Here is a 106663-nt window from a genome sequence, read left to right as displayed (position 1 = left end):
GCTCTCCCCAGTCACTTGACACTATAACCCAACCTTTCCCAACCGGTGTGCCTCCAGATGTTGTTGGACCACAACTCCCATCAGCCTCAGCCATTGGCTGAGGCTGATGGGAGTTGTGGTCCAACAACATCTGGAGGCACACTGGTTGGGAAAGGCTGCTATAACCACTACACCACTCTGGAAAGATTGTCAGTCCTGCTGACAGAATTAATTTAACAACTTTTTTCTGGCCCTACTCCTATGCCTTTATACAAGTGCCTATAGTGCAGGAAATTCCCACCATTTTTTTCCATGCTTATATTTTAGAACACGAAGCTGAAAGCAGGGCAGAAAAATTGGAGGCACTGACAGCATCTCTTTCCCCCTCTGTCCGCTACCCTCTCTCTGTGTTTATATGAATGATTCACGGGGCCTTCTCTTCAATCCTTCTGGCTTTACCTGCCGTGGAGGCCCCTGACTTAACCTCCTGAGCAGCCCCACCCAGCAAAACTGGGTGCATCCCGTAATATCTCAGACAAGAGGCGTTCCCTAGCAACTATCCCCACCCCGACCTACAGAGTAGCCATCCCATAATAACATGCCTGCTGTACAGGTTCTGACAGCTGAAACAGAGGAGATTAAGTGGGAGGGGGCTGGGCTGGTGGTGGCAAAAGCAGGCGTTGATGATAAAGAAAAGGGGGCATATTGGCGCTGGCTGAGAGGAGGGAAGGGCAGCCGCTTGGGCAGAGTCCCAACAGACACAGCCAGACACGCTGTCTGCACTGACATCCCATAATAACCCACTCTCCTCCCTCTTGTCCACAACACCTCATAGTAATTGAGAGAGGACAGCCGCATCCCATAATGTTCTCTCCCAGTCACGTGTGTGCGCGCGCACGGACTGAAATGCCGAGACATCCCATAATACTCACTGAACACTCAGATTTACAGCATCCCACCCCCTCCGCTTGCCAGGCTGTCCCATCCCATAATAGTTCTGGCCTCTCATGGGGTACCATCCCATAATACTGTCGCCAGCTGCAGCAGCCACCACATCCCACAGTCCTCTCAGCCACCCATCTTTCCTCCTCCCCATCTCATAAGTCCCTGCTCCTATTCCAGCCCATAATATTCCTTTGCTTTCCTCTGTCACATAAAGCCTCAACATCCCATAATAGTGCCAGAGGCCTGACCCCGTGGGCCAAACCCCAGCCAGCTAAGCCAGCTTGGTTGTAGATATTTCCTGTGGCTGGGCCTGTGCTTCTGCTTCCAGTGAGAATGAAACCTTGCGTGAAGACTGGCTGGCATATCTCATTCCACTTTTTACCTTTCCTGTCTTTTCATGCCTCTTTTTGCTGTTATCCTTTCCAGTTTGTAACATTCATTTTCCGTGCTATTAATCTGCTCTTTTTCAGCATGGATTTCTCCTTTTAGCAAATGATTTCTTTTTTAAACTCATCTGATCTGTAATATTTTAACTTCATCCATTTTCTTCCCCAGGTCTGACCCAAATACGGACTTCCAGTTTTAGTGATTTTTAATGCACGTCAGAGGGCAAATATTAAAGAAGTTCAAAGTTTGGTCCCGTGTTGCCTTTTTGTATACAATAAATATGGATATAGGTGGTTGTTGTTTTTCTAATTTCAAACAAGGGTGAGCATGCGTCCTTCTTTACAGAGGACAATCCTCTATTTGAAGGACTGTCACAGGACATAGGAAGTGGCCTTATACAGAGTCAGACCACTGGTCCATCTAGCTCAGAATTGTCTGACTGGCAGCTCTCCAGGAGTCTTCTATTTGAAGGGCTGTCTGATCCAAGTCTGATTGAAAGAGAAATAATCATAAGAAGGGAGAGCAGAGGCCTTTAAGTTGTCCATCCATGGTGAGCACCTGGACAGCAGACCAAAGAGGCACACAGGTCACCAGGTCATAGTCTTTCCCACTATGGAGATATGTTTCTTTCTACATTAAGGTATTTGTTTCTAAATTTGCACCTAGGCATACAAAGTAGCATATGCAAATTTATGCAGATCTGTGTCATCTTTTCTCTTTTTTGCTGATACATAACTGGTCACTTAGCAATCATCATTCAAGCCTTCATAACCTAGAGTTCTGTAATGCACTACGAAGGGGCTGCCTTGTACAGCAATGAAACTAATGTGAGCGAGTGGTAGGGAGCACATTAACTCTGCTGGCCACCTTACGAACTAGAACCTACTAGAAGCATCTTCTAAGCAGGAGTCTGTGGCACAGAAAGAACAGCAAGAACCAAAGGGTTCTTGATCATTAGGCTCTTGGCCAGAGACTTATCTCACTGTATATTTTTGGTGGGTTAGTCTTTCTTGGACTGAGGGCACCTCCCTCCTGTGGATTCTGTCTATCAACCTGTCGCTTGATGTCATCCACTACAGGTGGGAGAAAGGTGTTTTGAGATGAGCAGAGAGATAGAAGGCACCAAGGAAGGCCATTTTAGCCATAGAGGGCAGAAGAAGATATGGCAGGGGGAGGCAACTGGCTCACTGCAGAGGAAGGGATGATTATTATTATTATTACTACTCTTACTAAGTTTTTTGAGAGCAGGGTCCCAGTGAGGTTTCTGTCTACAAGCCAATCATCATGAAAGGGGAGCGTGTTAGCCACTGAGAAGAGTCCTTGTCCTTCCATGCTGATTGTAACCAATCAAAGTGAAAGGAGGTGAGTCAGCTACTGAGAAGACTCTTCTCAGTAGGTAACACACCCTCTTTCATGATGACTAGCTTTTAGAGATGTCTGTTGTAGTGGAGTGTGGACTTTGAGAGAGCAAGGGAGATAAGGGAAAGTGGGAAGGGTATGTGGCTGTGAGGGGACATAGCTGTGACTATCATGAAGGGACCCTGCACTTCTGAACTGCCACCACACTAATGCATTGTGTGTCTATGAGACAGAGCTGTGTGTCTGCATACGTAGGAGTGTGTATGCTACCTGTCAGTGAGGGTAAGAGAGAAGGAAGAGGGAAGACAAAAGAGAGTTGGGAGACAGACAAAAAAACCCCTCTGCTGTGTTAGTCTCTGTGTGTGGTTGTCTCTTCCTCCTCTGCTGTGTGTTGTGTGAGTGTGCTTTATGTGTGCATATGTGCTGTGCAAGTGTGCATGCACATATATGAGAGTTTGTGTGCTCATGACATGCATGCCCTGGTGTGTGGTCCTCAAAAGGGTGGCTTGAGGCAGAGCAACAAAATGCCATCCCTCCCTGCAAGTCAAGGTGCATAGTACCCAAGGCCAGTCATCTTTGGCATCTAAGGCAGAAAATCCCATAAGCACCTCTCCCTAGGAGCAAAGCTGCAACAATAATATAGTAAATAGCTAACAATTTGCTGACCTTTTCGCTCTGCCTAATGGCAGCACTGACCCTAAGTCCCTCATCCCTGCTGTGTCCAAAGGAGCGGGGAAAACAAGGGTAATGGCATGAGTCTGCATCTTACTAATGCAGCATGATTGCCCTTCATCTCCCTTGGCTGCCGTTGATGGTGGACTACAGGGTCCTGACTGAGTGAGGTCTTTGAAGGCTACTTCAACCAACAGAATTAGTGTCCATCACCCCATTTGCCTGCATGGTAGGCAGAGAGCCAAAAAAGAATGTTCATGGGGGGGGGGAGTTTGAAAGTTGCTGAAAAAGGGGTGCCAGGACGTTTTGGGATGAGAGAAATAGCTTGTCAAGATACTACAGTACCAGAATGATGGGTCTGTGGGGAGTAATGGTGCTTATGTGTGTGTGAGGGTATGCACACTGACTTCCCATCTGCCCAGCCTGCACTTACAAATAAACAGTTCATTGAAAAAGACACCACAAGTCTCTGTTGCTCCTTTCTCAGAAAAAAGAAGGTATAATAGATTTAACATTATTTTTTTCACATACCTGCATCCTGTTGCGTTTAGACACTTTCATCCCTGAAGCAACAAAAGGGAAAGTAGCACCCTTACCCTTGTCTTTCAGATATGGAAGGCAAGAAAACAAGGACACATTCTGGAACCTGCTTGAGGCAACTCTCTTGACTAGTCACTTTTCCTGCATTTGCAAGGTCTACTCTACACTAAGAGGACTTCTTCATGCTACTGTACAGTTAATGAATAAAAAAGACAGAAGTCAACAGTGGCAAGTTGAGAGCAGAGGGTTTTTTTAAACAATAAAATTTTAAACAATACCAAAGCTTGCGGGCTTCCCCCAGGCACCTGGTTGGACACTGTGAGAACAGGATGCTGGACTAGATGGGCCACTGGCCTTGATCCAGCAGGCTCTTCTTATGTTCTTAAAGAGAAATGGAGATGCTCCTCCCTATTTTTGGAGTAACTAAACTTGCACTCTAATCCACTTCTTATTTAAGCAAACACGTTTACTCCAGTCCAGGCATCATTGCTATTTTCAGCAGATTTCTAAGACAGCAGGTGGCAGCAGAGGAACAGGCCAGGACTGCTGCATTGACTAGACTACAGACCAGGTGACTAGAGAGTGAGACTCATTACAGTAACCCTCAAAATACTGTTTGCAAAACCCACAGGACATTTGTAGTGGCAATATGAGGGTTCAATGACACTTTCAGCTCCTTTACTGAACAGGTTGCTCTAAAAATGTACATTTGCAGCTTTTAATACACAGTAGGGCCCTGCTTTTTGATGGCCCACTTTTTGGCGTTCCGATAATATGGCAGTTTCCAATTAGAGTAAGGCCCCAATCCTATGGCGTTTGTTCCGCTTTTACAGTGTTTTTCGGAATGGCGCGCTCAATAGCTGAGCATCAGGCACCATTTTATTGACAGAGTTCCATTTTTCGGCGATTTTCGCTTTTCAGCAGGGGTTTGGAACGTAACCTGCCTTATGAGTGGGGCCCTACTGTGTATATATATATTGACAGCCAAGCCCAGTGTCAGCGGGCAGCCAGGCTGGGCACTGGCTGAGCACCTCTGTGGCTGAGAGGTGTAGCTCCTGCTCCACAATCCGCACTAGCATGAGGTTGCGGCATGTGCATTCCATGACCAGATGCTGGCACAGACCATGGAACAGGAGCCACTCTGCCAGGCAACCCCCCTGCCGCCACTGTCGCTGCTGGCCCCACCATCCCCTCACTGCTGCACTAGCATGCTGCGCTTGCATTCATGCCATCACCCAAGATGGCAGCTGGGGCATCAATACGTTTGATGTACCTGGGCCTATTTAAGCCCGCGGCAGCGGAAGTGCTGCCCCACTGCCATCTTTGAGGGCCCGCGGCAGTCTGGTGCCAGCCCTGTGGAGCTTACTGATGGCACAATTTAAAGATACAATGCATTTGTTGTATAGCAGGTTAAATCCTGGGACAATGGGCAGACTGAAAAGAAAGGTCTAGATTCCTACATTCTTCCCCTCTTAACTCACAACTCAGATACGGTATTTCAAATATTTAGGGTTTCTTTTGAGAAGGGATTATTCCTTTTCCACCTTTGACGTCTGTCGTGTCCAGGACTGGACTCAGGAACCAGACCAGTTGGTGAAAGCAATTCAGTCTTTATTAAAGTAATATCCAAACAGAGACTACGTCTTCTCATGAAGCAACACAATAACACATGTCCAGCGACATGCAAGAGAGTTGACAGAACAAGGAATCCCTGTTCCCCCTGACTCTTATAAAGGGGACTTTCTGGTGCAAATTCTCTCACTCTGCCTCAAGGTGCTCTCTTCTACACCCCTCCTCTCTCTCCCCCTTGCTCTTTTTTGTTTTCTCCAGGTGCGCAGTGAAGGGGGAAGTGCTGTCCCCTCCTCTTCTGAGGAGAATTCTGCCTCTGGTATTGGGGAGAGAGGGGGGTGGATGCCAGACCCATCAGGCGGGCTTTTCTCTGGCTGAGGAGCGAGTTGAATTCCCCCTCCTTCCATTTCTAACTGCTCTGATCTGGGAAGGGGGGTGAGCGTGGGAAGTTCCTGGGAAGAGTCTGAGTCTTCTAAAGTTTCAAGGTCTTTACTGCTGGGCAATTCTAACTCCTCTGGCTCTCCCCCCTCCTCTGGTTCTTCTTAACACAACCCTGGGAAAATGAACTCCTCATCCTCTGAAGGGCCAGGGCCCCAATCCTGCATCCTGACACCATCCCCTCTCTCATGCTGTGCCCCCCCCACTGGTCGGTGTAGGGCGATGGGGACACCGTTGATGGAATTCTTTCACTAAATCTGGGGCATGCACATCTCTCTCATTTTCCCATGATCTGTCAGCTGGCCCATACCCGTTCCAGTGAATTAAGTATTGTAGTTGATTATGCCCCCTTCTGGAGTCAAGAATCTGTTCCACTTCGAATTCTGGTTGTCCATCCACTAGAATGGGTGTCCCCGGAGGCTCCACTGGTCGTAAATCGCTGGGAGGGGCTGCTTTCGTTAACAAGGAGCGATGGAACACAGGATGTATTTTGAAAGTAGCTGGCAACTTCAGTCTATAAGCCACAGGATTAATTTGTGCCTCTATTTCAAAGGGCCCCACTCTCCTATCCTGCAGCTTCCTACACTTGCCCAGCATCTGAAGGAAGCGAGTAGACAACCATACCTGGTCTCCTGGTTGAAGGGGGGCCCCCTCTCTTTGATGCTGATCAGCAATTCGTTTATACTCAATTTTGGCATCATTTAATTGTTGTTTAAGTACCTGCTGCACGGCCTGCAGAAATTCTCCTGCTGCAGGCACCAGCACGCTCTCTGTACTGCTGGGGAATGCTTTGGGATGGAAGCCATAGTTAGCAAAGAAGGGTGTTTGCCCAGTGCTGGTATGCAAGGAGTTATTATAGGCAAACTCTGCAAAATGTAAATAGGAAACCCAGTCAGTCTGTTGATAGGACACATAACAGCGTAAATACCTCTCTAAAACAGCGTTCAGTCTCTCCGTCTGCCCGTCCGTCTGGGGGTGATGAGCCAAAGAAAGTTTTAACTCTGTCTGCAACTGTCTCCAAACTGCCCTCCAAAACTTAGCTGTGAATTGAGTTCCCTGATCCGAGACTAAGCTATTGGGCAAGCCATGCAACCGGTAGATTTCCTTTATGAACAGCTTGGCTGTCTCTCTAGCCTCTAAGGCCCCTGGGCAAGGGAGGAAATGTGCCATCTTTGTAAGGGAGTCCATGACGACCAATATGGCCGTCATTCCTTGTGACTTCGGTAAATCAGTTATAAAATCCATGGAAAGGTCCTTCCAGGGTTCGTTCGGAATAGGGAGAGGCTCCAACAGTTCGGGGGGTCTTCCCGTGTCTGTCTTCGTCCACATACAGACAGAACAGGATTTTACATAATTCTCAATATCTCTACGCATTTGGGGCCACCAAAAGTCCTTGGCTACATTTTGAATGGTCTTAAAGATGCCAAAGTGCCCAGCTGTGACAGAGTCATGACATTGACGCAAGATTCTGAGTCTTAGGTCCCCCTTTGGCACATATCTGGCGGCTTTAAACCACAACAGTCCATCTCTCCAGTGGAAGTTTACTTCTGGATCCTGATTCTGTCCCATCTCCTGAATATACTGTTGCATGCATGGATCCTCCTCTTGGGTCTTTCTGAGCTCTTCTTCCCAAGAAGGCTGACATGATCCCAACATCAGCTTCTCTGGCGGGGCAACGTACTGGGGTTGGTTGTCAGTTTCACCTCCTTTGTATTGCGGTTGCCTGGATAGAGCATCTGCTCTCTGTTTTTTGGCATGGGCATGGTAAGTAATCTTGAAGTTAAACCTGGCAAAGAACTGCGACCAGCGTATCTGTCTCTGGTTCAACTTTCGGGCTGTCTGTAAACTCTCCAGGTTCTTGTGGTCTGAACGCACTTCTATCTGATGCTGAGCTCCCTCCAGATACTGTCTCCAATTCTCAAAAGAATCCTTGATGGCTAGCAACTCCTTCTCCCACACTGTGTAATTCCTTTCAGCATCTTTTAGTTTTCTGGAAAAATACGCGCAGGGGTGTAGCTCCGTTCCTTTCTCATTCAGCTGTAAGAGAACCCCCCCGATGGCAAAATCCGAAGCATCCGCTTCCACGACGAAAGGACGGGTAGGGTCGGCAAAACGCAAAATAGGCTCAGAGGAAAACTTTCCCTTCAGCTCTTCGAAGGTGCTTGCAGCGTCCTCTGTCCATTGAAATTTTCTTTTTCCCCTTAAGTGTTGGTATTAACCTATAAAGCCTTATACGGTGCGGGACCACGATACCTTGCAGAACGCCTCTTCCGATATGAACCGGCCCGTGCACTACGTTCTGCTACGAAAGCCCTCCTCCGGGTTCCAACTCACAGGGAGGCCCGGAGGGTGATGACAAGATCTAGGGCCTTCTCAGTGGTGGCCCCCGAACTATGGAACAGTCTCCCCGAGGAAGTACGCCTGGCGCTGACTTTGCTCTCCTTCCGGCGCCAGGTCAAAACCTTCCTATTCTATGAAGCATTTTAAGTTACACTGATTTACTTTTTAAAATGTTTATTGTATTGGATTGATGATTGTATTTTAGTATTATTTTGTTATTCATTGTATTTTTATGCTATTTTATGTTCACCGCCCAGAGAGCTATTGCTAGTCGGGCGGTATATAAATTTAATAAATAAATAAATAATAAAAGCCTGGAATGAACTTTCTGTAGTAGTTGGCAAATCCCAAAAAATGTTGTACATCCTTTTTAGTGGCCGGTTGCCCCCAATCCAATATACAACTCACTTTTTCTGGGTCCATTTCCACTCCTCCTGCTGAGATTCGATATCCAAGAAAGTCCAAAGACGATAGGTCAAACCCACATTTCTCTAACTTCGCATACAAATGGTTCTCTCTCAGTCTTCCCAACACAGTTTTCACATGCTGATCATGATCTTCTTGATTCTTCGAAAACACCAGAATATCATCTAAATAACAAATTACATACTTATCCAGGAGGTCTCTAAACACTTCGTTCATGAACTTTTGAAACACTCCAGGACTTCCACAAAGCCGAAATGGCATTACCAAATATTCAAATTGACCATAGGCCGTCAGAAATCCTGTCTTCCATTCATCGCCCTCCTTCATTAGGATCATTGTATGCTCCTCTTAAGTCCAGTTTCGTGAAGATTTTTGCAGAGCGCAGTCGGTCTAACAACTCCGAAATCAGGGGCAACGGATAGCTGTTAGGAATAGTGATTTGATTTAAGGCACGGTAGTCATTACAGGGTCTGAGCTCACCTCCTTTCTTCTTCACGAACAACAGGGGCGCTCCAGCGGGGGACTGCGAGGGACGTATAAATCCTCGCTTCAGGTTTTTCTCCAAAAACTCCCTGTGCCTCTCTCTCTTTCTCTGTGAGAGAGTAAATTCTCCCCGATGGAATGCTCGCTCCCGGCACTAAATCAATTGAACAGTCATAAGGGCGGTGGGGGGCAAGATCTCTGCCTCTTTTTCATCAAACACATCTTTAAATTTCACATACTTCGAGGGAAGGGTCACTTGCTTGGCTTCTTGCACTGCCCCTGCCAGCACGTTTGTGGTTCCTTCTGGATGACAGTTTTCATGGCAGTACTGAGAAGTGAACCACACCACCGCGTCCTTCCATGCTATCTTTGGGTCATGCTTGACTAACCAGGGCATTCCCAGGATCACATCAAAATTCGAGAGGTCTGACACATACAGCGAAATGAACTCTTCGTGCCCCGGGATTTGTAGTTTCAATTCCTCCGTGGCTCGCGTTACCCCTCCTGATTTCAAGGGTCTCCCATCTATGGTCTCCACCGACAAGGGGGTGTCCAATTTCCATTGGAAAATTCCGTAATGCTTGGCTAGCTCTGCATCAATAAAATTTGTGGTTGCTCCACTGTCAATTAGCGCTGTGGAGTTAAACATTACTCCTTTGGGAGTTGTAATCCGAATAGGCAGCACCAAGACTCCTTTTGAAGGAGGTTTTGCCACCGGAGGCCCTTTGTGCAACGCGGCCCCCAGTCCACCGGCCTGTACGTGGACTGGGTTCTTTAGTTTCCTGCCGGCTCTGTTTTTCCCCCTTTCAGCCCGCAATCCCTAGCCACGTGGCCCGGCTTTGAACAGTGAAAGCAGAGGCGTTCTCGACATCGTCTCTCCTTTTCTTCTTCTGACAGCTTCAGCCTGGCCCCCCACCCCACCCCTCGGTCGCGTTGCCTGACGTTCCTGGGGTTGAAGGGGTCTTGCTGCGAGATACTGAAACTGAGTATCTCTGGGTCTCCTGTTTCTTTTCTAGGCGCCTTCCCTCCAATCGGTGATCGATCTGCAGGCACAGCCTAATCAGTCCAGGCAGATTATTTGGGGGTGGGGTAGTTCTAGCCAAGTCATCCAAGATTTCAGAACTCAGTCCACTCCTGTACATAAACATAAAGGCTGCATCATTATAACCAGTTTCCTGGGACAGGATTTTAAAGGCGTTCGTGTACTCCGACACGGTTCCTTTCCCTTGCTTCAAGGCGCCCAACTGCCTAGCCACAGTCTCAGCCCTTTGAGGGTCCTGGAACATCTCAGTCATGGCTCGCATAAATTCTCTATATCTTCCCAGAAGGCCATCCTTTCTAACCAGGTATGGAGTTACCCATTTGGCAGCTTCTCCTTCCAAAAGACTGTATTGTATGTCCAAATACAATTCACATTCAGCCATGAAGGTAGAGAGCTGCTCACTCTGTCCCGCATATTTTGGTAGTAATCCTATAGGAATCTTCACCACAGCGGCTGGAGGGGCTGCTCGCATCTGGTCTATCATGGTTTTCAAGGTCTGATTGTCAGTCTTCAATGTCCTGACCGCCGCTAACAAGGTTTGAACGTCTGCCTGTAGATCCGCCACATTAGTCCTCAGTCGTCTCACTTCCTCCATCTCAGAAGTGGGATTTGTTCCCCCTGCTCCCTTCTCCATCTTGTCACGTTCAAGCGGTGGGAGCGTTGAGGGTGAAGTAGGTGGTTCTGTCAATCTGTCGTGTCCAGGACTGGACTCAGGAACCAGACCAGTTGGTGAAAGCAATTCAGTCTTTATTAAAGTAATATCCAAACAGAGACTACGTCTTCTCATGAAGCAACACAATAACACATGTCCAGCGACATGCAAGAGAGTTGACAGAACAAGGAATCCCCATTCCCCCTGACTCTTATAAAGGGGGCTTTCTGGCGCAAATTCTCTCACTCCGCCTCAAGGTGCTCTCTTCTACACCCCTCCTCTCTCTCCCCCTTGCTCTTTTTTGTTTTCTCCAGGTGCGCAGTGAAGGGGGAAGTGCTGTCCCCTCCTCTTCTGAGGAGAATTCTGCCTCTGGTATTGGGGAGAGAGGGGGGTGGATGCCAGACCCATCAGGCGGGCTTTTCTCTGGCTGAGGAGGGAGTTGAATTCCCCCTCCTTCTGTTTCTAACTGCTCTGATCTGGGAAGGGGGGTGAGCGTGGGAAGTTCCTGGGAGAGTCTGGGTCTTCTAAAGTTTCAAGGTCTTTACTGCTGGGCAATTCTAACTTCTCTGGCTCTCCCCCCTCCTCTGGTTCTTCTTCACACAACCCTGGGAAAATGACCTCCTCCCCCTCCTCATCCTCTGAAGGGCCAGGGCCCCAATCCTGCATCCTGACAACGTCCTGGACAGATGACCTTGTAGACAGCCTGAAACCTCAGTAACAGAACTTTGTGCTTCTGACCACTCATGCTCTTCACAAAGGCTCAGGCACCTTAATATATATGCCCAAAAAATGCAGATGTAGTCTTGTCGGTGTCTGACCATGCTGCCATCTTTTAAACAAATTTTGAAAGAGAAAGGCCCTATTTGTGCTTGAATCATACTGGAATTCATGCAGGTTGGATGATGCTACCCTATCCTCATCTGACTCCTCCACATCCCCCCTCCCCTTGATCTTGTCCCTCCCTTCCTAACTTCTGTTTGTCATTTCTCCCTGTCATTCTCCATCCTCTCCTTCACATTAACACCCTCCCTCTCTCCTCTGAGTCCTTCCTATGCTACTGCTTCCTTTTTTAATGTATTTTATTAGAAAATTCCCACAAAATACATTATATAGTACGCAGCGTAAATATTCACTTAAATGTTATAACAGTACAACAATTATACAATTCATGTAACAAACAAAAGAAAACATGATACTTTTCAGTTATTGCTTAGAGTTTCACCTAAACTCTATAAGAGAAAGTACAGATCAATGTTTTCTTGAACTTTGTTACATCCTGTACTTTGTAAATGATGGAACCCATTGGTATGGACTATTGACACCTCTTTTTTTGCTGCCCGTGGTAGCCCGTGGTAACCATATTGTGCTGGAACTCACGGCATGAGTACTGGCACCTCATCTTTTAACCAAAACAAACAAACAAACCAACCAACCAATGGTTACAACAGCAGCTAATACACTCCACTTCTCAATATGTTGATTATGCTGTCTTCCTTCACGTGACCTGATCAATTTTTGTCAGTTTGACCACCTGCACCATCTTCCTCTGTTTTCATAAGCCAACCTCTCTAATGTGGGAGGGTTTGGATTTTTCCAGTTGCAGCTTATTACCATCTGAGAACTTGTTAATAAATGAACTCTCTGTCTTCTAGATAAACCAAATCATAAACATAAACAAATAAGACAACCAAGGGGTTCATAGGCAACATATATCCTGTCATTTCCTATATTTCATGTATTACCATTGCCCAAAAAGTTTTTTTTAACAAGACCAAAATATGTGGTTTATACCAGTATTATGAACATTACATCTCCAGCAATGTTTCTTAGAGTCATTATAAGTACGGTTTAACCTTAAAAGGGGTTGAGCACCCATAGAAAAGCAGTTTATAAAAAATTTCCTTCATACTTATACTAGATGGATCAACATTCATCAAAATATGGTAGAAACTGCTGACAAGATTAGGTACCTGAGATGTAGTCATGAATACTTCAAATTTTGATTTATTTTGGATGGTACTTTTTTATAATCAGGCAATTAGCTATGTTTCCTAATTGTTGATATTGAAAAAAGTACGGGTGCACATCATACATATGAAAAAAAATTCCATTGACTCATTCTCCCTCTCCAACTACTGTCCAATTTCCTTTCTCCCCTTTATCTACCAACTCCTGGGTTGTGCTGCTTATTCCCACTGTCTCAGCTCTCTCTCCTGTAACTGTACTTTTGACTTCCTCCAAACTGGTTTTTGCTCCCTGCACTCTGCTGAAACTGTCCTCATGAATGATGAACAGATGATCTCCCTCTATGGCCTTTACTAATACCTCATTCTCGTGGACCTTTCTGCTGCCTTTGATACAGATGATCATTCCTTCCTAATTGACTCCCTTTCTCTCTTCTGGAATTGTTTGGTAAGGGGTAAGTGATGATAATGGAGAATTTTTATACATCCACACATATAAACATAGATATTAGAAGATATATATATTTTAAAATCACAAGGAACTAAGAAAAGAAGACTCACAGGCCTAGGTTACCCTAAAATCTTAGCATTTAAATTCAGGTCTGTGAGGAAAGGCCTGGAAAACAGGCAGTGGTCGAAATCACCTCACAGTGAACTCCTGCTCATTTTAGGAATAGGCCTGTGCATGACAGACAATAATTAATGAGTGTATTGTTTAAGAGCAATTAGCATATAACCTATGATTGATATATTACATTGTTAAAGAAAAACATAGTTGGCAATTATATTCTTGTTTTAGTATTCTGTAGAGCAATAGCCCTGACTACTGGAGAAAGTTTATAACCTTAGCAGAGCAGGAATTACATGAAACTTTGAGCTTTAATACTGAATGTTAAAGTAACTCAGTGTGTTCTGTTTCACTTTTGATAAATAGAATACAACTTTGTAAGTGGGTATTCATGGTAAAAAGGTATTTTGAAGTGGTTTGCCTTTTCCATTCCTCTGAGGCTGAGAGACAGTGCCTGGTTCAGGATTACCCAGTGCCTTGTCTTAAATGTATGGTTTCTGGGCATAGTACAGCACCTTAATCATAACCCTTCCTCCATAGCTATGTACTTTTACAGTTAGGAATGGGATTTCTAAGAAAATATAAGAAATAAGAACCCCTATAACTATTAAAACTGTGGTGCTCATGAAATTTCAGCCACACTAAGTTGAGGCGAACCCAAGCAGGTGTACCTGGGTCAGCCTGATCGATCAGAAACAATAGAGCAATGGAAGTACCAGGTATGCATGCATTCACAATAGTAGAATGTAATATATGGTAGTAACTGGTTTCAACTGGCCTGAAAGAGCATTAGTCTTGAGGGACAGCAGAACAATGGTGATATTAATAAGACAGACAGAATATTGGAATAAGAAGTAGAATTACCTAATGCTTTCTGATTGGTTTGGAAAGATTGCAGAGAGGAGGAACTGTTGTGTTATGTGAGAAGGAACTTTTATGATTGGTGTAAGGATGCATATTTAGTACGGTATAAAAGAGTCTGCACACAGTGTCTCATGGCAGTCCCTCCTGGATGTCTCTTGGAGGCTGACCCTGCATATGCTTGTAAAGAATAAAGGCCTACCTTTTTGCTTCAAGACTGTGTCTTCAAATTTCTTCAAGGACCCCCAGTCAAAGATCCCAAAGGAGAAAATTCTCCATCAATGGTGGCAGCATCAGGGACAGGCAAAGCCATCTACCAGTTGCTGGAAACCTCAGGAGGGGATTGTTCTTATGTACTCAGGTCCTGCTTGTGAGCTTCCCATAGGCAACTGGTTGGCCACTGTGAGAACAGGATGCTGGATGGGTCATTGGCCTGATCCATCAGGCTCTTCTTATGTTACGTTCATGAGGAAATTGGATGGGAAAACAAGGTTTCATGATTAGATAATCCTTTGGGACCACACAGAGTAGGCTATGGGGACTACAACATTATCCATTTTATCGTAATCACTTGGAGGACTTCAAGTGGAATTCAACTGCATGCCAGCAAATTCAGATTGTTCAGTTAAATTTGATTTGGAGTTATTGCACAACAAACCCGCTTCCCTGCCCCCCCCCGCCCCGGACTTTTGCAATAATGAAAGCAACAGGAAAATGCACTGGAAAGTGTAGGATTGCTCTTGCTTGATGCAACATTGTATAACCTCTCTGCACACAAATCAGGATGAATGCTAAGTAAATAGGTGACCTTGTCTAAGCTCTCCACAAACTTTGTGAAAACAAATCAGGATTAATGTTCAATAAACAGATCATCAGGAAGCTACCTTAGAAAGGCTTAGCTGCATTTGACACCTTTTACATTAAGCCATATCTACCAAACAATGTGAGAACATTTCGCAGATGGGGTGTTATTCTGCATGTGATGGAAATGTGAGAAAGAATATGCCTTCTGGTTGAAAATATTTGCACAATGTGGTAAAATATTTGGACAATCACTTTAGTAGGACACCAGACAAGCCTTATTATCCATATCTAAGGAAATTTTGGGGTAAATAAATTATCTTTTTGTGTGTGTGGTAGCAGAGAAGCAAGTTATAGCAAAATGTTGGAAAACTGAAGAAGAAATCTCTTTGGAGATCTGGTGCAAATATGTCTGGACTATAGCAGTAGCAGAGAAGCTAACAAAGTAGTTACAATAGATGACTTTGTGGAACAGTGGAACTGCTTCACAACTTATATAAATCAACAATCTGGGCAAAGAAACTACCAACTATGCATGGTGACCTCTGGAAGGACAATTTCTACCAAATATGCAGAATGTGAAAGTGACATTCAGAATAACACAAATCTGTATCTAATTGTATTGCTTGTTGTGTATTGTTATGAACATTTTATTTTAAAATGAAAAATGCTTATCTGTGCATCCAAAGGTATCTTGCTCTCTTGAATGACTTCTTGGAACACCTACATAGTGCCACCTCTTGGGATTCTTCCAGAAGGGTGTTTATTGTGGGATTAGTACACCAAATGTAACCACATTTTTCACAGTGTTCACATGATGTCATTGGCATCAACGTACCAGTCTTCATTATGTCCCTCCTATTTCCTCCAGAATTATTCTTTCCACCAATACATTTAAAAAACCTGTTGGCAAAAGCCCATTTGCAATACCTGAAAGACCCCATTTGGTCTAATTTCAAACCCCAGTTCAGACCTCCTCCTTTTTCTTCTTTGGCTTAACCCCTTAGAACTCCTGATCTTCTAAATGAAAATAAGCCAAAGGAATGATCATCACCACCACCACCATCACCACCACAATGAGGTAAAGTGGCAGAACATCAGGCATCATTTTCACAATGACTGGAAAGACACAGAAGTTTATGGAGGTCCTTCAAGAATAATCTGGGATGTACAGCCTGTGGGTTTCAAATCCACAGCTTTGCGAATCCGTTTTCCGAGTCAGTACTTCTTACTAAGCAGCGAGGCATCTGTGTATAATGTTTGTATCCCTGTGTTCTAATTAGAGCCAATTAATTTACATTTTAGATCTTTTCCACTACAGTATTGCATATTCAGAATAAGTAAATCATACTTAAGGCCATTTCAAACAATAGTTTCAATTGTATTTGTCTCATATGCCAGATGTGAAGGTCAATCCAGCTGTGTAACTTCAAACATTTTGTCCTACTCCTGGAAGCTGACTATTTGCATAAGTAATGTAATATGTGACGCAGGAGCTCATGAATCTCAGTTTTCAGAGCTTCAGAGATTACGGAAGTTTCTGTCTGTGAGAGTCAGGACTTGTCATGTCATACAGTTCTATAAGTAAGTTGGGTCAACTTGGACAGTTGTCAAAATAGAAATCAAGGATCATTTATTGACAATGATTAAAATTATGTTAAATTATGCAAATTTTAATTGTGGGGTATTTCAGCAGGTGTTCAAGTTTCTCAGTTAAAAAGCCAGATTGTTCAGTAACGGTAGCAGGTGCATGAGGTGGAGTGACACAGCTCTCAACACTGCAAGATTAAAGCTAAAGGTGAGAATTTTTAATGAAATCCCCAAGTACCACCCCCTGACTTTCCCTAATGTCATCCAAATCCTGCCACCTTAACCTTCAAAAACAGTACTAAGGGGGCTCATAAAAAGTAAGGGGGCCATGCCTGCTCTGTCCTCCTGTAATTCAAGCATTTAGTAGCACCACTGCTGCTTTTCATTTGCCCTGTGCCAGTAGCACCCTATCACATGAAAGCACATTCATAGGCTAAATAGTTCTTGTGCAGATGGTTCGTTGGTTATTTATTTATATATCTGGTTGGACATAAAAAACAGAGAACCATGACAATATAGAAGAAAACCAGAGATTTGGCTGTGACTAACAGGAGCAGCCAACTGACTGTAGCAGCTAGCAAGTTTTCTGCATAACAGTTTTAAGGATAAGCAGTATATCTCAGCAGTGAGAACTTTGAATTTCAACAGCAGTACCTTTAAAAGTCCACAGCCAATCTTAGGCTGTGTACACCCCAGGGTGTTAAAGCGCATGTGGGTCACACAGATCTGATTTTTCCATGAGCACTTTCCATTAAACCCTAACATCAATGTTTCTGGTCTGCACTAGTGAGAGGTGCTTGATGGAATATATATATGGACTGTGTGTTGTTGTGCCCACCCTTCAATTAGTACTTTCCCACCCTCCCTGAGTTCTAGAAACCTATGGTTCATGGTGAGCATGTACACAGGTATTTCTTTACCTGTGTGTGCGGCCAATTTTTTTTAAAAAAATTGTAGATACATGGTTTCTAATATACCGGACTTTCATAAAACAGTGAGGAAAAAAGTATGGGTTGCTCCCGGCCCCACCAGAAGCCCACTGAGAAGCACCTCACCAATGAAAATGGTGTGGTGATAGATGGCACCCCCAGCAAAATGTCACCAGACACTTTAAAAAAAACCTGCTGACACAATGTGCTTCAGTACATCCACAGCTAGGTAACATGCAATTTTATATTGGATTTCCCCTCCCCCATACTACATTATCTGTAGATGTGAAAAATCCAAATTAAAAGGGTGTATGTGTGTGCAGGCTGCCACTTGGATGAGGACAATGTAGAAACACATTACAGTTATCATGTAAACATATTCCCAAGAAGGAACAAAAAATGTCTTAAAGTATCTGAAACTGCCTTTAAATACCTCACTTTCCTTTGTTCTAAGAGACTTTGCTCCTTTTCATCACTTTTCTCACTCAGTTTGCCATCCAGAAATCCCTAACAAAATATTTTTTTGCAACCCCATCCATTGTTATATTTCAGAGTCTTCAATGGGGCTGTTCAAATATATCTTAGGGGGAGCAAATGGCAAGCCCTCGTAGGGGAGGATCAAGTTCTGAACCTGGAATTGTTTGACTCCTCCGGACTTGGCACGTGCTGCCTGGTAAGACTTCCCTTCTGTTATCCGCTTCTGAAGAGTTCCCATTTCAGAGTCCCAAGGTTGCCCCTTTCTAAGTTTCTTTAAAGTATTTCGGAAGCCCTCTGTGTTGAAGTAATAGATTAGGGGGTCCAGTGTGCAGTTCATACTGGCCAACAGCACAGTGACAACAAGGGCCTGGCGCACTGAATCCCGCATTGGTGGTTCAGTCTGGATCACATGGGCCTTTATCATCCCATAGGCTGCAAGAATGATATTGTAGGGTACAAAGCAGATAATATAGATGACCAGGTTGACCACAAGCATGCGAATTGTCTTCTGCTGGCGTACGCTCTGCATCCCACCAGCCTGGCACAGTTTCTGAAAAATTCGGACTGAGCAGTATGTCACAGAGGTCAGAGGCAGGAGAAAGCCAAGAATCTCTGCTAGGATGACCAAGGGGAAGAGCCCTTTCTGCCACAGGCCGTCACTGAAGCTTTCAAAACACAGAGTGACTGTCTCATTGGATTTGTTACAAGAAGTTGTTTTGTGGACACCAGCCACTGGAACAGAGCCCATCAGGATAAGCACCCAGACCACAAGGCAGAGCAGTCGAGCCACTGTGGGGCGCCTAAGGTGGCGCCAGCGTAGAGGGTAGACAATAGCAACAAAGCGGTCCAAGTTGATACACATTAGGAAGAGGCAGCTACCATACATATTTATTTGGAAGACAGAACCAGAGACTTGGCAAAGGAGGGTTCCAAAGGGCCACTCCCCCATGGTATAATAGTAAATACGGAAGGGCAAAGATATTGTGAAAAGAAGGTCACTCACAGCCAAGTTCAACATGTAGATGCTTACCACTGACTTGATTCTTAGGTAGTACAAGAAGATCCAAAGGGCCGCAACATTGAGTAGCAAACCTGCTGTGAAGATCAGGCTGTAGCCAATCAAGTGTATTTGGTGACTGGCACTGTGATCCTTGCAAAACTCCAGTGTACCATTGGTAGCTGACATGCCTGTGAATCATCTGAGGGCTTCAGTCCTGCCGTAACGGATATTTGGAGTAACAAAGAAAACTAGAGAGGATCTCCCTCAAAGGAAAGGGTGCCAGACTAACTGCATAATACTCAAGACGGTGCTCATTGCTGTACTTCTTAATTCAGTTGCTGCTAGATGGTTGTCATCCCAGCATTTCTACTTGAGCCTCCAGACCTCAGAAACCATCAGAGATGAGAATGTCAGACCCATTCTTGATTGCACAGAATGATGAGCCTGGAGGAAAATTAGAAAGATAATTTCTAATTGTAGCAAACTCATACAAAGAAAAACCAGAAATTAAATCTTAGGGATGGGCAGTGGCGAAAAAACATGTGTGGAGGGAGAAAGGAAAAAGCAACAAGCAGGAGAACAGACGTTAATGAAGGCATAGGATGTTGCTATTAAAATATTCAGAAAAACACAAGGGGGTCTCCAGATTTTCTTCTCTGCTTTTCTCTACTAATTTAGGAGCTAACTACACATTACATATGATACCAGTGCCCCCCCAACAGTTATGAGAGGGGATGGGCTTGAGCAGAGGAGAAGGAGGTACTTAACCCTCTCCCTACCTCACATTTTTTCTGTTCCAAACCATATAAGAACTGGGTTTTTTCCAGCAGGTAAAAATGTATTTTGCAGGTAAAGTGCAGGTAAAAATGTATTTTGAAACTCGGGGAGGGCTCCTTTTTTTGCCTCTCCAGGTTTGGAAAGATAGGGTGTTGCCATCACAGAAAAAAAATACATATAATCTTAGTCTTTGGGTGGGGTTAAACTGTCAGATAATTAATTACTTTGATTTTTTTCATAAATTTTGGCTCAGTTTAGACATCAAGTCAGCATGCACAGACATCACATGCACAAACCATGGTTTGCCATTTCATGTCAAACTATGATTTCTGATCCTTGCCTCCTAGTCAGAAGTTTGACTATGAGGGCATTACACTAAATTAAGATTCCTTAATTGTGGCTGGGTGTAATGTCTGAATTAATCTTTTGTTGGAATAGAAGAAACAGCGAGCAAACCATTAAAATGCTAGACAACTAATTTTTTTGAAAGTGGCACACTTCTTGTGGAAATTGAAGCCTGGGGAGGCTGTCCTAGTCAATTCCTTGGGGCCCTTTAGGCAACTGGCAAAAATAGTTCTCTATAGAAGAGCTTTTATATTCTCTGGTCTGGAGGCTAATAGTCCTAATGCCGAGCCTTATTATGTTTTGTGATCTCTCGTCTTCTGGGATAGGCTTGGTTGTGCACTTTTTAAAAAATATTGCATTTTGTTTTTAAAAAAAGGTAAGTTACAAAACATTTCAACTGAGAAGAACCCCAATCCCCTTCCCTCCACCCACCCCCCCACTAATTACATATCTACCTTCTCTGGACAGGATATCATGAAATAATAGCAGAAAAAACCCGGCTCAGAACACCAGAGCTTCAACTAAGGATTCATCTCCACAGCTGCATATGAGTCACTGAAGGTTGCATATTTTGAGAATTCCCATAAGTTAATTCCCATAAAATAACACAATATTTCAATAAAATCATGTTCTCTTTGCATTCCATCCAAAGCTCAAATCTGTTTTGTTAACTTTTCCATTAACACACTTGGTTGTACACTTTAAACTACTGGATTTTGTTTTTCTTGTTATTATTCATCATCACCAAGTGCTGATGTGGCAGGCCCTGCCTCAAGGCGATGAGGAAGTTACAATCATACAGGGTACACTTTCTAACGCTGGAGCCCTTCCAAAAAGCTGCCTGCATATTTTCAAACAAATCTCCATTAGCCACAAAAATTAAAAAATATAACAAAACTAGAAACACAGGAATCTGCATTATACTGAGCCAGAACATTGGTCCATCTTGCTCAACACTGAGCAAGTGTCTCACTGAGTATTAGTGCCTCCTCAGAGTTTTACACACAAGTTCTTCTCCGCCCTACCCAGAGATGTTAGGGATTGAACCTGGCCCTTTTACATACAAAACATGTGCTCTGCCACTGACCTCCAGTCATCCCTTTATATCAGGGTTTACTAATCTGTAGTTCTCCAGCTCTCATCAGCCCCAGCCAGCACAGCCAATGGTCAGGGATGATGGAAGTTATAGTCCAACAACATCTGGAAAGCCACAGGTAGCACCTTCACCTTAAATTAAATATGTGATTTCTGAAATCCAAATTATTTACTGTATTTTATTTGCATCCTGCCTTCCCAGTAAATGGTGCTCAAGGCAGCTAACAGCAGTAATATAAACACAATAATATATAGTAAAATACCATAAAAGCAAGTAAAAAAATTTTTTTAAAGACTAGTAAAACAACAATTAATTGCTTTAAAAACAAACTACTTAAAACAAATTACAGCATATTTACAAGTCAGCCTATGGCCCAAAGGCCAGTCTCATTAAAAATGTCTTTGCCTACTGGCATACGGTCATCAGAAACAGGGCTAGAAAGGGCTCCTTTGGTAAGCAGTTCCAGACTTTGGGAGCAGCCACAGAGAAGGCTGTCTCTTGAGTTTCTGCTACATGTGCCTCAAATGTTGGTAACAGTGTAATGGCAAATCCAGAAGTGCAAGATCCCTTCATAATAACAATAATAATAATAAAATTTTATTTGTTAGTCGCCTATCTGTCCGAATTAACAGACACTCTAGGCGACTTACAGCACCAAGATAAAATACAATAACAATCCAAAACACAATTATCAGTTAAAAACTAACATCAACATCAAGTAATACATCAAGCTAAGCTACCCCAAAATTCCTATAGGCCTGCCTGAATAGCCAGGTCTTAAGAGCTCGGCGAAAACCCATCAGGGAGGAGGCATGTCAAAGATCATAAGGGAGAGAATTCCAGAGGGTGGGGGCCATAACCGAGAATACCCTCTCCCTGGTCTGCACCAGCCTAGCTGTTTTGACCGGTGGGACCGAGAGGAGGTCCTGTGTGGCTGATCTTGTGATGCGGCCTAATTGGTGATACTGGAGACGGTCCTTCAGATAAACTGGGCCAAAACCATATAGGGTTTTAAAGGTCAGTACCAACACCTTGAATTGGGCCCGGTAAGCCACTGGTAACCAGTGCAGATCTACTAACACTGGGGTGATGTGATCCCGGCGACGGCTATGCTTAATCAAGCGTGCCGCCGCTTTCTGTACCAGCTGCAATTTCCGGACCGTTTTCAAGGGTAACCCCACGTAGAGCGCATTGCAGTAGTCTAAGCGAGAGGAGACCAGGGCACGTATCACTCGTGGGAGCAGATGCAAAGGAAGGTAGGGCCGCAGCCTCTGTATCAGGTGTAGTTGATACCAAGCTGCCCGGCTCACCGCTGAAACCTGAGCCTCCATGGACAGCTGGGAGTCAAGAATGACCCCTAGGCTGCGGACCTGGTCCTTAAGAGGTAATCTCACCCCATTAAGCACCAAGTCGATGTCTCCCAACCTTCTCCTGTCACCCACGAGCAACACCTCGGTCTTGTCGGGGTTTAGCTTCAGCCTGTTCTCACCCATCCATCCACTTACGGACTCCAGGCACTTGGACATAGTCTGCATAGCCAACTCTGATGAGGACTTAAATGAGAGATAGAGCTGAGTGTCATCCGCATATTGGTGACACTGCAGCCCAAAACTCCTGATGATGGCTCCCAGCGGCTTCACACAGATGTTAAATAGCATGGGGGAGAGGATAGAACCCTGTGGTACTCCACAATTAAGAGGCCAAGGGTCTGAAACCTCATCCCCCAATGCCACCCGTTGGTACCTGCCCGAGAGATAGGAATGGAACCACCGTAAAACAGTGCCCCCTATTCCCAATCCCTCTAGGTGATTTAACAAGATACCGTGGTCAACGGTATCAAAAGCCGCTGAGAGATCCAGGAGGACGAGGAAGGTATATTCTCCCCTATCCAACGCCCTCCTCATATCATCCACCAGAGCAACCAAGGCTGTTTCAGTTCCGTGTCCAGTCCTGAAGCCCGATTGGAATGGATCTAAATAATCTGCTTCATCCAAGTGTGTCTGTAGCTGTTTGGCCACCACTCGCTCTATCACCTTGTCCAAGAATGGTAAATTAGAGACTGGGCGGAAGTTGTTCAACTCTTGGGGATCCAAGGAGGGCTTTTTTAAGATGGGCTTTATCACTGCCTCCTTGAGGGCTAATGGTATGGCACCCTCTTCCAAGGATGCATTTACCACTGCCTTGATCCCTTCGCCCAGTCTTTGTTTGCAGCTCATAATGAGCCACGAAGGGCAAAGATCAAGCAGACAGGTGGTTGGCTTCACAGTAGAGAGCACCTTGTCCACTTCCTCAGCAAGAAGAGGCTGAAACCGATCCCACCAGACCGGAATGCTACCGGCCGACTCTGGCCCACTTCCTGTATCCACGGCATATGGAATCTTGCTCTTCAGGCGCTCGATTTTATCGGCAAAGTGTTTAGCAAATATGTCACAGGAGGCTTTAGAGTGCTCCATGGGTTCCTGGGCAACTGGACCGACCAGGCTTCGGACCACTTGGAACAACCTCCTAGGACAGCACTCTGCCGACGCAATAGAGGCAGCAAAGAATTCCCTCTTTGCTGCCTTTGTTGCCACCTGGTAGGCCGCTATTGCTGCTCTAACCAGTGTCCGATCGTCTTCAGTGCAAGATTTCCACCACCGGCGCTCTAGTCGTCTCACCTCCTGTCTCAGACCCCGCAACCGTGGTGTATACCAGGGTGCTGTCTGAGTTCTATTCAGGGGGAGAGGACGTTTTGGGGCCACCCGGTCTACCGCCCTAGTGATCTCTCTATTCCACTCTGCCACCAGGGTTTCGACCGGGTGTCCTTCAGTCAGCTCCAATTCCCCCAGCGCATTCAGGAATCCCTTAGATTCCATCAGGCGTCTGGGGCGGACCATCCTAATGGGTCCTTGTCCCCTGCGGAGGGTGTGCGGCATTGAGAGGTCTATATTCACCAGATAGTGATCTGACCATGACACGGGGTTAGAAGAAACAGCCCCCATTTTCAGAGCACTCCCTTCCCCTCCCGAGACAAACACAAGGTCAATAGCATGACCGGCTACATGGGTGGGTCCTGTATTACTAAGGTGCAGTTCCCAAGAAGTCATGGTTTCAATGAAATCCTGAGGGGCTCCCATGAGAGCGGTCTCAGCATGCACATTGAAGTCCCCCAAAACCAATAGGTTGGGGAAGAGCAACCGTACAGCCGAGACTACCTCGAGCACCTCGGTCAGGGAGTCTGCTGTGCAGCGGGGCGGGCAGTACACAAGCAGGATCCCTAAACTGCCCTTTGGGCCCAACCTCCAGTACATGCAATCAACAAACTTGGTCTCATGGAGGGGGGGTCTGGTGAAAATCAAAGACTCCTGATAGATAACTGACACACCCCCTCCCCGCCTACCAATCCTCAGCTGCTGCGCGTATCGGAAACCGGCTGGACACATGGCCTCAAGTATGGGAGTAATACACACCAGGTCTGCGTTCTCATCCAGGATCATATCATGGATGAGAGATGTCTTCTGTACCACAGACCTGGCGTTACATAACAGCAGTCGAAGGTTGGATGGAGTACTGCATCCCCCAGTTATCTTCTGGTTGTGGACAGGCCCGGAACAAGGGATGGGTATAACGCATCTATTCCTTCTTCCCCTGAATTGGCGTGGCCTGCCACCCGTATCCTTCCAGGATCTGCCGCCTAGCCTTTTTATATCATGGCACCCCACTCCTCATGACAGTCATGCTATGCCCCCTCACAGCCATGCCCCCTCACTCCTCAGTCTTTCCCAGGCATGCCTTCTCCCACAACAACAGATGCCCCTAGGAGCCAATCAGCATTGAAAGGGAGTGTATTAGCTACTGAGAAGAATCTTCTCAGTGGCTCACTCACCTCCTTTCACTGTGATTGGCTTAAATCAGCAGGAAAGGACAAGGAAGCATATTAGAAGGTTCTCCTCTGTGACTAACACACTCCCTTTTCATGCTGATTAGCTCATAGGACATTGGAGACATAGGGACCCTGCTCAAAGTAAGGGGTCTAAGACCCCCCAAGATGATGGACAACCACACCCCTGAATGTTGGACAGACAAAAGGGCCTTAAAATCCAGGCAGGTTTATATGGGAGAATGCAGTCCTTCTGATAATCTGGTCCCAAGCTGGTTAGGGCTTTGTAGGTCAGAACCAGCCTTATTGAATTGTCCCTAGATTGGTAGCTAATTATGCTGTTGTAACACAGGGGAAACAAAGGACTCATGAACCAGCCCTAGTCAATAGACTGCCTGTGTGATGTCCCTGCATATATATAATACTGTAAATATGGTAAATGCAGGTTTATTAGAGTATATGTGGTAAGTAAACTGAGTGAGAGGGGGGGAGTACATGGGCTGGAATGTTGATGAGTGTTGTATTATGATTGGCTGAGCGCTTGAGCGCCTGAAGGTATAAATGAGAGGATGACAGTGGAGAGAGGGTTGGTTCTGAGGGTTGGAGGGTGGATTGGATTAGGCAGGTAGTGAAGCAGGTATTAATGACTAAGAAATATAAAGAGTAATGCATCTTATGAAACCACACCCTTGTTGACTAAACCTTTAAGTAATCTTGTTATTCCCTGTGTATAGAAATAAATATTTCTTGGTTTACCTAACGCCTGATCCTTGGCTGGGTTTACACAGGCCAGAAGGGTGGGAGGGCATATACCAAGGTTGGGAAACAGTATCAATGGTGGCAGCGCTGAAGAGACAGTGTAACATCATCAGGTATCCAGAGCAACCCAGGGCTGTAATTTTTAGAGACACAAAGATACAGGGGGGTTGAGGCCTGTAAGTAAACCCAGACACAAAGTAGCAATAAGCCAGGAGGAGACTAGGGCACAGTCTCAAGCCATTATTGTTTACAGGGAGTGTCTGGTGGTGCTGCCTAGCAGTGGGATCTTGTGAGATCTTTGCTAGAGCCGATGAGAAAACTGTTTTGAGAGCAGGACCCTGAGGTGGGACCGTGACAAGGTGCTGACCACAGGCCGGATCCTAGCAGGTGGCGCCTGAGGTGGGATCCTGACAGGAAGGGGCCTGACAGCCTGCAGCATTCTGAACCAGCTGAACTTTCCAAACACTCTTCAAAGGCTGCCCCACAGAGTGCATAATAGGTACAGATTAGATGTAACTAAAACATGTATGGTCATGACCAGATCCAGAAAAGGCACAGTTGGCACACTAGCTTTAGCTGTACACAAGTGCTTCTGGCTATTGCTGAAACCAGGGCATCCAGGTTCAGGGCTAAGTCCATGAGCACACAAACTGTGATCCTGAGTCATTTCCCCATTCCAAAGGTTTATCATGGCTTTCACAGAATTGCCCACCAAGGTGAAAGGAAAATTGCCTAGAGCCATCAGGAAACCTTTTGGATCCTTCAGCCTCCTGGGGAGGACCATTTTAATTAGCTCCTCTTCACCCCTGCAGAGGCTGATTCCCAAGTAAGCCTGCATAGGGTTGCCAACTCTAGGGCCAACTTTCTGTGGCTAATGCACATTAAGCCTTTGCATCCTTTATTTTTGCTATCCTTGAAAAAAGGCTCTTGTTGAGATAAAGCCTCTGGTGTGGTCACCACTGCAGGTGCGTTCATGCAACTGCACTAGTGTGGCCAGATGCTCCTGTACTTTCAATAGTGGCATCAAATTCTGGAAGGTATGGGACAGGTTTCAAATCCCCTCTTCCATATAACTATTAAAGGAGCAGAAGCCGTGCTGTTTCCTCTACTGCTAATCACTGTAAAGGACTAAAAGACATGCACTGAAGGCCTGTAGCCAAAAAATTTTAGGAGCACAAAGAGGGCATAGGGTGGGGGGAGATGAATCAATACAGAACCTAAATACAAGTAACCCAATCTGCTTAAAGTTATTTCACTTTATTAAATATTAATGAAGCACATTTTAGAAGTGATCAGTGTTTGCCAATCGTTCCGGTGCCTTTGCACTCATTTGCTAGAACAATAGAAGGTGTGAGCCAGTTTATGCCTTATGGAAAATGGAAATGGACTGCCTTCAAGTCGATCCCGACTTATGGCAACCTTATGAATAGGGTTTTCATGGTAAGCGGTATTCAGAAGGGGTTTACCATTGCCTTCCTCTGAGGCTGAGAGGCAGTGACTGCTGGCCCAAGGTCACCCAGGGAGCTTCATGGCTGTGTGTGGATTTGAACCCTGGTCTCCCAGGTCGTAGTCCAACACTCTAACCACTACGCCACACTGGCTCTCTCATGCTTTATGGAGGAACTGCTAAATGCATGGTTGTTTGCTCTAAAACTGATGGGACTAAAGATCCTTCCCTCCTGCTTTTTTCTTCTATGGAAGCTCAGAATTTGGGGAAGGGGCGTGGGGGGCCACTGTGGCTAAAGCTGTAACACATTTAACAATGTGCCGAATCTTCACACACACCCTTTAAAAAAGAAAAAGGAAGCTGCTTCAGGAGGAGGGAACTAAAGTTTCCCTTCCTGCTTCTCCTCTCTGAATTCCCTCCTCCCAAAGTGATTTTGCTTTTATAAAAAAGGATTTGGGATACTTTCCCACATATTAGCGTGTAATATGTAGCTGGTATCAAAGCATCACTCTCTGTTAATCATAAGGCTGCAATCCTAACCTCAATTGCCTGAGGAAAGCCCCATTGACTTCAATTTACTTCTGAGTAGACCTGATTAGATTGTGCTGTGTAAGCAACACTGCTTCTTATTGGGTTATTCTGAAAATCTCCCTTGTGATTGTCTCTGGGATTATGCTACTAAAGAATGGATTTAGGTCCCTCAAATCTAACCAGTGTAATCACTTCACATGTAACTTCAAGCATTGCTTCCATCCCCCTGTTGGCGACGAAAATACCTTAGGGGTGGGGAACCTTTTTCAGCCCAGGGGAGTGTTTCCTCACAGGAACCACCATCCATGGTGGCTGGAACCAGAGGCAAAAGTGGGTAGAGCAACAGGTGCCTCTCTTACCTTTCTACAATAATATTTGGAGGTTTCTACATATATCCACATCTCTCCAGGCAAGAAAGAGAGGCCTTGCCATCATAGTTCAAGGACACATTCCATCCAGGCAAAAGCACTCAAGGAGGTTGCAGCGCAGGGCTATTGAGCATCTAGTCTGGGGATGGGGAGCACGGACTGGGAAGAGTCCCGAGGTCCACAGAGAGAGACCTGGAGGGCCGCATTTGACCACCAGGTCTGAGCGTTGCCCTTCCCACAGGGCTGAAGGAATCTCAATGTACTTTGGAGTTTGAGTAGAAGGCCTACAATCCTATGCCTGCTTACCAGGGAGCATGCCACATTCAACTCTATGAAAGTGACTTCGCTGAGTAGGCGTGTATAGGATTGTGCTGTGCAACTTGGTAGCTGATATTAGCTGATGACTGTGGGGTATGCAACAGTTCTGTGTAATAAAGATGGGGTCCATTGGCCAGTGCCAGTTTGAAAGCATTCCGTCAACCTAACAGGCCTGTACCAACTTGAGTTCGTTCTTTGTCCGCTAGGTGCTGCTTTTAACAAACCAGTTCTTTTCCTCCCCAAAAATATTGATATTATTATCAATAGTTCTAAAGGAAACATTTATAGTTTGAAAGGAAATATCAATACATTAAAAGAAATATTGATAAAATTAATATCCTTAATATCATTATTTTAGAGGTGGATTTTTTTTACAAAATTTTTTTTTCAAAAATAGCTGCGGAAAATCGCAACATAAAAATCCAATCTGCAACAACAGAAAATAAGTGAATAAACAGAAAGTTTGGTACCAATTCTGACTTGGGCAGAATTCTAGCACATTTCTACTGTATAATCGGTTGCTATATCTTTAAGGGGCAACTTCCTGTCTGTTGGGCCTCCCTACAGAAAATGAACTGTCCATGTGAAGCTTGCAGAGAGTGGTCAGACTGTTTTAAGAGCTTGCTGCTCTTCCTGTTCTTCTTAGCCTTTATGTTTTTGTCCCTAAAATAAATTAGCTGATGTCTGGCTTACACTTAACAATTAAACCTCTGTAATTAATTGCTCACAACAACAACAACAACTCAATTGGGGACTTATCAAAGGTGGCAATGGCTACTGGAAAATGTGACTAGAAAATTGACATTTTTTCCCTAGTTATAAAAGTAGTTTTTATTCTTTTCTCCCCCTCCACCCCCAACTTCATACATTAATTTGTGTGCGGGAAAATAAACACAGTAAATCTTTCAAAACATAACAGAATCAGCAGAGGCTCTTAGTGGAGGCAAGAGTGAATTTCCCCAGATCAGCCTCATCAAGTGCCAACAACCAAGCAATAAGGACTTGCAGTACAGTGATTTGAGGTTAGAGTTTTGCCTCCATCTGCAACCCAATCTAGCATCCTAGCCAAGGGCTGCTTTCAGTTCAAAGTAGCAGAAGTTCAGGCTGGATGTCACTCTGGGGAACATCTAGCCCTCTTGATGCTGTTGGACTATAACTCCCATCATCCCTGACATCGGCCAGCTGATAGAAGCTGGAGTTCAACAAAATCTGGAGCGCCACAGTTCTCCCATCCCTGCTCTAGTCTTTTTCTTAGGGCCAGCTAAGATGATACACGGGAGACGTGAACGGACTCCCAACTTTTTTTTTTTAATGAAAAGTAGCTACAGGAGGCTGCCAATTTTGGTGGTGGTACACAGGTTTAAAACCAATATAAGATTGTTAGGCAGACATGGCCAGAGCCTCAAAGCAAACTCTGAAGAGCCCCTTGTCAGTTTCACCTTGTGTTGAAGTCTGACCAGCGGCTTTCTCTGAAGGTGCCTGAAGACTTTGCTAGACAGGCTAGGGAGATGGAGACCAAAATAACCTCTTCACTCTCATTTCCAGTTTTTCGATACCAGAAGTAAAATGAGCAACATTCAATACAGAACAGGAAATGAAAGATGTACATAGCCCAAGAGTGTAGCAAGACAATTTTCATTTGGGGGGGCAGAGACAAAAATGGGGGGGGGACAGTGGTAACTATAAAAAGGTTTCTGGGAAAAAATTTTAATAGGTAATGATAACACCCCCCAATTTATGCATTTTAATTAGGAACTATGCAAATCATTTTAAAAACAATATTTTCCACTTGCAAAATAGTTGTGTAAACCAAATAACAGTGACTAGGAAGTAAATGTACATTGTGCAAGTCATCCTATCATAATGATCTGAACTGTTAATAAAGTCTAATGTGCCATGATTTCTCTGCTAACTTGCAGAGGAACTGTTCACTTGAAATTCCTTCAAATTTGTTACTTTTAAAAGCCAACATGACTGTTTGCTTTTCTCTGATGAAGCACTGAACACCTATATGGTGTCAGTGCATGCGTCAAAGCTGAGAATGAACTTTCACAAAGAGCTGTAGATGCACCAAAGGTGAGTCCTGCAGCATGCAACAGTGTACATGCGTGGAAAGGCTTCCTTGTACAGGTACAATGTTTTAGTAAGCTTGTGAACTGTGCGTTCAGTTGTCCTGAGGCAGCTACTTCCTGAAACTAATTACCCTGATCTCCGTTGCCACGCCAGGAAAGCAATTAAGAGAAGTTTCACTTTAAAAATTAAATTAATGTTTATAAACATCACTTTTCATAAGGAAATGTTTGACAGCATGTCACATAGAAACTATACGTCTCTCCAAAACACAGGCACTGGAATTAACTGTACAAGCATACAATCTCTGTTCTACAGCAAGGCCCTGGACCAGCCAGCTAACACTGCTTCTGATGGCTCTACCAGCAAATGTAACCTGCCCTATTTTGGTAGTACATAAGTTCACATGAGAAAAGCTAAATAAGGTGAATTATTTATAATGATTTTGCACAGTTGGGTAGAGTTCTAAAACTATTGCAGCTAAGGATCTAACCACATTGTACTCTTCAAAACCATTTTGAAATGCAACCAGCTTGAAAGGAGTGAAAGGATATCTTTTTTTGAACTTTTTTAACAAACTAGGGAAGAAATGCATCCCAGACATTCACACATAGGGTTACCATCATTTTGTCATTTCGAAGAGTACATTTGGCTTCGATAAGTGAAAAGTAAGAGTATGCTGTTGCACCATCTCTAAAAGAGTACATGTACTCTTAAAAGAGTACGGTTGGTAACCCGCCACACACACACTATTCCAGCTGCCCATTGCCTGGGCTAAGTTACTAAGGTCTCATTAGGCTTCCTGGTCCTTGAAGAGCCAGCTCACTTACCTCTCTGCTTTTTCTCAAGTCCTGCCTGGACTAGGCTAGCCGCTGCACTGTCTAGAGTAGACTTTATGCCCAAAAGTCTAGGCACACCCATCAGATGCACTAATAGCACTCACCAACCACAGAGGATGTCTGAGCACTACAGTGGAGGGGAATATCAGTGTTGCCGACAAAAAAAAAATTCCCATCAGACCCATGCCCCAAATCCACCAAAATCAGACCTTAATCCACCAGACACTGTGTTTAATAATATTTTTGCATTATTGTGAAACACTGTTATGAGGAATTGCTTAACAAGATGGATAATAGAATTTAAAAGTACTAGGAACCACTGGTGTGTTACATTTACGTTTGGAATTGCAGATGTAAATGTGCATGTGTCTTTTACGTCTGAGAGAAGTATGGAGGTTTTGTATTCCTGTTTTTTTTAGTTTTAAAAAATTGCTGGCTGGCTACTCTGAGAACAGGCTGCTGGACTATGTGGGTCTTTGCCTGATCCACCAGGCTCTTCCTGTGATGATTACAAAATGTACTGTTTATACAAAGAATACCCATTGTGGAATCACCTTATTAAACACATAGAGAGACTCCTCATTGGTGAGGCAGATGCACTCTGTGCATGCCCAGGCCATTTATTTCTGAGGCTTGTAGTTCCTAATCATGTCTCCTTTGGTGGTATTTAGGCTGCATCACACTTTGAATGGGTAGAATATTGCCTGCACATTTTCTTTCTCAGTCAGCCAATTGACAAGAACCTCCTTGTCTTTATACCTTTAAAAAACAACCAAACCAGAGGATCTGGAAGCTTGACTTTAAAATCCTTCTCTCTCTCACTGGCTCATTGTGTTGTGTTGCGTAAATTACTCTGATTATACAGCCATGAGAGTGGCTGTATACTATAGTCAGCATGGAGTTTTTGCATTCTGCAATGTTAAATTGAAAATACACCCCCATGCCATTCTGATGCTTCCGTTAAGATCATTTCAAAACAAAACCTTACAAAATTTATAGTCCTGAATAACCCTCTAAGTTTTCATAGTGATACACAAAACAGTCACAGAAAATTGAGAGTTCAAAGTGTAAAGAGAGAGAGAGAGAAACCAGACCCCTTTTGGACTTTTTTCTGTCAGAGTTCTCATAATTTGTTGAAATTAATTAAAATCAGCCATGTTCACAGAGAACCTGTAATCCTATTCCTGACTTTGCTCTGACCTTCATCTTCTACTGTTTAAAATTTTAAAAAAATGCCTGGCTGATTTTTAATTGTCATGCAAATGATCAAACCTGTCCTCTCCTCCTCCCTCCCTCCCATCACCTCCCTTTTGCCCCTTCCCTCCCCTTCTTTCACTCCTCCCTTCCCCTCCCCCATCTCCTTCTAATCCCCTCCTTCCCCTCCCCATCTTTCTGCTCCCCTCTCCTCCCCCCCCCCCCGTCAGTTTTACCTATCCTAGCCATGATTCATGGGAGTAAATCCCACTGCATTCAATAAGCATGCAAATCATCAAACCTACTCTTCCCTCCTCCTCCCTCCTATCCCCTCACTCTTCCCCCTCCTTCCCCTCCCCCCTCCTTTCCCCTCCCCTCTTCTCCTCCTCCCCTGTGGACAGTTTCACCTATCCCAAGCATGATTTCACAGGAGGAAATCCAACTGAACTCAATAAGCATTGAAATGATCAATATATTCTCAGCAAACGTGCACAGGATCTCATTTCTTACCTGCCGGATTAAAAAGCAGAGAAAGTCACTAACAAGCAAAAAACCTTGCAGTTTAAGAAGTTATCTATAGCCAACAGATATTTCTATCAAACGTTAAAAAGCAGGGAAATTGGGCAGCTATAGTGAATGCACCAGGGGAGCAGGAGACCTGACCTCCTCTCTGAGATATTGTACTACCCTACAAATCTGTCAAAATGCAAACACAATTTTGGTTGGTCTTTCACAGTCCAATCCACTTCCTGTGTAGCTTGGAAGAATTTGGTAATTCTTAAACAGCAAAGTTTTTTGCCTGTTAGTGAATATGCTTTCAATCTAAGGGGTAGCCAACTCGCCATGGCTTACAGCAGAAATGAAACAATAGTCAAGTAGCACTTTAGAGACTGTACATAGGAACAGAAATGCAAACAATGAAAAATACAAGAAAATATCCGAAAGTAGAAAATAAAAAAGTCTAGATTTTGGGTAGACAGTTTCATGAAACAAATAACAGCAGGGGGGCGGGGAGAGCAAAATGAAACTGAAGTATTTGTAAAAACCGCCAGATTCTGACTAGATTTCCCACAAAGCAGAAGACAGGATCATCTGCCACCAGACATGCACCTAAAAACATTAGATTTGGGGAAATTATTAAATTGGCAACAATGGGGGACATGCTCTGCAGGGCATCACAATACTATCCTTCCCGCTTTGTCTTATTCCAATTGCAAACCCTTTGGTTTGCCAACTACCTTCCACCATCCATTGAGATTTGTGTTCACTTCATTCACACTTTTAACTTTTATATTTGCTGTGTTTGCTATCTACCCCTTTTTATCCACAGGACAAAGATACTGTGGGTTCTTTAGGAGAACTTCATTGATCATATCCAGTCACATTCTCCGCTTAATCCCTCCTGCCCCTTTTTCTTCTCCTCCCAGCCCCTTGCCTGAACTACTGGGCCCTGCTCAAGACAAACTTCTTAAACTCAAACCTACTGTTAACAGAATACAACACTGTGTTTGCATTCCCATGGTAACTTTGCCCTGCGCCTCTCTTTGGATGCCTAAACTGTATTTCTAAACTCTCAGCTGAAGTTTTAAGTTACTGCAATGCTAGAAATGTGGGGACTGGAGGAAAATTTCATTTGAGGGGGCAGAATTATCATTGGGGGGGCAATGCCCTCATTTGCCCCCCCTGTCACTACACCCGACATAGCCCCTCCATTCCCCCACCCCGCTGCTTTCCAAAGGCAACACAGCACCACACCTCCCTACCAGCAACCTTTTCTCTTTCACAACAGCCCACGCAGCCCATTTTGACAGAGTACTATCAAATTATTATAGTATGCCCACATGGCCAAGACCCTTCTATAATGTTTATTCACATCCCATTCAACAAATGTCCTTTGTCCACTTAAGTAAACTTAATAAATAAATATAGACTCTAAACCCCTTTTTATTGCTCCAAGATTTTTTTTAAATTGCTAGTTCTCGTTCTCTCTGTTTCAATCTGATGCTGTTTTTATGGATATTTTTACTGTAGTATTTTTATTGCAATGTTCTTAATCCTAACTCTTATACTGTAGTTACCCTGTGAGGGCTTCACCCTAAAAGGCAGGATAAAAATAACTGAACAGATAAGTTTAAGAAATCTGAATCTCGGACATGGATATTTGCTCTCCACAAATAGGGAAGTGTTCTTATCTTTTGTCAGGTCTCCTGTGCCTTTAATAGCTGCATGACAGGCAGAAATCCAGCAGGTGCAACTTTCCCACTATGGAGATGCAGTGATGAGGAAGCTGTACCGGCTGAATTCCTGCTTCTCACATTTCTTTTAAAGGCACAGGAGACCTGCCGGAAGAAAAGGGAGGAATTTCAGACAATGATCACCCTATCTTTTTGATGACAGGGCAAACAAATGCTTCTAAGTATATGCACTGCAGAGTATACTTTTTCCACCACTTAAGTAAGCATTGCTCATTCCACAAATCTGAGATCAGGGGAGAGCTATTTGGTCAGAGGAACCCTGAGGCAGGCATGAGCCTTGTGACACCTCTCATCTTACAAATTAACCCCTGTGCACATAATATACCCCCCCAAAGAATGCATTTTCTACCATAATGTACCTAAGATTCCTGGTTTTTTTAACCAGTCCCTGTTCCTTTGCCCTGAACCACTAGCTGCTTGTTGTACAGAAATTAGCAGAAGATTTTAAGATCATGGAGTTAAACATTATAATAGGCTATTACTATGGGCCAGGCTGCATTTTTCCCCATCTTTTCTTTTTTTAACAGCAGGCCAAACTGTTTTTTCCCCCTTGGTTAGCTGCCAAACCTAGAGATACCAAAGATGTTTATGGCTACGATTTGCAGGCACCAGTGTATAATCCCATCTCCCTTCTACATTCTTTCAATGTCTTTTACCTCACTCCTTCCACAGATGTGGGGGAATTACAGGCTTCAGGCTTCTAACATCCTTTGCCGAATGTCCACAATAACTGAAAGAACTTTGGCTCACCAGCAGAACCAGAAGGCAGCAGATCAGAAGCAGCCAAGTAGCACAGGTTAGGTAGGAAATCTGGCTTCAAAGACTTCCACAGGTCTACCCATCTCTCACAATGTCTGTTTCCATTTCTTCTCTTAGGGAAACCACTTTTGCTCTTTCTTCCATCCCATTTTTTTTCATCCTGTCTCTGTGACACAGCATATGAACTTTGGTTTCAAGAGCTGATGAGCCATGGCGTGCTCCTCAGAAGAGCAAACGCAAGAGTGAAGAAGTAATAACATCCTTTGCCTGCTGTAATATTTTGTGCTGTGCACAGTGTGATAAATAAGGAAGTGAGCTAGTGGTACTTTTGCTCGCTCTGCCCTTCCTTCCCACTTCCTTAGACATCTACCCTACATTATGCAATAGAACAAAGCAGAGAAATTAATCATTAGCCAGTATCTGCCACATTGGAGTTCAGACTCACAGGGCTGAAAGGGATCTGAGCACCTTGTTGGATGGGTGTGTCACACAGAGCACATTATGTCAATGCTCCAGCATTTGCACTGTCCTTCTTTGATCTTCCAGGTATAATTAAAGGTGCTGATGTTGACCTTAAAACCGTTCACGTCCTGGGCCTTAAGTACCTCAGAGATTGCCCTGTCTCCTTTGTCATGTCGTAAATTAGTTGAGAGCCAGAGATGGCCCAAGATATTTCGGTGCCTGAGGTACAAAATCCAAATGCTGTTAGTAGGAGGAAGTGTGGTGCGGTGGTTAAGCTTAGAGCAGAGACACCTGGATTCAAATCTACACTCACCAATAAAGCTTACTGCAGGGTTGGGGAACCTGTGGCCCTCCAGGTCACGGTGAACTCTAACTCTCATCTGGAATGACACAGGCTTCCCACCCTGGATTACGAGGTGAACTTCGGCTGTTCTGAGGATAAGACAGTGTGTGTGTGTGTGTGTACAAAAGGGAAGGAGAAAGGGAGGGGGAGAGAGCGGGAGGGACTGACCGACTGACCTACCATGTATGCTGCCATGAGCTCTTTGGAAGGTGGGGATATAAATAAAAGGAAGAAACAGGTCACCTCTTTCTCTATACTGCTAGAGCAGCCTTGGCAGAAGTGCCTTATTGACCATACAATCCATGCACCAAGTTCAAACAGCAAGGGCATGTAGTGAGGTGCTTTTCACAGCCAGGCATTATGCCCAGAGGTGGTACACTGCAGAGGGTGGTGATGGAATCAGTGCAGAACATTCAGTACCCAAACGAAGGTAGCCTAATAGACTTAAAGTAATTTAATTGTATCAAATATTAAGAAAATAAAATGGTGGTGCTGACCACTGCAGTATCCCTTCTTCTTGTTTTTAAAAACATTTTAGCATCATGGGGCTGCTGGCTGGGCATATCTATGATGATGACAGATGCTTTCCTTGTTAGTTTTACTTTAAAATATATGTTATCCTTTTCTACAACAAAATGGTGCTTACTCAAAAGTGGATATGTTTTTTGCATCACAGCAGCAGAAGCAAACTCCATTTTACTCCTGTAGGTTAGATGGTGCTATGATTTAAGTGACTTTAAAATGTATTTTTTAAAATCAGGCTTTGCAAACTGTTTTTTGCTTGTTTGTCGCTCTAACAAAAATGAAATGGTGGTGAGGCTGAAGAGAAATTAACTTGATTAAGCCTGATTTTAAAATATACTCTTATTTTGCATTGTGCACTTCACACAACTGAAGGAACATCCATGGCTGTTTATGGGCTCCCCATAAGAGCACTACGAAGTCCACAGACTAAAACTGCAGTATTGTACCACTTCTTAGAGTCCTCCCCACAGCAGAGAAGGTTCCCCATGAGGGAGGGGGTCAATTAGAATTTCCCATAACCATAACTTAGATTTATCAGGGCTGGGGGCTCCTGCACATCCCCTTTGTCTTTCCCTCTACAGCCTTTGCCTGTTGAACCTTCTTTCTTCATGTTTGTCTTTCTCACTCCCTCTCGACGTTTCTTGTTCTGCTGCCACCGGCTCCTCATTCAGTGGGTGACACTCCAGGGGATATATATGTGTCCCTGACACCCATAAATCCTGAGGGGATACAAAGGTATCCCAGCCAATGATCTCATCCAATTTCATTTTAGTGCCTTCCCTTTTTGAGACAAGGCGCTTTCCCTGAGCCCTTGTTGCTGGGATCTTTGTCTTCTTACTTTCAAGGGCTTTTCAAGACCCTTCAAAGCCATGAAGGGGAGAAGCTGGCAGAACATGTCTACAAACAGCTTAAAACCTGTCACGGAAGTTCACAAGAAATTAGTAAGGGCCCAAAAACAAGGCTGTAGGCTGCATGGACTATATTTGCTTGTTAATTTGTTTATTACATTTATATCCCACCTTTCTTCCAAGGAGCTCAAGGTGCTGAACATCGTTCTCCTCCCTCTCCATTTTATCCTCACAACAACCCTGTGATGTAGGTTAGGCTGAGAGATGGTGACTGGTCCAAGGTCACTCAGTGAGCTTCATGGCTGAGTGGGGATTTAAACCCTGGTCTCCCAGGTCCTAGCCCAACACTCTAACCACTACACCACACTACCTCTCACATAAGGCAGGAGCAATAATAATAATAACCCATAAGAATGTCCCTCCCTGCTGGATCAGACCAAGGTAGACATGGAAAGATCTGTCATTTGGTTCACTCAGTTTTTCACTTTTCCAATCCTAAATTCAGTTTCTGCATCAATTTGCGATTTGTTTTAAAACCTCATGAAAATTCTCCAGCATTTTAGTGTGAATTTTTCCTAATTTTTCCAAATAAACACATTTTGTAAGCAGTTTTGACTAATGTACACACTTTTGCAAAAAAAATTCTTATATAATGCAATTTCTGTATGTTATTTTTACTCATATATTCATTTTAATACACACTTTCCCCTAATATATACATTTTTGTAAACAAAATGCAAATTTGACAGATTCGTCTTGTAATGCAAACTGAATTTAATTTCTCCTCCACCCCTAGATCAAGTATCCTCAAGTCAAGTATTCTGTTTCTAGTAGTGGCCACAAATAGGGAATTAAGGTAACACCCATTCCCCATTATTTGTCCCCAGCGTCTGGCATTTGGAGGTATACTCCTTCTGATCACAGTAGTTCCATTTAGTTATTGTAACTAATCTTCCTTGTGAGACATACCCTACATTCATTTGGCTAATCATTTAAAAAAGAAAGAAAGACTAAGCTACTGGTACCACATCTTGTGGCAGTCAATTCCATAAGCTAATTATAAAGCTATCAATACTTTCTTTTTTCCTGTTCCTAACTTAGGCTACTGCCAATACTTTAACTGGATGATCCCATTCTAGTACTATAATAGGGAGAGAGAAAAATGTCCATACCATTCATAATTTTATAAACTCTTATCAACCCTCTTAGATCCTCCGTGGCGCAGAGTGGTAAGGGGCGGTAACGCAGCTGAAGCGCTGCTCACGGCCAGAGTTCGATTCCAACAAAAGGAGGAAGTCGAATCTCTGGTAAAAGGGGTCGAGGTCCACTCAGCCTTCCATCCATCCATGGTTGGCGTATGCTGGGGGGTAAAGAAAGGCTGGGGAAGGAATTGGCAAAACCACCCCATATATACGGTCTGCCTAGTAAACGTCGCAAGATGTCACCCTAAGAGTCGGAAACGACTCGCACTACAAGTGCAGGGACACCTTTGCTTCTATCAACCCTCTTACAACTTCCCATAAAGTTTAGCCAGGATCGCTACTGGGTAACAACAGCAAGGAAAAAGAACAGCGGGCTCCCTTAGCACCCTTGCTCCGCACTTTGTGAGTTTATTGCTGTGGAAAGATTTATACCTGTGATGCTATTTCCTGGCTGCCACTCTTTGGCAGCCACTACATTACCCCACTCACCAAATAAACCACAGGTACAGAACTCCCAAAGCAGGTGTTCCAGAAAGAATTCAAAACAATGCATCATCTCAACAAGAAATTAAATCTTATCTTTTGGGAATGATAAAATGGTAATTAATTCTGTCCCGTGCTCTTTTTTTTTTTAATGAGTTGCTGCTACTCATATCTTGATAAAAGTGCTGTAGGTGCCAGCATAAAATAACGTGCACGGGCAGCAAAAAAAGAGGTGATGGTACTCCATTTAGGTTTCCTGAGAGTCCTATGAAACTGAGAACTAACCAAGGCCGGGGAACTTTGCTGGGGCCATGATCTTTGAGACCTTCAGCCTGTTTATCTGTGCTGTGAATTCAGAATTCAGATCTACCTACCTCTTATGTCCTCTCAGCCCTTGAGCCTGTCCAGTTGCTGGCCAGCAAAGCCCACACCGTGCTGGTGAGTTGCCCTGTCTGGTCTCAACTCCTTAGGGAAAGCGGCAGAAGGGCCCGAGTTTCTTCATCCCCTTCTCTGAGCTGGCAGCAGGTAAAACCAGACTCATGGGTGTGTGTCGGGGTGTGTTGGGAGCTGCAAAGCCCAACATGTCTTTGGGACTAGGCGTTGATCATATCTCAAAATAACATCAGCTACAAAACTATAGGGAAACTTACCCTCCAACACGTCACTGATAAGAATACGAGCAGGGCTGGCTAATCTGTGGCCCTCTCCTGATTTTTGTTGGACTCCAGCTCCCATTGGTATGGCCAATGGTCAGGGATGATGTGAACTGGAGTCTTACAACAGGTTCTCTCTCTCCCTCCCCGCCGCCCCCAGAATAGATAGTTGCCTTGTGTGCACACAGATTCCCTCCTCATCCCCACACACAGACTATTACACACTGCTGAAAAGAAGGCTCTTGTCAGTTGTTGTACACTGGTATTTACTTATTCTATAATATCGGGGGAATGGCAGCTGGTAGCTCCATGTCAGTGCGGTAGTGGAATCTACTCCTGATTTTAGTCCAAACTTTCAGGGAGCTGTCCAAGGTGATTCAGCATCTTGGACAGTTCTTTGAATGTTTGGACTAAAACCTGGAGTGGATTCCGCTGCCCCACTGACATGAGAGGGAGGGAGATCCAAGGGCCACTGCAAAAGACCTAGGCATCTCTCCCGGGGCTATGTCCTAACAATGGTCCTCTTGTAATAAAACATTGTACTTAACAGCTCAGAATGAACCTGGTTAGTGAAGCATGTGAAATGGTTGGGGAAGGGCTGCAGTTCAGAGGCAGAGCGTCTGCCTTGCATGCAAAAGATCTCAGGTTCAATCCCTGACATCTCCAGGTAGCAATGAAAGAGACCCTGGTCCAAAACCTTGGAGAGCTATTGTCAGTCAATGTAGACAACAGCCCGCTAGATGACCCAATAGCATGATTCAGTATAAGGCAGTTTTGTATGTTCCTTTCTTATATGCTACATGTTGCCTTTGTGTTCACGCTCATGTAGTTACATGAATGTGCACTGGAGACAAGATCTATTCCTACCCCACCTGTTGACATTTGATTTCTAGAGACCATAGGAAGGGGCTAAAGCCTGAAGAATGGTGGCAACTGAAGATGGGGGCCAGACACTGGTTGGCCTCTAGTACAGTACAGCCTAGTCCAGTACAACAACAGTAAGATGTTAGCGTAATCCAGTATAGTAAGAAGGTGTGCCAGCACTTCAATATTCTTCCTATACACAGGAAGTAAAATGAGATTCTTGGCATAATCAATGGATATGTTCTCTTGTGCAAGCTTTATGGAAATGAACAAGAGCAGTGCATGGGTAGTTGCACACCTCCCATTCCTTACGTTAGGGATGGGGAACCTGTGGCCCTTCAAATGCTGTTGGACTCTCATCAACTCCCATCATCCACAGCCATGGAGCTTGCAAAGGACTGTAATCTCTGATTACAGATATGATGTTGGAAGCATGGCTGAAAGAACTCAAGAAGTTTAAAATAGAAGAATATATGGCACTCAAGTACCAGGCAAAGATGGTTGTTTCTTGTTCTTAATCATATTAAATACTGTCTGAGTAATTTGAAATCTGAGTTTTTGAGATATTTATTTTTAGTTATTCATTCCAGAATTTATAAACTGGTCTACATCCAAAGAACACCCGAGCAGTGGAGGCTGGTGGCTCCGATGTCAGTGGGGCAGTCAATCCGCTCCAGGTTTTAGTGTGAACTAGCACCTTGGACAGCTCCTTGAAAGTTTGGACTAAAACCCAGAGAGATTCACTGCCCCACTGACATCAGAGCCGCCAGCGTCCACTGCATAAAGTAATACTAAAAACATGAAGCCTAAAAGAACTAAAACTTGCAGAAATAAAATAAACTGATTTGGGAAGGCTTGGGAGAAAGGTCTTCAACAAATGTCAAAAACAGGACATTAGAGGAAGGGACATAACTCACTGGTAGAGCGTCTGCCTTGAATGCAGAAGGTTCCAGGTTCAATCCCTGACATCGCCAGGTAGGGCTGGGAGGGACTTCTGCCTGAAACTCTGGAGAGCTGCTGCCAGTCAGTGTAGACAATACTGAGCTAGATGGACCAATGGTCTGATTCAGTGAAAGGCAGCTTCCTATGTTCCTGTGTTGCGGCTTGCTTCACTTCCAGGGAAAGGAAAATTTAGAGAACTGGTGCCACAATGCTAAAAGCACAAGTTCCAGTCACAGGGCTTATCCAAACGGAGTGGGATAATCCACGGTTTCCATATTCAGTTTGTCATCTGATAGTCCTCACTTTGCCTTTTAGTTCACTCTTTCCCAATTAAAAAAAAACACTTTTTTGCACCCGCACATGCAGCGGTAAAACCCCTACATTCTTTTTGGTTTTTCCAAGCTCCGCCTCTAAAACCTCCCCCAACCAATTGGTCAGCAAAAAAATTACGTATGCTCCTCTCCCCCTTTGCAACGAAGCACAATATGGCTGTAAAGGAGTTCTGGCCTGGGAAGGAAAGGCTGCTGGTTGGTTTCATGCCTGCCTTCCCACAGAGAATGGAATTGACAAAGCTTTCCAGAGCAGGCTTGAAATTGACCAGAAGCCCTTTTCTTGTTTGCATTTGCGATATTACACTTAAACGAATGTATGCTTTTCTGCCTTTATTGATATTTAAGGAGATACACACGCTGGCAATGCACTTATTTCTCCAAAAAAGCAAGAAACATGTCACCCCGACCTCCTTCTCCCTTTCCTTCCCACAGAGAATGAAATTGACAAAGCTTTCTGGAGCAGGCTTGAAACCAACCAGAGGCCTTTTTCTTGTTTGCATTTGCTATATTACACTTAAAGGAATGTATGCTTTTCTGATTTGAAGCAGAAACCCCAGCCAGTAGAATGAAATTGACAAGGCTTTTGGAGGCAGGCTGAAACCGACTATTCCCCCCTTTCTCGCTTGCTGTGCATTGCAGATCTCACCCAGAGCAGCAGCCCAGTTTGCAAGCTGGCAAAAAATAAAATGCATCTGCGCAGTAGTTGCAGACACCCCCTAACACCCCACCATTTTGATGATTGGTTCAATTTTCCTGGGCTTATTCTTGCACATGCGCAAAAGTGCAGATATGTGATTGGCTGGAATGAGGAGAAGGGGCAAGGGGAAACGCCCAAGAACCGCCCATCAGCTGTAAAGTCTGCGGTATTGCATCCTAACTCCTGAAGGCACAGCGGATGATTCCCGATTTTAAACAGCAAATTGCATTTTTGCCGGTATTGCCAGGAGCGGATTTAACCCGTGAAAATGCGTAACAGCACGAGACGTCATTTGGACGACCGAAAAATAATGAACACACATAGCGGGCGTGTCACACATTTTTCAGTTGCCTGGATGAGCCCACAGTATGATTTATTGCAGGGGCAATGATCAAAACTTGTCCACTCTACAAAATGTCGCCTCTTTTGATTATACTGCATCAAGGTGCTAAAGCTAAGCAGAGGGTTTTGAACAATCTAACGTCACCTAGCCAAACCTAAGTTACACGTCTGCAATAGGATTTTGTGTCACTTTCCCCCTTTTCACATATTCTGTATAACCGGTGGTGGTGGTGGCTAGATGGACAGGAACTTGCAATAAACCTGCCTTGACATAATGAAACCTAATCACTTTAAAGTGAGCCTCGCTCAGAATGACTGTAAACTTGGGGATGAGGCTGTCTTGCCTTGTGATTTCTCATACCTTAAGCAACTTTGTTGTAAGGCGTGATCAGTAAAATTCACAAGAAAAAAATGGAAAAGAAACAGTGTTTGTCACATTCCACTCAAGTGCAATGTGCCGGGGTGGAGGAGGAGGGAACAAGTACTGTCAGAAAAAGAGAGTATCTGCCTTGCCTCTTGTGAGAGTATACTTGCAACTTTAACTGAAAACTTTCATTGAATTCCACAGCAAGGGGGTGGCAGTTTCTCAAGGGGAATCATTTCTGTCAAGATTCCCCCCTTTCTGCACCTCAACACAACTCAAGATTTTGTTCTCCCCAGTTTGACTCGTGTCCCGAGTCCCCAATCTTTGATTAGGATGAAAGCAGATTGACCCGCTGAGAAAGAGCCTGTTTCCGTAAACCAGGCTTGGCTTTAGCTGCGGTGTCACCTTTTGTCTTCCACAGCTGCCTCTGTGTCCAAATCTAGCAGTGGAAGAGCAAAAGGACCCAGAGAACAGCAGGCAGAGCTGTGCATGTTTGCTGTCACCATGAGGGCTGTAGGATAGAACAAAGGCATCTCCCAGACAGAGAGTATCCGCAAGAGGCCAAGCAGGACAACCAGGCCCCTGGCCAACCCAAGCTCCCCTTGCTCTTCCTTCTTGGGAACCAGCGTTGCAGTGTTGCTTGAGTGCTTAATCAAGCTGGTGGTTGAAAAGGGAAGAGCTGGACAGCTGAGCCAAGCCAAAAGGAGGACTGAGCTCTCCTAGCCGTTTCATTGAGCAGCAACCAACTGATGCCGAGAGGACTTTAAAGTGCTGTGGAGACCAGCAGTTGCCCCACTCTGTGCTTTATTTATCTTGCAGTGTATGGCATAGACTTTTGAGAAAAAGGAAGAATTTGGGAGAAAACATGAATCATCCATCCCAAGAGTGGACTTAAAAGAACCTACTTGATAAATTGCTGGGCTGCCAGCTCACAATGTTTTGGTCCAAAGAGGTGGATCCTTCCCTCTGTGGGTGACCCGATCAGAGCTGCCGGTTGAGAACCTGGCAATGAATGCCTCTCAGTTCAGCAAGAAAGATGTCACCATGGATACACTGGAGGAGCTAACCTGGGATGATGCCTCTCCCCAGGCATGAGATATTTGCTAATAACAGGCACCCAGAGATATCTCATGGTTTCTAAAGTGGGCTGAAATCGATTTGCACCCAGCTGGACTGATCTTGGAGTCAGCAGAACTAGGGAAGGAAGACAAAGAAGAGGAGGGGTTACTGCTTGACAAAGTGGAAAGATGGAAAGTCTCCACCTGTGCTCAGTGCTCATTTTGGTGCACCATGCCCTTGCTGTGACCTGGCTGTAAGTATGCCCTCCTCTTAAGTTGCCAAAATTTCATAAAGGGGCTTTAGGAAGGGCTGGGGTGGGGAACTGTACTTCCTACTGGGGGATTTCACATGAAAATGAGAGGAATGAACTCAAGGATGGAACTACAGTCACAGGGCTGGCCCAACAGTTTGGTATCTGATGGCAGCTACTTTCCACTCACTGATACAAGGTACAATCCATTGGGAAATTCTTCTGTGCAATCCCCATTCAACTCTATGGGAGATGTACAAGGGCACTGCTGCTCAAAATGACTTGTCTCCCACTTTGCCACCCTTAATGGCACCCAAAATCTGCTGCTTGAGGTGGGACACCTCGCTTTGCCTCAACTGTTATGCCACTTCTGACTACAGGTGAATAATGCGGGAATGCAGACGTCCTATGATCTCAAAGAAATATGTGGCTTGGTAGTAGCATGGCTGAGGGGACTGATTTTTCTTCAAAAGCTGTTTAACAACCTAGCCTCAAATGCTGCCTCCACCTTCTGCACAGATATCTGGCCAAACAGCCATCACTTCGAGGGCTTGTGAGGGATCCCAGTGCCTGTGAAAGCCTGAAGGGCTTGTCAGAAGAGCAAATAAGGCTATGCCATCGCCATGTGGAAGCCATGGACTCAGTCAAGCGTGGGGCCGAGGTGGCCCTCCAGGAGTGCCAGCACCAGTTTCGTAACCGCCCCTGGAACTGTTCTACTCTGCAGGGGCTACAGGTGTTTGGGAAAGTTATTCTACAAGGTCAGACATCTTTAATAACATAAATAGGGGTGGGCATATTAATTAGTTAAGCAATTTATTTATATCTCACTTTTCCTCCAGGGAGCTCAAGATGATGTACGTGGTTTTCCCGCCACTCATTTCCCCCCCACACCAACCTTGTGAGGTAGGTTAGGCTGAGAATGTGTGACTGGCCCAAACTGCCCAACAAGTTTCATGGCTGAGCAGGGATTTGAACTCTGGTCTCCTGAATTCTAAACCAACACTCTAACCCAGTGATTCTCAAACGGTGCGCCCAGGCACATTGGTGCGCCCTAAGAGGTGGCTAGGTGTGCCTCAAATATTAAGAAAGTATATTTTAAAAATGAGAAGAAACCCATTTGTATAGGGTAAGTAATAGTTTTCTATAGTTTAAGTTATTTGTATTCATAGTTTAAAATATATTAATATATTTTTAATTTTGTACAGGAAGTGCGCCAGAAATTTTTTATATGTTTTACAGTGCGCCGCAAACCAAAAAAAGTTTGAGAACCACTGCTCTAACCACTACATCAAACTGGAATGAACATTTCCTGCCCAAACCAAATGCTCTTAATAGAAGCTTAGATTCTTATACTGACACCAAACTGAACCCTAACATGATGTAGAATCTAAACTAAACACAGATACCATAGCAGAACTCCAGAGTTGCATACTTCTGGTAACAGAACTTGGTAGCTGTGCTGGTATAATGCAGAACTTAAAATAATGACCTGTTAAGTCCCTGATTCAATTTGGGCCTCACGGACTGTCTCTTCAGCTCCCAGACCAAGCCATGCAACAAGGGCAGGAGCACAGCGAAATTATGAGGGAAAAGCTTCTCACAGACGTTTCCTTAGCACCATCTCTTCTAAAAAGGAATCACTGGAAAAGGCACACCCTTACAAGTAGGAGATTTTGGAATAAATAGCAAAATCTACTGTTCTGTTATAAATGTCATCTTTCTGCTTGGATCCTACTACTCAGCCACCTCTGAACTGATACTGTTTCAGTGTACACAGTGGCTCAGTGATGCTCTCATGTCTTGACAGTGAAGAAAGGATGGATGAAATTTGGGGGCAGGGGCAGCAATTCTGTCCATAAGACACAGTTAGGATTCAATATTGCAAAGCCCTATTGTGTCTCTCTGTGTGTACGCACAGTGCATCTCTGTAGAAATGTCACATTGCATGCACGCAGATACACAAACAGTTTATACACCACCACCACCCCGCTGCCACTTTACTGAAATCTGCCAGTAAAGGAGGGGTCACCCAGTGCCGGAGGTGCAAAGCAAATTTTTATTTTATTGAACAAAATGCATATACCACTTGAATGTAAAAACCTCTAAGTGGTTTGCAGTTTTGCCCTTATGACAACACCATTTCCAAGTGCTGTGCCAGCTCCCTGCTGAAACTAAGGAGGGTCAGGTCTGGTCAGTGCCTGGATGGGAGACCATATGTAAGCCACCTTGGGTTTCTATTGTGAAAAGAAAGGCGGGGTAGACATGTAATAAATAAATTATATACTATAGTCAGCATGGCGTTTAATGTTAAATTGAAAATAACCCCCCATGCCATTCTGAGGCTTCCCATAAGCTCATTTCAAAACAAAACTTTACAAAACTTACAGTCCTGAACTCAGAAATGCTTGCTTAATAGCACTTTCAATTTTCATGGCGATACACAAAACAGTCAGAGAGAACAGAGAGTTCAAAGTCTGAAAAGAGAAGGAAAAACCCCACAGCCCTTTTGGACTTTTTTCTCTGAGAGTTCTCATAATCTGTTGAAATTCATTACAAAAACAGCCATGTTCACAGAGTACCTGTAATCCTAATACTGACCTTGCCCCATACTCTGACCTTCATCTTCTGCAGTTTAAAAGTTTAAAAAATGTCTGGCTGATTTTTAATTAATTTAAGAAATTTTGGCTGGAAGCCAATGATAAGGGCGGGCATGCTCAGTAAGAACCAACTGTCAGTGTTCTAAAAGCCTCACAGCTGCTGGGCTTGGCTAATAAGAGGGCCACACCCACACCAGACTTTGATGTCACGTGAGACAGTCATGGCTTCCCTCAGACAATCCTGGGAAGTGTAGTTTGTGCAGGGTGCTGAGAGGAGACTCCTGTTCCACTGAGAGAGCTTCAGTGGCCAGACTGGTTTAACAGTCAGCCACTCTGATTGAAGTCTGTGAGGGGAACAGGGTGTCTCCTAGCAACTCTCAGCACCCTTGACTAACTACACTTCCCAGGATTCTTTGAGAGAAGCCATGACTGTCCAAAGTGAAATAAAGGCCTGGTGTGTGGATGTGGCCAGGGACAGCTTTGGTTTAAATTTTTGTGGGAGGCTACATGTGCCTGCTGTAGAATAAAAAGGTGGGGGAAAGGCTGAAAAGCAATGCTACTGTTCACAATGTTTCCTTTTGGAAACGAAAGGGGCTTCCCCTCTGCCCAGTGCCCACCCACCCAATCTCCTCCCCTCCCCTCCCTGCCCCTCCCTCAGGTCAGTATTGGACTATGACCTGGGAGACCAGGATTTGATTCCCCTCACAGCCATGACTGTGACCTTGGGCCAGTCACTGCATCTCAGCCTCAGTGGAAGGCAATGGTAAAACTACCTCTGAATGCCGTTTACCATGAAAAGGGTCAACATAAGTCAGGTTTGACTTAAAGGCAATCCATTTCCATTTTCAAACATGATCGCACAGAAATAAATCCCATTGAACTCAAAAAGTATGCAAATGATCAAACCCACCCTCTTCCTTCCTCCTATACCCCTCTTGCCCCTCCCCTCCCCCTTCCTTTGCCTCTCCTTACCCATCCCCTTCCAATCCCCTCCTTCCCCTTCCCCCTCCTCCCGCTCCCCTTCCTCATCCCCATGGTCAGTTTTACCTATCTTAAGAATGATTGCATGGAAGTAAATGCCATTGAACTCTATAAGCATGCAAATGATCAAACCTGCCCTCCCCTCCCCCTTCCTTTTTCCAATATGCTCCTTCCCCTTCCCCTCCTCCCCCATGGTCAGTTTCTCCTATCCTAACCATGATTGCATAGGAGTAAATCCCATTGAACTCAATAAGCATGCAAATGATCAGACCTGCTTCCCTCCTCCTTCCCCTCTCCTCTCCCTTCCTCCTTCCCTCCCCTCTTCCTTCTTTCCCCTCCCCTGCCCACTCCAGCCCTCCCTCCCTACCCCCCCCAGTCACTTTTACCTATCCTAAGCATGATTGCATGGGAGTAAATTGCACTGAATTCAATAAACATGAAAATGATCAAACCTGTCCTTCTCCTCCCCTCCCCCTCCTGCCTGCTCCCATCCCAGTCCTCCCCTCTCTTCTCCTCCTCCCCTCCCCATCCCCTGTGGTCAGTTTCACCTATCCTAAGCATGATTGCAGGGGAGTAAATCCCACTGAACTCAGTAAGCATGCAAATGATCAATCCACTCTCAGTAAGCTTGCACAGGATCTCATTTGTTACCTCCCAGATTAAAAAGCAGGGAAATTCACTAATAGGCAAAAACCCTTGCAGTTTAAGAACATACCTATAGCCAACAGATATTTCTATCTAACTTTAAAAAGCAGGGAAATCGTGCAGCTATAGTGAAGGCACCAGGGGAGCAGGAGACCTGACCTCCTCTCTGAGATATTGGACTGCCCTACAAATTGGTCAAAATGCAAACACAATTTGGGTTAGTCTTTCACAGTCCAATCCACTTCCTGTGTAGCTTGGAAGAATTTGGTAACATGTGCCTCTGAGCATATGGTGAGTGGTGGCAACACCTGCAACCAGCCCAAATAATAGAAAGAAGACATGTGCTGTCCTGATCTTGTTTTAGCAGGAAGGAACCAACATTATGAAGACAGTTGATATAGTTCAGATGGTCACTTTCAATATGTCTGATTTCCTTTGCAATTTTAGTGAAGTTTCCTATAGGAAATCATTTTCTTTTGTTTCTGTTTCTGTGAAGATGTGAAGTACAGCAACACTTTGCAAAATTTACACTAAAAAAACTCCAAATATAATTGTGGATTTATTTATTTATTTATTACATTTGTATACCGCGCCATAGCCAAAGCTCTCTTGGCGGTTTACAACAAATAATGGCACTGACTTCTGCAGAATAGTCTCCAGTGGACCTCAGGAGTGTCTCAATTTGCACAAGATAAAACAGTGCGAGGTGAAATATATTCTAGCAAAATTCTAGGTGTGCTCTATGTTTTTAATTGACCGTGCCCACCTTGCCTTAAATAAAGTGCTTTAAACATAGCAGGCTGAAAACATGCATCCTCTTTTTTTCAGCAGCTAGAGTCCTTGCTGAAGTAGCAACACATTGTAATCAGTCTGATTTTACATCAAACTGCAGTTTCAGATTCAACTGTTAATGCACCCAAAATAGCAATAGAACATAACCTCCAACTTGAAACACAAAAGGCTGTCTTCACCATCATATGACATTGACCAATAAAAAAGATTTGAAATTAATAAAAACAAATTTGACACAGATTTCGAGGATGAATAATGAGGGAAATAAAATTTTCTAGTTTAGATTCTCTGTAGAAACATTAGTAACACAGGAAAGAAGCAAAGTAAAAAGAACACCAACAAAAATACAAAAATATAATTATCTTTGGAGATGGCAGGTGTTGCCACCACTCACCATATGCTCAGAGGCACATGTTACCAAATTCTTCCAAGCTACACAGCAAGTGAAAGACCAACCCAAATGGTGTTTACATTTTGACCAATTTGTAGGGCAGTCCAATATCTCAGAGAGGAGGTCAGGTCTCCTGCTCCCCTGGTGCATTCACTATAGCTGCCCAATTTCCCTGCTTTTTAAAGTTTGATAGAGATATCTCTTGGCTATAGGTATGTTCTTAAACTGCAAGGTTTTATGCCTATTAGTGAATAAATAAATAAGTGTGGTGCTTGACTCCCTTTACAAATAAATGGCAAGCATTCACCTAGACAAAGTAAATAATGTACATACACACAAACACACACACGCAAGCCCATGACACAAATTTGCATATGTTAATTTATTTGTATACGAGGCCTCTGGGAAAATTAGATGCTGAGGTGCAGGTGTCTCACCAACTCTGTTCCTTTGCATTGTATCAGCCACCTTATAGGCAAAGTAAAAGAAAAAATAATTTTTTAAAAAAGGGATAGGTTACCAACCCCCCTGGATGCATTCTTTGCTGCAGGCACACGAGAATCAGCTTTTCTTCATGCGATCTCTTCGGCTGGGATTGCTTTCGCTGTGACCCGAGCCTGTAGTCGCGGTGAACTGGAAAAGTGTGGGTGTGATCGCAAGGTCAAAGGCGTCAGCCCTGAAGGTAATGGGAATGCTGGAGTGCACAAGCAGCCCTGCACTGGTCTGTGGAGGAGCGCATGAGCAATATGAGCAGAGTCCGGTCAGGAGGAATAAGATCCCTCTGGTGTTCCTAGGTATTTGGAAGAGTAAGCTGAGACAAGGGAGGGGCTCTTTTAGTTTTGACTGGAAGCAGAAAGTCACAGATTCTTACCTAACCTCTCTGTCCATAGACACCCTGTATCTATTCTGGTCATTAGGGGCAGGAGGGAGGGAGTGTTGCAATTCATTTCTGCAGAAGCACAGAAAACCACATAATATAGCTTCCCGAGAATCTCTGCCTTTAAAAAAAAGTTTCTGGCCCTTGTAGCTGCAAAAATCAATCAATAAATAAAGTGTGTGTGTAATGCCTAGACTGCACCTCAGAAGTCAATGGGGGTTTGTTGGATGATATCTTTAGAGGCTAATACTTTGGTGCCCTAAGTTCCTTTCCCCACTGCTAGAAAAAAACCTTGAATAAATAACATTTTGTAATATATATGTTTTTTAAAAACCTTGCATACTTGCCTGGCACAGGTTACAGAATTCTGGGTATATATTTTAGCACCGAGCTCTGTTCCCTCTTCTTCCCTAAACTCTGCAGGATTCCAGTGGTCAGGCTGCTCTGACAACCTGTCCTATGGCATTGCCTTCTCCCAGGCCTTTGTGGACGCAACAGAGCGGAGCCGTGGAACGTCCTCCAGCAGAGTGCTAATGAACTTGCACAATAATGAAGCTGGGAGGAAGGTAAGAAGGTCAATGAACATTTTAATGCCAGGATTTACTCATTATCGATGCCAGTCTTCCAGACGACAACTCCCATCAGCCCTAACCATTGCTGGCAGAGGAAGGCTGATCCAGGCAGCCCTTCCTCATAGGATAGAGGAAATAAATGTTTAACCTTCTCCTGGTGAACTTGGAGCAGGTCATTTTCCTGAGAGCAGCACTTCCAAGAAGCAAGGTGAGGCAGCTTTCTCAGGCAACAGACTTTGGGCGCAACTACAGGTGGCCAAATGGACAACAGACAAAGGCAATGAAAAGTTTCTGGGCGTGGTGGGGAACTTGGAGGCACAGAGGTGATAGAGCCCAGGGTTGCTTCAAGTGTACAGGTGTTCTTTATAAAAAATAAATGGGTAAGAGGAACAAACCAACCATGGAACAGCAGCCCCATTCTGTGAGAGCTCTGCCAATATAGAGGCAGAAAAGCTTGAGGAGATTGGAAATAACATGCACAGGAAAGCAGGAGCTATTGGCTGTCCTCCTCCTAAGGAAAATGTGCAGCCAATGGGAAAGAGACAAGGAAAGATAAAGGCCCCTCTCAAGGTCCTTTTTGTTGTGCTTTCATGATTGGATCTGGTAATAGTCTCAAATTCAGTGGCATCATTACAGGACTAGCAACTTTGTAGCTCTCAGGGAACACAGCCCACTTTGCCACATGTACAAAATTGTAATGGTCATTTGATGGACATACTGCCTATATATATGACGTCTAAAGAAATTTACATTAAAAATGACAGAAATAAAAACAAAAATATAATTTAAAAAACTCACTATGCGGTACAATCCAATGGATCAATTTATAAACAAGGCAATAATACAAAAATAGAAAGACACTGAAAAATAACAATCCATTATAAGCATTTTATTACAATATTAGAACAACTAACCATTAAATAGTTCATATTAGTGAAAAAACTGGGTGACAAAATCAAGCAAGAAATTGTCTTCTAAAATACACACACATTTATAGGAGGTTTACAAAGTGGAGGCAAACAATCAAGAAAATGCAAGGTATTTATTAATCCAAATTTTAAGACTAATATTGTGTTCCCAAATAGCTCACATCAATAAAGAGAGAGACAGAGACTGCCCTCAGGGCAGGCTTAACAAACTAATAAACACACACCATGGAAGGGGAATGGAAGAGGAAGGTAGAGGAGGGAGATCAACATTCCATTGGGGCCAAGCCGTTCTTCCCTTGCTCAGCAGAGATGTTGCACAGCTGACCCAGCAGCCCTTGTTCTTTTAACTCAGCTTGACCATTAGCTGGGGCTGATGGGAATTAAGTCCAGCAACATCTGGAAGGCACTACCTTGGCAACTTCAGCTCTGGCAAATGGCAGAAATCAGACTATGCATCCTTTCAGTCTTGCAGACACTTGGCCTTTGGGGCTATATGTGTGCTTTCTGGCAGGGAGGTGAGGGGAAGCAAGTTTCCTATAATTCCTCATTTGCAGCTCAAATTGATGGGGCCACGCAGGCTTTCCCTTGCTGTGATCATCTTCTTGGGGAGTAAGGGATGCAACCTTTCAGTGCCCCTTGGTCAGTGGCAGAGGCCAGCCTATGCTTCCCTTTTGCTCTGCAATCTCAGCACAGTTAACAGTAGTTTGCCGAATTACTATACAAACCACAAATGAATATAAAGATCCCATCGGAATAGAGGTGACCCATTCCTCATCTAACAGCCGCTCCCGATTAACAATCTTCATATGATAATCCAGCACCTGAAGTGCCAACTGGGTTTTGTTTTCGTTTTGCTGCAACAGACTAACAAGACTGCTTCTCTGAAGAAGGGTATTTTCTTCCTGGATATTCCTCCTCCTTGTTGTGTCAGTTCTACAATGTTGCATTTGCTCATGACTTTAAAGTTGACAATGAGGACATAGTTAAAGAGGAAAGCAGAAAAGCAGGACTACAGCTGAACGTCAAGAAGACTAAAGTAATGACAACAGAAGATTTATGTAACTTTAAAGTTGACAATGAGGACACTTAACTTGTCAAGGATTATCAATAGTTTGGCACAGTCATTAAACAAAACGGAGACAATAGTCAAGAAATTAGAAGAAGGCTAGGACTGGGGAAGGCAGCTATGAGAGAACTAGAAAAGATCCTCAAAGGCAAAGATGTATCACTGAACACTATAGTCAGGATCATTCAGACCATAGTATTCCCGGTTTTTGTGTATGGATGTGAAAGATGGACAGTGAAAAAAGCAGATAAGAGAAAAATAAACTCATTTATTTTATTTATTTTATTTGTTTCATTTTTAAACCGCCCATAGCGAGTGGCTCTCTGGGCGGTGTACATTTGAAATGTGGTGTTGGAGGAGAGCTATGCGCATACCATTGACCGCAAAAAAGACAAATAATTAGGTGTTAGAACAAATTAAACCAGAACTAATGTTAGAAGCTACAATGATGAAACAGAGGTTATCATACTTTGGACACATAATGAGAAGACATGATTCACTAGAAAAGACAATGATGCTGGGGAAAACAGAAGGGAGTAGAAAAAGAGGAAAACCAAACAGGAGATGGATTGACTCCATAAAGGAAGCCACAGGCCTGAACTTATAAGATCTGAACATGGTGGTTCATGACAGATGCTATTGGAGGTCGCTAATTCATAGGGTCGCCATAAGTTGTAATCAACTTGAAGGCTCTTAACAATAACAACATGAATGTTGTCAGTGTCTTTATACCGGGGTCTCTGTTGAAAACTATTTTCAGAAGTATGATCAACCTTTTCCTACCATTCCAGAGGATTCAATGCTGTGCCAAAACTGATCCTCCACTTTTTGGAAAGCTTTCTTCTCCAGCAAAAGAGGCATCTGTTTTTCTGCTTTGTTTGCAAGGTACTTCAGAATTTCATTGACACAGGATTTGGCTTATCTTATTGTTGCAAGTGGCCAGTGGTGCAATTCTTTCCATTAAACATTTATTTAGTGTTCTGTTGTATTCCCAGCTGCCCATCCTTCCCGATCTGAAGAAGACAACACAGATGAGTTACCTCATGCAGGGCCAGCGCCAGAGGGCAGCCAGGTTGGGCCTTGGCCATGGGCCCCTGCTGCATAAAGGGGCTTCTGAAGGGCCCCTCCTTAGGGTGGGAGGGTGGCACTCCCACAATCCACAGCAGCATTGGGTCCTGCAACCCGAGCCTACTGCAGATCATGGAGAGGGAGCTCCCAGGCATCCCCTCAATATAGACAACACAGGCTTCAATAAGCCCACATGCATGCCCCATCTACCTTTCTCATCAGTGTGAAGGCTGTGTGCACTGTGTGCACATGCCTGTCATCACCCAAGATGGTGGCGGGGGCTTCCCTAAGGGACTGACACCCTTGCCACCAGCTTGGTTGATGGATGGCATGCACACTACATGTGCATGTAGGGATGCCAGGTTCATGGCCTGAGACTGATCCTGTATCTTTAGGAGAAGAGAAAGTCAGCCAAGTGCAGGTGTTCTTGCAACACTGTAATGAGAAAAACCACAAGGTGGAATTCTCCCTTCCCCCTGCACAACTTTTAAAGATACAGGAGACCTCATGATTGAAGAGCGTTTTGTTGTTGTTATGTGCCTTCAAGTCGATTACGACTTATGGCGACCCTATGAATCAGTGACCTCCAAGAGCATCTGTTATGAACCACCCTGTTCAGATCTTGTATGTTCAGGTCTGTGGCTTCCTTTATGGAATCAATCCATCTCTTGTTTGGCCTTCCTCTTTTTCTACTCCCTTCTGTTTTCCCCAGCATTATTGTCTTTTCTAGTGAATCATGTCTTCTCATGATGTGTCCAAAGTATGATAACCTCAATTTCATCATTTTAGCTTCTAGTTATAGTTCTGGTTCAATTTGTTGTAGCACCTAATTATTTGTCTTTTTTGCAGTCCATGGTATCTGCAAAGCTCTCCTCCAACACCACATTTCAAATGAGTTGATTTTTCTCTTGCTTGCTTTTTTCACTGTCCAACTTTCACATCCATACATAGAAATTGGGAATACCATGGTCTGAATGATCCTGATTTTAGTGTTCAGTGATACATCTTTGCCTTTGAGGATCTTTTCTAGTTCTCTCACAGCTGCCCTCCCCAGTCCTGGCCTTCTTCTGATTTCTTGACTCTTGTCTCCATTTTGGTTAATGACTGTGCCAAGGTATTGATAATCCTTGACAAGTTAAGTGTCCTCATTATCAACTTTAAAGTTACATAAATCTTCTGTTGTCATTACTTTAGTCTTCTTGACGTTCAGCTGTAGTCCTGCTTTTCTGCTTTCCTCTTTAACTTTCATCAGCGTTTGTTTCAAATCATTACTGGTTTCTGCTAGTAGTATGGTATCATCTGCATATCTTAAATTATTGATATTTCTCCCTCCAATTTTCACATTTCCTTCATCTTGGTCCAATCCCGTTTTCCGTATGATATGTTCTGCATATAGATTAAATAAATAGGGTGATAAAATACACCCCTGTCTCACATCCTTTCCTACTGGGAAATTATATAATCAGATTCCTATATATTGACCATTTGGTGATGTCCACGTGTACAGTCATCTTTTCGGTTGCTCAGAAAATGTGTTTGCAAGAAACAAATTACAAATTGCAAAGCTTAAGCTACACTGAAATCGGGAGTGCCCTCAGGATCTTTGTTTTTTGTTTTCTAGGCTATCCTGTCCCATATGAAGGTGGAATGCAAGTGTCATGGCATGTCAGGGTCCTGCGAGATCCGCACATGCTGGAAGGTCATGCCCCCATTTCACAAGGTAGGCAACATCCTGAAGGAAAAATTTGAAAGTGCTACAGAAGTACATCTCAAACGTGTGGGATCCCGAAAGCTGCTGGTGCCAAAGAATTCCCGCTTCAAGCCCTACGCTACTCATGACTTAGTCTACTTGATGGCCAGTCCAGATTTCTGCAGCTGGGACCCTCGTGGAGGGATCTTTGGCACCTCAGGACGTCAGTGCAACAGGACTTCCCCTGCCATGGATGGCTGCGAGCTGCTGTGCTGTGGGCGCGGCTTCCATACAGCTCAGGCAGAGGTGGTGGAAAGGTGCAGCTGTAAGTTCCATTGGTGCTGCTCAGTCAAGTGCAGACAATGCCGGCACCAGGTGGAGGTGCACTGCTGCCAATAGGAGAGGATGTGAGTGGAAGGGACAGCTTGCCAAGAAAACAGACTGTGGATAGTGGGCCAACAAGTGGACAGAAGCCAAGTGATTCATAGGGTGGCTGGGCAATAGGTTCCTTTGCCAAGAGGTGGGTCTGAGCACTTGGGAGGCATGTCTCTCAGGAGAATGCCTGCAACAACATCTCTCTGGCAGAGGTGGCAGCAATCCAAATGGTTCACCTTGTTCTGTTTTTGGGGGAACATTGTATTTTGGGACACAGAGCATCCAGCCAGCTAATTTCTTTGCATAGTAAAAATAAAATAACTTTACTAAAGAAGTGTATGTGTTTTGTGTGTGCGTGCCATGTGTATAAATGGATTTAAGCTTGTGGTGCTATAAGAAGTGGTAAAGATGTAATTTTTAAAAGATTGCTTTTTTTTCTACAGCAGAGCAATCCCAGTTTCCCCATGTTTGCGTCACACTCAATAGCCATATTAGGGATTTGAACACAGTTTTCTGCCTTTCTCCTCCTCCCAGTCTTCAAGTGGATTGTCCATCTGTTTTTTTTAAAATGCAGCATGACTATTTATTCATTTAAAGATATGTTAATTGCTTTATTTATTAAAGGGTTATCAATTTTAAAAGAGCTTTTTTTTAATGTTGCAAGCACTAGCTGGCTTCTTCTGCAAATTTGTAGAAGTGTTTTCCTTTTAAATTTGCTGCCCGGGGCTCCTGCTGGGAGGCAGGGCAGGATATAAATAAAATAATAACTAACTAACCAACTAAATAAATAAAATTAATCTTGGAAAGGGAATTCTGCATTTATATACACCATGGAGAGGTGACTACCGCAGCAGCTTGATTGTACATCTGTACTCATTGTAGTTGTACCGAAAGGAGCAACACCATTAATTGCAATCGTGGAAAAAGAAAGGATACTTATTTGCTTAGAAATCTGCATAGCTTTAATCATGTAGTGAATTAAATATATGATACCAGATACGGACCCTGGGACATCCCATGGAAGAGTATTTGCTTTTGCTTAAAATGCTAAGGAAGTGAGAGCAGATTTTTCTGAATTGTTGAAAATGAAAGGAGATTTGGACATCCTTGAAATGGGTTACTGTAACCTGGTTTGGCTCTAAAAAGAAACCAAATTCTGAACAAGGAAGCAGATGACAACTTGGGCAACCCATTTCAAGCCTGTCCAATGCTAGATTTAGAACAAATTCCACATTCAGGTCACAGGTGTTGGGGTTGTTGAGGGGAAACATCTACACTCGCACCTACAAGCTGTGATCTGCAAAGGATGCCACCAAAATATACACCAGAAATGAAGACATAACAGTGAGAACTCTACAGAGCTGATCAGAAACAAGTGCTGACTGTGCACTGAAAAGGTCCTTTAGATATAACATTACAAAGAGTGTCACCTAGCAATTGTTCATGTTTGAATACCCTGATGGAGAGGTGGGACAAGGATCACCGAAGTAAAACAAGAGGGTTCCTCACCACCTGCTTTCCTCTTGTGGATTCAGTTCCCAGTTGCAGCAGCTTAGATGAGCCCAAAGTATTTGGTAAAAACAATTGTAGCTCAAGAGACACATTTGAACTTGTGAGGCAGATTTAACAGCATCCACAGTAAAATCGCTCCTAGCACCAAGCGAAGTACAGAAGAGACTGGGGCACTTAAAACGGCAGAGACTGTCCCATACCGAATGTCCTGTATAAGATGAGAGCCACACACTGTGCGTTTGTGTCTCCATCTGTGTTGCTCTCTCTGTGCCTCACTGCCTCCCAGGAGTCTTTGTCAGAGCCGCTCCTTTCGTCCTTTGTGTTCCTTCACTCACACTCTCTCCAGCAAAGCTCAAGAATTTCTGGCTCCAGAGCAGCACTTCTTTTTCCCCTTCCTCCTTACTTAGCACTTGGTAAGTCTGATGTTTTCGGCAGACGCTCCGCATCACCTGAGGATGATGGGTGGAAGAATGAGAACAACAGAAAGTTACAGCTAAGTTCTGCGTGCCTGTCGAAGAATCAGTCACCTCTTTGCCCCAAACTGGCCAAGTGAAGTGGCACTTGGCATCCTTCAGAAGTTTCGGAAAAGAATAAATCTGGGATGGAGTGGTGAACATACAGCAAAATCTGGATCCTCTGAAAAGACTGGAGAAAGTGCAGATGGGGACAGAGCTGCCCAGTAGCTTGCTAAGAGCATGACCCAATGAAAGAAAGGTAGTCTGGCCTGTTGCTTTTTATCTCTTTTTCTTTTTAATTGAAAGAAACAGAACTGGGAGGGATAAGCTTTGCCTTTACATAGTGAAGCAGTACTCAGCTAACAAATAAGTATAAAACAAATGAAGTTTAAAAACAGGAACTTTACAGTGTGTTCTCTGACGATAACCAACAGATGCTTTGACTCTTGAATATTCCACATAGGAATAAAAATCATAACAGATTGGCTTTCTTGGGCAACAGTCACATATCTTAGACAATCCTGGTGTGATTTTTTTTAAGATAATGGAACAGGAACCAGCTGTCCAGTTTTTAATGTTGGCACCTACAGTAGTTTCTCCCCCAGACTAGCTATTTAGCTTGGAACGGACATCATTTGTTCACTGGGAAATTCAGGTATCATTGTCAGCTTATTAGATTCTATTGTTTCTTCTGTTGTCCTATCTTTGTTCAGTTTTGATTTCTGGATATTATTTTGTTTAAAAACACAGCTGCAGCACCTTCCAATCCACCCTGGGCAAACCATTGAGGCTTTCAGGACTACTGTGCCTTTGATTAGAAGCATCCTCCTTGCCCCCAGCAAACTAGTTGCTTCCTACTGACTCACAGCCACAGTAGTGGTCATCACTGTGCCCTTTTTATTTTGTCAGGTTTATTTTATTTGTTAACATGTCTTGTTATTTAATCGAAAACATATAATTCAATAACATGTAAGCAATAAGAAAATAAAGAGGGGAAATGCACGCTTTTAATGACTGATTTTATTCTACTAGTCTCTAAGTTTAGATTTTTGCTGATGTGTTTTTGATACTAGTATGCATATTGTTAGTTACCGTGTAATTCTTAGTTTGCTCTCTGTTTATGAGCCTCCTTTGGAAAAAAATATTTTCAAAAGGCAGGAGAATTATGTCTTAATGAATAAATACACACAAGCAGTTGTGCCAGTTGCAAAAAGAAAGCCAATAATTGGAGCCCTCTGCCCCACCACAGTGGGGGAAAGGAATTGGTTAACATCTGGGGCAGTTCAGTTGTGCTGCAGCCTGAACAAAGGCAAAGGAAAGCTGCTACGTAGATGGACAGTTGCAGTGGAGAAGTGGGACCTTGATGCATGGGATTTGCGTGTGAGTAAACATGTAGTAGGATCTTTTCATGAGCATAGACATTGCTAGATATTTATAGGGAAATAGTTTGACATTATGTGCCCCATGGTGGAATCACCGTTTAAATCCTACTTCCAGCTGATTGCAGAAGAAAAATGCCTCAGCAGGGCTCTAGTGCTCAATTAAAACCTAAATTTAGAGAGCAAACAACTCAGCAAATTACAGCTCAGACATGCCACAGTCCCAACCGGGTCTCCAGGACAGAAAAGAACTGGAAAGAATTTCCTGGTTCTGGCCGGTATACCCCCATGCGATTGAAAAGGAGCCCATCTAACAGTCAAGCTGTATGCTAAGAATCACGTTCCATGATTCTTTTTCCAGATGGTTTCTTTCCACCCCATTCAAGGAAAAGCAGCCATGAGGCTAGAATTTTCAGCAGAGGTCCAGACAAACGGAGGTGGACTGTGGAGGGGCTGCTTAACCTTTTCCATACCAACCGTTTGTCATCTCAAAATTCCCTCCCTTGGCTGCTTTTCTCCCTACAGAGGAAAGATATGGCAAGGAAATACAGCAAGTTTTTTTAAAAAATATAATGCATAATTTTTATCTAGGTCACACCCAGATTCATGGTATTGCAAACTGGATGCAATATATCCCCACTATAGAAGTATAAGCTCGAGAGACAGTGAATGCACTCTGTGTAATAAAGGAGTAACAAATGAACATCTGTTGCATAAAAACAACTAGCTGTGCAGAAAGCCTTGATGTTTTCTAGATGCCACCAAGGTCATCCTCATTCCTGAGCTGAGCAACACAGCATCTTCTTTTGCATCACAGAGGAAGGTACTGTGGTTTTCACCCTCATTCCTACTGTGATGCCTACCTTTTAATGTACATATGGCAGAAGATAAGCTCATTCAATTAAGTACATCTGAGCCCTGCAAACCACACACTGTCTGTCACAGCCTGTGCCCCTTGTTTTCCTATCCACACAGAAAATGAAGCACCATTGACTATATAGGGGTGGTACTACCCACATAAGAGAAAATCCTTGTACCACATGTGTGCCTTGTTTTTTTGCACATTAGGAAAAAAGATGGGGTGGCAGCATGATAAAGTTTTGTAAAAAAAAATGACAGGCAAATAATTTTCTCTCTCTCACAATAGATTGTCAAGGCCATTCAATAAAAGTGGTTCAGGACGAACAAAAGGAGGCATTTCCTCAAACAAGGCATACTTGTATTATAGGATTGCCACAGCATGGAGCAACTGACCATGAACTTCCTCCTCCTTAGTCTCAGTTTTGCCCTTGTAGAACTCAGCAAGGAGGCAGATGAGGGCAAAACTGGAATGAGTTGGCTCCACTTGTCATTGGCTCTTGGCTCTGGATCATTGACTCCACCAGTCTCAATGGGCACAAGCCACCACCGAGCTAAAAGAGGAGCCTCCCGATTTTCAAACAGTCTATCCCTGAATTATAGCTGATGCAGATAAACAATAGTGAGTGGCTATCTCCATCTCACCCTGTTTGTGAGTTGCCCAGAAGCATCTGGTTGACTGCCACTGAATACAAAAAAACAGGTTTAAATAACTATTTGGCCTGGTAGAGCAAGGCAGTTATCATTTATTTATTATTTATTTATTTATTATACTTGTATACCGCCCCATAGCCAAAGCTCTCTGGGCAGTTTACAGTAACTAAAAACAAATACAATTTAAGATACATCTTTTAAAAAACAATTTAAAACACAATTAAAAAATTTAAAACAATATAAAACACATGCTAAAATGCCTGGGAGAAGAGGAAAGTCTTGACCTGGCGCCAAAAAGATAACAGTGTTGGTGCCAGGCGCACCTCATCAGGAACATCATTCCATAATTTGGGGGCCACCACTGAGAAGGCCCTCTCCCTTGTTGCCACCCTCCGAGCTTCCCTTGGAGTAGGCACCTGGAGGAGGGCCTTTGATCTTGAACGTAGTGTACAGGTGGGTTTGTATCGGGAGAGGCATTCCATCAGGTATTGTGGTCCCAAGCCATGTAAGGCTTTATAGGTCAAAATCAGCACCTTGAATCGAGCTCGGAAACATAAAGGCAGCCAGTACAAGCGGGCCAGAATCGGTTTTATATGTTCGGACCATCTGGTCCCTGTTACCAATCTGGCCGCTGCATTTTGCACAAGCTGCCGTTTCCGAACCGTCTTCAAAGGCAGCCCCACATAGAGTGGATTGCAGTATCATGCCTTTATGTTTTTAATTGTGGATGTGAAAAGATGCCACTTCTTCCTCTTCTCAGTTTGACTGCTGAAGAGGAAGGAGGTCTCAGAGGAGCAGAGCATGAAAAGTGAAAAAATGAGGTGAGTGAATTCCTTTTTTACTAAGTCAGGCAGTCGTCCCTATGAAAGAAAAGGGTTACTGAAGAGCTGCAGGGTCTTGAGGAAAAGGGTCTAGTCCTCACCTTCTCTCCACTGAGGTTGTATTTCAGACACTGGTTGCTTTTGAACGCACAATAAGTTGGATGTTGAACTCTTGTTGAGTCACAGATCTGGGAAGAATGAAATGACACAGAAGACAAGGGGAAATGAGAGAAACAAGCAAGCATGGGGCAAGGGACAGGTATTCTATTAATACTCACCTTGTCTGGGAAATCTCCTTTTTGGAAGGAGGAATATTCCTTCTTTAACCACAGAGATACACGAAAATCATCACAACCATGAGTGGCCAAGCGACCACACCAATACTCTGCCTGCAAGCCTTCATATGTTTCAATCCCACAATACTCTTCTATGTCTGCAGAGCCCTGATGATAAAAATGAGGAAAGGGGTGGGGTGGGGGAATCTGACTTAAGGAAACCTGTTCACAAATGAACCTCTCTCCAGGATCTTGGCAACCTAACCTTTACCTTACCATGGGGGCCACAGCCTGGTGCTGAGCCAAGATCCCAGGATTGATGTAGGATGTAAACGTGCCGCCATCACAGTGGATACGTTTCAGATTGGAGGCCCCTTGGCACTGCTCTGTCTTCAGGGAGCAGAAAGCACAGTCAGGGCACAGATCTGCATGGCGTCGACCAAGGCTATCGCATACCTAGAGAGTGATGGAGCAATGAGAAGGACCAAAACAAAGCTCAGGTTTCCGGAACAATCTACCTCTCTGTCTTGAAACATGTGGCAAACCATTGTTGAGGGTAGGATAGATTAGAGCTTGGAAAAGTTAATTTTTTGAACTACAACTCCCATCAGCCCAATCCAGTGGCCATGATAGCTGGGGCTGATGGGAGTTGTAGTTCAAAAAAAGTAACTTTTCCAAGCTCTGGGATAGATATTGGTCCTTTCCAACGTGCCAATTTTCACGTTCAGGCTAGTGCCCCTTGTGGCTGAATTGGATCCAAAAACAGAGTTTGGTTCACCCAAACTGCCCCCACTATTGCGTATTAGGAGCTATTCTAGATGAGAAAGTGGCACAAACACATAGGGTGGGGGTGGAGATCTCCAAGTTTGTCAACTGCTGGACTCTGTTGTAGGGAGTATGAAACTGACATCCAGCACTAAGGCTTACCAAATCCCCATAGCCAAAGGTTTTTGACTCCATTTGTTTCCAGGCCTTGCTAACAGCTGAGGATATGCAAATATCTTGTAGCACTGCATAGCAGAGAATCACCAGAGCTTCATCCTTGTCAAGAGCTAAGAGGCTAATGCAACAAGGGAGAAACGGAGAGAAGCAAACTGTGAGGGGTGATGAGGAGGGCCATTTTGATCTCCCCACCCACTCACAATATCCCTTTGATCTCTGATACCTGGTCCTCATCAACCCAAGCTGAAACTAGACCTTAGGGGAAATATACATTTGCTACTGAAAATGGCAACCTTGCATTGAATTCTCCATCTTCTCCCTCTAATTAAGGAAAAGTGACTACGGGGACTGGGCTTGGGAAAATGCACATCACACAATTTATTTAACTGGATGTTAATAGCAAGAGGAAGGGGAAGTCAATACAGTATACAATTGCCATTTTCAGTAGCAAACATGTATTTACTCTAATGTCTTGTTTGACCCTTGGAATGGTTCTTATTTAAAATCCACAGGATAAGTGCCCCTTACGGATACGCAGAACTTCACAAAATAGTTTCCCTCAGTCACATAAAGACTCAAGAAGAAAGATTGTGCTTCAAAGAAACCTGTAAACTGTTACCCACAAAGAGTCTATGTTTGCCCTGAAGCCTATATTACAATACCACCACATTCAAAGGCCAGCAAAATATGTGCATATTCTTCCATTATTGACAAGTAACCAAGTGATGATTTGAATGTGTGAATGGGCCATGACAGAGCAAAACTGTGACTGACAAAAGGAGATAAATGCAAAAGATGTTTTATAGATATTGTATGTGATTTAACATATACATTTTTAGGTTAATAACTGATGTGAACTTTGACACATCAACTTTCTAATTTTAAACAAATTAGTACCATACTCCTTTAAGATCTATCTACCGCTTTCACCAAACATACTTGTGCTCTATGCTTGTGTAATGCATTGGCTAAAAGTGTGAGCTGCCAAGCCTCAGGGTAACACGTCAGCAGAGTACACCAGCAAACCCTTGGGGCCTAACTGTATATCCCACACAAATGTGTGTATGAAACCTTGACAACCTAGTTTGTTGTTTTTTTAAAAACAGGCTCTTTGGGAGGTGAAGATTTAGAATGAAAAAGCAGCAAAGGGTGTGTGCTTAACCCTTTCTTCGGCTTCTTTATTCCAGTCCCACCCTGTTGCTTTTCCCTCAGTGAGGTTCCTAATGAATGACTGGGGACAACAGGAGGAGGGGTTTTGGAGTAAAAAAGATGCAGGCAAGGAAAACATTAGACTCCTGTCTTGGTGCCGGATCCAGGTTTTTTGGGGGGGCTTGGAGAAAGTGCCTCAGTTTGTGGGCCTTACTTTTCTTCCTTTCCAGGATATTACTGCCTGCTCCTTTTCCCTCCTCCTCTGGACCCAATCCACACCAAGGGAAGTGAAGAGTGCTGCTTCTCGCTTTTGCTCTTGTTATTGCTTGTACTCTTGGAGAGGGTAGGTAATGGGTGGTGGTGGTGAACAGGAACAGCAGAAGGAACATGTGGGTTATATGAGCCCCCTGCAGGGCTGTGAACATCAACTAGTGCCCGACAATGCCTACCCCTGACAAAAGTACTGATTTCTCTCTCCCCTCCCTTTTGCTGTTCTACATCAGCTAGGGATGTGCAAGAATGTTATTTTTGTTTCATTATTTAAAACTTATTATTATTCATTAATTAAAGCCACGTTTCTTTCCACTGCTCACATTCATGTTACTTTCCTGTATGTCACTTTTTTGTTGTGTCTCCCTGGGTTGTGGCAACAGAACCGATTTTCAGCACCTGCCATTATAATTTCCCAGAGTGTCTTGGATATTGCATCATCATGGGACATTCAGGGGATGGAAAAGGCCATCCCCATTGGCAACATCCCCCCCCAATGACACAATGTTCAAAGAATTCTGCAAAAACAAAGTGGAAGCCCCCAAAATAAGCAGCTGCTGCGAGAGAAAGATAAACTGCCCATCCCCAAATGTGTTACAAATGGAATGAAAACGAACCCATTCGTACCTATTAATTACTCATGACATTTCCTTACATCTAAAAATGGAACCAAATGGGCCCCACTCGGTTTAATTGTTTGTTTGTGATGAATAAACATCCTATAAATCATTCTCTCCTGAAGTGGCTTTTCTCTCTTTTTTTAAAGTGAGTGGAGTTGGCTTTACTTGTAACATACGGTCGCTTGTAACTTTGCCCTCACAATGGGCAAAGGGTAAATAATTGAGGGATTGCACGAATTAGGAGCTGAAGAGGTGAATACTTTTGGATACCTCTGCTTACACAGGAAGAAACAGTTCAGAATGTTTTAAAGGAGTAGCATTATGGCAAGCAAATAATTTCCTTTGTAAAACAAAGTTCTGCAGCTGTTGGCCATCTACTCATTTATTTAGCACACATGGTGTGCTAGGCCCTGTACAAGATAAAGCCTGTGTGGTGTCCTGTGCAGAAAGCACCTTACATTCAACAACAAACAGACCACAAGGCAGCACAGAGCGAAGCAACAGCAGAGGAATAGACGGGGAGGCTAAACTGGCTTAGCTGAAGCAGCAGGTCTTGAAAATAAACTTTAGGACTTTCCACATTATTTGTCCACAATGCACTTTTTATTTTTTACTTATAACTTTAGTCCACACAAGCATTTTGGATATTTTTTAGCAAATATAATGAGGGAAACAACAGGGAGGATCCAATGGGAGTTGACAACAATGGTGTCACATCAATAGGCATCTTCCTCTAGGCCCTCCCATGTGTGCTATGGGGGTTCGTTTCCCAGCAAATAGCTTGTCACTACTCTTGGTTTGGGAGCAAGAAATTGTTCGCTAGCTGTGCGCATGCATCTATCTCAGGGGTGGTGGTCTCAGCCATTTTGCTCGGCTCCAAGCATGGCTTTGCCCTTACCTCCCCTTGGAACTGCTCCCTGAGATTGCTTCCTGGATATTCAGGATTTTCAGGTTTCTTTTTCTGCCTTTGGCAGCTTGTGTGTTCTCTGCATTCAGGGACTGCTCCAATGAAAATGCCATGCCAATCAGATGGCGGATGGTTTTGTGGAGCTGCCGGTCTGTGAGCTCCTTTGTGGCTTTAACCGGTTCGGTGTCTGCCAGGGCTGTTTCAGCACTGGCTGAGACTTGAGCAGTGGCTGTGACCAGCACAGCTTTTAAGTAGTCTGGTTTACTGGGTGGAGTTGGGAACTGGTCCTTGGGCACGGGTTCCTGGCCTGAGACTGCAAAGGAGTATTTCAAAATGGCATCGATGTTGGAGCGGAGGCGGGCATCCGAAGACGGCGTGGAAACCTCTGTGGGGGCCATGCCAAGCCTCAGGCTTGGAGCTGGAGAGGGGACATCGATCTCTTCATCTTCATCTTCATATTCATGTTCATGTTCATGTTCATCTTCATTTATATGTCCATGTTCATGTTCATGTTCATGTTCATCTTCATGTTCATCTTCATGTTCATGTTCATCTTCATGTTCATGTATATGCTTGTGCCCACCTTCATCCTCATGCTCATGTTCATCCTCATTAAGCTCAGGGCACGGAATCCGCTGTCCGGGGGAAAGAGGAGAGAATTTGGGAAAATGTGACAAAACTCTCTTATGTGAAGAATCCCACCCCCTCCCGCAAACAGGACTGTCTCCATTTCTCATCCCATCTCATATCCACCCCAGTAGGGATTTCCTAGTTTTCCCCTGCCTTCCATTAAAGAAAGAAAGAAAGATGGTTTCCCCTCTTCACAAGCCATAACCATCCCAAAGGCCTTTTCCCTGTTGCTGTTCCTAGCAACACCCCACAGACCTGGCTCCCCAGTATTGTCAAGCTCAACTTCACTTCTTCTGCATACCACCTGATATCTGGTTTGTGGGGAAACTAAAGCTCCCCTGCTTGGAATGGAAACACAAAACATACCAAGGGAGGTTTGAAAGAAGCATTGCTTTCTGCAGCATGCACACACATTTGTTTTTCCCCACCATTGCTTCTTCTCAAAGAATTTGGGCAGGTTTGTTTACTAATGGCAAAAGAGAGCAAAAATTTGCACACAAAGAGCAATGATCCCTCTCAAAATGACCTTAAGTTGTTCATACATTCTCTGAAAAAAACTACCATCTGTCTCCCGCTTTAAGTTGGAGCATCAAACAGCATCAGCCCAGGGAAGCTACATTTACTTCATAATTGTTGCTCTACACAAACCACAGCATACATGTGGAAAGGCAGTCATCTCCGCTGTCCAGTAACATATCCTGGTACATATAGGGACTGAAACATTCAGAAGCTCTTCACCACATGTGCAATCCCCAGTGCTTTTAGTGTCTATCAGTACTGCGCGACGCTGGCAATACTGGTGTTGGCATTCAAACACTGCATTTGTGCACATAAGAAACGTTTAAATATTATGTACCTTGTGGCGTATTTTTATTAGCGACCACAAACTCTTTTAACGCTTACTCTAGCCTCCCTACTTGTTTTTTATTTACACTATCAATATAATTCACAAGCAAAAAGACTGGATAATGGATGGTGACCGAATACATTTTAACAAGGATTACATTACAACAGGATGAATCATAGTCTGCTGCCAGTCCCGTTTCAACAGACCATCTTTTATTTATTTATTTATTAACATTTATACCCCGCCTTTCTTTTCATGATAGAAACCCAAGGCGGCTTACATGTGGTTCCCAGGCGGTCTCCCATCCAGGCACTGACCAGACCTGACAGCAGGGTTCTTGCAAAGAATGCTGGATTCTAACCCAGCAAGGCACTTCTTACATTCTTAAACAAGAGGGCATATTCTGGTTCACTTAACACATATTAGTTGTGCTTTAACTGTTCAAGATCCTGAGTATGCAGTCTTGCTCTGTACATCTCATTGTGCTGCTTTTTGCTTTGTTTTTTGCTGCTGTGGGGTCTTTTGGGAGGAAGGGCAACGCAGAAATTTAATAAACAAGTTTAAAACACATTGATGGGCCACTGGGATTCTATTTTTTTAAAAATGTTGACCATTCAAAGACATCAGATCAACCCTCCATTCTAACAGAAATGCATATAAAAATGCGGAGCATATTTTGTTCAAATAATTCTAACTCTCCCCGCTTGTGGAATAAAATATTTTCCCAAGTAACTGAAATGCAGACTTCAAAGGTTCAGTCTTGCATCAGGATAGCATCTTGCTTTCCAATAATCTTAATATTTATTTTTTTGCCACCTTTGTGAAGTCACAGTACTCTCCTACAGCAAACCCTATGTTCTAAGAAAAATACCTAGAATATCTTGTGGACATGTAAATGAACAGATGCACCCCAAAATGAAACTGAAATATTTTAGTAGTTCCTCAAAAAATCTGTTTTACATGGTAGCCCCAGAGCAAAATGTGTCAATCCAGCCTTTCCCTTACCGCATCATCAATGTTCATTTGAGTTTGCCAAATTGCAATGTTTTCATTGTGATAGCCTCCATTATGCTCTAAAGGATAGAATCATAGAATCATAGAATCGGAAGGGGCCTTGTAGGCCATCAAGTCCAACCCCCTGCTCACAGCAGATTGCTTTATTAATCTCAATCTAATGATGAAAATGGAGCTATTTTCAGCAAAGTATTTTTAGACAGGCTCTTTTTATCAATAAGGACCTCTACCTCTAAAGGTAGATTTTGACTTCAGTGCACAATGCCCCCAAGTGCTCTTTCCCAATGGAACAAGGGGCCAACATTCACTTGTCTGAGAAAAGACAAACGGTATACTCATAATTGAAATGAGGGCCAAACTGCTCCTGGTGACTGCAGATGAAATCAATGAAAATCAGCCTGCTCATAATTGCGGTTCTGTTTCTCAATCACAATAGAATGTGACATAATGCAGGGGACCTACTGGCTTTTATGCAGATAAAATTCTGTTACTGTAGCCCATTAGAAATGGCCATTTTCCCCATACAAATTACAACCTTTTTATCACCAGAAACCCTATTTCCAAACCTGCATGGCTAAGATCACAGAACTGCAGAATACAAAAACACAGTTGAATATATATTTTCTTTTCTGGTCTCCAGCCTAGAGACAGACATCAGTTGAGAAGCGAGTATGCTCGAGGCTTTGTTCCCCATGGTACACACTCTGACTTCTGTTCTCCTACTGTTTCTTTGGGCATACAGGTTTTGCACGTTTTAGAAGCACCACAAAAATCTGCAAAACCTGCTTGGTCAGAGATTAAAGTGAAATTAATCTATCCACCATGGGCAATGAAATTAGGGTTCTTTTGCTGCAACCTGGAAAACCAAACTGTATCTAACGTTAACAGTACAACCCCTTCAACCCATTCATTCCCCAAATCCTTCTCCTCATGCCCCCCCTTCCAGCCTGCTCTGGCTCTGCGGCAATATTCTGGTCCTGCTTCCTACAGCAGATGGATGAGTGGAAGGACTGTGAAAGAAAAAGACAAGAAGCGTACCAACTGCATGGTCCTCCAATTGTATTGTTAATTAGGTTGGGCTCTTCTGGAGGTCTAGAAACCTGAAGAATGGTTCTTCTTTTATACTACTTTCAACTCTCAAAGGTCTACCTCTAGACTAAAATTACAGCAGCTGATAAGAGCATGAATGAAATATCCCTGCCCATCATCCATCCAGAATTTATCCTAAGATGTGAGCAAAGACAATGGACTCTTAAGAAAATATACCTTCAGTAACTGTGGTAACCCTCCTGATTCTCTTGATTTCTGAACATATAAGGCATGAGCTTCCCAGTCTGTGTACTAGTGCCCCTCAAGGCTCCAAAATGGAGTTAAGAATAATAGAGCATTGTGCTCTCAGGTCTCCGTGTAACTCCATCCCTCAGACACCCACTGGGCCCTTACCTAGGTATCAGTGAGACTGTGACCTGGTTTGTGTCGCACCCTAGCTTGCTCTGGACATCTCTGTTTGCCTGTCCATGTGCCCCATTCCCTGTGTTCATTTTTGTTCTGCCTCCTCTCTGGATGTCTTCTCAATTTGGCCCATGTCTTGTTATCTATCTATAACTTTGCAATGCCCTCCTGCAGGGCTCAGATTACATATGGTGTGTGTGTGGAGGTAAACTTTGAGGGCCCCTTAATGAAACCCACATGCCTCAGCCCTCAACTCCTCCTAATTTTAGCCAAATCACCCATCCACTCAGACTTCTAAAAACAGTAGCTATGGGGGAGTGGGGTGGGGAGGCAGACATAGTAATTCTCTCCCCCTCACCTTGATGTAGAACTTCCGATTTAAACACCGAAACTGTGCAAATAGACAAAAGGTCTCAAAATGTACCATATGAGGCTCATCTGTGCAGATGGGACCTGGAAGCAGAAGATGGGGAAAAAAGTCTCACCATGGGAAGAATGAACAAAAAGTACATATCCTTCAGCATTGCACAGAGGTAAATAAATACATCAGTTTTTGAACACAGCTAACCACTGATGTTCTCTAGAGAAGGTGGGGGCCTGTGGCTGTACATTATCAGATAAAGAACTTCCAGAAATTAATATTTCAAAAAAATTCCCCAGACGGAAGATTTCCACATTGTTTCACTTGCAAAACATAATATATTCAGTATTTCAAAATGTTATCATTGCAGACTAACAAACGCCTGATCCCATTCCTATGTAAATTCAGAAAATAGTTACAAGGAAAACAAGGCACAATCCACTGCAAAGTTCTCCTATGCAAGCCTTGCACAGTTCAATCTCCTGATGAGTTGTGTCCTTGAACAGAATCAGGAAAGACAGTGAGGGCAACTAATGGAGGCATCTGGCAAGCTAATGGAGACATCTCCAGCAACTCTCACGTCTTCCCTTAGGGCATGGATTCCCAAAGAGTAGTCCATTGACCAGTGGTCCGTGGCCTTTGTTTAGGTGGTCCATGGTGGAAAGTTTTAACAAAAAAAATGCTTTAGTATCTAGCCCAGCACATGACAATTATGAAACAGGCAGAAAAATCATGAAGTGGTCCGCCAAGACCCTCAGCAATTTTCAAGTGGCCCAGGGGGAAGAAAAGTTTGGGAACCATTACCTTAGGACATTGGTCTTCATTTAGTAGGTTGAGATAGGACCCACAAGTAGGTCTTAAGGAGGGTGATATATCTGGCAGAACCACATTTTTTATTTTAAAATTCTGTTTAGAAACAGAAAAATGAGAGCCGTGTGGAGACAGCAAGAAAGAGCCGTGTCTATTTGTACATTTCTTTTACTTGTTCCATGCTAGCTGTATTGGTATAGCTCTCCCCCACACCCTTCTGTAAACTGTAGTTCAGTGCAGATGCTAAAAATTATTTGTTAGCAAGCTCTCTACCCCATCCCCACAGCACTACAATTCCAAGGGTTTCCTAAATAAAGAAAAACTGTAAACCAGGAGTCACCAACCCATTGCCTGAGTGTGCCATGGCACTTGTGAAAGCCTTCAATGTCACCTCGGTAGGTAGCCCAGAATCTAAGGTTTTCCTCCCCAGCAAATCTCTAGCTCTTCTAGAAGGAAAGTTATAGAGCAAGATGTGCAGGTACCCTTCTAATCAATTTATGTGAAATGAGCCAGCCTGGTTGTTCCTGCCTGTCAGTGCTATTAGCCAATGAGCAAGTCAGGGCTGTGATTGATAAGTGTGTTGGTTGGACACCAGGCAATAGGAATCCTTGAGGCCCTAAACAGCTGCTGGTCTGCCCTCCCTTTTACTGCATTTTTCCTGCTTCTGTCTCCTCCCCTCCTAGTCCTTGGAATCTCTATAGCTCACCCTTCCTTTTCCCCTAGGAACCAGGATGCATCTTTCCTGTGCTGGGTCCACCTGAGATCAGCTAGTGCCTAGAGGTTATTTTCTGCAAATACTACTATACAATAAATGTGGGTGAATGTTAAAGAATCTCCTCTCCCCCCCAAAAGGCAAATGTGAAAACTTTGTAAAGAGACCTAGGCGTGTATCATGCTTTGCAGGAGCTGAAGACCAGGGGCTCATTAAGAATTTGCTGTATGGTTAACTTTCAGTAAAATGGCACAAATGTCTACTCAGAAGTACGTCTCTATATTTAATGGGCTTCTTCTACGTAAGTGGATATAGGATGGCAGCCTAGGCGTTGGTTTAGGGTCAGCATTGGGGAAACAGGGTTCTTTAACAGCTGTATGGCAAGCAGAAATTCAACAGGTCAAACCTATTATAGTATGGAAATAAATTTATGGAAAAAGCATCCCCATGACTAATCTCCATAACAGCCATTTTGTGACTGGTGCCCTCAGCACTCTCTCAAAATTTGAGAAGTCCCTTCTGGTCTAAAAAGGTTGGTGACCCCTGCTTTAATCCCTGGATTCCTTGAATGTAGATATGCCCTGAGAAAGAGAAACTTAGAAAAATTAGAACTGGGTCCCATGTTAAAAATTGGGGTTAAAGGTTGGTCCAAAGTCTGAAAAAGTTGAAAGCTATACTGCCTTAGGATCCACACACACATTTACAGACCACACTTAGTTCGACCAAAGAAAAGTTGGTGTTGGTGGTATGTATGTGTGTATCATATATAAAAGAAAGCGCTGTCAGAGTCTCTCACCGCAAAAGGGTGCTGGAGGGAATCTGAAGAGCATACCAGTGATCTGCACATACCCTCTGGGATCTGGCCATGGTTCTCATACCGATCCAGCTCTAGGATTTTAGGATCCTGGCAACCTTTGCTACGTCGGATCTGACACACCAAGGTCGCCTTCCATGTGGGTCTCAGGGATGAGAAAAAGACTCTGTACTCATTGTCTGCGAGCGGGCTGCCTGCGTTAGAGGACAAAGTACTTGGGATCAACTCCGCCAGAAAGATCGGGAACCCTGAAGGAAAAGTTATCAGTCAATCAGATTTTCTTGCTTATAGTCAGTGGCCATTACAATATATATCACAAAGCAAAATATACGTTTTTAAAAATCCAAGAGGAAATTAAGTTACCTGAAGGAAAAGTAGTGCAAGGTGACAAAAATATTAAGCAACGACGACATGTGAGCAGGCTATTCTGTAACAGCAGCTCCTGGTCCTTTAACTGCACCGAGAGCAATGGATCCTTTGTAAAGGATTGGCGTTAACTGCTAATACCACAGCAAAAATGGCAGCCTCTAAAATATCTTTCCCCTCCTCCCTTCCACAAGCCTTCTGCAGTCGGGAAGGCCAACAGTGAAGCATGCTACCACGCGAGAAGTCATTTTTCTAACTTTCAGGCTAAATCGTATGCACATTTTCCTAGGAGTACATCCCACTGAACATAGTGGAACATATGTCTGAGTAAACATGTATACGATTACGCTGTCAGTCTATTTTTTATCAAAGCTGGTATTCCTTCATCTACATGGGACACTAACACCTCTATATTCCCTTGCAATAGTAACACAGGCCACAGTAGTTTCACTGCTGAGCAACCTGGAAGTAGAAGAGGGCCACCTATCATCCAAAACGGAGATCTAAACTGTTGGAATATTCAGAAGGCACTGAAAAAACTTCAAACATTTCTTAAATATATGATATACTGACTGACTTGTCAAACCCATCTCTACCAAAGAATTAACCTAATTTCACTATTTATTGTGAAAGAAGCAATATTTTCATAAGCGGCTTTTTAACCCATCCACCTCAAATGCTCAATTTCCTTCAAATCTACAAGTTAAAGGCACAGTGGGCTTCATTGGGGATCCCTAGAAGAGCCTCAATAAGGCCCCCTTAGACTTTGTTTCACTACTCTATGTGAACAGGAGTAGTTTGAAAAGAGCAGCACATGGCCAGAATACATAGCCAAGCCAGTTAGGTGCAATGTCAGTTATAGGTCTTCTAGAGCGAAATCAAATGTGATTGGAAAGTAGCAGTCTGGCCAGGTTTCCTCTTGGGATAAACAGGTCCATCACTCACCCACCAGAAAGGCCCATTGCGGGGACTTGAGCCTCAGCATTGCCGTTTTACATCAGGCTTACCCTGCTTCTTACCAACACACCCCATTTCAAAGGCCAACAAGACCAGGAGCTGTTGGAATGAGAACTCAATGACCTCACAATAGAAGCCATTGCAGGAGAGGAAGAGGAGCAGCAATCTAGGTGGACTAAGGACTATGGGACACAGATTATCTGTCGAGAGAGAGAAATGGGGCAGCCGTACTATGAGGCAAGATAACCCCTGAGACACCAAGTTTCAGCAGTCATTAAAAGCAGTCGAGAAGGAGGCAAACAGATATGACTAATGGGGCACAATCCAATGGGAAAATCTCTGATGTAGGCCCCATTGAAAGAGCATAAATATACTCTTGTTCAGGTCTGGTTCATTCTTGCTCCCAGCCCAGCACTTTGCACCAATTACAGTAAAACCAAAAAGAGTTTATTTAGTTATGACAGGGCAAAGTGGAACAGCTAGAAAGCAGAAACAAAATGGCAAACATTCAAGTTTTCTAACAACGAAGGGAAGGAGAACGTGGGCTTTCCTGTGCATCATCAATATAAATGAAATTAGAAACAGGAAGGCATTCAGTGAAAGATGGTGGAAAGGCACAGACAACAGAAAGTGGAGAAGCTGATTGTTCATCATTTTTGGTCAGTATTATGCTCACTATTATTTAAAGTACTGAAAGAGCTCCACTGGCTGCCAGTCCACTTCTAAGGCAAATTCAAGGTCACAGTGGCTACCTATAAACCCCTACATGGGTTGGAACCTACTGTGGCTACCTAATGCAGAGGTAGGTAACCTTGTTTCTGTGAAATGTGCATTCCCTCAGTAGTAATCTATTGGGGGGGCTGCTTAGCAGTAATATGTGGGACATAAGTGGACAGGACCAAAGCCAAAAGTAGGTGGAGACACCATCCCCTTTCTCTAACTGTCCCCCTTGAACCCTGTATGAAATGAGGCCAAGGGCCACAGGTTGCCCACCTGACCTAAAGAAACATCTGCTCCCATTATCAAGTTGGGTATGCATCATAGTAATCTGCCACAGCTCTCCTTCAACTGAAGGCAGGGGACAACCAGGGACAGCACTTTTTTGGCTGGGACACCCCATTTGTAGAATTCCCTCCTCTGGGAAGCTTGCCTGGTGTCTACTTCATCTTTTAGGTATCCCACAAAGACTTTAAAAAATTCTCCTGGCTCTTTTAAGTGCTTTTGTAAAGTCAGTGTCCTTTTGGAATTCCCATTGTTTTATGCTGTACCATTTATTATTGCTCGTTGTATTTTGTTGTAATATGTTGTACACTGCTCAGGAATCAATGATGGACAGCATAGAAAAAATAACTATCTGTAGATCCTGCCTTCATTGGTGGGAATGGAGAATGGAGAAAAGGCACCCAAAGACCTCCAGTAGGCAGTTGCTATATGTATCAGTTCCTTGGGCAACAAGGATGATCAGGGAACTGGAAACAAAGCCCTACGAGGAGAGACTGAAAGAACTGGGCATGTTTAGCCTAGAGAAGACTGAGGGGAGATAGGATAGCACTCTTCAAGTACATGAAAGGTTGTCACACAGAGGAGGGCCAGGATCTCTTCTCGATCGTCCCAGAGTGCAGGACGTGGAATAATGGGCTCAAGTTGCAGGAAGCCAGATTTCAACTGGACATCAGGAAAAACTTCCTGTTAGAGCCATACGACAATGGAACCAATGACCTAGAGAGGTAGTGGGCTCTCCGACACTGGAGGCATTCAAGAGGCAGCTGGACAGCCATCTGTCGGGAATGCCTTGATTTGGATTCCTGCATTGAGCAGGGGGTTGGACTCGATGGCCTTTATAGGCCTCTTCCAACTCTATGATTGATTCTATGACTCATTTCCAGAATTCAGTATCCAGGTCCCTCCTGCTAAATGTTTTACCTACTTGTTGCCTAACACTCTGCCCTGCCTAAGCTGCTCATCTCTTGCATCCAGCTACCTTTTGCCCTTTTCTCTTGAACTCTTATTTCAGTAACCATTCCACAGCACCCAGGCAGGTAGACAGACAGACATGTTTGCAGCAACATTATTGCCGGTAATAAAGCCACCTGGGCTCCCTTTTAATAAAAATAATACTGGCAAATTAAAGCTCTGAAGCATGAAGCATGCCTCTTCTCCAGCCAAAGAACTGGTTGCTGACCAGACCATCAGTTCTGTTAATCCCATCCTCTACTCAATACTGAGAATCACTCCAAAGGTTGTTGAATTGACTTTATTTAATGCCATATTTTACAACACGGGGTTTCCCCCAGTACAAGCACCACCAAGAGAAAAGTGAATTCTGGCTGGCCTCAGTTTCAAAATCCATGAACACTTCATTCAGCAGGCAGGGGGCATTCCCCACAAAGAAAATGAGACACATTCCAGTTGGCTCTAAATGGTTTGCGCTCCCTTCAAAAAGTGGAATGTTGTGGGGAGAGGGAAGGAATGAGGTCCATCTTCTTGAGTGACTGACTGAATAAGGAGTTGGCCTAGTTGCCCCTCTTTAGGGACACAAATTAGGACATTTGGAAGGAAAGATTTTGCTTCTTATGTTAGTTATTCAGGTACCATTCCTTCACCCACCAACAAGTCTGGGTTCCTTCAAGCTGATACAGGCTTTGGAACCTATGCAGGGTAAAAGGCTGCAAGAACAGAGAGGGCTTCCTCCATCGCCCACTCAAGGGTTGCCGCCACAGAGGAACTGGGAAGCAGTGAGTGTTTCAGTACACGCAGGAACCATCATATGGATACAAACCATTCACAGGGAGCTCTGCTCACCCAGGATGAGACCCCCTAACTACGAAGCCCCAGGAACTGGGAGAAGAGTGCTGAAGCCCAGGAACAAGAGTGGGTGTTCTGGTAACCGTATCTGGACCTCAGAAGACGTGGCTTTTATTTCTTCTTTCTCTCCTGGGAACAGCGAGGGCAGAACCTGGAGGAGGGAGACAAGGCAAAGCAGTAATTAGAAGACAAATGGTATCTGGGAAAGAAAACACATCTAGAATTCTGCAGTAACAAATCCACAAGTCTGCAAACAGAAAACCAAGTAATATAACGCGTACTATGCAAACAGAGTACATTTGTGTATTGAAATGTCATGACCACGAAGCAGGGCAGGACAACCATTCAGACTCCGCGGGCCTCTAGGAGCAACACAGTAGGAGACAGTCAGCTCTGACCTAGAGGGAACAACCCACAATGCTCTTATACAGCTGCTTGTTCTGTTAAGGGAAGCCCCTGAAGGAAAACTTCCTGGGGCATGTGATTTACATTAATGAGTGACACATTTGGATTTTTCATCTCAGGCACTGAAATATCTTAGGGTGGCCCCCATTAATGCATTTCCTTAAATGTGCCTGGTTTAAAATCTTCTAAGGCTTTTAAAGAATATGGATGTTAGTAGAGGTGGCAGGAGATGGATGGGCATGGAGCATTTGGAAGAAAAATGATCTCTACAAAAAGGAATCACAACTAGAGGTTGGGGGTGGGACACTACACAGAAAAGCAACCCTGCTCCAATTTTGAGCCTTTGCAAGACACTAGATACCTTCTTTTAAAGTATTTGCGTGTAGCCAAGAGAGCCCGAAAGCCATTTCCCCCCCCCCCTTCGTAGTGTAAGATTCTCAGGTTACCAGGTGAATCATCAATCAAGTACGGCACCAGTAAGTGATTCCAAAATTCAATGAAATTGCAGCAATACAAAGTCCTGATAATATGCTAGCAGGCAGTTTTATTTTATTCAGTTATTAAAATTACTGTTGCAATATACTGATGTCAAGTATAAACAAAATAACAGATTTATCAACATCAAAATATCTATATCCATAAAAGAGAGCCAAGTATATTTATCATAGACATAAATGAACAAATTGTAACCTCAATTACAATAAAAAAAAACTTGCTAATATTTAACGTTTAGTACAATCAGAATATTCAGAAACCATAACTTGTGCTTGGCATGTATTTTCTTGTTGTTATGCTGAATAAAATTGACCATGAAGGTATCTTGTCTCTATCCACCATTTCTGCATCTGAAATAGTATGTTAGTTTTGTCATTATTTCAAACTCCCACATTCTCTCATACCATTCTCTAAGGGAGTAGAAGCTTATCTCATTTTTTTTTGCATGAAATATCCTAGCAGCTACCAACATGTATGAGACTAATTCCCTATGTTCAGTTCTTACTGATTCCTTCACATAATTTGCAATGGAATTGGATAACCTAGAATATAGTTCATATACCTTCCTATTTTTCTCTAGAATTTTTCTGCCAACTCACATTTCTACTACACGATAGAAATCCCCTTGTTCCTTTTGACATTCCCAGAAAACTGGTGAATACTTTTTATTAATTTTATGTATTTTCTAGTGTCATATACTAACTACTTATCAGTTTGTAACAAGTTTGTCATATTTAGGGAGAACTTACTTACTGTTTTCCATACATTCCCTGGAACATTTTCCCCAATATTCTGTACTTACTTAACCATATTGTATTTTCCCTGTTCAGGTTTTGTATCATATTTAACCAAGAGATTATAGGTTTTTGTTGACACATGTTTTCTGTTCTTAATTATTCATTTTTCAGATTTGGTTTGTTTTCTTATTTGATTATTAACTCTCAGATATTCTTGCACACAATAACAAATCTGGAAATATTCATACCATGGTGGAGTTCTAGCCTTTAGCTTCCTGTTAATTTCTAGATAAGTCATACAGCCAGGAAATGTGTATTTCATTTTGATGTAAGATCACAAAGACATAGTATCAAAACTCTAGCATGCCCAAGAAACAGACCTTAATAGGACTATACAGATGAAAAGCTGGAGCTGTGCACATGAGAGCAGGAATGATTCCCAATTGGATCACCAAATACACCCGTGACTATCACCCATTTAAATGAACAGCTGCCATTCACTCCAAGGGGGAAAATTAAGGTGCAGTACTGGGGAAAATGTTGCAGTGAGGAGAAAACTTGGCCTCCAGTTAAGACGCTGGGTGGCCCAAACAGGTATCCTGCAAGACTTTGTGTACCCACCTGTGAATCTTACAATATGGACTTCCACCTGTGTATTTTCCTACTCCTTCCTAATGACCACTCAGGGACTCTTCACAACAAAGCATTTCCTACGCCAGTACCACCATGGTCCAAAATTTGAGTGTCGTAAGTCTTGGCACATAGAGGTACAAGGCACTATAGAAAGTAAATGGTCACTCACCATTTCCCTCTTGGCTTTGTGGTCAAGCCCACACAAGCAAAATGGAACCATTCAATGGAGCACTGGTGGAGGATATAAAGAGCACAGAAACACAAGTCAGTGACCCTTCATCTCCTTTCCTTGTTAGAATTTGTGGGGTTTCTCTACACTCCACACTCTAACTCTTTTTATCCATCTTGCAATTTGCCATCATTGCCCTTGTATTGGATCAGTATGTAATTTTAGCTCAGAATAAACTTTCCCTTCTCCCTAGCTCTCTGCTCTCGACTCTCCCAAAACCTCTTACCCACCCACCCGCCTTTATAAGGCTTATCTCCTCTCTGTACTTTGAAACAATCTTGCTTGCTCCCCCCGTCATTAGAAATATATAAACAAGCGGAATGATGTCTCCTGAAGAATCTAGACGAAGTCACCCAGCACAATGAGTACAGCTTCTGTACTCACAAAACTGAGACGACCCGTGCAACTTCCTGGGAATGCAGACTGATAAATTAAAGCTCTACATGATGCACCAATCCTGTTCACTGACACAAAAACCTTACTTAACACACATGTTCTACAGGACTTTTATAGGCCTAATTTTAAAAAAACGGATTAGTAGATGAAGACCCAGGAAATATGTAAAAAAACTAATAAATACAAAAGTAGGAGATCAACGGGAGAATATTTGGATGGCTGGAAGTAAGCCTGTAACACCAAATGACAGACCATGATAAATTGGACACAAAACTCTAATGAGGCCAAGAAAGGGCCCAGATTCAGTATCTGCTTCTCATCCTACCACTTGTTACATATGCAATTTTTCACAGAGTCATCGGCAGGATGGAACCTGGGGACCCACCGGCTCTCATGTTGGGGAGCGATACAAAGTTTGGAAGTACAATGACAGATGCAATGCAGAGACAGGGCTGCAGGGATTTCAGGTATAGAACAAGGTAAGAGGGGAAAAGTCTTTTCCTCTCTGGCAAGTATAACCCAAGAGCAGCTTTGGGCATCACAGCACACACACAGCCACAAAAGGATGGCTCAGGCTCCAAGTTCCTCAGGCTTTCGAGGACTACTGCAACTGTGAAGTCTAAAGGAAAGATATTCAGGCTTTGGATACACATCTGGGTGGCTGTAGGCGCTCGTAACGCTAGAAACCATTTGCACTGAAAGGAGCTCGAGGTTGCCTTCATTTGCAGCTTCTTTAGGAGGACAAAGAAGGGGAAAGCTGACAGGCTGGCAGAAGAAATGCTGAGGCATGCAGAAATAAATGGGAGGGGGTACAACACGCCAGGAATAATTGCTATACGAGTCTGGGGGTAAGCAATTGGGGCACATGGTGCTACTCAAGACATGATGCACTTCTTTTCAAGTAAGCAGTGGCAAAAGGGAAGCTCAGCTAACACTGCACTACAGCAAAAGATGCTGTAAGCAACCAAGGCTTGGCAGAGTCCTGAAGGAAGGATTCTCCCCACCACAAAAACACATAGTGTAAATAACTGCCTCACTTCCATAGTTTTTTCACAGGCATTCACTTTTAAAAAGAAATAAGGCAAGCTGAACAGCAAACCAAATAGTGGTTTCCTAATTTTTAAAAGTTTTAATATTTTAAACAGGGTTGCCTATTTGTACTACGGTCGTAATAAAAATATCCCCGCTTTAGAATCTTGATTTCTGCAAATGTGGAATAAGGCCCACTAGATTCCCACATCTGCAACTGTTTATGCTGCCCCAAGGAAGCAGAGCTCCCTGCATCCCCCACCCTCTGCCCCCAAGACAGTCTCTTACATCAGGGTTGTCACAACCAATCATCTCCCCGTAGGAGACTTGGTGGCAGAGGCAGTAGGTAGGCTCGTTGGGATCCACAGGCATGTCTAGCACATCAGAAGGGTGCACGTTTCCAAAGGTAACTGAAGGCATCCCATATTCCGTGCTGCTCCAAAGCGGAAAACACAGTAAGTCATCAACGAAGATTTTGAACAGACCCCAGAAAGAAATGCCTGTGGCTGAAAGAACCTCCCTTCACCCCACATCACTCTGGAACCCACGACTCTGCCAGCCTGGCACTTCTCACAACCCTCCCTACTAGGAAATCTGACCTCCCAAGTTCGCCAGCTGCTGGGCCCAACACCAACCATGGACGGTACTAGAATGGCACAGAGCTGACTTTGGGGGAGACTGGACAACATCTATTAACCCATACTACCGGCTGCCTGTCCCTTCTTCCCAATCACTCACGTGCGGACTAATTTCAGCTTCTTTTGCGCTGTCTTTGGTGCCTCCTCATCAGAATTCTTCCCCTTGGAGCGGGCACGGGCAGCTTTCTTCTCTTTTTGGGCCCGGCCTTCTGTGTGCACAACACAAGACAAAGGGGAGCAAATCAAGTACCTCTCTTTGGGACTAACCGAGTTTATTTGGCTGACTAGTGTACCTATAATCCTCTGAAGAGAAAAACAGTTTGGTGCTCTAGCAATCTCTCCCTCCCACCTCTGTCAAACATGTTGTAAACAGCTGTTGGAACAGTGTTCTGAATGATCTCAGCGTTCCATGCACGAGCAATCTGAGCACAATATACCATATGAAACAAAACTGCATGGTTTGCATACGTTAATCTGACATTAATCTATAGTATCCCATTTCCCACAGTAGCTGCCCAGATGTCTCCAGGAAGTTCACAGGCAGAGCCTGACCTAAAAAGAATAGCTCATTCTCACTGTCGCTCCTTAGTAACTGGTATTAAATGGGGTACGAGTCATTTTGTTTTCAATCCTAATAACCCCTAACATGGAAACTGGCATTTTCGTTGCTACTACGCTGAGTTTATGTTTCCATAAACTGTGGCCCTAAGATCCAATTCCTGTTATAACTAGTTATGACCTCATTAATGTGTATGTGGCTAAGATTTTTTTGATTTTTAGCTTACACTAAATCTCAAATGCCATTCATTAGATAATTTGGTGTCACCTGTGAGCTTCGCTCTTACTGTCCACATGCGATTTCAGATCATTTGTGAACACGTTAAAACAGTACTGGTCCCACTGCAGACCCTTGGAGAGCTTCACTGCTTCCTTCTATTCTGAAAACTGTCGGTTTACTTCTACCCTGTTTTATGTTCTTGAACCAGTCACTGCTCCATAAGAGGGTAATTCTAAAAGATTGGTAAGGCAGCACCGCTCCTTACAGAAGCCATACTGATTTTCTAGAAGAACAAGACTTGCTGAGAAATTTTTTTCACAAATTTATTTGTAGTGGAATCTATTTTCTTTATTTCAGATATTTATATACTATTAAAATCCAGAATTTCTAAGCAGTGTACATGAAATGTTAAAAAACATACAAAGAATAAGACAATTCATCATAAAAGCAGAAAACTACCATGAAATGCCCGCTGAAGCAAGAAAGTCTTTGTCATGCATCTGAAGTTCAGCAAGGAGGCTGCCTGTCTGATCTCAGTTGGGCTAAAGGTTTTGTAATTTCCTGGCTGTCCCTCATAACATCCCACCCCTAGATGCTTTTTTAAAAAACTGTTTACCTTTCAGTCTTCTTGTAAGGCGGCCAATTTTATCGGTAAGATTCCTAGTTTATCAGAAGATCAATAGTTTCATATCTGTATTCTATCCAGATCCAGTGATTTAATTTGTCATCCCAGAACCTTATCTAATTATCTGTACTTGGTTAAGTTCTTCCAATGCCTTTCCCCCACAAAAAAACTACTTAAGCAATACATCTCTATCAAACAATTGTCTTAATGTAATTTGATACAATTCAGCTTCTGTGCTATCCTCCTTCAGTAACTGCTTCACATTTTTGATGTCCAACACATCAGAAACATGAAACCAGCCAGGGACACAGTTGTTCTTAGCAGTGCATTCTTTAGTTTTAATCCTTTTTATTTGCCTTATTGCCAACTTATATTTGTTTTGCAAGAGTCTGTGCTTCTTTATAGAGGCAATGGGATGTTAATTGTGTGAATGCAATTAACACACACATTTTGGATATATATAAAAAGCAGCCACTAGGAAGCCTGAGCAGACTGACTGTGAGGGGTGGGGAATAAAACTCCCTCTCTCTGTAATGAGACAAAACAAAAATCTCCTCTGTGAAGCTGCTGTTTACATTTCAAGAGAAGCTTCCATTGCCAGTGATGGAGGCCTCCCTTTAGATGTAAATACCAGCTTCCAAGAGGCAATGTCTGTGTCCAACCAGAACTGTCTCCCACAGTTCTGAGGCTGCTTAGGGCTTCCCCACTGCTGCCATTTTACATAACCAAAAACAGATATTCAAGAGTTTTTAAAGGAAGCCTTCTTGCCTGTTATAACTTCCTTGACTTGAGTTAATCGCAATGACATTCATTTGTACCTTCCTTAATTTGTGGTATACATTTGATTTGAGTTTTTACTATAGTGGGTTTAAATGACCTCCACCTGTTAGTAAGTCACCCATTATTTAATGGCTTCCCTTTGTCTGCCTAGATTATTTCTTTCACCATCTCAAGAACTTCCAAGGTGCTTGGATAGGCTGCAATAGTGTGTATGGTACTCAGTGTGTTCCATATGGTGATGGAAGGAATCAGTCAGTGAAATGGAAGGGAATGTTTTGTGACTCTTGCTCTCCTCTACAGCCCACCACACCTATCTAGATCTGCTCTGAAGGGTCGCCAACCCCCTGCCTGAAACAGATTAAGGGGGATACAGGGGTCTCTTTCTGTGAAAGTAATTTGCTCTGAAGGCTGCAATCCTACTATCACAGTTTCTGGAGCTCTTGTACTCACCTTACCTCCCCCCCCCCAGCTTCATGTCACCCACCTCCACAGAAACCAAGACTCACTCTTTTTGCCTTTGCTAGATGAGCTGTCATAGTCACTCGACTCAATCTGCTTCTCTTTCAAGTCAGCTTCAAACCGGGCGAGATCTGTATCCAGTCGCCGGATGTGCTTATCTACCTGCAGACACCGGAGAGAAAGAGCATGATTTGAGGTAATGTATTCTCCAAGACACCAGGAGGGCAAAAAGGGCTAAGGCTTCTACAATGGCAAAGAAGTTGGTAGCAGAAAGTAACTGCCAGAACAGGCAACGTTCAGCTTGAAGAAAAGCTTTCACACATCTCAGAGATTCACAAAGGAAACTCCAACACTGTTTTTTTCATGAATAAAAACACCGCCCATAAAATCCCTCCTAATCAGGCCGTCTGTTCCTCTGCTTGCCGTGCCTCATACCATCTCATATGTCTGCATAGCCAGTTGCACTTTGTCATCCCCAAACTCCTTGCACTTCCCATAGGCTTCCTGGATCTGCTTAAGAAGCCCTAGCTTCTCCTCTGAAGACAACGTCCGTGCATTACTGATATACTCTGTGGCCAATTTGTCAATCTCTGACTTGAGATCTGAAACAAAAAGTAGGGCAAAGCGTTATAATGAAGACTACGCTGGCATGTTAAACTGAGGTTATCATACTTTGGACACATCATGAGAAGACATGATTCACTAGAAAAGACCATAATGCTGGGAAAAACAGTAGAAAAAGAGGAAGGCCAGATGGATTGATTCCACAAAGGAAGCCACAGACCTGAACTTACAAGATCTGAGCAGGGTGGTTCATGACAGATGCCTTTGGAGGTCGCTGATTCATAGGGTCGCCATAAGTCGTAATTGACTTGTAGGCACATAACACTGGCATGACACCAGAGTCTAACAGAAAGGGGCATGAAGATCAGGTCTGTTGTTCTCCAGTCTGTGACAAAGAAGACAACATGGCCAGCTGGAGGTTTGCTCCTGATTCTACCTCAAGACTCACCTTCTGTCCGTTGGTCGAGGTCTCGCATGAGCTGGAAGTTTCGCTGAAGCTCAAACGGCAAATTCTCGATGCCTAGAGAAAAAGAGAGACAGCATGAGACAGAGAAGGTGACTGGCCAAGCGGGATCTTGTCTTAAGCTACCTTCTCTCCTACACCATCATTCATACTTTCTTACCGTATGCTCAGTATTAATTATGCATTGACCAGTAGCCAGAGAAAATTTAAATTCAAGTAGCTGTGTGATAAGAAACAGGAAGGACAATTTCCTGTGTTAACTGCCAACAAACCCAGGTTTCTTACCAAGCACATACTTGAAAAGGAGCTGCAGCCAATCCTGGTTGTCTGACTTGTGTATCTCTATGATGCGCATGTTTGCCTCAACAATATTTTACATTAGTAGATGCACACCTAAAAAACACATGGCATGAGGCGTCCACCAAAGTGCATGTAGGTGCCATCTTCACACACCATGCTTGTATACATACATACATTCATCAGCAAAGCACTAAACAGTGGTTTTGTTGTTAAAGAGAAGAGGGCACATATATCCAGCAGTACTTGAGTGTACTGCAATATTTTAGTTGGAGCCAAGCTATGGATGAGGAAAGAGAGAGATTTGCAAACCTTTTAGAATTTAAATTTCACTAAAGACAGTATCAAATAATTCCTTTCACCACATGAAACCCCTTTCCAAAAGAAAAAAAAAATGTGTTAAACCTAAATAAATAATGTATATCATGAGAAGGAAATGTACTATTTAACACACTGAAGGCTTTGCGTGGGGTTTTTTTTAGATATAAACCTTAAGCTCTCAAAGCCCATACATAAACATTAAAGGTGGGAATGTAACACATTGTTTGCAAATACACATATTAGACAGACAGGGACACACATTTTTAAAAGCCAGAATTCGCTGCAGCGCCTTGTTAAACGAACAGCCAGGGCAAACCCGGGTTTGCTGTTGTATAACGTGTGAAACTGATACACACATACAAATATATGGTCCCTTATCCTCACTTGCCCCTCCCGTTCCCACCGACGCCAGATAGAGACGACTTTTGGCTTTTAGAGCTTCTCGTCTCCTGGGAATCGGTAACACTCCTTACTTCGCACGACATCCTACCCCAATCCCGCACCCGGTCTTACTATCTAGGTAGTGCTCCAGGTACATCCCGGCCGCCATCTTGGGTTTCAGCCAAGCGCCCAGACACTTTCCCTCCTCCCGCTCCACCCACCTTGGCTTCACTTCCGCCCTTACTAGGGGCAACTTCCTATCTTCGGCGGAGGCTCTTTCGTTCTGGGTTTTTTTTTAACTTCAGCAGTGGTAATTTACTCGTTTTGTACGAGTAGAAACGAGATCGGAAGGAACTGCTGAGAGATGCTGGGCGATGGAAGAGGCTGCTCGTGGGATTAGTGTTTCTTCGTCCTGGACAGTTGCCCCAATGGAAAAAATGAGAGGGGCGTGATCTATCTTTCTCAGTCAATTGTTAAAAAATGAAAGGATATGTGTATGCCTAAAACTATTGTCTTTACATTCTGTTCTTTTTCAGAAGGAAGAAGCATTCTGCACATATTCAGTCAGAGGATTCTGGTTTAAGAAGCCGAAATGTTTGAGGACAAAGGAGGCAGTGCTAGGCTAAGCTCGGAAATAGTCGTGGGGCTGCGCAAACGGGCTGAGAAATATCTACATTAAGGATATTTTGGGTTGAGTTCAACTTCAGTGCCAAATTAACCTTAGGCACTCAGTATAGGATGACTTCCAGATGGATGCTTTGTTAGAACATAAAAAAACATTCTTGAAAGTGAGGTGCCCTTCATGATGCCTAACGCCACAGAAGTTCCTTTTTAACTAAAATTTCACAGCTCACCCCTGTAGTCACTATACCACCCTAGTTGTCGAATAAGAGAGCTGCTAAGAAGCAGGCACATTTAGGATCATAGCCCCTCTGGGTTGTATGATGCACAATTCTGGCAGAGCAACCACATCCTTTCCTATGCACAGTAGGGCCCTGCTTTACAGTGCTTCGCTAATGCGGCGGTCTCAATTAGACGCAATTAGACTAAAGCCCCACTCATATGGCACTTGTTCTGCTTTTATGGCAGTTTTTGGGAGTCACATGCCATTCTATTCAATGAGTTCTGCTTTTCAGCGGGGGTCCAGAATGTAACCCGCCGTATGAATGGGGCCCTACTGTACTAAATTGATGTATCATTCTAGAGTCTCTTGTGCTTTAATCCCAGAAACCAGGCTGAGCAGTTCGTAAGTGATTTGCCTGTGGTTATTGTCAAGAATAGCTAACTTTGGTCAAGCTTTTACCTCTGATGACTGATGGTTTTATGCTCATGTCAGTAAACAGCTATGTAATTGTGTGGCTTTGCATGGTACTGCTTTTGTAGCTATTCTAGAAGTTTCACCAAGATGGAATCAAGAGCTTTGTTCTCGGATTCCATCTTCCCCAAAAGGGGAGTGTCAAGAATAGCTAACTTTGGTCAAGCTAAAATGGTTCAATCAGAGAGAATTCTGGGAGCTTTATGGATCCCTGGGACACCCTGCGGAGGGAGATCTGTGGCTCAGTGTCAGACAGACAATTTGCAACATTACAAGAAGATGCAACTGAACCTTAGCTGTTATCTCTTATCTGCTTCCTGATATCAAAAGTCGGGAAGAGGGGGTGTTGTAGATCAGGACCCCTGGGTGTGGCTGTCTGGCCCCCTTATCTTCAAAGCAGCTGATCATGGCAGGGGAGGAATATGGCTATTTGCCTCCCCCCTCCCTGTGGACCAGTAAACTCCATAAAAATGAAGGATATTCCTTCACTTGTTGTTCTCTATTTCCATCTACCTCAACTTGCCTGAAGTTTTATAGGGAAACGCCGTTGGGAACCTGGCTATTCTACTGTGAGTATAGGATCTTAGCTTAGCAAGCTCTCTGTTATATTCTTTGTCTATATTGAACCTCTCACCTTTGATATGCCAATGTATCTCTTGTAGCCCGGCTGAGGGTGACTAGCTTTAAGGAAACAATTGCTGCTCTCGTTTTGTATATACCTTTCTTTTCTTTTAAATAAACTACTCTTTTATAAATGCTGTGTATTGGCTTGAAACTAATTATTCGAAATCCAGTCCTTGATCGCTGAGTGCTACTGACTACTGTTGATTAGTGGGGGTTAATGTACTAGAGCAGAGAGAGTAACAATAGGTCTACTCTAGGAAACTGTTGGTGCTCTGAGGTCCCCTTCTTCAGAGCAGAAAGCTGGAAAGGGGTGGTGGCAGTTGTACCGTGAAACTAATCCTAAGGAGGGAGAGTTTGCCTGGAAAGCAGAGACCCAAGGGAGTTGGGACTGTTCTCAGAAGCAAAGAACCCCCCTTGGGGTGCTGAGGGCAAGGGACCCCAGGGGGACAATTCTTTGACAATTATATGGATAGCTTCTGACTAAGATTTGAACAACTACCGTCCAGTCTCAAATCTGCCATTCTTAAACAAGGCGGTAGAACGGGTGGTGGCCAAACAGTTGCAGGCGCACTTGGAGGAAGCAGATTATCTGGATCCATTTCAATCGGGCTTCAGGCCTGGACATGGGACTGAAACAGCCTTGGTCGCCTTGGTAGATGATATGAGAAGGGCATGGGATAGGGGTGAATGCACCTTCCTTGGCCTCCTCGACCTCTCAGTGGCTTTTGATACCGTTGACCACGTTATCCTCTTGGACCGCCTGAGGGGGCTGGGTATCGGGGGCACTGTATGGCAGTGGTTCCGTTCCTTCCTCTCCGGTAGGTACCAAAGAATAGCATTGGAGGAGGAGGTTTCGGATCCCTGGCCTCACTTGTGGGGTGCCACAGGGTTCCATCCTCTCCCCGATGCTGTTTAACATCTATATAAAGCCGCTGGGGGCAATCATCAGGAGATTTGGGCTGCAGTGTCATCAATATGCAGATGACACGCAGCTCTATCTCTCATTTAAATCTTCACCAAGGTTGGCTGTTGAAACGATGTCCAAATGTCTGGAGGCAGTGAGTGGCTGGATGGGAAGGAATAGGCTGAATTGAACCCAGACAAGACCGAGGTACTGTTTGTGGGTGACAAGGGAAGGTTGGGGGATGTAGACCTTGTGCTTAATGGGGTACTATTGCCCCTGAAAGACCAGGTCTGCAGTCTGGGGGTCATTCTTGACTCCCAGCTGTCCATGGAGCCTCAAGTTGCGGCTGTGAGCCAAACGGCGCTGTACCAACTCCATCTGATACGGTGGCTGCGCCCCTACCTCCCCAATCATCTGCTCCCACCAGTAGTACATGCCCTGGTCACCTCTCGCCTAGACTACTGTAATGCGCTCTACGTGGGGTTACCCTTGAAAACGGTCCGGAAGTTGCAGCTGGTACAGAATGCAGCGGTTCGCCTGATTAAAGGTAGCCGCCGACAAGATCACATTACTCCTGTATTGAAGGAATTGCACTGGTTACCGGTTGCTTACCGAACCCAGTTCAAGGTGTTGGCTTTGACCTTTAAAACCCTATACGGTTCTGGACCAATCTATCTGAAGGAGCGCCTCCAGCATCGTCAGGGATGCCGCTCAACAAGATCAGCCTCAGAAGACCTTCTCTCGATCCCACTGGTTAAAATGGCCAGACTGGTGAGGACCAGAGAGAGGGCTTTTTCAATAGTGGCCCCCACCCTTTGGAATTCTCTCCCTAATGATCTCCATCATGCCCCTTCTCTGATGAGCTTCCGCCAGACCCTGAAGACATGGCTCTTCAGAAAGGCTTTTGGAACGGCCTAGACTTTTACTGTTGTTTTTAAATTTTAATGTGTAATGTACTGTTTTTATGCTGTACGTCGCCCAGAGTGGCTAGTGAACCAGCCAGATGGGCGACTAATAAATTCAATAATAATAATAATAACCATTTGGAACTGAGGGGCAAGGATATCTTTAATCAGAGGTTTAATGAGAGTATATCAGTGTAGTAGCAATATATAGTCTCTACCCTAGTCACCCACTGGAGAAGAGCTCAGTTTGGATGGATCCACTGTATATCCAGTTCCAGTCTAATAAATCAAGACAGCCAATCTACTTCCCCTTAACATTATGAAGCCTGTTGCTTTGGGAAAATACATGTAGTAAAGGAGGTGAACAGATCCAGGAGTCCATAACTACACTACAAATTTACATGAGCTTCATGCCAGTTTAATAGGCTGTGGTTTCTACCCAGAGAATCCTGGGAATTTTAGTTTCATGAGGGCAGGCCCAGTGCCAGCTGGTGGCCAAGTTGGGCACTGGCCTGAACGCCCAGGAGCTCACAGAGGGCCCTCACCATCAGGCCTCGTGATCTCCCTTCTGGAGGTTCCGCCACGAGCCCTTCTGCAGCCACTGCTACCAGAAGCACATTCCACCCCCTCAGAAGCAACTTCCATGGAGTGGGAAACTTTGTCTCCCAGATACCATCGCAGCTACGGTGCTGCAAGGTGAAGTTTCCCATGCCATGGAGGCCTGACGTACTTCTGGTGGTGGCGGCTGCAGAAGGGCTCGTGACAGAGCACTTACAGCCTGCAGCTGCTGAAGGGATGGGCAAATGCTGAGGGACAGGAGGAGGTGGTAGCAGTACCGGTGGACCCCCACAGCAACAAAGATGGGCGTCAGGTGAGCAGGTCTGGGGCTGGTGGTGGTGAGGGGCTGACAGAAACCTGGAACCAGCCCTGAGAGAGGGTGCTGAGAAGTTTTAATAAAACTGCAATTTCCATGGTTCCTTGTTGCAAGAGATGACTGTTAAACCAGTTTATGGTGGTGGTTTAGATATGACTTTAAAATGGCTATATATGCAGAGGAAATAGAAAGCACAAGGGCTTTATGCTTCCTAATATTCTCTCCCCCCCTCCCTTCTCCTCAATCACTGGCTTGTCCAAACTTTTTGTATCCCCGTTGTGGGAGATTTGCATTGGAACCTTGCGTATTGTCTGGGCTTAATGATGGGAAGCAAAAACTATATTCCAGAGTCAAAGGAAATGTGGAATATTGGGAAGGCATTCGTGGGTGCCTCTTGCATCCTCCATATCAATGGCCTTGCAAAGCTCCTCCAAAACGCCCCAAAAGATTGCATTCTGGTGGTTTTGGTGACCCTTTTGACCCACTTAGGAGAAGGTCAAACGCTGTCGTTATTGGAAACTCTTACACCATTGTGCAATTTTGAATAATTTATTTACAAATATTTTTTGTTTCTACAAACTTTTATACATAACATACATGAGCAAAGCAAAGACGGTGAGATACAGAACCACACAAAGAAGCACAGAAAAACCAGCTTATGTACACAACAGGAAATGGATCTGAAGAACTAGGGGACAAAACAGGTACGCAAAATTTCCTAAAAATATTTTCCCAATGCCAAACAAATTAGCAGCTCCAGTAGTCGGATTCTTTCTGCTCCCCCTTCCTCATGTATAAGGTAAAAGAGGTTCAGGTAGACCAGGGTCTCCAGAATACTTGGGGCCCTGTTCTGTTCAGTATCCCAGAAGAGACTGATTCTTCAAAACGTCTAAAGCCAGGAGAAGCCAGACACCTTTCACTCCATCTGGAGAACTTTTCCAGATTAGATGCTGATGGAGTTGCCAGTGAGGGGGTCTCAGAGGTGGGTCTGGATGAAGAGTTTGAGTGACTGGGAGCATCTAGATAGTGGTGTGTCTCTGAGATGAGAAAGGCTTGAACAAGAGATGCACAGTATGCATATCCTGTATGAAAGCCCCTGTCCTCTGCCACTGTGGGGAGAAAGAGGACATACAAAGAACACTTTAAAAAAATCTTATGAATGGAGAAAGCCAAAAGAGACATCCATCTAACATGCATAGCACCTCTACACAGAGATGTGCGCTGGTTGTCAATTTGCTGCCAGGCCTAGTTCAAGGTGTTTCTATTAGCGTATAAAGCCCTTAACAGCTTGGGACCAGTTTACTGCCGGGATTGCCTTGCCTCATATGTGTCCACTCAACTGCTTTGATCTGCAGAACTGGCACTGTTACAAGTGCCACATAATACTCGTTCCAGCGCCTACACTTTGCAACTCCCTACCTCCTGACATCAGGTAGATGCCTTCATTGTACTTTTTTCAGGGCCTGCTTAAAACATGTTTGTGTAGGCAAGCCTATCCAGATAAGTAGAAGTTGACATATGTTTTAATTTCGTTTTAGCTTATAGTTAATTTTAACTCTCTTTTGCATGTTTGAAACACCTGTTTTTACCTTTCTTTTATTGATAATTTGAATGGTTTTATTTGTAATCCACCTAGAGGTTTTGTTACAATCAAGCAGTATATGCATTTTGTAAAATAAAATCAGTACAGTTTGGATAAAAGAACTACTCAGGAGGGCCACCTGCACAATGCTAATATAGTCTGGTTGTTTTTAATGTTAATTTTAAAAACTAAACGTTAGGAAATGTGTAAATGTAAATGTGCCCAAGATTAAGAAAATTTCAAAATGTGAATGAACCATGGCCTTCATTTACTGTAAAGTATTCTAAGTCTACTCATATGGGTCTTCTCTTGTAAAGCCCAGAAGATGCACTACCTTACTCATATGCTCATATATACAAACTTACTCACCCACGCATCCTTTAAGGCAGGGGTGGCTAACCTATGCAGTTTTCTAGATGTTGTTGGACTCCAATTCCCATCAGCTGCAGCCAGCACAGAGATGATGGGAGCTGTAGTTCACTAACACCTGTCAGAGCTTGGAAAAGTTACTTTTTTTGAACTACAACTCCCATCAGCCCCAGCCAGCGCATGCTGGCTGGGGCTGATGGGAGTTGTAGTTCAAAAAAGTAACTTTTCCAAGCGCTGCACCTGGTGGGCCACAGGCTAGCCGCCTCGGCTTAAAGAGTTGTCACCTGGCCAGTTTTAAACTGGCACACCTAACTGCAGTTTTGAATCTTGGCCATTTAAACTCAGCAATCTTAGATGTGCACATATTTAAACATGTTTCTGTCAAAGGCCAGCAGCCCTAGGATTCTCCAGTCTCCGCTCTCAAAAAGAGAGACCATCAAGCTTCATATAGGCTGCTCCTTCTGCTCTCTTTTTCCTAGTTGAGAAAGCAGTAGAGCCCACAACTTCTTTCAGTTTCTTGATGTCCAACATTTTAATCGCTTGCCTCCATCAGAGGTGAAAGCAGAGCAAGTTTCACACGCAGCCAGATGGGAGACTTTTCCTGTCTAAAACATAACCTTCTACACGAGGGACTTCATGTTATCTGTCTTTGCTATGGAATATAGAAATAAGCCATTCCCATCTACAACTCTCACCTGCTAACTGCAATGTTTGGATCCGCTGCACTGTCATTTCCAGAAGAGTTGCCTTGTCCATGCGAGAATTAGGCAGAGGCTTATGGGAGAAAAAGGGAGTTACTACAGATTGGCTTGCATCTGGACGGATGTGAGTATGGCAGGAGGGAGAAAGAAGAGGCTTAGGAATGACAAGAACAGAAAACACTCTTAACTGAACAATTGCTGCCATTGTGGCAGTGCTAGCCAAGGTGCACAACATCGACCCAAGTGTTGTAGGATCAGTTCCGGTTAATGCAGCCTGGTGATGTGGACAGAATGCTTGCAGTGATGCGCCCGACCACTTCTCAAACTGTGGTCCATGGACCACCAATGGTCTGCAAGCTTCACTCAGGTGGTCCATGGCACGTCTGCATTAACAGTTCATATTGATTTTTGATTACATTTTTATTGCTTCTCTTATTTCTTATATTGTATTTTATTGAACTACAATCTGAGTTCCATTGAATGCAAATTGTCATACAGTAAATGCAATATATGAAATAAAAGAAGCAATAACAATACAATTAAAAACCATCCAGCACTGTGCATTACAGTTGTTATAGCAGGCAGAAAAATCATGAAGTGGTCCGCCAAGACCCTCAGCAATTTTCAAGTGGTCGGTGGGCAAAATAGTTTGCAAGCCAGGCTTATTAAAACTAGCCAGAGTGGGGTGATTGAATGGGTCATAAGTACGGTAAACACCTCTCTGTGTGACAGAGTGTTGCCTGCTGCCCTTAAAGTGGCATTGGTGAGTCCACTTCTTAAAAAGCCCATTCTGGACCCAATGGAGTGTAATAACTAAATTTAGACTAGTTGTCAGCACCACTTTCTCAACAAAGGTGGTGGAGAAAGTGGTTGAGGAACAACTGCAGGGCATTCCTGGATGACTGATGACATAGATCCACTACAAGCTGAGTTCAAACCCGGATTCGGAGCTGAATCAGCCTTGGTTACCCTGATGGATGATCTTTATAATGAGAGAGACAGGGAGAGCAACTCTGTTATTTCTGTTCAGTCTCTCAGCAGCTTTTCATACCATTGACCATGGTATCCTGGACCAGCTCAATGGGATGGGTATCAGGGGCATCATATTTCTGTGGCTCTGTTCTTACCTACAGGGCTGTATTCAGCACTGGGTGAGTACTCCTCTTGTGTGCTATGGGGTTCCACAGGGTACTATGCTTTCCCCAGTGCTATTGAACATCTATATGAAGCCATTGGGAGCAATCATTAGGCGTTCTGGAGCAAGATATCATCAGTATGCCAATGACACATAACTCTGTTTCTCTATACCATCTGAATCAGGAGATGCTCTGAAAGCTCTGGATCAGCCTCTGAATGCAGTGGTAGACTGGATGAGGGCCAATAAACTGTGCTTGAATCTTGGGAAGATGGAGGCTCATTGGGTGGGTAGTTCCCATGTCCAGGATACAGGCAAGTTACCTGTTCTGGATGGGGTTGCTCTCCCTCTGAAGGAGCAGGTGTGTAGCTTGGGAGTACTCCTGGATACATCTCTTTCACTTCCTGAGACTACTTATATATACAGCAACATAGCTAGAAACATGAAACCTACGTCTCCAGGCTACTGGCTTAGGATGAGGTTCCTTGAGGAGGCAGAGCTGGGTTTGCATGAAAGTTCCCCTCCGAAGAAAAGTACATCAAGATCTACTTCCCAGGTTCCGTTGGAGGTAATTACTGTCTCTGCGAAGACCCAATTAAACTGCATTACAAACCTTCAGGAGTCAGAGCTAGCAGTAAGGGGGAAAAGCTCACACGCCTCAACCCCTATTGAGCCACCTGTCAATGCCAATGGCTGTGTCTGTGATCCCAAAGCTTTCGACTCAATTTCCCCAGCTTGACAATTATCCATCCTATCGTGGAACATCATGGGTTGGGAGAACAAGCTACATGATGCGGACTTTGTTGATTATCTTCAAAAATTTAAGATTCTTTGTCTCCAAGAAACTTGGGCTGTTAAATCAGAATTACTGTTTTTACGTGGTTACCGTGCTTTCTCCAGCCCTGCCGTAAAACAGAAATTAAAAGGCCGTGGTAGTGGGGGGCTTACCATCTTTATCTCAGTGGACTTGATAGTTGAGGTTCAGCAGCTACCTAACAATTTTTCACAATACATACAGATCCTGAGATCATGGGCAAATCCACAGGTCTCTTAATCTGCATTAATGTATATTTCCCCCCTTCTCTAGATAAGTTCTTGGGCTATAACACCATATGGGGCCAGCTGTCAGTAACTCTGGCGCAGTTGGAGTCCCAATTCCCCAATGCTAGACTGTTGCTTTGTGGAGATTTTAATGCTAGATTGGGTGATTTATGGCCAAATGGTGAGGCCTCTACAAATTGGGGGCCTGCCCCTCAGGCTCCTATGTTCTATAGGGTTTTTCAGGACAAAAAGACCAGTAAGCAGGGTAGGCGCTTGGTTGAGCTTTCGCATTTACACCACCTTGAGATTTTGAATGGCTCTGTTGTGGACGCGTCTAAGGGCTCCTTTACTTTCTTAACCAACCGGGGTGCCAGTACAATTGATTTTATGCTAGTTTCCCATGTTTTGCTCCAAGATGTCCTTGGGTTCGATGTCGATAACAGGGTGGAGAGCGATCACTTTCCACTCTTGCTCAACGTGAACCTTTTTCAGAGCTTGGAAAAGTTACTTTTTTGAACTACAACTCCCATCAGCCCAATCCTGTGGCCATACTGGCTGGGGCTGATGGGAGTTGTAGTTCAAAAAAAGTAACTTTTCCAAGCTCTGCCTTTTGTACCCGATTCCTCCCCAACCTTTGCTGAACATAGAGAGGGCACTAGTGGTGGAACGGAGAATTCACTGGTCTATTGACCTGTGTTTCTCTATTACACAACTTCTTGATGGCAATATCTTCCAATCCCTTCGTCAAGGAGTTATGAACTCTGAGGCAGATGCCTTGAAGGCCTATCAGTTTATCCTGTCTCACCTAAAACCTAGGCTGGTCCAGAAAAAACAATACACAGCCAACCGGCGATTTAGTAATACTTGGTTTGACCAAGAATGTAAGTCCGCCAAGAGAAAGTTGAGGGCCTATTGCCGGCAGGCATCTAGAAACCCGGAGAACCACTTCCATGACCTCTATGTGAACATGAGATCCGCATATAAGTTACTATTAAAACAAAAAAAGGCAGCATTTGCGGAATCTCAATGGCAACAATTAGGTTTGGCGGTGGTTGAAAGAAAGGAGGGCCTGTTTTGGGACCTTGTTGCTTCTGGCATGGGTGCAACCAGGCATTTAATATTAGGCCAAATACCAGCAGCCGCCTGGCATTCCCATTTCAGTAATCTTTATACATCTCTCCCAGTAAATAATGAGTCCCTCTCTATTACTGAAGTAAAGAACATTCCCCATTGGCCCCCGGTTACACCAATCCAAATTAAATCTCTTATTTCATCTCTAAGAACTGGCAAAGCCCCAGGGGAGGACATGATGCCCCCTGAACTATTTAAAAACTTTCCTGACTGGTGGGCCCCTGTTTTGGCTAAGTTATTTACTCAAATTAATCGTTCCGGTGTCCTCCCAGAAGACTGGAGACAGAGCATAGTCCTTCCTATCTATAAACACGGTGACAAGCGGGACCCTATGAACTACCGTCCAATTAGACTCCTAAACATTGGTGCTAAGCTTTACAGTAAATATCTCTTACACAAGCTAGAGAACTGGGAACTCGAAAATCAAATTATTTTCCCGGAACAAGCTGGGTTTAGGAAAGGCATGAGCCCCATTGATCACTGCCTGACTCTTCACTACTTAGCTAAACAATGCATTGCTGGGCCCACTAAACATTTATATGTTGCATTTGTTGACCTGTCAGCAGCATTTGATTCCATAGATAGAAATCTTTTGTGGACTAAGTTGGCCAACTCAAATATTGATAGGCGTCTCTTGTTTTTGCTAAGAGAACTCCACTCCAACACTAATGCACGAGTAAAGGTAGGAATTTCTGGCTCATTAACAGATCCCATTGCTGTAAATAAAGGAGTAAAACAGGGTTGTCTTTTGGCTCCCCTACTTTTTAATCTTTACCTGAACGGTATAGTCCCTGCGTTATCCGGTCCAGCCTTCTTTCCTCCCTCCATTGGAAGTAGGAAAATCTCTATACTCCTATATGCGGACGATATGATTTTACTCTCTATCACCCGCAATGGTTTAAGGAGGTTATTACAGAGCCTTGATGACTATTGTGCTAAAGAAAATTTGCAGATCAACTATGGTAAGACAAAGGTATTGGTCTTTGGTAAAAGGCACCTTAACTATAAATGGTCAATAGCCGGCTACCAGCTTGAACTTGCAGAGTCTTCAAATACCTGGGCATATATTTTTCAGACAACCTTTCTTGGAAAAAGCATATAGAAAGAACCAAAGCGTCAGCACTAAGAACAAGCGGGACCATACTTAGATTCTATTGCACTGCAGGTGGCAATTTAATTGACCCCACCCTAAAAAATTTTCGAAGTAAGGTTATCCCTCAGATCACGTATGGTGCGGCAGTGTGGGGCTGGGAAGAAACCCATATTGCCAGTTTAGAGGTTATACAAAATAGCTTCCTGAGAAGAATTCTGTCTTTGCCTCCAGGCACCCCAGCAGCGCTGCTACGAGCAGAGATGGGCCTTCCACCGCTCAGAGCCTGTATACACTATACCCTTATTAACTTCTGGAGATCTATAAACGGCGCACCAGCCAAGTTAATACTCAATCTATGTTTTGGCCAGGCCTCATGTGTTGGGTCGTGGAACGCACAAATTGATAGTCTATACCAACTCTATCACATCTCGCCACAGGCCCTCTTCTCTTTAACTAATAAAATGAGTCTTCATGATGCAATTTATCGACACTGTGCCTATTTAGATAGATTGACTATAATTAATTCTAAATTCTCCAAATGGTACTGGGTTTTTAAGCACGATCACGCCAGAGCATCATACCTGGCCCAGCCTATCCCTGTAAACCTTAGGCTGGCATTCACGGCACTTCGTTTTAACACCATGCCAAACTCGGTGAGGGATGGCCGCCACTCTCGGATGCCATGGTCCCAGCGACTTTGCATCTGCGGAGTTCCGGAGGTAGAAGATCTACCTCATTATCTGTTGACCTGCCCCATTTATTCGCACCCTCGTGCAAAGTACTTGACAGGGCTGTTGTCACACTCGCACCTGGCTCTAGACTATGAAAAAATACACGATCTGATGTCAGACATGGACGCCTCTATAACGCATAGGGTGTCCCTTTTTGCACTGGCAGCCCAAAAAATCCGTGCAAAACATATTCAGGATTGATCGTTGAGGGGACTCCGGGCAGTTATTTTATTCTCGCACAGACCAGGCCTTTTAGCATTTAATTGATTCCAAGTGTGGTCCCCGGCCATTAAGTTTTATTCTCTTGCTAATTTTAAATGGATCGTATTGGAATTTTAGTTTTATATGTATTATTGGTGTTTATCCTTTTAAAATGGATTGTGTGTTGGTTATGCGATGGCCTTTGGCTTTGCAATAAAGTATACTACTACTAGAAGCTGAAGTGTCCTTTGTGGCAAGGAGTGCCTTTTACCAGCTTTGTCTGGTTCGTCAGCTACAGCTGTTCCTGGATGGGGAACCTCAAAGCTGGATTACTGCAATGAACTCTATGTGGGGCTGCCCTTGGGTCTGGTTCGGAAGCTCCAGCAGTTGCAGAATGCAGCGGCCAGACTGCTGATGACAGCACATGGCTGTCAACATGTGACACCATTCTTAAGACATCTGCACTGGCTGCCCCTCTACTACTAAGCCAGGCTCAAGGTCCTTGTACTAATTTACAAAGCCCTGAGCAACTTAGGTCCAGGGACCATTTGAACCCTTATGTCCCAGCTTGATCACTGAGTTCATCTGCAGCAACATCATTCATCATGCCTCAAGTTGGCGAGTCTCATTTGACAACAAGAAGAAACTGAGCCTTTAGAGTCATCAGCCCAGTCCTGTGCTCTGCCAACAGAGATTCAACAGGCATCTCTATTCTGACTTTTAAATGCCTGCTGAAAAATTTTCTGTGTCACCAGGCTTATGCAGGCAGTTGAAAAGATACCCTTCTGCTATAGTTGATTTCTGATTTTAATTTTTCATATGGTTTTATTGTATATATATGTTGTAAACTGCTTTGATTTGTTTAAAGAATTGTGGTACAGAAATATATTCTAAATAAACAAGAAAGAAAGAGAGAAAGAGAGAAAGAGAGAAAGAGAGAAAGAGAGAAAGAAAGAAAGAAAGAAAGAAAGAAAGAAAGAAAGAGGGGCAGCTGATAATTCAGTGAACTTTGCCACATCTGCACTACAAAAGGAAATCAGTTTAAATTTCACAGTCCCCTACAGAAGCACTATGGGAATGGTTGTTTTATTAAGAGGCTAGGGATATCTAGGGATATTTTTTTTTTTACAATAATTTTTATTCAAATTTTCATAAAACATAGAAAACAAAATCATAAAACATTCAAAGACAAAAAACAAAACAAAACAAAAAAGATTAAACAAAAAAAATAAAATGTTGACTTCCCATTTGTCACATATCAAATCAGTTATAGATCTACAATATATAACAATCCTGTCTCTTAAATCATATTATAAAATCACTTTCCTCCAGTAGTTATCTTAATTAATCATCAAATCTCATAAACATTACTTTATTCTTTCCACAAAAAGTCAAAGAGAGGTTTCAATTCTTTAAGAAATAGGGATATTTTTTTAAAAATATATATCTCTGCACACACCACAGAACTACAATTCTCAGGGTTCTTTTAAGTTTTCTAGTGTGATGACTCACGATTCGGAATGAAATGAGACGATCTTCCAGCTACTCACAGCAGGTACATGGCATTTTATTTTACTGTAACTTTTCTTTCAAACTGTAGTTTCAATGCAGGGCAAGAGTAGAAGACAAGTGCCAGATGAGTCTTCCTATCTTCCTTACCCACTTACCTTCCACCTGCTTTATGGGTGTGTTGTGAATCCTGCAGTCTAGGATTCAAACTGCGGCCCTTTGGTTTTGCAATTCATTGCACGATACAGCCGGCAGATTTTGTTGTCCTCAGAATTCGAAAGCTTTAAGATCTTCTTGTGTAAGTGCTGGTTGGCAGGGCAGAATAGGAGAAACTTATATCTACACCACAAACCTATCTCAGTGCTGTACTGATTTAACTGTCACAGCTTCCCCAAGATAATTTTGGGAATTTGTAGTTTGATGAGAGTGCTAAGAATTCTCTCTGACATCTTTAGTGCACCTCACGCAACTACACTTCCCAGGGATCCACAGGGAGACAGAATATGAAAAAGACATTCAAGCCTATAACATTAGATACACACGGAAGGTTGAAGGTGGATGTCCTCTCATCTCCAATGGGATATGTTACTATGGTGATGGGGAGACACCAAGTATGGTCCTCACCTTGTTTCCATGGTGGGTGCTACCATCTAATAACAGAGTCTTCAGCTGGTTCAGAAAGTGGGCAATTCGATTCCTTCGCTTCTTCTCCATTAGCGGTTTGATGATCTGCATATGAGGAATTTCTGCATCAATAGAGGAATTGACTGGGAAGCTGTTTGTCATGCTGAGCAAGGACTATGAGGAAAGAGAACCAGGGAACAGTTGGCCGAAGTTGGCCCAAGACATTTTGGTGCCGGAATCAGAAAATCCAAATAGTATCCCTTCCCACTAATTAATGTAGGGCACAATCTAGTGGGAAGTTCTCTGGAGTAGTCCCCAATGACAGAAACAGAAGTTGTACAAGACTGCAACCTTACTCTCTTGTGCAGCTGTTTGTTTCAATGGGGATTCCACAGGAGAATATCCTACAAACTATTCACATGGGTCAAATTTGTCTCTCTGCTACCCACCACTTGAAGCAATTGTCTCTTGGTGCAGCCACTCCTGCAACACTCAGTCCATTCTCAGTCCCTTCACCAGCCCGTTTCTCTCTCTCTCTTTCTCTCTCTCCTTCTCACCTTTTTGTAGACGAAATGTTTTGGCTGTTCCAGATGTGGCTTCCTCCAGCTACATCCCCTTAATGCTCCTGTCGTTGTCAGTGAAGTTTTGCTATCTGCTGCCTCAAGGTTCATCTTGTCCCTCCAAGAATATGTTCAAATTTCCCTCCTTCTGCGCTCCCTTTAATTTATAGGGCATCGCCAGCACAGCTGTCACATTGACTGCATATCCTATTTCCCCCTCCTCATCCGCTCAACAGGGGTGGCCAATGAACTGCTAGAGGAGTCTATTTGTCTTTCTGAGGGAGGAGTGGTGCAGTCTGCAGAAGGCTGCCCTGTAGGCCAATGAACGGGGCAGGAGAGAGCTGGGAGGGAATTTTAAAAAGGGCGGATTTAATGTCAGGCTGGCCAGCTGCTCCTTTAGGGGGCGCGATAAAGAGCGTGGAGAGGGTGAATAGAGAGGGTTAGAGGAGAGGACGCTATTGAGATGGAAATCAGAGCAACAGACGGTATATGCGTGCTTTGCTGGGTGGGGTGTGTGTGTGAGGGGATGACTGTGCTTAGGGAGAGATGGAGAGTTTGAAATGCCGACACAACTCTGTTCAAACAGAACAATGAGACTCTCTACCTAGCTTTGTAGGGTTGCCAGGGGAATGTGAGGCAGCCCCCATCTCTTGAACTGGGTTCTTTATGTAAGGAACAGGAACTGGGAAAGTGCTTCACCACCCATTCTTTTTTCTAAACTGCAGATGGTGCAGACAGTATTGGACCAACATAAGCATAAAATAAAATATCCCAAAAGGCGGGGTATAAACGCAATAAATAAATAAATAAATAAATGCCATTGCATTCACTTACCACTTACTAACACAGAAACTGCAGAGTTAGTAGAGTTCAGTCTTCTTGAAGATTAGCTCAGTCTGAAACAGAGCTTGGCAAAGTTACTTTTTTGAACTACAACTCCCATCAGCCCAATCCAGTGGCCATGCTGGCTGAAGCTGATGGGAGTTGTAGTTCAAAAAAGTAACTTTTCCAAGCTTTGGTCTGAAAGCCCACACACTTGGTTCCGCCCACCCCTCATCCCCCCTCCACAGTCTTGCAAAGATATTTGGCTGAGGGCTTAAAGAGCTGCTGCGTGTTAGAATAATAGACCATTCTGGACTTCATAAATGATTGGTTCTGACTCAGTACCGGGAAATTGTGTATGTTCGCTAATGTCTGAGACAAAGGATCAGTGAACGTACTGTAAAATGGAGGGAGAGAGATAGAAACCAGCAGGGACTAAATTTTCTAGCTTGTGGCTATCATGAGCAAGCAAAAGACTGTGATTGGTAAGAAATGTCTAATGGGGGGGGGATAGGACTGGAGGCAGGCAGACATAAATCCCTAGGAAAAAGCTCCCGGAGCTGTATCACCCACATTCCCAAAAGGATCATCAGGGTTATCTCCATCCCATCAGTTCTTCCTATAAAGCTCTAATATGCAAAATTCCACAGATTTTAGCCAAGTATCTAATCGGTATCATGTGTTGCAGGCATTATTTGTGCACACTGTATCCTTGGTAGTATGGTGGCTCTTGAGCCCTCCTCTGGCAAGTGGAAGGAAAAACTACAAGCAGGCCTGCTAACCGCCGGGCTGTGGTGGTGGTTGACTGCTGTGACTTTCTAGGCACAGGTTCTGCAGACTCTTCCTGGCAGTGTGCTTGCACATTCTGCATGAGAGAGAGAAAGAGGATCTGAAATGGCTTTCCATGATGTTTTCTCTGTTTCTGATGATGCCTCATTGATTGGTAATGGCAACGTCCATGTGTGGGAATCGGGGAATGTGAGGGTGATGCCAGCAAGCACCGTTGCACTTGTTAGTGTTTCATCTCGCAGTGAATCTGGTTGCGTTGATAAGAACAGCTGAAACTCAAGCACATTGCTAGGGCTGGAATCTTTGCCTCATTTGTAAAAATAAAATACTGCTGTTATTTTGACATTCGTGTTGGGGCAAAAGAATAATATTCCTATGCTCCAACATTTCACAGCTGAAAACAGGAACATTCTTGTATACTCCAGCTCTTATGCTAAGGGCTTCCTCTTCCAGTACAGCAGATTGATGGAAGCTCTTCTCCACCTGCTGGACAAAATATGCAGTTAAAATGTAATTTGCCTTCTCTGTGGGCTTCTCTGTGTTAGCAAGCTGATCTCAACCGATTCTTTTCTTTAACCCTTTTTTTTAAAGGTCTCATTTCATAGGAGGTCTGGCTGTTCTTTTTATAGGATAGCTGCAATTCAAATATTAAATGTTACTGATTAGAGGTCGTTTATGTGAGCAGAAGAGAAGGGAAGCTATTGAACTTATGGACACCATGTTTTAAAAGGCATTCTCAACATTTCCCTAAGAGGCAAACTAAGGATGGTGATTTACCAGGGATGAGTGCCATCTCAGTGGATTATTTTTTATTTTTATTTATTTGTTTCATTTTTAAACCACCCATAGCAAATAACTCTCTGGGCGGTGTACAAAAAGATTAAAATACAAAATATCATAATAAAAACAACCAAACAATAGTAAACACAAACAAGTAACAACAGAAATATAGATGTTAACACATTAAAATGCCTGGGAGCATAGCCAGGTCTTAACCTGGCGCCGAAAAGATAGAAGCGTAGGCGCCAGGCGTATTTCTTCAGGGAGGCTATTCCACAGTTCGGGGGCCACTACAGAAAAGGCCCTAGATCGAGTAACTGGCCTCCGGGCTTCCTGATGAGTTGGTACCCGGAGGAGGGCCTTAGCTGCTGAGCGAAGTGACTGGGTAGGTTCGTAGTGGGAGAGGCGTTCCACAAGATATTGCGGTCCCACGCCGTGTAAGGCTTTATAGGTCATAACCAGCACCTTGAATCTGGCTCGGAAACAGATAGGTAGCCAGTGCAAATGGGCCGGAACAGGTGTTATATGTGCTGACCGGCTGGTCCTCGTTTATGCTCTACAACTGTTTCTGCTGCACTTGGGACACCCACCAAAGTCTGTTTGTGGCTGATATGTTCTTGGAGTGGTGATCACGGGATGATGACACCATCCCTGCACTGTGTTTGATGCCCCTCTCACTCCCATACATGAAACATCATCCATAATTTGTTTCAGGTGCCTTGTAAAGACATACCTTTTTGCCCAGGCTAAGACTGGACCCTGTTACTATTGAATTCATGGTATGTTTATAATATTGTCTTAGTGTTTTTTATGGTGGATCTCTGTTTTTATGTTGCATTTTTGTATACAGCTTAAAGATGTTTAAATATTAAGCAGTTTAGAAATGCTCTTAAATACATAAAATAGGTTTGACTAAATTGCATTAGCCATTGTGGTTGAAGTGGTTACAGTATTTAAGATAAGGTTTCCAGAGCAGAATCCAGTAACAAATTTCTGGCATAATCTCTCTCTCTCTCTGTTATGTCACAGTGGCAGCTAGGCCGCATTGCTCCAGAAACAGTGGCTACATCGTAACAGTCTTATTTAGGTTCTGCTCTTTTTTGGTATAGCTCAGAGAGTTTTGTTTGATGTTCTGTGCGCAATGGACACTTCAGCAGCGGGTTTGGATGTTCCTATGTACAGTGGTGCATTTTGTGTGTGTGCAAAATTTAGAAACTAGATTGGAGGGCAGGAGAGACAGATCCACAGTGCCAGTGAAAGGGGAGGAGACCCTTTTCTCCTGGTGCCTTCTGGCTGACATCTCTCTTCTCCCCGCTAAAGGGTATAGGGACTCTTTCCTCCAATGCATGGCTGCTTGTTGCAATTACTCAACTATGAGTGAAAAGTGGTCCTCATATGCTCATAGTTACTCTTCTTACAACTACTAGAACATATGTTTTAGAGCTAAGCCCTACCATTAGGGATTCTGGAGCGATGCTTTGGAAAGCCATGGCTCAGATTAAGGGCATCTATAGACTGTCTGTATTTTGTGGGGAAGATTCAAGGGCATACTGGGAAATGTAGGTTCGCACAATTAAAATGGATTCAAGTACTCTGTTGTCCTAGCACAACAAATCCACTTTAAAAAGAATAAGTTTTTTTTTTGCATTTAGGAAAGTGATGGAGAAATGCATTGAGAAGTGTAGAATGAACAAATGAAAAATGGAAATAGACTGCCTTCAAGTCAATTACAACTTATGGCAACCCTACAAATAGGGTTTCCATGGTAAGCGGTATTCATAGGTGGTTTTACCATTGCCTTCCTCTGAGGCTGAGAGCCTGTGACTGGCCCAAGGTCACCCAGTGAGCTTCATGGCTGTGTGGGGATTTGAACCCTGGTCTCCAAGGTCATAGTCCAGCACCTTAACACTACACCACACTGGCTCTCTGGAATGAACAAATAATGGGAAGATATATAAACACCCTGCAGACAATGAGTGCTCATTATTATACAGCCTCCCTGCAAACAAATAAAAATGAATGAATGAATGACTTGACACAGTCTAACCTCTAAGTAGGCATTTTGTGCAAGCAATTCAAGGTGCACACTCAACCAACCAGTCAGCTGGAGGAGCCCAAAATCCTGCTTCCACAGCAGGCCAGCAA

At 43.8% G+C, this 106663-nt stretch overlaps 5 protein-coding genes across 12 annotated transcripts; 1 reads left to right on the top strand and 4 right to left on the bottom strand.

Annotated features, from left to right (window-relative positions):
- Nucleotides 1-17057: 17057 nt before the first annotated feature.
- LPAR5 (lysophosphatidic acid receptor 5) lies at nucleotides 17058-40022 on the bottom strand. 4 transcript variants are annotated; one of them, XM_061626046.1, is made up of 2 exons: nucleotides 39877-40022; nucleotides 17058-19466 (listed from the first exon to the last, which is right to left on the bottom strand). In XM_061626046.1, the coding sequence occupies exon 2, from the start codon at nucleotides 19206-19208 to the stop codon at nucleotides 18087-18089; it is 1122 nt and encodes a 373-aa protein (XP_061482030.1). In that variant the 5' UTR covers nucleotides 19209-19466; nucleotides 39877-40022; the 3' UTR covers nucleotides 17058-18086. The 4 variants fall into 4 exon arrangements, with proteins under 4 accessions (XP_061482030.1, XP_061482197.1, XP_061482135.1 ...); XM_061626213.1 differs by lacking the exon at nucleotides 39877-40022 and adding an exon at nucleotides 38990-39026; XM_061626151.1 differs by lacking the exon at nucleotides 39877-40022 and adding an exon at nucleotides 35631-35968.
- Nucleotides 36299-57012, top strand: LOC133376938 (protein Wnt-4-like). Its single transcript, XM_061609944.1, has 6 exons — nucleotides 36299-36325; nucleotides 37551-37639; nucleotides 45525-45763; nucleotides 50962-51093; nucleotides 51712-51854; nucleotides 56545-57012. The coding sequence occupies exons 1-6, from the start codon at nucleotides 36299-36301 to the stop codon at nucleotides 57010-57012; spliced, it is 1098 nt and encodes a 365-aa protein (XP_061465928.1).
- A 1582-nt stretch (nucleotides 57013-58594) lies between these two features.
- Nucleotides 58595-74821, bottom strand: ACRBP (acrosin binding protein). Its single transcript, XM_061609929.1, has 9 exons — nucleotides 74782-74821; nucleotides 73506-73718; nucleotides 71110-71226; nucleotides 66822-67275; nucleotides 63870-64002; nucleotides 63219-63398; nucleotides 62946-63110; nucleotides 62769-62855; nucleotides 58595-58949 (listed from the first exon to the last, which is right to left on the bottom strand). The coding sequence occupies exons 1-9, from the start codon at nucleotides 74819-74821 to the stop codon at nucleotides 58773-58775; spliced, it is 1566 nt and encodes a 521-aa protein (XP_061465913.1). The 3' UTR covers nucleotides 58595-58772.
- Nucleotides 74822-77032: 2211 nt separating this feature from the next.
- On the bottom strand, nucleotides 77033-87110 carry ING4 (inhibitor of growth family member 4). 5 transcript variants are annotated; one of them, XM_061637233.1, is made up of 8 exons: nucleotides 87050-87110; nucleotides 85815-85886; nucleotides 85238-85404; nucleotides 84850-84964; nucleotides 82261-82369; nucleotides 81811-81955; nucleotides 80038-80099; nucleotides 77033-77749 (listed from the first exon to the last, which is right to left on the bottom strand). In XM_061637233.1, exons 2-8 carry the CDS (start codon nucleotides 85840-85842, stop codon nucleotides 77710-77712), a joined length of 666 nt encoding a protein of 221 aa, XP_061493217.1. In that variant the 5' UTR covers nucleotides 85843-85886; nucleotides 87050-87110; the 3' UTR covers nucleotides 77033-77709. The 5 variants fall into 5 exon arrangements, with proteins under 5 accessions (XP_061493217.1, XP_061493198.1, XP_061493199.1 ...); XM_061637214.1 differs by lacking the exon at nucleotides 87050-87110 and adding an exon at nucleotides 86961-87045; XM_061637215.1 differs by lacking the exon at nucleotides 87050-87110 and adding an exon at nucleotides 86961-87012 and having other exon boundaries at nucleotides 82261-82366.
- Nucleotides 87111-91980: 4870 nt separating this feature from the next.
- LOC133384031 (enhancer of split m7 protein-like) lies at nucleotides 91981-102353 on the bottom strand. Its single transcript, XM_061625928.1, has 4 exons — nucleotides 102125-102353; nucleotides 101568-101672; nucleotides 94097-94175; nucleotides 91981-92559 (listed from the first exon to the last, which is right to left on the bottom strand). The coding sequence occupies exons 1-4, from the start codon at nucleotides 102236-102238 to the stop codon at nucleotides 92261-92263; spliced, it is 597 nt and encodes a 198-aa protein (XP_061481912.1). The 5' UTR covers nucleotides 102239-102353; the 3' UTR covers nucleotides 91981-92260.
- Between the last annotated feature and the right edge of the window lie 4310 nt (nucleotides 102354-106663).

Source organism: Rhineura floridana, chromosome 1, assembly GCF_030035675.1.
Source record: "Rhineura floridana isolate rRhiFlo1 chromosome 1, rRhiFlo1.hap2, whole genome shotgun sequence".
Taxonomy (NCBI): domain Eukaryota; kingdom Metazoa; phylum Chordata; class Lepidosauria; order Squamata; family Rhineuridae; genus Rhineura; species Rhineura floridana.
This window is presented reverse-complemented; position numbering and strand designations above follow the sequence as displayed.

Excerpts from the sequence above, each read along its gene's own strand:
- ING4 (XM_061637214.1), bottom strand. The coding sequence starts at position 86,997 with ATGGCGGCCGGGATGTACCTGGAGCACTACCTAGATA. Across the intron at positions 85,405-85,814 it reads CCTCGACCAACGGACAGAAG|ATCTCAAGTCAGAGATTGAC; the intron begins GTGAGTCTTGAG and ends TTTTTGTTTCAG. Across the intron at positions 77,750-80,037 it reads ACAAAGCCAAGAGGGAAATG|GTTCTGCCCTCGCTGTTCCC; the intron begins GTGAGTGACCAT and ends TCCCTCCTCCAG.
- LOC133384031 (XM_061625928.1), bottom strand. The coding sequence starts at position 102,238 with ATGAACCTTGAGGCAGCAGATAGCAAAACTTCACTGACAACGACAGGA. Across the intron at positions 101,673-102,124 it reads AACATTTCGTCTACAAAAAG|ATCATCAAACCGCTAATGGA; the intron begins GTGAGAAGGAGA and ends CCTCATATGCAG. Across the intron at positions 92,560-94,096 it reads CCAAACATTGCAGTTAGCAG|TGGCAGAGGACAGGGGCTTT; the intron begins GTGAGAGTTGTA and ends TTCTCCCCACAG.
- ACRBP (XM_061609929.1), bottom strand. The coding sequence starts at position 74,821 with ATGCTGAGGCTCAAGTCCCCGCAATGGGCCTTTCTGGTGG. Across the intron at positions 73,719-74,781 it reads GCAATGGGCCTTTCTGGTGG|GGTTCCCGATCTTTCTGGCG; the intron begins GTGAGTGATGGA and ends CTTTTCCTTCAG. Across the intron at positions 58,950-62,768 it reads ACAACCTCAGTGGAGAGAAG|GTGATGCGGAGCGTCTGCCG; the intron begins GTGAGGACTAGA and ends CATCATCCTCAG.
- LPAR5 (XM_061626046.1), bottom strand. The coding sequence starts at position 19,208 with ATGTCAGCTACCAATGGTACACTGGAGTTTTGCAAGGATCACAGTGCC.
- LOC133376938 (XM_061609944.1), top strand. The coding sequence starts at position 36,299 with ATGGCCCAAGATATTTCGGTGCCTGAG. Across the intron at positions 37,640-45,524 it reads TGCCACCGGCTCCTCATTCA|ATATCTGGCCAAACAGCCAT; the intron begins GTGGGTGACACT and ends CCTTCTGCACAG. Across the intron at positions 45,764-50,961 it reads TGGGAAAGTTATTCTACAAG|GCACACGAGAATCAGCTTTT; the intron begins GTCAGACATCTT and ends TCTTTGCTGCAG.